Source organism: Stegostoma tigrinum, chromosome 16, assembly GCF_030684315.1.
Source record: "Stegostoma tigrinum isolate sSteTig4 chromosome 16, sSteTig4.hap1, whole genome shotgun sequence".
In the NCBI taxonomy this organism is placed as follows: domain Eukaryota; kingdom Metazoa; phylum Chordata; class Chondrichthyes; order Orectolobiformes; family Stegostomatidae; genus Stegostoma; species Stegostoma tigrinum.
Window position 1 is genome coordinate 64,276,725 of NC_081369.1, and position 121,896 is coordinate 64,398,620.

The 121,896-nt window shown below is 46.9% G+C and overlaps 2 protein-coding genes and 1 non-coding gene across 4 annotated transcripts; all 3 read left to right on the forward strand.

The window, feature by feature from the left end:
* Positions 1 to 19,215: 19,215 nt before the first annotated feature.
* ces2b (carboxylesterase 2b) lies at positions 19,216 to 93,603 on the forward strand. Of its 2 annotated transcripts, XM_048546353.2 has the most exons (25): positions 19,216 to 19,566; positions 25,066 to 25,270; positions 26,175 to 26,316; positions 29,464 to 29,597; positions 31,003 to 31,156; positions 33,711 to 33,815; positions 34,772 to 34,879; positions 37,693 to 37,827; positions 39,337 to 39,411; positions 43,835 to 43,979; positions 44,905 to 45,054; positions 45,844 to 45,916; positions 46,990 to 47,144; positions 67,385 to 67,589; positions 70,011 to 70,128; positions 73,121 to 73,254; positions 77,734 to 77,887; positions 79,830 to 79,934; positions 81,184 to 81,288; positions 83,617 to 83,772; positions 85,619 to 85,699; positions 87,234 to 87,378; positions 88,116 to 88,265; positions 90,875 to 90,947; positions 92,758 to 93,603. In XM_048546353.2, exons 1-25 carry the CDS (start codon positions 19,488 to 19,490, stop codon positions 92,918 to 92,920), a joined length of 3,249 nt encoding a protein of 1,082 aa, XP_048402310.2. In that variant the 5' UTR covers positions 19,216 to 19,487; the 3' UTR covers positions 92,921 to 93,603. The 2 variants fall into 2 exon arrangements, with proteins under 2 accessions (XP_048402310.2, XP_059507770.1); XM_059651787.1 differs by lacking the exon at positions 88,116 to 88,265 and having other exon boundaries at positions 19,264 to 19,566.
* Positions 93,604 to 94,748: 1,145 nt separating this feature from the next.
* Positions 94,749 to 121,610, forward strand: pdcd2l (programmed cell death 2-like). The gene is made up of 7 exons (XM_048546785.2): positions 94,749 to 94,868; positions 106,972 to 107,135; positions 111,212 to 111,272; positions 111,945 to 112,294; positions 112,759 to 112,866; positions 116,919 to 117,073; positions 120,112 to 121,610. The coding sequence occupies exons 1-7, from the start codon at positions 94,761 to 94,763 to the stop codon at positions 120,246 to 120,248; spliced, it is 1,083 nt and encodes a 360-aa protein (XP_048402742.1). The 5' UTR covers positions 94,749 to 94,760; the 3' UTR covers positions 120,249 to 121,610.
* On the forward strand, positions 95,051 to 95,123 carry trnar-acg (transfer RNA arginine (anticodon ACG)). The gene has a single exon. It is a non-coding gene; the product is annotated as a tRNA-Arg (tRNA).
* Positions 121,611 to 121,896: the final 286 nt, after the last annotated feature.

Sequence of the window (121,896 nt, forward strand, 5' to 3'; positions counted from 1 at the left end):
TCCCATTCACCCAAGTGCTATATTTAGTCACCTCTTCGGTACATTCAATGAGGCATCAATTACTTCCTGTGGTAATGAATTCCACAGGCTCACCACTCTCTGGGTGAAGAAATGTCTCCTCATCTCCACCCTACAGAAACATCATTCCTGCATCTCACCTGTCAAGCCCTGTTAGAATTTGTAAGTCTCTGAGATCCTGCCTTATCTGAACTCCAGCAAAAACAATCAACCCAGTCAGTCTCTCCTCAAACATCAGACCCACCATCCCCGGAATCAGCCTGGTAAACCTTCACTGCATTCCCTTGAGAGCAACAGCATCCTTCCTCAGAAAACAAGACTAAAACTGCACACAATATACTAAGTGTGGCCTCACCAAGACCCTATATAACTCCAACAACACATCCCTGCTCCTGTACTCAAAACCTATCGCAGTGAAGGCCATGATACAATTTGCCTTCTTTACCGCCTGCTGCACCTGCAAGCTTACCTGGAGCGACTGGTGCACAAGGACACCCAGGTCCCACTGCACACTCCTCTCTCCCCCTCCCAGCCAGTCAGGTAGTAATGTGCTGCCTTGTTTTTGTTTCCAAAGTGAATAACCTCACATTTATCTAAGTTATACTGCATCTGCCATCAATTTGCTCACTCACCCAACCTGTCGAGGTCATTCTGAAGGATCTCTACATTCTCCTCACAGTTCATCCTTCCATCCAACTTGGTATCATCTGAAAACTTCGTTACATTTTGTTCCCTCACCCAAATCATTAATATATATTCTGAATAGCTGGGGTCCCAGCACCGATCCCTATGGCACCCCACCAGTTACTGCCAGCCAACTTGAAAAGGACCTATTAATTCCTACCTCTGTTTCCTCTCTGCCAACCAGTTTTCTATCCATTTCAATACACTTCCCCAATTCCATGTGCTTTAATCTTGCACAATAATTTCTTATGTGGAACTTGGTCAAACATTTTCTGAAAGTCCAAATAAAGCATATCGACTGGCTCCTCCTTGTCAACTCTTTTAGTTACATCTTCATAGAATTCCAATAGATTTGTTAAGCATGATTTCCCCTTCATAAATCCATGCTAACTCTGTCTGATCCTGTCATTGCTTTCTAAATGCTCCGCTATAAAATCCTTGATAATGGATTTGAGAATTTTCCCCACTACCAATGTTAGGTTTACTGGTCTATAACGCCCCGTTTTCTCTCTACCTCCCTGTTTGAATTTTGTGGTGACACTGGCCACTCTCCAATCTGCAGGGACTGTTTCAGAGTCTAAGAATCCTGGAAGATGACTGCCAATGCATTCACTACTTCTAGAGCTACTTCCTTAAGAACTCTGGGATGCAGATTATCAGGTCCTGGGGATTCATCTTTCTTCAACCTCATCCATTTTCCCAGCACCATTTCTCTACTAACAGTGATCTCCCTCAGTTCTTCCCTCTCACTAGATCTTGCAATCTCCAACATTTCCACCTACTGATTTGTGCTCTCTTTTATGAAGACGGAACCAAAGTGTGTATTTAGTTCCTCAACCATTTCTTTGTCCTTTATTATTTATCCCTTGTTTCTGCCTGTAGGGGGCCTACATTTGTCTTCACCAATCTCTTTCTTCACATACCTGTAGAAACATTTAGCATCGATCTTTATGTTCCTTGCAAGTTTACTTTCATACTGTATTTTCTCCTTCTTAATCAATCCCTTCGTCCCTCTTTGCTGAATTCTAAACTGCTCCCAATCCTCAGATTTATTACTTTATTTGACCAGTCTGTATGCTTCTTCCTTGGATCAGAAACTGTCTCTAGTTTCCTTTTGTAAGCCATGGATTGGCCCTCTTACCCATTTTGCTTGTGTACCAGACAGGAATAAACAGTTTCCCTCATGCGTTCCTTGAGCAATTGCCATTGCCTATCGATTGTCATCCCTTTAAGTAACTCTCACCACTCTATCAAGGCCAACTCATGCCTTATATCCTCATAGTTTCCTTTATTAAGATTCAGCACTCTAGTCTCTGAATCAACTACCTCACTCTCCATCTCTCACAGCTAAATTGGCAATGATTCCCTTCTCATTTCACAGTACCCTGTCTAAGATGGCCTGCTTTCTAGTTGGTTCCTCCATCCATTGGTCAGGAAAACCATCCTTTCTACAGTCCTGCTCAGGTGCAACCCATCCAATTTGTACAGGCCCCCCACTCCCTGAACCAGTCCCAAAGTTGCAGGAATCTGAAACCTTTCTCCAACACCATCTTTTCAGCCACTTATTCATGCAATATATCCTGTCATTTCTACTCTGACTCACACATGACACCAGTAGTAATCCTGAGATCACTACCTTTGAGGTCTGATGTCTTAACTTTCTTCCTGGCTCCTTGTATTCTGCTTTTAGGACCTCATCCTTTTTTTTAAACCTGTGTTGTTTGTACCGATGTGTACCCACAACCACTGGCTGTTCCCCTCCCCCTCCAGAATGTCCTCTACCCGCTCCAAGACACCCTTGACCGTAACACCAGGGAGGCAACGTGCCATCCTGCAGTCATGAAAACGCTTATCTATTCCCTTTACAATTGAGTCCCCTATAACTATTGCTCTGGCACATTTTTTACCCCAACCCTCTGCAGCAGAACTAACCAGGGTGCAACGAGTTTGGCTTCTGCTGCTTTCGCCTGAGAGGCCATTCCCCTCAACACAGTCCAAAACGATACATCTGTTTTGCAGGACCACTTTGCAAATGGATCAGTAATCATTGATTTCCACCCCTGACTCCCATCAATCTTATGATATGTAATCATCAGATGTGGAACTATTTGCTTGTCAAGAGTATTTTAATTCTTTGAACAAGCTTATTGAAAGCAGAGGGATTGGAAATGGATTATGTCTTTATTTTCCCCTCACGCCTGTTATGCTGGTTAATGAGATCCTTGTGGATCTGTGACCTAACTCAATACACTTTGTCATCCTTTGTCCCAGTACTCCCACAACTTTCGTTACCGCAATCTATCGTCTGTGATTTAAGATTTATAATTAATCCAGCCTGGTCTCGTTGCTAATTATAGAAAGGTTCCAATTTGTTAGCTGATGTGTAAAACTGTTTCCTCATTTCACTCCTCAAAACGGGCAGGGTCTAATTCTTTTAAACATTTTCCTCAAATCCAAGAAACCCAACCAGCAAAAATAGTTTCTCTGTCCTGTCCTATCCATTCTCCTTAACAAATTTCCTCAAATGTTAATCATGTCAGTCCTTAATTCAATGAAATACATCCCTAGTTTATGTAAATTATTGGTTAATCAGATGGATAACTCCAGCATTGAAATTTTGGACTCTATCTTAAAAGTGAACACATTGATATGCTGATATTGCTTGGATGTTTTGCACTTAAATTGTTTCAAATTAAATAACCTCTTATTCCTCTCCAATCCATGCACTCCTGATGTGAGAGTACAAACATGCCTGTGTTGCAAAGTATTCTTTTTATTGTTCTCATAACAACTAGTCTTGGTTGCAGTTGCATTCCTAGATTTCGTCTCTCTGTCCCTTTCTTGAACCTTAGTTTCCATATTCCTATTTCATCCCTTGCCTCTACTCTTTGGTTTAGCACATCTTTCTACACTTAATCCCTTCCTCAACTATTTAGTTTAAAAGCTATCCTTACTTCCCAATCTGTGTAGTTTGCAAGAACACTGGCCCAACATGGTCAGGTGCAAACTGTCGCAGTTTTATATCCACCACTTTTTCCATAACTGCTACTAGCACTCCACAAACAGGAACTCATTTTTCTCACACCATTTGTGGAGCCACGTTCATCTAATGTTATGCACTCTATGCTAATTTGCCCAAATCAAGGAAATAATCTAGAGATTATAACCTTTGAAGTTCTGCTTTTTAATTTAGTGCCAAGTTCCTCATACTGTCCATGGAGAACCTCTTTCCTAGTTCAATCTATGTGGCGCTGACATGGACTACAGCTGTGAATTCTTCCCATCCCATTGCAGGTTCCTTTCTAGTCCTGAGCAGTTGTCCCAGACCCTGACACTTGAAGGCAGCACAGCCAGCTGGATATTCTCACCTTGCTGCAGAGAAAGATATCACCCTCTCACTAAACTGTCCTTACTTTGACACTCCTTGTTACTCGCCCTATGGCACCATAATGCCAGAGTTAGTTTGCTCACCAATATTGCATCCTTACACTCATCCAAACATGCAGAGAGAATTTTAGCTGACGTGCCTGCACTCCTGCTCTGTGGATCTCCTTATTGCCTTACTGTCCAGTATACTTTCCTACCACTAACCACAGCAGAAGATTGTGTCGGAGGTGCTGCTCCTGTTACAAAAATAACCAGGAACATGTCCCCCTCCTAATGTGTTATCATTTTTGTAGTTGACTTTCCAGTTCCCAAGCTCAGAGCTGAAGCTGTTTGAACTTCAGACATTTACTACAGACTCGCTTAAACACAATGCTATCCAGGAGTGTCAGGTTTGTTTTCGGAGACCCTCACGGACTTGCTGCAATAACAAGACACTGACCTGTTTAGAAGAACACAAATCCTCTTATTACCAGTGATAATGGGAACTTCAGATGCTGGAGAATCCAAGATAATAAAATGTGAGGCTGGATGAACACAGCAGGCCCAGCAGTATCTCAGGAGCACAAAAGCTGACGTTTCGGGCCTAGACCCTTCATCAGAGAGGGGGATGGGGTGAGGGTTCTGGAATAAATAGGGAGAGAGGGGGAGGCGGACCGAAGATGGAGAGAAAAGAAGACAGGTGGAGAGCAGAGTATAGGTGGGGAGGTAGGGAGGGGATAGGTCAGTCCAGGGAAGACGGACAGGTCAAGGAGGTGGGATGAGGTTAGTAGGTAGCTGGGGGTGCAGCTTGGGGTGGGAGGAAGGGATGGGTGAGAGGAAGAACCGGTTAGGGAGGCAGAGACAGGTTGGACTGGTTTTGGGATGCAGTGGGTGGGGGGGAAGAGCTGGGCTGGTTGTGTGGTGCAGTGGGGGGAGGGGATGAACTGGGCTGGTTTAGGGATGCAGTGGGGGAAGGGGAGATTTTGAAACTGGTGAAGTCCACATTGATACCATATGGCTGCAGGGTTCCCAGGCGGAATATGAGTTGCTGTTCCTGCAACCTTCGGGTGGCATCATTGTGGCAGTGCAGGAGGCCCATGATGGACATGTCATCAAGAGAATGGGAGGGGGAGTGGAAATGGTTTGCGACTGGGAGGTGCAGTTGTTTGTTGCGAACTGAGCGGAGGTGTTCTGCAAAGCGGTCCCCAAGCCTCCGCTTGGTTTCCCCAATGTAGAGAAAGCCGCACCGGGTACAGTGGATACAGTATACCACATTGGCAGATGTGCAGGTGAACCTCTGCTTAATGTGGAATGTCATCTTGGGGCCTGGGATGGGGGTGAGGGAGGAGGTGTGGGGACAAGTGTAGCATTTCCTGTGGTTGCAGGGGTATCAATGTTGACTTGCCCCCACACCTCCTCCCTCACCCCTATCCCAGGCCCCAAGATGACTTTCCACATTAAGCAGAGGTTCACCTGCACATCTGCCAATGTGGTATACTGCATCCACTGTACCCGGTGTGGCTTCCTCTACAATGGGGAAACCAAGCGGAGGCTTGGGGACCGCTTTGCAGAACACCTCCGCTCGGTTCGCAACAAACAACTGCACCTCCCAGTCGCAAACCATTTCCACTCCCCCTCCCATTCTCTAGATGACATGTCCATCATGGGCCTCCTGCAGTGCCACAATGATGCCACCCGAAGGTTGCAAGAACAGCAACTCATATTCCGCTTGGGAACCCTGCAGCCCAATGGTATCAATGTGGACTTCACCAGCTTCAAAATCTCCCCTTCCCCCACCGCATCCCTAAACCAGCCCAGTTTGTCTCCTTCCCCCACTGCACCACACAACCAGCCCAGCTCTTCCCCTCCACCCACTGCATCCCAAAACCAGTCCAACCTGTCTCTGCCTCCCTAACCGGTTCTTCCTCTCACCCATCCCTTCCTCCCACCTCAAGCCGCACCTCCATTTCCTACCTACTAACCTCATCCCACCTCCTTGACCTGCCCGTCTTCCCTGGGCTGACCTATCCCCTCCCTACCTCCCCACCTATACTCTCTTCTTCTTTTCTCTCCATCTTCGGTCCGCCTCCCCCTCTCTTCCTATTTATTCCAGAACCCTCACCCCATCTCCCTCTCTGATGAAGGGTCTAGGCCCGAAACGTCAGCTTTTGTGCTCCTGCGATGCTGCTGGGCCTGCTGTGTTCATCCAGCCTCACATTTTATTATCCTTTTATTACCAAGCAAGTACAAGCTATGGAGAATCATTGTACTTGGGCACAGAGTGCCGAGCCTTGCAAGTAACTCTACCCGAGCAGCGCACAGTCCCCGCTTTTTATACTTTACAGAAGACATGATACAGAAAACAATTTCACAATTTACAAAAGACATGATTCATGAAACAGTTACTACAGCAGACAAAGTGATAATGGGAACTGCAGATGCTGGAGAATTCAAGATAATAAAGTGTGGAGCTGGATGAACACAGCAGGCCCAGCAGCATCTCAGGAGCACAAAAGCTGACGTTTCGGGCCTAGACCCTTCATCAGAGAGGGGGATGGGGTGAGGGTTCTGGAATAAATAGGGAGAGGTGGGAGGCGGACCGAAGATGGATAGAGGAGAAGATAGGTACAAAAGCTTTACCCTGAATTCCTAGCTGGGCAGGAAGCTTCAGGGCAGTGCCTGCATCCCTATGGGTAGGTAGATAAGAGTTTACTTCTATAAATCAAATGCAGATAAAAGACTTTAATTTATAGAAGCATAGAAATCAATCGGATGTTATCACATTAACATCTCAGGATCACTAATGCAATACAGTCTTATGGCATTACTTGGCCTGCCATCCTTAAGTTTTAATTGATTATCATTCACTTGTTCGTTCTGCTTTTAAATATCTTACTTTTACCAATTTGGAGACAGGTGATCCCTGATTTATAAATGTGTACCTTATGAATGAGATTTCATACAGGATGTATTCAAATTCATTTTAAAGATTCACCATACGAACATTTCCTGAACATGTGTGTGGATATTTTGTACTGTCATGCATTATATCGTTCTGACTTGTGCACAAATCGACTTGTGCACATACTTGAACAGAGACTGCTGGAACCTGGGGACTGCCTGTATAATGCTAAAACTTAAGTACAGGAAAATCCTTACCCATTTACCAAACTGCCAATTCCTTTCTCTGTAGTTGACCAAGAATCAACTTCATTCACAGCTTCAATGAGTGTCACCGATTGTGTTTCTAGGAGTTTATGGATGACGGAAATATGTTCATTCCTGAGATTGATGACCTTTGAAATCCTCTGCCACAAGACAGTAGTTCAGTCCAAAATATTGAATATTCTCATGAAGGAGTTGGATATAGTTCTTCAGGCTAAACGGACCTCAATGTTATGGGGAGAAAGTGGAACAGGGTAGAGTTGGATGATCAGCCATACTGTATAGCTCAAAGGACTGAATGGCCTACCACATCTAATTTCTAAGTTCCTGTGTTTCATACTGCCTACTCTTCTAGGTGTTGCTTACTGCCTGTCAAGGAGTATGCACCCCCACCCCCCAAGTCCCCTTGCCTGGAAAGTGCCATTGTGTAACTGTCAGTCTCAACAGGTCTTTGTACTGTAAGACCAGTCAGTGTCAGGCAAACTGAGGACTGTATTTCACAGAGTTGCTGGTCTCTAATAGTTGTCAATGTTTATTTCTCTCTGTGTCCCTGGAACAATCTGTAGTCCCTTGTGGAAACCATTTCCAAGGGCCATTAAGAGTAGACATTTGTTTTTGAGAGCCTGAAGGCACAGGTAGGCTCATGGGGACGCATTTATTCCAGTTTGTATTATGAACCAGACGTGCAACTATTACTGATTACCAAGTTGTTATTCAAAATTTATTCATTCAACTTCAGTTCTCAGCTGTGTTGGGATTTGAACTCGTATTTCCTGTCGTTCAACCCTTTGGCTTACCGAACCGGTAACGTTACTCATTGACCCTATTATGAGGAGCAGCATTTCCTCTCCTTCACACAACAGGTGGAGGAGACTATAGTGGTTTGAACTATCAGAGATAATGGGAACTGCAGATGCTGGAGAATTCCAAGATAATAAAATGTGAGGCTGGATGAACACAGCAGGCCCAGCAGCATCTCAGGAGCACAAAAGCTGACGTTTCGGGCCTAGACCCTTCATCAGAGAGGGGGATGGGGAGAGGGAACTGGAATAAATAGGGAGAGAGGGGGAGGCGGACCGAAGATGGAGAGTAAAGAAGATAGGTGGGGAACCAAGCGGAGGCTTGGGGACCGCTTTGCAGAACACCTCCGCTCAGTTCGCAACAAACAACTGCACCTCCCAGTCGCAAACCATTTCCACTCCCCCTCCCATTCTCTAGATGACATGTCCATCATGGGCCTCCTGCACTGCCACAATGATGCCAGCCGAAGGTTGCAGGAACAGCAACTCATATTCCGCCTGGGAACCCTGCAGCCTAATGGTATCAATGTGGACTTCACCAGTTTCAAAATCTCCCCTTCCCCTACTGCATCCCTAAACCAGCCCAGTTCGTCCCCTCCCCCCACTGCACCACACAACCAGCCCAGCTCTTCCCCCCCACCCACTGCATCCCAAAACCAGTCCAACCTGTCTCTGCCTCCCTAACCGGTTCTTCCTCTCACCCATCCCTTCCTCCCACCCCAAGCCGCACCCCCAGCTACCTACTAACCTCATCCCACCTCCTTGACCTGTCCGTCTTCCCTGGACTGACCTATCCCCTCCCTACCTCCCCACCTACACTCTCTCCACCTATCTTCTTTACTCTCCATCTTCGGTCCGCCTCCCCCTCTCTCCCTATTTATTCCAGTTCCCTCTCCCCATCCCCCTCTCTGATGAAGGGTCTAGGCCCGAAACGTCAGCTTTTGTGCTCCTGAGATGCTGCTTGGCCTGTGTGGTTTGAACTATGTTTCTTTGTGAGTGACTAAAACTCAGTTTAAACATGCAGTAAATTAAAACTCTGGAGAGTTTCCAATCCCGCACTTAATCACAAAACAACTCATCAGCACATTGTCAGTGATGTCAAGGCTGAACAAGTCTCTCAGCAGAAATCTGTTGGGACAAGCATGTACATAGGGGACAAGGTACTGCAGAGGGTGGAAAGTTGAAACAGATCCAAAAAACACACAGAATCAACTGCCATTTTGGGTCTGTGCCCCACTGTGGACGTACCTTCTTATGGCCACATCTTAGATACAAATACCTGGGTATAATTCTTGGATACAGCAGAGGAATAAAAGTAGTGGCTAATTTACAGAGTTGAAAAGAAGTTAAAAATAGGAATATATTAAGGGGTTAACATTACGGTGTTCGAAGGTAAGGATCGTCCTCTCACCCCAGTCTCCGTCCAGGGCTCGCTGTCGGTGTCATGCTCCAGGAGCTGCTGTGGGACCCCTCGCACTGCCCCAGGGGCTCACTGCTCCCCGGGTTCTGGGGCTCACGGGGAGGGAGTCGCACTCCAGTCCTCTGCAGGTCCCAGCCCGCCCACTGCAGCCCACCAAAGCTCCCAGCCTGCTCACACCAGGGAGGCTCGTAGGGAGGGGGTGGGAGGAGAAAGGGAAAAAAAAGAGGTAAAGGACCTGGCAAGCAGAGGAGTAGGGTATTAGATTTTGTCTACTTCCTAGCGTGTGAAGCATGCTGAGATATTTGTATCATGGTAGCGATGCTACATAAATGCTGCAGGTATTTGAATTCAAAGGCAGGAACTTTAAATGCAAATAGGAGCGAGCGTAGACCGGTGAGCAAAGCGCTGAATGCGAGTACTTGAATCTGGATACAAGTGGCAAGGTTTTGGTGAATTGAAGGGGGTGTAAAACTGGAAGCTCAGCCGGGAGACTTGCATATTTGCTGTTGCAGAGGGTGGTGGTGAGAGGTGAGGCTTTTGTCGGCACGTCAGTTGAAGTGGAATCCGAGACACCTGGCCATCACCAGATGATGGAACACCATGTTTGACTGCTCATTGCCTTCTGTTTGTTTCTTTTGGCCACATGCAGAATGTTCTGTGAGCAAAACAGCTCCACTGAGAGATGGGTGATGTTTGGCTGAGAGTGGAGTTAAGAAGAGTATATATTTTTTCTTTATTCATTAACAGGATGAGGGCTGTGCAGCATTTATTGCCCATCCCTAATTGCCCAAAGGGCGGTTGAGTCAACCACATTGCTGTGGGTCTGGAGTCACATGTAGGCCAGACCAGGCATTTTCCTTCCCTAAAGGGCAGTAGTGAACCAGGTTTTTCCCAACAATCAGCAATGGATTCATGGTCATGGTTAGACTCTTAATTCCAGATATTTTGTTGAATTCAAACTCTACCATCTGCCCTGGTGGGATTCGAATCTAGGTTCCCAGAATGTTATCTGGGTCTCTGGATTAACAGTCCACTGATAATACCACTAGGCCATTGCTCCCCCCACCCCCGCCAATAGTAATATTTAAGATTAAGTGTTCCAGACATTTTATGAGGAAATAGTTTGAGGAATGCAGATACATGCACATACATTCTCTTTTCACTGGGACCAGTCAAGAGGATGATTCCTTAACTGGAACTGTAGCGAAATATAAAGAATCCTTATAAGACCCTTCATCTAGGCCCAAAACATCAGCTTTTGTGCTCCCAAGATGCTGCTTGGCCTGCTGTGTTTATCCGGCCCACACTTTGTTATCTTGGATTCTCCAGCATCTGCAATTCCCATTATCCCTTCCTCTCACCCATCCCCTCCTCCCACCTCAAGCCGCACCTCCATTTCCGACCTACTAATCTCATCCCACCCCCTTGACCTGACAATCCTCCCCGGACTGACCTATCCCCTCCCTACCTCCCTACCTATACTCTCCTCTCCACCTATCTTCTCCTCTATCCATCTTCAGTCCGCCTACCCCTCTCTCCCCATTTATTTCAGAATCCTCTCCCCATCCCCCTCTCTGATGAAGGGTCTAGGCCCGAAACGTCAGCTTTTGTGCTCCTGAGATGCTGCTTGGCCTGCTGTGTTCATCCAGCTTCACACCTTGTTATCTCGGATTCTCCAGCATCTGCAGTTCCCATTATCTCCGATCACATTTTCCGAGGAAGGGTCACCAGACCCGAAGCGTTAACTCTGATTTCTCTCCACAGTTGCTGCCAGACCTGCTGAGGTTTTCAACAACTTCTGGTTTTGTTTCTGATTTACAGCACTCGCAGTTCTTTTGGATTTTAGTGTTTCAGAATGCTGTCTACGTGGAATCTATTTCTGTCTTTCCAACATCCCGCAGATGTCTACAAGATGGAGCTGCAGCAGAGGCTCTGAAGGAATTGATCGCATTCGATTTTGTTCCCAGTAAATCGAGTGAGGACTGTCTGTACCTGAATGTGTACACACCTGTCGGACCAAAGGACAAGAATAAGAGACTTCCTGTGAGTAAACTGTCAGCTGTAATTCCACCCTGGACCATGACACAAACCTGTGGCCACCATGGAAGGTCGTAGGTCAGAGCATCTCATCCCCCCCCCGAGACTGAGAGAACGGGAGGTGATGCCCACCGCTTCCTGCAGGTGTCCCTGAGTCGAGCGCCTGACTACCCACCACCGTAGGGAGACTCAGAAGAAGTGAAGCAACGTTCTCTACTTCTTAGCAACAAAACCAGGAGGAAGGAGCGAACGGGAGCAGCCACTCCCACCACATGGAGGCCACCAGCTGGTTTACGAGCAGCACTCAGCCCCTGTAAGACAGCAGTCGGAGCAGTCCTGTCCCACGGCCCAGGCAAGCTGAGACTTTAGCCTCCAGCTCCTGCCGATTCGCCCCCGGCCAGGGTCCCTCAGCCGGGCCTAGGTAGAGCCCCAGATAGAGGAAATGAGTGGTGGCCTACCTGAACGCATGCCCCTTCGGCCGAGAGCCCACCCGCCATGGAGCGACCAGGAGTCTGAAACATTTGGCCCAGTTGATCTGGAGGAAGATGCCACTGAGTACACCGCCTGGCACCGGGTCCGCCGGGTCGGTGATAGTGAGCAGCGCACTGTTGGTTTAAGCCGAAAGGACCACACCCATGCCCGGCTCATACAGAGCCAGCTCCAAAAACCTCCAAACGTCAGACCTGGGTGACAAGCTGCGTCCTGAACCCGGATGCCCACACAGTGCCAAGCAGGTACTCATCACTGACCCTGTCAAATGCTTTCTCCTGATCGAGAGGCAGGAAGGCGCTCAGCAGACGTGCCCGTTGACAAAAGTGGATCAGGTCCTGGACCAGGTGGATGTTGCTGTGGATCCTCTGGTCCGGGACCAGGTTAGAGTGGATCATGTGGTCCAACACAGTTGCCAGGTGAGAAGGCAACACCTTGATCAAAATGTTGTAATTGGGAGGGAGACTAGACACCAGTTCTGAAGAGAACCAAGGTCCCCTTCATTGGCAGCAGGATCATGACCGGCCTGCGCCAAAAATGGGCAGCTCTCTGGCTGAAAGACACTCCCTGGAACACCCTGTAGAACTGCATAGTCAGCCCATCCAGCCCCGTAGACCTGCCCATTGAGAGCTGGCTGAGGGTGCTGGCTAGTTCCTCTAAAGTGATAGGAGGGTCAAGCAGCCTGGTGTCCTCTGTGCTGAGCAGCTGCAGGCCCTGCCACAAAACTGACATTAACCTGGGCCCTGATTCCTTCCGGATCCAAGATGTGGGACCTGTTGTCGTACAACAGCCCAAGGAGCTGCTGACAGAGTCCACACCCTTTCTTCCAGAGAGCAAGAGGTGTCCAGGTCCTTGAGGAACCAGATCCACAACCACATGTACCCGCCCCAGGTCCCGATGTGCTGCAGGTCTCGGAGTGCAGCCTTCTGCCTTTTAGACAACAACCCCCTCCACCCCTGCCACCCACCACCACACAGGGCTAGGTCTGCTTTGGGCACTTCCTTCTCCAACTCCCCTATCCTGGATATTCACCTCTCTGTTGACCCCCTCACGTAATCCTTGAAGAAGGTGCAGATATGAGCCTTGCCCACACCCCACCATAGCCTCAAGGAGAGGAGGCCACCCACCGCTTCCTTCTCTAGATGACCCAGAACCAATGAAACAAGTCCTGGAACTGCCCGTTCTCCAGCAGCAGCTTGGTAAACTATCAGGATGCAGACTAGAGCCACGCACAGAACAGAAGGAGCTCCACCCACCCCAGGTGATGGTCTGTGCGCGGTGCCCACCGCACGGAGGCTACCAGAATGTAGGAGGTTTACACAAAGGTGAAGCCGATAGAGTCAGGATGGAGATTTCACCAAGTGTCCACCACGTCAAAGGACAAAGTCCCTCAACTTCCTCGCCAGCACCAAACCAGACCAGGCACCTCCCTGCTCCCTGCCCTCGAAGCAGCAATTTAAAATCCTCCCTGAGGACAACGCACGGGCCTTCATCGATGGTGACGAGGTGAGCAGACATTTCTTCAGAGAAGCATGTTTGCCTCATTCGGACCAGAGGAGCACGTACATTCACAAAGGGAAGCACCGCACCACCCACACCCCCGTACCCACCCCAGTGAAGCAAACAGTCTAGCACAGGACACCCCATCCCAACCATGGTCTTAGGCTGAAAGTGTGGGCCCCAGCAAGATTGCTGGATTTGCAGGCAAGGTGACTCCTGTCCCTGAACCAGGCACACCGCACACTTCCTGCCCCAAGAGGTTCTGGAACCTGCTGCCACTGATGCTGATGCTGGCTGTGCTAAAGTCCTCGTGTCAGCAGAACTGTGCAATTGTCACCCTTCCCTTCTGTGCCCGGAGAAAGGGTGGGCACACAGGGTCCTGTCGTCCCTCACGGGGCCACCGAGGAACATTTGGATCCACTGGCAGTTGTACAGGTGACCCCAGGGTTGCTGAGACCTGCCGGGGTGCACCAGAAGACCAATTCAACATCATTCCTGCATTCTGGCCATCCCAATGACAAAGGTTTTACCCCAGAAATTCCACAGAACCCTCCTCCTCCTCCTCCAGGTGGTCATCAGCTTCAGCCAAAGCAGGAGCCCCCTGGCAGGGAGACGCACCGTCAAGACCGGACCTCGAGTGCCCCCCTCCTCTCCCTTCCAGCGGTAGTATCAGAATTAGCCTTTATTGTCACATATAGTCAGTGAGTACAGTGAAAAGTTTGTGTATCGCCACTTAGAGTGCCACTGAGGAACAAAGGTGCCAAGGTGCAGCTTCTTTAGATACAAGATCTTAGAAAATTGAGAAAAAGAATGTCGAACTCTACAGGAAACAAGGCTACATGTCAAGAGCTGGAAAATTGGGTTAGAATAGATGAAGAGGGGTCCTGACACAAAACGTCAACTTTCCTGCTCCTCTGATGCCTGCTGTGTTCCTCCAGCTCCACACTGTGTTACCTCTGACTCCAGCATCGGCAGTTCCGACTGTCCCTGGGACATGTCAGTATTGTTTTGGGAGAAGAGGGGCAGGGGTCAGGGCAGAAGCGCAGAAAGTAGATTGGACACAGCATGAGACCCTCTCCAGCTTTTTCTTTTATTTGAGTTAATTCTGTTCACTTTGTTACTGAACACTTTCCATCTGCATAAAATGTATTTCCTCTCTCAAAATCTTTAGGGAGAGGTAGGCACTGCAGGGGCTGGGGTGCTTCACTTCCCCCACCAATACTATTTTGATTTAATCCCCACCCTCCTCTTCAATTTTGTCACATAAGCATTGCCCTGTTGGGCTTTGTTTGTTATTGGTTTCCTAGCCACATGGGCATTTTTCCTGATATTGGAAATATTGAAGAGAATTACATACACAACAGTGTCTTCACTGAGTCCCTGCGTGCACGTACACACACGAACACACACACAAGCACACAAAGAGACACACACTCACACACATGCACATGCACAGACACACACACATGCACAAAGTCGCACACACATGCACATGCACAAAGACACACATGCACATGCTCACACACATGCACAAAGACACACACACATGCACAGACACACACACATGCACAAAGACGCACACACATGCACATGCACAAAGACACACATGCACATGCTCACACACATGCACAAAGACACACACACATGCACATGCACAGACACACACACATGCACAAAGACGCACACACACATGTACGCAGACACACATGCACAAAGACACACACACACGCACAAAGACCCACACGTGCACAGACACACACACATGTACAAAGACACACACACACACACACACACACACACACATGCATAAAGACGTGCACAGATGCATAAAGACACACACACAAACACAAGTGCTATGGGGAAACATAAGCACTACTGGTGTATAGCAGCAGTGTGGGGGTAACAAAAAGGATGAAAAGTATTACCAGGGGATTTAGAATCTCCCCAGTTCAGAGAATGATTCCGAGCTGGCTGTGCCAAGAAAGAAACGAAAAAAAATGTACTTCCGTCTGTTTCAATCATTCTATCACATCGAGCTCATTCTATTAAACACATTATTTACTGAAAAAAAGTACTTCCTTTAGAGTCAATCATTTTATCACATTCAGCTCATTCTGTTAAACATTCTGTTACTTTCATTATACAACAGTTTTACTAAGTCAGAGATTCACTGATCCTTGCTCTGACTGACTTGGTCACCGTTCATGTTACTATATACCAGCAAATCCCACGCCCTCACTGGCCTCCAATCTTGTTTATTAACTTCGTCCATAACACACCTTGAAATCTGCCACTGGCTGTTCCTCAGTAAACACTCTGACTGCAGTTTCTGCGTATCACCATTTCATCCACAGTCTAACAGAGTGTCCTACAGCGAGATTATGTTTCGTTTCACCTTAACCCACATGCTGTTGTTTTAATTTGCAAACTTCTGAACACACTGATGTTTGCTTTAACCCCTTATTTTACCAGTTAACACCAGAATTTCAGTCTAGAGTCTCACCCTGCCATGGTCACCACTTTTAGCAAGAATGATTAAATCTGACTTAATATTTTAACTTGCCGAGAGTCGCCAGTCCTGACTTATCCAGGTTTGTATGAGACTTTACCATATAAGGCAAGTCTGAACACTTCAAGTGGTAATTTTACAATGTTTATTAATCACTAAGTAGTAAAAATATAACAAGCTAAAATGATAGAAGACAATGTTCCAACTAAAAAGAGTAAACAACTAAACAGACTTCTCTCAAATTCTTCGCGTGATGTAGTTGAAGCCAAATCTTTATAATCCCCAGCACTAGAGCTTCCTCCAGTTCTTTGTTTTATTCCCTTGATTGATATTCTTTGCACAAATCAGTGTAACTGATTAACTTAACTATAAGCTTAAGTATAATAGGTTTCTGACACCTGCAAACAGCTTCCCTGTTAAAACTTCCCCACACATTCAGATGTTATAAACGACATGCTCAGGCATGTTATTACACACCCAAGGAGTTGATGAGAACTGTAAAAGGTCATTCACAAAGGCTTGGTTTCAGCAGACCCTATCTTCATTTCCCTCAATCTTTCTCACTGGAACAATCCCCTTCAATTTTCCAAATCAAACCCGCGTCCCTTGAACATTCCCTAGGTCACTGGATGAATAGTCAAGCGATAATACCATTAGCGTAGTGGTATGATCACCTGCCATATTTTAGTCCAATGTATCCACTTCTCACAGTGTGATGACCCCTACAGTGTGTGAACTTCTTACAGAACCTCTCCATTTAGTGCACAAGACTGATTCCAAGTTTCCTACTGCACTTTAACACAAACTGGAGGAACTGCACCAAATCTATCACTTAAAGACTTTCCATCCTTCCAGACCTAATCATGTGTTTGACAATTTAGGATTGTTACATCCTCTCCCATTGTTTTTCAGAAAGAACTTCTTTCTATTGGTTCAGTTATCACCGTACACACCTCCTCTAGACCCATCTTTTGCTTCTTGTTCCATTTCCTGAACCCCTGACTCTGCAGCATCTCCATTTGGTACTAAATCTCTCCTGCTTCTGTTACATCCCAGCAGCTTTTGAAAATGTCATAGACTTGAAACAAAGAAAGTTTACAGAACGAGTAGATGGCCTTTCAGCCCATTATATCTATTGATATGATCCCAGCTGATCTCAGAGCTCAGATCCCAGAGTTTAAACAGAACATAAGTTTTACTTTTACAATTTGGCTACCATGGTGATTAGTCACCTAAATCATTCACATGAAGCTGTCAGGATACATTAAACAAGAGAACGTCAAAGTCTATTACATACAAAAAGTGAAAAAAACACAACCAATACCATGATACAATAACTGATTAAAACAAACTTATTAGCCTCAACAACAACCCTGTAGATACACAAGTTTCAACATTCCCAATTGTTCCAATTGTCACAGATTTTCCAGAAAATGTCCCCATTCACTTGACGAGTGTGCCAAAGTGTGTGTGTGTGAGAGAGAGTGTGTCAGACTGTGTGTCCTGGGACAGAAATCAGCTTTTTAATGTTTCTCTGTGAGACCATTAAATAACATGCTGTCACAGGTCACATTTCTTTTATTGGTTTTTCAACCTCAAGCATGCAAGGGTTTGGGGGATGTTTTCTTCTCTGACACCTTAAAGTCATTTCAGACTGTTTCCAAAACTGCTCTGGACACCACTAAACTAATGACATCTGTGATTGGGGGGTTTTGTCTCTAGAGCCCCTATAAGATAGGGAGTTCAACATCCCTATTCCTGGTGAAAAAAAACTCTCAGCTCTCATCTGTCTTTAACTCCATGATGCCCTCAGAGCTGCTGAGTAGTTCTGTTTCATGTTCATATTCCGTGCTTGGAGCAATGAGTGTGCTTCATACACTCATTTTGATCGGATGTTTCACTTGTAACTGTTAAAACAAAGAATTGTCTATGGGAAATGAGTACGGTCATCTCCCTATTAACACTAGGGACACTATCACCGTCTCTATTAGTCACTCTCTCACTATGTGTCTCATTTTCCCTCTCTCTCACGGAGTGTCCACACACACGCGCACACACATGCGCACACACACGCGCACACACACATACACTCCCTGTCACACTATCTCTTAAGACATAATGGGAACTGCAGATGCTGGAGAATCCAAGATAATAAAATGTGAGGCTGGATGAACACAGCAGGCCAAGCAGCATCTCAGGAGCACAAAAGCTGACGTTTCGGGCCTAGACCCTTCATCAGAGAGGGGGATGGGGAGAGGGTTCTGAAATAAATAGGGAGAGAGGGGGAGGCAGACCGAAGATGGATAGAGGAGAAGATAGGTAGAGAGGAGAGTAATTTTCCGCTATGTCTTAGACTTTTCTCACACTCTCTTTCAGGAAGTTGGGTTGAAGTTGAATCTGAGACACCCGATAATAAGCCAACAACGCCACCAGAAAAAGAACAGTTCTGAGGAAGGATCACCAGGCCCAAGACATTACCTCTGATTTGTCTCCACAGATGGTGCCAAACTTGCTGAGCTTCTCCAGCAATTTCTGTTTTTGATATTGATTTACAACATCCACAGTTAGTTCAGTTTTTATGACTAATCTTCAACTGACTGGTAGGTAATTAAAATTTAACTAGTAATCTATCTAAAAATGATAGTTATTGCTATCTAACACATAGCCCACTAACTTACTCACTGTCTGAACCTGAACTCCTTCAGGTGATAGTGAGAGACCTAGTATCTGACACAGAATATGTAAGTAATGGATCAAAGGTTCACACCACTGATGAGGATGTATCAAACACATCTAAGACGGTGTTAAATGTTTAATCAGTTAGAAGGTTTTAATTAAAACCCAAAAGAACGGTGGACGCTGTAAATCAGGAATAAAAGCAAATTGCTGGAAAAACTCAGCAGGTCTGGCAACATCTGTGAAGGAGAAAACAGAGTTAACGTTTCGGGTCCGGAGAAGGTATTAGTTGATTAATATGTACATATAAATCCTTTCAAGTCACTGTGTCTGATACTGCTTCTCACTAACAGCCGAAGGAGGAGTGAGGCTTCGAAAGCTTGTGTTTTGACATAAACCTGGTGGACTATAACCTGTTGGTGGGTGATTTTTGACCTTGAAAACCCCCAGTCCGGCACCAGCACCCCCCACCCCGTCCGACACCAGCCCCGGCCCCCGCCCCTGGATATCATGAACCTTTTAGAAAGACTGAGACACGTTTGTCCCGGACTGCAGTGACACTATTTCAACATTAACTTCTCTCTCGCCCACAAACTCCGGATTCTCTCTGTCTCTGGCCCGGCTTCAGGGAACCGAGCAGGCTTGGGAGAGACACTCCCCCAGACTGGGACAAACACACGCCTACCGTCCCCGCCCTCTCCCTGCGGACTCTGCACCTTTGCCCCCCTGCCGGCTCCGGTGCACTTCTCCTGCCGACTCCGGGGAGAGTCCTGCAAAGCCCCTCGGCCCCGAGCCCGCACAGTCCCCGGCGACATCGCAGCTGATGGCGGCGAACAACCCCCAGCGTCTGCTCTGTGTCCTGGTCACCATCGCAGCGCTCAGCTCGCCGGGCAACACCACAGGTTTGGAGGGGGGGTGGAGACTGGGGGAGGGGGGGTGGAGACTGGGGGAGGGGGGTGGAGACTGGGGGAGGGGGGGTGGGGAGGGGGGTGGAAACTGGGAGAGGGGGGTGTGGAGAGGGGGGGTGTGGGGAGGGGGGTGTGGAGAGGGGGGGTGTGGGGAGAGGGGGGGTGTGGGGAGGGGGGTGTGGAGAGGGGGGTGTGGGGAGGGGGGTGTGGGGAGGGGGGTGTGGGGAGGGGGGTGGAGAGGGGGGTGTGGGGAGGGGGGTGTGGGGAGGGGGGTGTGGGGAGGGGTGGGGAGGGGGGTGTGGGGAGGGGGGTGGAGAGGGGGGTGTGGGGAGGGGGGTGTGGGGAGGGGGGTGTGGGGAGGGGTGTGGGGAGGGGGGTGGAGACGTGGGGAGGGGGGTGGAGAGGGGGGAGGAGACTGGGAGAGGGGGGTGTGGGGGCAGGGAGAGGGAGACTGAGGGGAGGAGACGGGGGCAGTGTGGGAGGGTGGGGGAGACTGGGGATTGGGGAGACCTGGGGGAGGGGCTGTGGGAGACTGGGTGTGTGGGGAAGACTGGGGGAGGGTCTGTGGGGGAGCCTGGAGGGAGGGGGACACTGGGGGAGCTTGGGGGTTGGGGCGACGGGGAGGGGCTGAGGGGGAGACTGGGAAGTCGGGGACACTGGGGGAGACTGGAGGGGTGGGGGAGATGGGGGACTGGGGTGTGGGGTGGTGGAGGAGACTGGGGGGGGCGGGGCTAGACTGGGGGGGGGTCAGTGGCAGAAACCGGGGAGGGGTTGGGGGAGTATGCAGGATGGGGGTGCCTGGGGGCAGGGTGGAGGTGACTGGGAGGAGTGTGGTGCCCAGGGGCGGGGTGGGGGAGACTGGGGGGGTGGGGTTAGGGAGAGGGTTTTGGGGGAGGGGGAAGGGGCGTTGGAGTGGGGAATCTGTGGGTGAGAGGCTGCATGATGGTGAGAGTGTATGAAGGGGAGAATGCAAATAAGAGTGAATGAATAGTTTATTTATCGTCACTTGATTTTTTGTGAATAATATGGTAAAATACAATGGAAAGTATCGACACTCACCACAATCCGGTGCCATCTTGATTTAATTTAAGAATAAAAAGGATAAAGATGTGACTGACAGAGTCCTGAGCCAGCTTACCAACAGCCCCTCATCTCCGATTGCCAAGTTCAGACCCTCCAAGCCCAGTGTGCATTTCTTAACACTTATCCCTGCAGTGTGGAAATAGGCTATTCAGCATGGCAAGTCCACATTGACCCTCTGAAGTGCATCTCACCCACTCCCTCCACCAGAGTGGAATCGAACCTGGGCCGCCAGGCCGCTCAGAATCCTATACGTTTCATATGTGGCATCCCTTTGTGTTTTCCTACCCAACCCCATCAGGGCAATGATCTCTTCCCCAGGTTAAATGATCCTTTTAACTCTACACAGTATCACCAGGTGTATTCTTCCCTTTGTGTTGCACAGGTGTTTCCGACTGTCTGTTTATCCTATGGCCCTTCACAGTTATTGGAGTTGGTCTGGTTCCAATATTAAATGAATTACAATACACACATTCCAGTTCTCCCATCTGATTTCAGTTGTCTTTTAGAGGAGAGGAGATTCGATAGCAGTGCTCACAAATACATAAGGCCTGGGGAGAGTGGGCAGAAGGGTCAAGAAACAGAGGGCACTGATCTAAGCAGATTGGTGAAAAGAAGCAGTAGTGACATAAAGAGAAGCTTATTTACAATCAAGACTTTCAAGAGGGAATTGAATAAGCACTTGCAGAGAAGGACAAGTTGCAGGGTTATAGAAACAGGACAGGGTGAATGGGACTTCCCTCAGATAGAGGGCTCAAGGCTGTGATTTGACTAGCGCCTCATACAGCCTCACCAGTACACCCCTGCTCTTGTTAGCATTAATTTCAAGACAGCTCCGATACATTGTTAGTGTTGAGACTAAGATGTTTCGGTACGTTTTGATTTCATCCTTCCCTGTATCAGCGCCACTCATGACTACTGAATTATTATGTTCCTCTCTTCCTAGCTGCATTATGCTGTCTGTGTGCACACAGACTTAAATTAGAATGTTATCGATAAAGGATTACCTGGAGAAGGAGAAGGTGTGTCACTCCTTCTGGGAGCTGGCCCACATATAATGGGCTGAATAGCCTCCTTCTGTATGGTAACCATTCTCCAGTTCTGCGGTCACGTGGCTCATTGGAGGCTGGTGGCTGGGCTGTTGGAATAGCCAGGTCTGGAGGTAAAAAGTGAAGATTTCAGCAGCAGATGAATTGTGGTTTTGCCAAAATTAGGCAATATAACAGGTGGAAATAGCTTGTCTTGGTGATGATGTGGTTGGATTCATCTCAGGGTAGCAATCCCAAGGAGAAGGTTACGGCCCATCTGTTTCAGATGAAAGAAAAGGACAGTGTCAGTGACCCAGGAAAGGAGTTTGCAACAACTACTTTGCTTTACCCATACTTAGTTACTATGCAGGATTTTTCTTTTTCTGTACATCTCTAAAAATCCTCATGATTCCTTAAGACCCTTCAATCTATTTCTCACCAAGTGTGCTTTTTAAAAACTCCAGTCACAGGACATTGGTGCTGTTGGCTGGACCAGCATTTATTGTACATCAATAGTTGCTCCAGAGAAGATTGTGTCAAGCTGCCTCCTTCAACCGTTGCAGTCCTTAGGATACAGATATGCATTTAGTTCTGTGAGGAAGACAACTCAGATACAGTCATGAGATAATGGGAACTGCAGATGTCATTGCAGAGAGTCCGAGATAACAAAGTGTGGAGCCGGACGAACACAGCAGACCAAGCAGCATCTCAGGAGCACAAAAGCTGACATTTTGGGCCTAGACCCTTCATCAGAAAAGAGGGAGGGGAAGTGGGTTCTGAAATAAATAGGGAGGGGGGGCAGATTGAAGATGAATAGAGGAGAAGATAGGTGGAGAGGAGAGTGTGGGTGGGAAGGTGGGGAGGGAAAAAGTCAGTCCGGGGAGAACGGACAGGTGAAGGAGGCAGGACGAGTTAGTAGGTGGGATATCAAGCCGCACCTCCATTTCCCACCTACTTACCACATCCCACCTCCTTGACCTGTCTGTCTTCCCCGGACTGACCTATCCCGTCCCCACCCACACTCTCCTCTCCACGTATCTTCTCCTCTATCCATCTTCGGTCCACCTCCCCCTCTCCTTATTTATTTCAGAACCCTCTCCCCCTCCCCCTCTCTGATGAAGGGTCTAGGCCCGAAACGTCAGCTTTTGTGCTCCTGAGGTGCTGCTTGGCCTGCTGTGTTCGTCCGGCCCCACACTTTGTTATCTCGGATACAGTCATGAGTCAGGTTGATGAGTGGCCTGGAGGGGAACTTGCAGATGCTGGTGTTCCCCTGTGTATCTGCTGTCCTGGCCTGTGTAGCTGGTAGTGGTCATGAGGGTGCTGTCGAAAGAGCGTTTCTAAGTTGTTGCTGAATCAAACTGCACACAAGTGACTTTGCCCTTGACAAAAATCAGCAGAGCGTAAGGTTTCTTACTATGCAGTCAACAAGACAGCTGTGGAATCACATCCCAAGTTTTGGAAAACAAGGCGGTAGCACACTGTCTGGATGCATAACGGCTGGTACGGCAACTGCTCTGCCCAGGGCCGTAAGAAGGTGCTGTGCACAGGCCAGACCATCACAGAAACCCACCTTCCATCCATGGACGCTATTTACACGGCTCACTGGCACAGAGAGGCGGACAACATCAAAGACCCATCGCACCCCGGTAATGATCTCCGACAACCTCTTCTGTCACGCAGAAGCCTGAACACACGCACCAGCAGGTTCAGGAACAACTTCTTCCCGGCCACTATCAGACTGCTGCATGGACTCTAGCCTCAAATAATGTACCCTGTATGCCTCTAAGTCTTTTTGTTCTGTACATCCTTCATTTGCTGTGATCCGCCTGTACCACTGGTAAACAAAGCTTTTCACTGTATTTCGGCACGCATGACAGTAAAATCAATCAATCAGCAAATCACTGAGTCTTTGTGATTAAAAAAAAAAGAGATTTGACATCTTGAGTGCATTTTTGGATGCTTTGGGTTCATCAAACTGAAGATTTGAACATTAGTGGTCACCATAGGTTGGGAAAGTAAACGGAAGCAGGTGAGAAGGAAAAGAAAGGAACAAATTGCGTCTGTACAAGTCTTCTCCAAATCATCTTACAGCCCATGTTGTAGATTTCAAGTCTAGCAATGATGTAGGACATGCAGCAGCTGGCCTGCACACCACATGCACCAGAGATAAATAACCCGGTAATCTTATTTAAAGGTGCTGACTGTGTGAAGACTACATTTTTCAAAATTCTTCTTCATTTTGGACTAAAATAGGAGAAGGACTGTGATAAAACGAAGAACTGGGGAAGGGTTACTGGAAGTCATTAGGAGTTGTGTTTACACAGTTGCTTTGCAAGCAGAGGTGGGAGGAGAAAGAAGATGCCATGGCACCTGGGAGGTGTGTGCACAGTGAGATTTGTCTAGCAACAGATTACTGATTGATTTGCACATAAGCTTGGCAACCAGTCTCTGGTTGGCCCCTGGGCTGGGGAACAATTCAGATATTTATGATAGATGGGTGAGAAACATCCAGACCTCCATCTCTCTGCGGGTAAAGGAATTAAAGCCTGAAGAAAGCAGTTATTTTCTCTCACCAGTTTCTGCTATTGTCTTTAACCGAAAGCAGAAAGAGAATAGGAGAACAGCTCAGATATTTACGATAGACGGGTGAGAAATGTCCAGACCCACAGAACAAGCAGATTCTGTCTATCTCAGCCTTGAATACATTTTAAAAACTTCGGACTTGTGTATTCGCACTTCCCACTTTCCCAAGTGAGCCCTCACAATTGAGCGAAAACTATTACCTAGGAAACCCAGTAGGACTCCCTGTGGTACCCTAACCATAAACCGATTGCTGTTCTTTGAATTGTGCTTGTCAGATCTTTTATGTCTATTGGTGAAGGACAGCAGTTATCAGACCATTTACATTCACCAGGGAGGGCAGATGGGACCTCCGTTTAACATGACATCTCCAAGCTGGGGTCTTTGACAGGGCAGTACTCGGTCAGTGATGTATCGGCATACAGGGGGATCTGTCGAGCGGGAGTTGAAGCCCATGACATTCTGCCTTGCAGGGGAGAGTACGTCCCACTGAGCCACAGCAAACCCCAAACAATTTCTTCAGTCAGGCTGGTAAATCTGTGGAATTCTCCGCAGCATAAAACAGTGGAGGAAAAGCGGCTAAATATGTTGAAGGGAGAACTAGATTTGCAGATGTGAAAGGCATCAGTGGGTATGTGAGATAGTGATAGAGAGCAACACTGACCACATTGAATGGTGGTGCAGGCTGTATGGACTGAATGACCTACAGCTCGTGTTTCTCCTCTGTTTTTAACCTGAGAAGGGAAGATGGGCATGTGGTTCAGCAATTGAAATCTGTGACATTGACAGATATATTTCCTTTCAGAAGCCAATGAGGAGCCTCCAGTCGTCGTAACAAAGTATGGGAAGCTGGAGGGGAAGAAAGTGTCTGTGAAGGGGACTGCTAAACCCGTCTATAACTACCTGGGCATCCCTTTTGCGAAGCCACCGATTGGACCCCTCAGGTTCACAGCCCCCCAGGCAGCAGAAGCATGGACCGGGACCAGAGAGGCGACCAGTCAGCCTCCTGGGTAAGAGCAAGGGTCTGTGTGACAGGGGCTCAGGCCTGGTGAGGTGATCGGACATAATTCCTGGGGTTTAATCGTGTGACATCCTGACTTCAGTTCCCAGACCCCTACCCCACACCACATCCTGCCATTAGTCACAGAACACTGTCTTCATGGCACCCAACCTGCCATGACCCAATCACACAGCTTCATCAGCCGACGAGATGATTCTTGTCTGTCAATCAAACAGCCCTTTTCTCCAATTTCCAAGAATTTTGTAATGAAGGATAGTGTCCAAACACTCCACACAAAGCTGACAGCGCCACTGCAGTGCTGAGGGAGTGCTGCATTGTCAGAGGCTGCACTTTCAGACAGGATCTGCTTATTTGGGCATTTTGGGTTTGGATTCCTCCTGCAGGGACCTGTTCTGAAAGTGTGGCAGACGCAGTACCATGGAGGTAAAGATACAGAACTTGTGGAGGGTTTATTTGCAGCTATTGTTAATGAATTCTCCACCCTGAGCTGTCTGGATGCATTTTTACAAAGTGAATCAGACTGACACACAAACCAGATGTACTTATTTTTGGTAAAACAGAACTGCACATGCTGAAGAACTAAAACCAAAGCAGAAATTTCTGGAGAAACTCACCAGGCCAAGCAGCATCTGTGGAGAGAAAGCAGTATAATGTTTCCAATCCAGTGACCCTCCTTCAGAACTGAAATCTGTTTCTCTTCATTGATGCTTCCAGACCTGCTGAGTTTCTCCAACGATTTCTGCTTGTGCCTTGGATTCAGACTTGCTGTCATGGGATTTGAACTGAGACCCTCTCGGTGTTGGTCCAATCCTATTGCCATCTCCTTGCCACAACAGTATGTTTCAGAATGCTGTCTACGTGGAATCTATTTCTGTCTTTCCAACATCCCTCAGATGTCTACAAGATGGAGCTGCAGCAGAGGCTCTGAAGGAATTGATCGCATTCGATTTTGTTCCCAGTAAATCGAGTGAGGACTGTCTGTACCTGAATGTGTACACACCTGTCGGACCAAAGGACAAGAATAAGAGACTTCCTGTGAGTAAACTGTCAGCTGTAATTCCACCCTGGACCATGACACAAACCTGTGGCCACCATGGAAGGTCGTAGGTCAGAGCATCTCATCCCCCCCGAGACTGAGAGAACGGGAGGTGATGCCCACCACTTCCTGCAGGTGTCCCTGAGTCAAGCCCGACCAGGGAGAGTTAACCGTCACTGTGAATGGCCTCAGTGTTATTGCATTAGGAAGGAGAGAAATCAGTCAATATTCCCATTCCTTGTGCTGATGGTGTCAGTTGTGGTTCAGTGTCTGCACCCTCACCTCTGAGTCAAATGATTGTGGGTTCGAGTCCCACTTCAGACAGTTGAAGATACATTCTGGCTGATGCACCAGTGTAATGCGGAGGGAGTGCTGCACTGCTGGGGGTGCTGTGTTGACAGCCTGTTACTGAGCTGCACTGTTCTGTGTTCACTGAGCCCTCACAGAAAGATGAAAAATATCTGACTATGTTGAACAAGACCCGGGACATCTTCTGGGGGAATGGGGGGTACCAGTTATCCTTCAATTTATATCATTAAAACTGGTGATTTGTGGGGCCTGGCTGTTGCAAATTAACTGCCTCCAATGTTTCCTGAGCATGTCAAAGACAAGTTCAAGTCTCATAAATTTATTGTCACGTGTTAGTATAGTGCATGAAATCGCTGTAAAGAGACAGCTTTGGTGAAACTTTCATCTTGCATTCATCCAGACAATTTGCATGAAATAACAACATAAAGGGAAAGCAACATTTTTACTTAACAAGAGCAGAATGCGCAAAATTTGATTGACAAGGTTTTATAATGGAATATGTACTAGTTAATGATGACTGAGAGTTAACTGCCAAACTTTGTTTACATTTTTAACAAGGTCTTATTAGTTTTTGATATTTCTTCTGTATAATTTGCAATGGAATTGCTGGTAATTTATCATCAAATGTGGCCTTTGGTTTTGTGCACAGCAAGATCCCATTAACAGAAACAAGATTAATGAGTGGGTGATCTGAGTGTGGAGCTCGCTGCTTGCTCTTTCAATGGTGCGCCCCATTTGCTGAACCATCTAGAACAGGCAGAACAGAAGATGCATCTCCACCAAATCTGTATTCCCTCAAGATTGCAACAGATTGTCAGCTTAGGAACACTGGAATTGCTGGATCAATAATGGTTCCTTCTGATTCCTCACCTAAACATTCTGGCTTTTGTACAATCCAAGACAAATTGATATTTTGCAATGCAGCTCAGAGATGTAATTACACACTCTGGAGCAGGTGGGACTTGAACTTGGGACTTGACATTTGAAGAAGTGAAGACAATCACAAGGGTCTCTCATCCAATAGCAATATGCTGAGGATAAAGGAACAATTGCTTAATAGAAACCAACGACAAAATTAGACAGTGCCAGATCACAAATAACAAATTGTGATTTAGACTTTAACAAGGCAAAGTTTTATCAGATAAGAAGGGGTAAAGCTCAAAGTAACTTGGCAGAGAAACAGTGCGTTGCTGTGGGATGAAATGGGAGCAAGCAAAACGTCTACTGCTATGAAAGTCGAGAACTGAACTAAATTCAAAACTTTAAACTATATTGAAGATGCACCTGAGTGAGGTTTACTATAGGAGAAATTCGAAGGGCCAAACAGGAGGACAATAGAATTAGCAAAGAAAATACCAAAGGAATGATACTATTCGGCACATGTCATGTTTATAACAGAGATTATACTAGACCTTATTCACAGTTTTGGGACCACATGACAGGTCATTGTCCAATCCAGCTTCTCTCTCTCACTCTCTCTCACACACACACACACACACACACACACACACACACACACACACACACACACACACACACACACACACACACACACACACACACACACACACACACACACACACACACACACACACACACACAGTGTCATTGTGCCTGAGTGAGTAATACAACAGCTTGGATCAGTCAACCTGATGCCAGAGATGAGACTCTGTCATCTCTCAGAGACTTGAGTGACTGGGAATGTTCCTCCTATGGGAATGAAGGCTGCGAGGTTGTACCATGGAGAGATGCAGGAGAGACTGATTGAGGAAGTACCATCAATGAAAACAGTTCTGAGAGTGACAGAGTTTAGGAGAAATGTCTTTATACACAGGGACAGAGGAACCTGGGAAGCCAGGCCGAGGAGGAGCAGTTGAGGCTGACAGCATTGAAGATTTTAAGGGAAAATGGATGAAATATTTGAAATTGACAAAGTTGGAAGATGTCAGGGAGAGGCATCAGTGGGAAGAGCATTGGATGGCTGTTTACCATTGGTTGATATGAATACAGTGTGGCAAATGGATTCTGTAGAATCGGAGAATGGCCACAGCACTGGAGGAGGCCTTTCACCCCATCGTGTCTATGCTGGTTCTCTGAAGGAGCAAGTCGTGTTGTGCCCGTGCCCTCCCTACTCCCTCTAGACGTGAGAGAATTTCCATCTCAGATTATGGCCCAACTGCTTTACGAAAGGTGCAAAGGGACCTGCCTGCCCCACACTCTCAGACAGGACATCCCAGACCATGAACCACTTGCTCCTGCCCGCATTGCTTTCTTTGTTAATCACCTTCAATCTGTGGCTTTGTGTTCTCGATTGCTCCTAACTTGTTTTGGATTTAATTTTATTCCAATTGTTGATTGCCCTTTTTGAAAATCAAATTTCCTGATATCAGATTGCAGTGTAACAAAGCGCAGTGCCCCTTCATGTCCTCTCCAACCTCGTTACTGCTACAATTTGAACCAAAGGGTCTGTCTCCTCGCTGTATAACTCTATGATAAAAATTCTATTGGCTGGTTTTTGTGATTAAATCACCAAGAGCAGCTTTTTAATTGAAAGGAGATAACAAAGTGTGAAGCTGGATGAACTCAGCAGTCCAAGCAGCATCTCAGTGTGCTCTTGAGATGCTGCTTGGCCTGCTGTGTTCATCCAGCTCCACACTTTGGATCCTTTCGATTAAAAGATAACAGATGCGTTGTTACAGTGAGCAGACTGCTGTTCATGATCAAGCAAGACCTGAATCCAACTCAGCCCCCTTAGGCCAATCACCCAGTAGCTAGATTCAGACCAGATCCCGGAGAGTGCTTCTGATATTCTAACCAGATCCTGTTCTATCCATCAGGTTATGGTGTGGATCCATGGTGGTGGGTTCGTAATAGGAAGCGCATCCCTCTATGACGGAACGTCACTTGCGGCTTATGAGGACGTGGTGGTTGTGGCGATCCAGTATCGGCTGGGAATGCTTGGGTTCCTCAGGTAAATGCAAAGAGATGATCAGGAAGGTTGGCAGCAGCTGAGAGATCTGAACAAAAGCCGCCCGGCCTTATCCACACTTCTCATTGTGTGGTTTGCTGGCACGTTGAATTGTGGGTTCCATAACGAGTGCTCAAGGAGAAGCCAAGTCAAGACAGTGTAGCGGTTGTTTTCCCAGACTCAGTGATAGAACATGGAACAGTACAGGCCCTTCGGCCCACAATGTTATGCCAACCTATTATCCAACTAAGATCAAACTAACCTACACACCCTATATTATACTATCATCTATGTGCCTATCCAAGAATTGCTTAAATGCCCCTAAAGTATCTGACCCCACTACAACAGCTGGCTGCACATTCCACGCGCCCACCACTCTCTGTGTGAAGAATCTACCTCTGACATCTCGCCTATACCTTCCTCCAATCACCTTAAAATTATGCCCCATCCTAACAGCCATTTCCACCCTGGGAAAAAAGTCTCTGGCTATCCTCTCTATCTTTGCCTCTCATCATCTTGTGCACCTCTATCAAGTCACCTCTCATCCTTCTTCGCTCCAACGAAAAAAGGACTAGCTCCATCAACCTTTCCTCATAACACCTGCGCTCCAGTCCAGGCAACATCCTGGTAAATCTCCTCTGCACCCTCTCTAAAACTTCCACATCTTTCCTGTAATGAGGTGACCAGAACTGAACACAATATTCCAAGTGTGGCCTAACCAGAGTTTTATAGAGCTGCAGCATAACCTCATGCCTCTTAAAACTCAATTTCCCTGCCAATAAAACCCAACACACCATACAGCTTCTTTACAACCCTGTCAACTTGGGTGATCTTGATGGTAGTCGCAGGTGGGAGGGTGGGGACATGAGCATTTCGGACTGAAGTGCAGTGAAATATTGTGAATCTTTAGCGATTTTCTAGCCATGGGAAATGTGGGTTTACAGGAATAGGGAAGGAGCTGAGTTTGGGTGGGATGTTGTTGGCTGATGGGCCAAACAGCCTCTTTCGACACTGTTGGAGAGTGTGTGACTTCTCAATCTCTCTAATCCTATCCACTCCCATAACGCTCTGACATCCACGTTCCTGTAACTCTGGCCTTTTGGATGTTCCTGATGTTCAAGTTGCCCGTGTCTTCAGTTGCCTGGGACCTAAGTTCGGGAGTTCTGAGACTCCCCCCCCCCCCCCCCCCCCTTGCAATCTCTTCACCTCCCTCTCCATTAAGATGCTCAGTAAAATCAATCTCATTGACTGAAGTTTGTCTCCCTATCCAATGTTGTTTGATGAAGCTCCAGTGAAGTGGCTTGGGATGATTTACTATGTTGGTGATGCTTTATAAATGCAGGTTGTTTTTGTTGTTGTTGTTGCAAGTGTCACACACAACAATTTCTGCCTGATGTTCTATCTTCAGCACAGGGGATGAGCATCTGCCAGGAAACTGGGGCATGTTCGATCAAGTGGCAGCGTTGAAGTGGGTTCAGGAAAACATTGAGAACTTTGGAGGTGACCCAGGCCTGGTGACCATATTTGGAGAATCTGCTGGTGCATTTAGTGTTTCATTCCATGTACGTCGTTGGTCTTTATTCTCACTCTTTCAGTCTGAAATGTTTTGGTTATTACTCCTACAGCCTGATGTTACATGTTCTGCCCGTTGCTCGTGGTTAAGCTAAAGAGCCTGTGAAGCCAGTTTGTCCCAACACGAGATGTTGACCTTCATCCTCGCAGAAGAATGACCTTTTTCTCATTGTGACAGGAACAAGCCATTCAGCCCAACTGTTCCTGATAGCCCTGCTTCACCATCACACCAACAAAAGATCCTGAACAGCGACAGAGTCGCTGGAAAAGCTCAGCAGGTCTGGCAGTACCCGTGAAGGAAAAAGCAAAGCTAACGTTTCGGGTCCAGTGGCCCTTCCTCAGAACTCAACGACAGATCCTATTGTTTTCTCTGTCATTTGTTCCTTTTTAAACACATCGACAGTATTTACCTTGACCACCCCCTCTGGCAATTAGTTTGAGATTCTCACAACTCGTTCAGCGCATTGTTTCAGAAAGCTTGGGAAGAGGATACTGATTGATTGGGGGTACATTGGATGGAGAAGCTGCAAGAGCAGTTAACTGGCAAAATTAATTCCCAGGGCAGATTGGCCAATTCTGATTGGTCTGGACATTGCCAGGGATATGTACCAGGTCAGAAGCTGAGGTGAGTAACTCACCTCCTGACTCCCCAAAGCCTGCCCACCATCGACAAGGCACAAGTCAGGAGTGTGATGGAATACTCCCCACTTGCCTGGATGACTGCAGCCCCAACAACACTCAAGAAACTTGATACCATCCAGGACAAAACAGCCGCTTGATTGGCACCACATCCACAAGCATCCCACTCCCCCCACCTCCGACACTCAGTAACAGCAGCGTGTACCATCTACAAGATGCACTGCAGAAATTCACCAAAGATCCTCAGGCAGCACCTTCCAAACCCACAACCAATTCCATCTAGAAGGACAAGGGGCAGCAGACACATAGGAACATGTTCCCCTGCAAGTTTCCCTGCAAGTCACTCACCATCCTGACTTGGAAATATATCGTTGTTCCCTCAGTGTCGCTGGATCAAAATCCTGGAATTCCCACCCTCAGTGCATTGTGGGTCTACCTACAGCAATTCAAGAAAGCAGCTCACTCCCACCTTCTCAAGGGGCAACTAGGGACAGGCAATAAATGCTGGGCCCAGCCAGTGACACCCATGTCCCACAAATAATAGAAAAATGTTTATTGACTCCATGATCCACTTTTCTGCAAAAAGGTGTAATATCTGTCCAAACCCCGTTGTCCCCATTACACAGGGTCCTAAATATTAATGTATGTAGTTTCTAACCGGCACCAAAGACATCACACTGTGGGCCTGGCTGATGATCTTAAATGGGTTTCCGGTGTAAAGATTACCCCCCTCAATCATCCTGCCTCTAACCTGAGGCAATGTATCCAATTCTAGACTTTCCAATCTGTGCGAAGGAGCACCTCCTGACATCACAGCTCAATAACCTAGCTGTAATTTTAGATTTTCACACGAAACAAATGATTTGCAGACACATCAACTGTGGTGAGTAATTTGGGAGTTTACAGTAAAAGAGGAGGAGCCTGGATGTGAGTTTGCTTGCTGAGCTGGAAGGTTCGTTTTCAGACGTTGCGTCACCTTTCTAGGTAACATCATCAGTGAGCCTCCGGTGAAGCGCCGGTGTTATGTCCCACTTTCTATTTATCTGTTTAGGTTTCCTTGGGTCGGTGATGTCATTTCCTGCGTTGTTGATGTCATTTCCTGTTCTTTTTCTCAGAGGGTGGTAGATGGGCTCCAAATCAATGTGTTTGTTGATGGAGTTCCGGTTGGAATGCCGTGCTTCTGGGAATTCTCGTGCTAAATTGCCCATAGTGCCCAGGAATGTGCAGGTTGGGTGGGTTAGCCTTGGGGAATGCAGGGTATCAGGGATTGGATAGGGGGTGGGTCTGGATGTGATGATCTGCAGAGGGTTGGTGTAGACCAGCTGGGCTGAATGGCCTGCTTTCATACTGTAGGGTTTCTATTAAATGTAAGTGCACCTTGCTACAGCCTGTCCTCACTCTGTATAACACCCGACATGGTTCTGGTGAAAACTGACAGAACTGCAGATGCTGTAAACCAGGAAGAGAAACAGAAGTTGCTGGAAAAGCTCAGCTGGTCTGGCAGCATCTGTGAAGGTAAAAACAGAGTTAACGTTTCAGGTCCGGTGACCCTTCCTCTGACCTGATTCTGGTGGATGCTTTCAGTACTTTGTTGAAGTTGAATAGTGTTTTCCCAAGACATGCTTCCCAATATTCTGGCTGGATTTTGCCCAGGGCTGTATACAGCTGAAATATCCACTTTCTCACTGTTAAATTCCAATCCTTTTAACATTATGTTAGCCTCTTTTTCTCAATGTCCTGGGGAGCTGAATCTCTATCCTACACCAGGTAGGGAGAGATGCATCTCCAGCTGAGATGTCCGATACCCCCCTGGTCCTGTATCAGACTGGCTCAGATGAACGGCTTGGGAAGAGGGGTCTTTAGAAAGGGCCTAAGCTAATGGCTGCTCTCTCTCTTGTTTTCCAGCTTGTTTCTCCTTTGTCCTCTGGTCTGTTTCACAGGGCAATATCAGAAAGTGGCACTGCTTTAATCAAGCTTGGAATGCATCCTGATCCGAAATCAATGGCTCTGGTGAGTTAGACTTTTTAAAATTTGAGGCATTTTCTTCATTTCACAGTGACGAAATTTGATTTAAAATGTTTTTAAAAATACAAAGGAGCCAAACAATATTACAACAACAGGATTTTGCTTTGGAATGTGTGGGCAGCTTGTTCGGTTCTGTAGCCCCCTTTACATTGTTACATGTGGCCAGTCACACACAGTGATTAGGGGGAGAGATCTGAGCACAGCCTGTAACAGATCCCTAGCATCAGCTGTCAGAAGATTCACCGTGTAATAGATCCTGATGATTCAAGACTTTTCAGATTCACAACATACAGGGTCCCAAGAATATATTCCTCAGGCTGTAGTTCACTGAAATCCATGCTCCATGGATTTACACTATACCACATTCATACAATCCACTCGGAGTTTCATGCTGTAACATGCCCCTGGAATCCACTGTGCAGCAAATGTGGGAGGGAAATTTCCTGAGATTGGAAGAGTTGGTTCTTGCAGAATCTTTGACTTGCACTGAGCTGTGTTTTGAACTGAGGGCCCCTTGAACTGGGGGGACACCTACAGGGGGCAGGATTCTGGAAATAGGCTCAGCATTGCACAAGCCAGGGTTAGAACATAGAGGGACCCCTTTCAGCCAGCTGTTCATTTACCTGCAAGGACCTCTACAAAGTCCCACTCACCCGTCCTTTCTTCATCGCGCTGCAAATCTTTGATCTTCAGGTAATTATTCAGTTCCCTTCTGAAAACCACAATTGATCCAGCCTCTTGTCAATGTGAGCCAGTTACTCCAGGTGCTGAGCTTTACACAACTGAGACCTCATTTCCATCCCTAGGAATCGCAGCCCTCTCAGATCCAGCTCAGAATCCAATAGCACTGGCCTCCAATCTGGGGAATTGAAGTTGATGGTCATAGAGTGGTCTGTTGATGAAATTCAGTAACTGTTGGTCTCAATTGAAACTCTGTACAGATTATCGCCAATGCCAGCGGCTGTGACACTGATGATTCCCGGGAAATTGTTGATTGTCTAAAGAAGCTGTCTGAAGAGGAATTGTTGAACATTACGAAACCTCCCCAAGTATGGTGCACATTCATCATTCTTCCCTTCCTGTTTCACCTCTGTATCTCAGGGGTGGCACGGTGGCTCAGTGATTAGCACTGCAGCCTCACAGCACTAGGGACCTGGGTTCGATTCCACCCTCAGGCAACTGTCTGTGTGGGGTTTGCACATTGTCTACGTGGGTTCCCTCCCACAGTCCAAAAATGTGCAGGTTAGGTGAATTGGTCGTGTTAAATTGCCCGTAGTGTTCGGAGATGTGTAGATTAGGTGGCTTATAGGGGGATGGATCTGGGTGAGATGCTGTGAGGGTCGGTGTGGACCTTTTGGGCAGAAGGGCCTGTTTCCACACTGTAGGGATTCTATGATCTATGTACAGACCCATTCTCGCCCCCCACCGTTTTTCTCAATCTCACTTTTCGGCCGTGATGGCCTGATGGTGCTCCCACGAGGCTATTAATCTGGAAACATAGGTGAGGCTCTGGGAACCTGGGTTTCGCTCCCACCATGATGGAATATGAATTCAACTTAAAAGATTTCTGCAATTAAGAGCCTAATGTTACTTGTTGGGAGACAGCCTTTAGGGAAGCAAAGGTGCCATCCTTCTGCGGTCTGACCTACATTTATATTCAAGACTAAACATACTGTCACATCCTAAATGCGCAGGGCTTATTCAATAGTGCCCTTTAGACAGTAATCAGTTAGATTAGATTAGATTCCCTACAGTGTGGAAACAGGCCCTTCGGCCCAACAAGTCCACACCGGCCCTTGAAGCATCCCACCCAGAACCATCCCCCTATAACCCACACACCCCTGAACACTACGAGCAAGTTTGCATGGCCGATCCACCTAGCCTGCACATCTTTGGACTGTGGGAGGAAACCGGAGCACCCAGAGGAAACCCATGCAGACACGGGGAGAATGTGCAAACTCCACACAGACAGTCCCCCAAGGCTAGAATCGAACCCGGGTCCCTGGCACTGTGAGGCTGCAGTGCTAACCACTGAGCCCCACTTCTACTATTCTTGTCTCCTCTCCTACTCTTCACGCCTCTGGAGGTGTCCTGCATTGTTAGCCTTAGTGCTTCTCTTCTCTTCTCCGGTCATTAAAAATCCTTCTCGCTATGGAAAGAGGGCCAGGCTGGCTGAATTGTGGATTCAAATCTCACAGCAGGAAGGTCCTGGCCCTTGGATTATTTGGTTTGTTGGAGTCAGTGACCTCAGTTTGCCTTCAGTCAGCTGCCCCCTTCCATTGAAAATATTTGCTGTAGCTGGTTGGAAGTGAGAGAGCAGGGAAAAAATCTAGGACCTCATTAAGTGCTGATGTGAAAATGTAGAAACGAAGTTAGCGTGCAGGTACAGCAAGCGTTTGATGAAAGAAATAGCATGTACTGTCTAATGTTCATCTGTCAAAGCTCCTCTTAATAAGATCACTGCTCTTTCCTCAAATGTTCATGCTGAACACCGATTGGCCAAGCACCAGAAACAGCTCAGTATGTGCACTTAGCTCGTACTGACACAGTGTGTGTATGCGACCAGCAGCAGGCTCAGTGCTGCTTTGTGTTTTGATCAGCTCTACAATTCCAGCTTACCCCCTCCCTCCAGCAACTGCAGCTCTCACTGTGACCTGCACCTCCCTCTGGCTGTTGCAAACTGTTGTCTCGCTGACAGTGGTGACAATCAGTTATTTCGGGCTTTACACAAAATCATGGAAAATAGGCCGAGGCATAGGCTATTTGGCCCTTTGAGCCTGCACAAGCCTTCATTATGCTCATAGCTGATTATCCAAATCAGTGCCCTGTTCCCACTTTCTCCCCGTACCCTTTGATCCCTTTAGCCCTAAGAACTAAATCGAAGTCCTTCCTTTAAACATTCAGTATATTGGCCTCAACCACTTTCTGTGGCAATGAATTGCACAGGACCCCCACACTCTGCATGAAGACATCCTAAGTACGCTACCCCACATTATTCATCTGTGACCCATAGCTCTAGACTCCCCATCATTGGAAACATCCATCCTGCTTTACCCTGACTACTCCTCTTAGAATTTTGTAGGTTCCTATCAGATTGCCCTTCATTCTTCTAAATTCCTGTGAATGTAGTCCTAACTGATCCAATCTCCCTTCATATGTCAGTCCTGCCATTCCAGGGATCATGTGATTGGCATTATTCACTCCTCCCACCACTGACAGCAGTGCATCTACAAGACACAATGCAGTAACTCACTAGGGCTCCTTTGACAGCACCTTCCAGACCTAAACCTCCACTGTCTAGAAAGACAAGAGTAGCAGATCTAACTCTCTGGCAGCATTGTGGGTCGACCTACAGCACATGGACTGCATTAGTTCAAATTGGTGACCCTCCCAAGGGCAATTAGGGATAGGTGATAAATGCTGGCCCTGCCACTGATGCCATATCCCATACATCCCATCTTTACGCAGAGAGTTGTGAGAGCATGGAATGCGTTGCCAGCAGCAGTTGTGGAAGCAAGGTCATTGGGGTCATTTAAGAGACTGCTGGACATGCATATGGTCACAGAAATTTGAGGGTGCATCCATGAGGATCAATGGTCGGCACAACATTGTGGGCTGAAGGGCCTGTTCTGTGCTGTACTGTTCTATGTTCTATGTTCTAAGAATGAAAATAAATCAACTTTCTGATCTACAGAACATTACGTCATTGACAGCTGCTTCTTCAACATGCCCTGAATATTCTTTGCTGTGATCAATGTGACTCTGACCATTAGGGAGGATCCTTTGAGTATTGGACAGCGTTACAGTATGTGCAATGTTAGTGGTATCTCCAGTTAAATATCATCTTTTCTTTCCTAACGAGGCAATTTTATCTGTCGTGGTGGATGGTGTCTTCTTGCGCGGAGAGGTAGGACAACTGCTTGAGGCAAAAGAGGTCAACTCGGTTCCATACCTGTTGGGAGTCAACAATCAAGAATGTGGTTGGATGTTAGCAAAGGTGAGATTAATTACAGCCTTTGGTTGGCTCTGGAGTTGATGGCTGTCGAGCTCAGACTGCCCTAGGAGCTGAGTGACGGACATCTTTTCCCTTCCAATTCCAATGCTTATTTTTCCTTTCCACATTTGGAGCGTAGTCCCTCCTCCTGAGAGTCACTCACAAGCCCCTTTCCCATTTGCTGCCCATCAGAGAGAGGTGATGGCCTTGTGGTATTAATGCCAGACTTTTAATCTGTTAAACTTGGTAATGTTCTGGGGACCAAGGCTCTAACAAACCACGACAGCAAAAACAAAGTTGCTGGAATTGCTCGGCATGTCTGGCAGCATCTGTGAAGAAAGAAACAGTAAACGTTTTGGGTCCAATGATCCTTCCTCAGACCTTTTCCACTTCTGAGGAATGGTCACCGGACCCGAAACGTTAACTCTGTTTTTCCCTTAACAGATGCTGCCAGGCCTGCTGACCTCATCCATCAACTTTGTTTTGTTTTTCCTGATTTACAGCATCCGCAGTTCATTCGGTTTTCTTGGCAGATGGTGGAATTTGACTTCAGTACAAATCTGGAATCAAGATTCTGATGATGATCATGAATCCATTGTCAATTGTCGGAAAAACCCATCCGGTCCACCAGTGTCCTGGTGGGAAGGAATTTGCCATCCTTACCTGGTCTGGCCTACGTGTGACTCCAGACCTACAGCAATGTGGTTGACTTCTAGCCAGCGACACCCTTATCCTGTGAATGAATATTTTTTTAAAAAACTACCTGTGGAGAGAGAAAACAAAGTGTAGAACTGGATGAACACAGCAGGCTCCTGCTATCTGTGGAGAGAGAAACACGGTTTATGGTTCAGGAAAATGACCTTCCATCAAATGTTGACCAACCTGGAAATGTTAATCCTGTTTCGGTCTCCATGGATCCCTGCGATGTGCCAGCAGCCCCTTTCTGAGCTGCTGCTGCTAGAAATACTGTCCTCTTTTGCATTCCAAATGTATGTTGCATTGCTTTTCATTTTAACAAAGGTTGCATAGATGTATTGTTCCAAGTCCCTCGTGGAATTTAATTATTTCATTTCCCTGTCAATTACACCTCACCTCTTTCTGCAGTCAAAATGCCTGAAAGAGTGCACTCCCTGTGTAAGGTAGTGATGGGTTTGCAAGTAATTTTGTAACTTGGATTATATAGGTTTCCTCTAGTTGTATTTTGGTGAAATAATCTTGCTCTAAACAGGAGATATTGCTGTTGTTTTAATCATGAGTTCCTTTTGCTGTTGTTCATAGAGACTCTGTTAACGTAGAGTCTGATTTCAACTGATTGGCTGACGCTCTGCTGAAACATATGTGTCATGGGGTGACGTTGACGCATTGAGGCGGCCCCCCTGCTTCGCATCTGTTGCAGCCAATGCACCTTTCATGGTGATCTCTGTTCTGTTCCGGTAGTGTGACAGTCAGCTGTTATTCAGGCAAAGTAATGATGCACAAGTAACCTCTGATTTTAACCACTGTCCTGTTCAGATGTTGAACCCACCCGGTTGGGAGGAAGGAATGGACCGGGAGACTGTGGAGTCTATGCTTAGGAACATGAGCCTGGTGAGTTCTTATCTGGTCCTGCCCTTTGGGCTTTTCAACAAGGTTTGGAAAGCAGCCATTTCTAGCTTGTCAACAGCAATTTCTTATATTTTTGATGATGGACTGAAACGGGGAAAGATCTGTTTTAAAACTGAGGAGTGAGGAAGGAATTGCTGCACTGCTTAAAAACAAGGCAGTGGTTGTGTGTTGTGTTTACACTGCTCCTTCACAAGCAGTGAGGGGCGGGGAGAAAAGACAGCACAGCACTGGGGAGTGTGGGGAGTGACTGGTTTGTCCAACCAGCAGTGGATGCTGACATCATCAACCTGATGGCAGCTCTCTGATTGGCTCCTAGGCAGGGTGAACAGTTTGGGGGTTTACAGTGGAGGGCAAGAACCCTCTGAACTGCTTTAAGAGCAGGTTCTGTGTTTCTGTCTCTCTCTGCAGGCAAAGTACCTGAAGAGAGAGAGTTGTTTTCTTACATTACTTGCTGTGAGCATTGTCTTGAAACAATAAGTTTGAAATTGAACAACCCATGTCAATCTGCTGTGTCTTCAACAAAGAACAAGAATCTGGAAGGAAGAATGTTAGGTCTTGGGAAGCAAAAGGAACATCCCAATGAACCCTATGGACTGGTGCTAATGAACTGTGCTTCCCCGTGTCTTCCCAGCACCCATAAAACCGCGTGTTTTATGTGCTTTTGTCTGTCTGTAAGTGTGCGCAGGTGTTCAAAAATGGAGTTTAGGGTTTGAAGCAGTAGAGTCACATTCTTAGCTGTGTCGTAGTGAAATCACATTTACTCATTTGTCATGAATAGCGCTTGTTAAGTGCAGGAATCTGGAGTGTTTTCTGTTAGTTTGATTTGAACAGACGGGTAAATCCAGGTTTAAATCATTGGCATTTTGTGGTAAGCCTGGGAATGGTGGAGCTTGAGAATCATTTTCCCAGCAGTCACTTTCCCAAAATTGTGATAATAGCAGAAATCGCCAAAGGGTTAGAATGCAGTGCAGCAACTAATTGCTGAATAGCCAAAGTCCTCTAGATTGTGAGGGGGATTGAATACAAGAGCAGAGAGGTTATGTTTCATTTACACAGGGTGCCGCTGAGACAACATCTGGTGTACTGTATACAGTATTGGTCACCTTGTTTATAGAAGGATGTAATTGAGTTCGAGGCAGTTCAGAGACTGGTTTACCAGGCTGATACCTGGAGTGCGGTGGGCTGCCTTCCTGAGGGAAGGTTAGGCAGGCTCGTCTTGTATCTGTTGGAGATGAGAAGTGTACAAATGACTTGATTGAACTATACATTCTTTGGAAAAGCCTTGTCAGGGTGAATGCATCAGAGACTCAGACTTATACAGCACAGGAGTAGACCCTGCAGTCAACTCATCCATGCTAACCAGATATCCTAAACTGACCTAGTCCCACCTGCCAGGATTTGGCCCATATCTGTCTAAACTCTTCCTATTCATGTACCCATCCAAATGCCTTTTGAATGTTGTAATTGTACCAACCTCCACCACTTCCTCTGGCACACGCACAACCCTCTGTGTGCAGAAGTTGCCCTTCGGGTCCCTTTTAAATCTTTTCCCTCTCACCTTAAACCTATGTTCTTTAGTTTTGGACTTTCCCCTACCCTGGGTAAAATACCTTGGGGCTATTTGCCCTCTCCATGCCCCTCATTGTTTTGTAAGAACACCCCTAGCCTCCAGCACTCCCGGGAACACAGCCCCAAGCGACTCTCTGCTTCTCCCTCTCGCTCCAACGCTCCAGTCTCCCTCACCCATTTAAGATCATGGATAATAATTGTTTTCTCACCAACTGTTAAACATCTTTGGAATTCTCTTCCTGAAAACCTGCTGGAAACAGATTCTTTGACTGTTTTAAGGCAGAGGTGGATAGATTCATGATAGGTAAGGAAAGGGGTGGTGAATGGATTTTGGGAGCAGGCAGCAATATGGAATAAGCAGATCAGCTAAGGTCAGTTTGTACTGTGGACCAGGCTTGTAGAGTTGTATGAGCTGTTCCTGCTCCCAATTTGTCAGGTGGAATACAACTACCATTGACGTTGTCCTCTCTCTTTTGCAGTGAGTTTGCTGAATATTGAATTACCCAGTGCCTGGTAAAATTGTGCCAGGAAAGCTCAAATCTCTAGGACTGAAGTTAAGCATCAAAGCTGCTTGGCCTTGATCATAAAGCTATTCCACCCGCACTACCCCCCCCCCCCCCCAAACTGGTTGGCGACCCCAGTACAAAGGGGTATGTTTCTCCCTAACTACCCGCTTTATGAATCTTGTTGTGTTCTACACCGCCTACCCTTCTCTACTCTAAGGAAATCAATGCCAGCCTATCAAGTCTCTCTATAAAGCTGCAGCCTACTGAATCTCCATTGCACACTGTCTCTTGCAGTCATATCCTTCCCTTGGTGTGGTGACCAGAACAGTGCACAGCACACTGTACTTATGTCAGATACAGCTGCATCGTAACCTCCCTGTTCTTATGTTCATTGTCTTGTCTCATAATGTCAGGTACCCCTTATGCCTTCTTAACCAACTTAACTAGCTGTCCCAAGAGCCTGAGGGTAAGGCATGATGGGTAAATTTACAGATTATACAAAATTAGGAGGTGTCATTGACAGTGAAGAACGTTATCAAAAATTACAGAGGGATCTTGATCAGATCGGGTAGTGGGCTGAGGATTTGCAAATGCAGTTCAGTGCAGATAAGTGTGAGGTGTTGTACTTTGGAAGGTCAAACCAAGGTGGGACTTATACAGTAAATGGGAAGGTCCTGAGGACCGTTGTGGAGCAGAGGGACCTAGGAGTACAAGTACATAGTTTGTTGAAAGAGGTGTAACAGGTGGGCAGGGTGGTGAAGAAGGCATTTAGCACACTGGCCTTCATCGGTTGAGGCATTGAGTACAGGAGTTGGGACTTTATGTTACAGTTGTATAAGTTGGTGAGGCCGCATTTGGAATATTTTCAGCAGTTTTGGTCACCCCGTCATAGGAAAGCCATAGTTAAACTGGAAAGTGGGCAAGGAGATTTACAAGGATGTTGCCAGGATGAGGGAGGCCTGAGTAACAGGGAGAGATTGGCCAGGATAGGACTTTGTTCCTTGGAACGTAGGAGATTGAGGGGTGACCTTATTGAGGGATACAAAATCATGAGGGGCATTGGTAGGATGAAAGCAGCATATAGTTTTTTTTCCCAAGGATTGGGAATTGAAAACTAGAGGAGCGTAGGTTTTAGTAAGTCCTGGGGACAATTTCTTCACACAGAGAGTGGTGTGAATATGGAATGGGCTGCCAGAGAAAGTGGTTTGAGGGTGGTACAATAGCAATGTTTAGAAAGCGTTTGGATAGGTACGTGGATGGGAAGGGTTTAGTGGACTATGGACCAAACGTGGGCAATTGGAACTAGCTGAGTGGGCACCATGGTCAGCATGGACCAGTTTGGGCCGAAGGGCCTGTTTTCATGCTGTTTACTCTATGACATGTACTCTAAGATCCTTCTGATCCTCTTTACTCTCCCAGGTCCTTTAATAGGACGATGGCAACTTTAACTTGGCTTCCAAACCATCAGGCTATTCTCTGGTTGGAGAGAGATCACTGGTGGTGGTTTAACTTGAGCATGGCCACCCCTCAGGTGAGGGGAGAGTTTGAGAAGGAGAGTCGTGGGGGTTGGCTAACTTGGTTGGCTGAATGGCTTGTTAGCTATACAGAGTGACAGCAACAGCGCGGGGTCCTTCAGTGTTTTTATGTTGGAATTAGATTTTTGTGAGCCAAGGCAATCCAAGTTTACCGGGTAAGGTGGGAATTTGGAATTCAGATCACAAACAGACCAATCATGAGCTTGTTGAATGATGGAGCAAACTGGAAGGACAAAATGAGCATCTTCCATTTGTGTTTGTATAAGCGTAACAGAATTTTTCTTTCTGAATGTGGGACAGAAGAGAAGTAATTGCCCTTTATAGGTAATTACATCAACACATTTACGCTAACAGTGCATTGATGGAGTACTGGGACTTGGTTGCCAGCATATCCCTCCTGTCAAGGTTGTAACTGGGGTCTAGGGTGGGATCTTGGACATGGGTAATGTGACATTGGACGTGGAGTGATAGTAATTGGTGAAGGATCAGTTTAAATTAATTTAAGAAGTAATACAAAAGCAATTGGGCATTTTGTTGATTCAGCCAGTGCATTAATCCTTATGATGTGACAGGTAAAAAAGTGAATCTTGACTTAAAGCGCATTCCTCCCGTTATGGTCATTAAAGTGGAACCAGGGAGATCTGTCAAAGAGGGAACAGGCTTCTGGAACTGGGTGTTCTTTCCCTGTTGCCTGTCGGTCCTGAGTTCCCCAGTTCATGTGTGTGAAACCTTTGAATAGAGTTCACCTTACAGCAATGTACACTGTCTAATATTTCCTCATTTCTTCCTGTACAGATGAGTGAAGATTTCCTGAAGCTGACCATTGATGAGTATATGGGTGATGTACAAGACAAGGCCAGGATCCGAGATTTGCACCTTGAGCTGATGGGCGATGTATTTATGTTGGTGCCTACCGTCCAATTTGCCAGATTTCACCGAGGTACAGAATACAGGGAAAGCTTTCTCTTTCTCACCTGTCCCCTTTTCATCATTTTCAATTTGTAAACTCTTGCTCTCGATTTTTTCCGTTTATGGGATGTGGCTGTCTCTGACTGGGCCACCATTTGTTACCCAGTTCCTAATGACCTTTTGAGGAGGTGGCGGAGAGTCACCATCTTGAACCATTGCAGTCCGCGTGCTGTAGAGAGGGATCTCCAGGACCCAGTGACACTGAGGGAACCGTGATACGTTCCCAGGTCAGGATGGTGAGTAGTTTTGGAAGGGGACCTGCAGCTGCTGGTGTTCCCGATGTATCTGCTGGCCCTACCCTTATGTAGAGGTCACAGGTTTGGAAGCTGCTGTTGATGGAGACTTGGAGAGTTAATGCAGTGAAACATGTACATTGCTGCTGTAATGCATCATTGTGTAGGGAGTGAATGTTAAAGGTGGTGGGTGATCAAGCAGCCTGCTTTGTCCTGATGGTCTCATCATGGTGTGTATTGTTGGAACAGAACTCTCTCTCTCTGCCTTTTTACCATATCCCATTTAAAGACCACAACTTCTCCCCGATCGGAAAGGATAAGGCAGTATGGGGCACTACCCTTATAAAGGGTATCACTTCTACGGACTCCCAAACCCAGGGTAAACCCATTCAGAGTTGGGAATGCCTCTTCCCAGCCTTCTGGGACCTGTCCCAGCTTCTAAATCCTGACTCCAGTGGGACCTGCATTAGCCGATGAAGACTCGGGACTGTAGATCAGTAACAGAGAGAGGGAGAGGGGAAAACAGCCAGGGTTCCTGCTCCCGAGAGAGAGAGAGCGAGAGAGAGAGCCCTCCTTAACTTTTTCTGCTCTCAGGAAAACAATCTCAGTTTCTTGAGACTCAGAATTATTTAAGAGATTAATCTTTCTGTTTGCTCTTTGCAGATGCTGGCAATGCTGTCTTCCTGTATGAGTTTCAGCACCGACCAAGTGTATATGGAAACAGCCGGCCTGACTTTGTCATGTCTGATCACAGTGACGAGCTTGGATTTGTGTTTGGTGCTCCCTTTTGGAACAATGATATTAAACTATTAGGTGAGAATATCCCCTGGAGTTTTACTGAGTTTATTTTGCCACATTTTGAAGTCCTGCTTGTTCAGCCGACTATGGTCTTCGATCTCACTGACACTAGAGTGGGGGAGGGGGCTGGTGCTTGGCTTTAATGAGCATCATCTGTGGCTCAGAAATTCCCTGAAAAAAGCCTCCCAACAGGCCTACGTGTGACTCCAGACCCACAGCAAGGTGGTTGACTTTTAACAGCCTTCAGAAATAGCCTCTCAAGTGTCTCACTTCAGGGGCTGTTAGGGGGAGACAACTGCTGTCCTGACCAAGCTAACCACATCCCACGAAAGAAAGCTGTGGGTCAAACTACAGCACATGGACTGCAGAGGTTCCAGAAGGCAGCTCACCCCCACCTTCTCAAGGGTCTACGAGGGACGGGCGGTAAATACTGACCCAACCCGCGATGCTCACACCCGAGAAATAAGTTTTAAAAAATACGGTTACTGTTTCTTCTCGATAACTTTCTGGATAACTGGAGCATGTTTAATCTCCCAACAACTACCTCAGTTTCAGAGATAATGGGAACTGCAGATGCTGGCGAATTCCAAGATAATAAAATGTGAAGCTGGATGAACACAGCAGGCCAAGCAGCATCTCAGGAGCACAAAAGCTGACGTTTCGGGCCTAGACCCTCCATCAGAGGACCTAGGCCCGAAATGTCAGCTTTTGTGCTCCTGAGAGGCTGCTGGGCCTGCTGTGTTCATCCAGCCTCACACTTTATTATCTTGGAACTACCTCAGTTTGTTGTGACCTCTCCTGCAGGAAATGCCACTGAAGAGGAGCTGGCTCTGAGCAGAACAGTGATGTCTTACTGGGCTAACTTTGCAAGGAAAGGGTAAGTTGTATCTCAGCGAGGCACACAACAGGCTGGGGCTCTTCAGTCTAGACAGTTAAAGGCTATGGGGTGACCTAATAGAGACCTTTAATGTTATAAAGGAGTTGAACAGAGTAGATATAGTGAAGGTTATGTTGTTGGACTAGCAATCCAGTGATGTGGAGGCATGTCCAAAATAAATAAATTGGATATAAATCTGACATTTAAAACTGGTTTCTGTAAAAATGACCATGAATCAATCATCAATTATTTTCTTTGTTACTTTATTTTATAGCAATGTGATGATGGTTTCAAGAACAATACTTCTTCTTTTGATGTATTTCTAATCATCTTTTATATGGTCAAGGAATCATTTCTCATGCTTCTAAACTGCAGGGGGGAGGAATGATTTGAGGGATGTGGGATGTGAATGATGTGGATACATTGTTTTCCTCGCAGTGAGTGAAAGCTGAGAGGAGATCTGATCAAGGTATTCAAACCCAGACCGAGTATAAAGAGAGAAACTGTTCCCATTGGTGAAAGGATCACGAACAAGAGCACCCAGTTTTAAAGTAATTAATAAAAGACACAAAAGTAAAATGCAGATAAATTCTGACCCAGAAAGTGGTTAGGGTCTGGAAGGCACTGTCTATGTTCGTGGTGAAGGCAGCTTCAATTGACAGTTCCAAAAGGGATCGTTATTTGGCAAGGAAGAACGAGCAGGCTTGTAGGTGAAGGTAGGATGTGGTCCTCAGTGAGATGCTCATTCAGGCAGAAGGTGTAGACGTGATGGGCTTTAATGCCCTGGAATAGTTCGGGGATTCCAGGATCTGGAATGCACAGCCTGACGGGAGAGTGGGAGAAAATTCAGTTGTGGAGGACTGGGTTAGCAGAGGTGCGGGGAAGGGATATAAATTGCAGGGGGAATCTAGGGAAAGGGAGAGGAACTACTCACCTGGGTTCAGAGGGGTGGGTTGTAAGATATCTTCCAGTCTGGCGTCTTAAAGACTTGGATTGATGGGTTGGGAGGTATTTCTAGGCCAGACAGATCCTGTGTCCCATGTCCCTAATGTGTGAAATTGCCTTGATTACAGTGATCCTAACGGGGAAGGGCTGGTATTGTGGCCACGTTATGATCACAACGAAGGATACATGCAGCTGGACCTGAAGCAAGAGGCCGGGAGGAAGCTGAAGGAACACCGCGTGAAATTCCATGCCGAGCTGCAGAAGCAACAAAGCAGCAAGAAGAGTGAGCAGGATGTAAAAGCTGATAGTCAGCAGCGATCAGAGCTCTAACAGTCTGACAATCAGCTGTTACCATAACCCATAAGAGCTGAAACAGGCCACTCAGCCCCTCGCTCCACTATTCAATGAGATCACAGCTGATCTGATCATTCTCAACATCACTTTCCTGCCCTTTCTCCATGACTTTTGATTACTTTCCTGATTAAAAATACGTCTATCTCAGCCTTGATTATACTTAATGAGCCAGTCTGTGGGAAAGAATTCCACAGATTCACTCCCCTCCAAGTGAAGAAATTTCTCCTCATCTTTGCCTTAAATGAACAGACCCTTTATTCCAAGATTTTACTCTGTCATCCTAGACTGTCCCACAAGGGAAGGCACCCACTCTGGAACTCCCCTGTCAAGTCTCCTAAGAATCTTATACGTTTCAATGGGCCCACTTCTCGTTATTCTAAATTCTGATGACTAAAGTCCCTCTGTAGCCGGGATCAGCCAAGTGAACCTTCCCTGGACTGCTTCCAATGCCAGTCTATCCTCCCATAGTGAGGAGCACAAAACTGCTCACAGCTGTGGTCTGACTCGTGCCTTCTGTAGTTTTAATCAAAGCCTCCCTATTTTTACATTATAATCCCTTTGAAATAACTGCCAGCATAATTTGCCTTCCCAATTACCCACTCAACTTGGTCACTACCTTTTTATGATTCATGCATATTAACTCTCAAATCCTTTCTGCAGTCTATCCCCATTTAAACAATTATCAAACTCTCTTTAGGCTCAGTGATTAGCACTGCAGCGTCACAGCACCAGGGACCTGCATTCAATTCCACCCTCAGACAACTGACTGTGTGGAGTTTGCACATTCACCCCATATCTGCGTGGATGTACTCCAGGTGCTCTGGTTTCCTCCCGCATCTGAAAGCTGTGCGGTTCGGGTGGATTGGCCATGGTAAATTGCCCGTAGAGTCCAGGGGTGTGTAAATTAGGTGAATTAGTCATAGAAAATGCAAAGTTACAGGGAAAGGGTAAGGGGTGGGTCTGGGTAAGATGCTGTTTGGAGGGTCGGTGTGGACTTGTTGGGCCCAATGGCCAGTTTCCACACTGCAAGGATTCTATGATTCTATACTTCCCGCCAGAGTGCGTCACCTCTCATTTCCCCACATTATATTCAATCTGCCAAGATTTGCACACTTACTTCACCTGTCTCAATCCCTCTGCAGGTTTTTGTGTCAACCTTTCCACTCCTCAGATCCACCCTCAAGATCACAGAATCCATGAAGGGTCTAGGCCCGAAACGTCAACCTTCCTGCTCCTGAGATGCTGCTTGGCCTGCTGTGTTCATCCAGCCTCACACCTTGTTATCTCTCATTCTTAATTCCTTCCTTTTCTGTTTCTTCTTTTGGTATGTTTTTCTGCTTATTGTTTTTCCTTCCCCTCACTTGATCTGTAAAACCAGGGAATCTAGGTGTGTGTCCCATAACATATGGAGCTAGGTCAGTGCAGCCTATTGTAGTGGGAGCCATGATGTCCAGGCCCACTTAATCACGGGAGATGGCCCACATCGTTCTCCAGGGAACAAAATGTTCTCCCTTTGGCTATGGCTGAGGGTGGAACGGGGCTGACACAGGATCCCTGGCCACTAGATACAAGATGTCAGTGACCCACCTGGAGCCCATCATCCCAGTGCCCACCGCAATTCACTTTTGACTCACATTGTCACAGAAAACCTTCTCACAAACGGGGCCTACCAGGGACTTCTTATCAGGCACCCTGTGGGAAGGGGATGCTGCTGAAAATCCTGCTCTGTCGCTGCCTCTGACTCTGTACCCCACAACTCCTTCCCATGACATATTCCCCATGTCCCATATCCTACCCTCCCTCCCCTGTGGCTTATCTCCCCCACTGATCCCAGGCCCTGGCTGGTGCAGTACCAGCATCTGCCACTGCTTCATTGGTGGCACTGTCAGAAATGTCTACCCGTCAGCCTCTGATTGGCCAAGAGTCTTCAAACTGTGGGACTTGTGTGACTGGGATTTTGATAGCAAGGAATGGCTGATCGAGGAGGCACATGAGGCAACAGATGACCCCCACCTGCTCCTGGGCTTGTTGATGCCCTCAGATGACCAATATGGACATAGGCCAGCCCCTGCAGGAGAGGGAGGTAGGCCTACCTGGAATTGGATAAAGATTGGAGAACCACCTTTGAGGATCTCTTGAACCCTCTGAGGTCTAACTCCATCCTTGCGAGATCGCCTTCCAACCGCTGCCTTCCCGTCTGACCCCTCCCCCCCCCAATACCCTGTTCCTTGCAAAGTCATTGCAACACCCCCTTCCCTGAGGGACTCAATCCAGACATGCCCGAGCCCCTCAGCTTTGGGGGTTGCCTGTAATCCCAGCAGAGAACACTGCTCCTAGCTGGTGCTGTAGAACTGTCAATCAACCAGAGACTCTCCAAGGTGGGGTGGGTTGGGGGGGGGTGGTACTCTGTGCCACAAAATGGAGTCTTTGGGATCGAGCGAGCCTCTCCCTCTCTTTGACTCAGCCCCAGGCGTTTTAGCCAGGTGACTGCAGCATCCTGAAAAAACAGGCCATAGAGAGAGATGAATCATTGTGACACCGTAGGAAGCAACTCAGCCCATCGAATCCATGCTGGCTCTGACTACAGTCAAGGCGCCCTAATGGCAGCAATCCCTTCATGTTTGCTGAGTAAAGTGTTGCTCGCTCCCTGTGATGTAGCACTTCCCAATCAGGTGGAGTGGTGAGTAAATTACTGAATGAGTGATCTGGTGAAATCTACATTGGAATCAAAGAAATTGAACTCAATTGTGCACAATTCTGGGAAATAAAGGGTGGGTTTTATCAAAAGGAATGCGAGACTGTTTTTTAGCTATTCGTTCACAGGGTGAGGACATCACTGGCTGGGCCATCATTTACTGCTCAGAGGGCAGTTGAGAGTCAACAACATTGCGATGGGCCTGGAGTCACATGTAGGCCAGATCAGATCAGGATGGCAAGTTTGCTTCCCTGAACGTTATTAATGAACGAGATGGGTTTTTTTCCTGAAAGTCAGCAACGGGTTCTTGGCCACCAGTAGACTGTGTTAATTTTACTGAATTCAAATTTCGCCATCTGCCATGGTGGGATTTGAACCCAGGTCCCCAGAACATTACCTGGCTCTCTGTTCAACAACAGTTCAGTAATAATAACACTAGGCCATCAAAGCCCCTGTTGGATTTGTGCATTCTTGTCCTTTAAGGAAGGAACTCTGGTGTTGTGATTCAGTGTGAACCTGTTAAAAAGTGGCCTGGAATCGTCCCCATCCCTGGACTTGCTTAAATGTAGTTCCCCAAGATTTGTGTCTCCGCAGCTCAGGTTCCCATGTTAATGATTCATGTGCTTCACTGATCATGAACCCTCAAAAAGCACTTTATGTTCAGCCCCTTCTTATTTAACTTTCTTGTTCCGGTAACCAACCTCAAACAATAACTTTGAGAGATTTGTTCAGCAACATGATGCGTGTCACCTGGACGCCCAGTCCCATGAAGTGGGAAAGTTAGAGAGTTGTTTGAAATGAAAGGGAGAAGCACAACTGGAAAGCCTCATTTGAGAGCCACATCAGGCCTTACGGCTGAAACCGAATCCGAGGGAGTTTCAGTTGAAAGTGAGAGGCTTTGTTTTGCAATGGCATTGAGAAATGGATTTAATCCTGCTCCCGAATGAAAGGAACACATTGTTTAAACAAAAACCCACAGAGTAGAATGTTCTGGGACTGGCTGACATCTCATTGATACTGTGACCATTGATACTCGGTGCCACATCATGATGACCATCCCAAACATTGTTTAATGCACAAATTAAGTAAGTGTATTTTGTATTTTCAGATTCTATCGCTGCCAGGATGAGGCACACTGTTTTGGGCAGTTCACTGCTACTATTTCACTTTTGGCGCTATTTTAATTAACCAAACAGACAGATTAAACTGAATGGGTGGTGATTTCTCCAGGGCACTGTAACAGAAACTAAAAATTTCAAAGTAACGTCATCAAATTTAAATTAAAATAACATTTTCTCCTCCCTTCTCTTTGCTGAAGCTAAGGGTGTGTCTGATTATGCTGAATCTGAACAGAAGAGGCACTTGTCTTACATAGAAATGTAGTTTATTGCTTGACAACAAAATGTACAACTTTTGTTCCTAGTTCAGCATTATTACTAAGGACTCTCAGGAGCTGTACAGAATACATCTGCTCCCTTCAGGTCCCTGTGCAAAACTGGATTACCTCCACTTAGACAGAGAGAGCTCAGCACTTGGGGTGGGGGTGAACACATCACTAACTCCTTCAGAACCATAACTTTTATATAAAGGTTTGTGTCTAAGACACACTAAATACACAAAAAAGGAAAGGTGTGCCTTTCTATGTCACCTTTCAGGATGAGTGAACAGGCCTTGTAGCCAGTGAAACGTGTTTAAATGTAGTTCTTTGGAAGAAAAATGTAGCAGCTGTTTTGTGCATGGCAAGCTGTGTCAAACACTGTCACAATGATGACAGCCCAGGGCACACAGAATGACTGGCCTGATTGCCTTCCAGATAACGGCCATGGGATCCTCTCGGTCCACCTCAGAGGGCAGAAGCAGCTTCAGTGAATGACTGATCCGAAAGGCAGCACCTCTGACAGTGCAGCACTCCTTCATTCCTGCAGGGGGAGCAACAAACCGGAACTTTGTACTCCAGCCCAGATGGGGGATCTGACTCCGCATTTTCTGAGGGGGCAGTGGTTCCCTTAGGCAGCTACCCATGTGAATGTGTCTCCTGTCAAACCATCACAGTCTGGGACAAACATTCAGGCTGAACATGTCACTTGACTGCAGGCTGGTGTGTTGTTCCTGAATCTCAGCGCTCTGGTCCTGCTGCTTCATTGGTTGATTAATACTACTTCGGATCACTGAGTTGTTCCCACAACAGCATTGTGTGTAATGGATTTTAAAGGGTTAAGTCAGGCCACTCCAACTTTGCTTGTGTAACCCTGAGTTCAAAAGCTGCGGAGATTGTAACAAGGTCAGCCAAGTGGACCTCCGAGCATATGGGCTTCCCTGATTGGACCAGATTAGCAGCCCCAATCAGGGACCCCCCTGGGTGACAGATAAGAACAGGTATATCAGACATAGAGATAACAAGGTGTAGAGCTGGATGAATACATGTAGGGATGCAGTGGGGGAAGGCGAAATTTTGAATCTTATGAAGTCCACATTGTTACCATTGGGCTGAAGAGTTCCCAAGCGGAATGTGAGTTGCTGTTCCTGCAACCAGCCCAGCTTGTCCCCGCCTCCCTAACCTGTCCTTTCTCCCACCTCAAGCTGCACCCCCATTTCCTACCCACTAATCTCATCCTGCCCCCTTGACCCAGCTCCTTCCTACTCCCCGCCCCCCCCCCCCCCCCCCCACCCCCCCGCTCCCTACACTCACCTCTACTGGCTCCATCCCCGCCTCTTTGACCTGTCTGTCTCCTCTCCACCTATCTTCTCCTCTATCCATCTTCGATCCGCCTCCCCCTCTCTCCCTATTTATTTCAGAACCCCCTTCCCCTTCCCCATTTCTGAAGAAGGATCTAGGCCTGAAATGTCAGCTTTCCTGCTCCTCTGATGCTGCTTGGCCTGCTGTGTTCATCCAGCTCTACACTTTGTTATCTCAGATTCTCCACCATCTGCAGCTCCTACTATCTCAGGAGTGTCAGACATCCTGTTTGCTCTGAGAGCCGGCTCTGAGGGAGCTGGACCAGTATCGAGGACTCTCCACATGTCAATAAAGGGAGGGGAAAAACAAAGTTGCTGGAAAAGCTCAGCAACCAACATGAAGAAGAAAACAGAGTTAACGTTTCGGGACCAGTGACCTTTCCTCAAAACACGTTCTGAGTTCTGAGGAAGGGTCACCAGACCCAAAGTGTTAACTCTTTTTTTCTCCCCCACAGATGCTGCCAGACCTGCTGAGCTTTTCCAGCAACTTTGTTTTTGTTCCTGATTTACAGCATCCGCAGTTCTTTTAGAGTTGATGATAGCATAACAGCCTCTGAGGATTTAATTCAAAAGCAAGATGGGATACCTCCCCCAAGGTGTTTCATTGTTGAAAACTGTTGATGCGTGTGAACAGGCAAACACATTGCCCTGTGCATAGGATTGTGGAGTGTGGGGAGCCAGTCACAAAGGTTAGCTGATATGTGTCCATTGCAAATCACAAGGATAGCAAACTGGAACATAACTGCATCAAGAAATGAGTACTACCCCACCCCAACCAACCATCCCAGACTGGGCAGGAATAGAGGTCCCACTGAAGGTCGTGATGGCCCCCTGTGAAGTATTCCTCGAACTTTGCATCTTTGGAGTGAAATAGAGCTCTCATTGTGTTCAGACAAGAGGACTGTGAGAGCAGGAAATGAAGTGGTAAATTTAATCAAAAGACATTTGTTGAAGGTAGAAAGAGCTTTACCCTGTATCTAACCCTATGCTGTCCCTGTTCTGGGTGGGAGTGTTTGATACAGACAGTACAAGGTGAGCTTTACCCTGTATCTAACCATGTGTTGTCCCTGTCCTGGGAGTGTTTGATGAGGACAGCACTCAGAGCTTTTTTCTGTGTCTAGCTTCAGGTGGAACATAGAACAGTACAACGCAGTACAGGCCCTTCAGCTCATGATGTTGTGCTGGCTTATTATCCTACTCTAAGATCAAACTATCCTGCATACCCTACATTTTACTATCATCTATGTGCCTATCCAAGAGACGCTTAAAAATCTCTAAAGTTTCTTACTCCACTACCACTGCCAGCAGCGCATTCCACACACCCGCCACTCTCTGTGTGAAGAACCTACCTCAGACATCTCGCCTATACCTTCCTCCAATCACCTTAAAATTATGGCCCCCTCGTAATAGCCATTTCCGCCCTGGGAAAAAGTCTCTGACTATCCACTCTATCTGTGCCTCTCATCATCTTGTAAACCTCTCATCTTCCTTCGCTCCAATGAAAAAAGCCCTAGCTCCTTCAACCTTTCATCATAAGACCTGCCCTCCAGACCAGGCAGCTTCCTGGTAAATCCCCTCTGCACCTGTTTTAAAGCTTCCACATTTTTCCTGTAATGAGGTGACCAGAACTGAGCATAATATTCCAAGTGTGGTCTAACCAGGGTTTTATAGAGCTGCAGCATAACCTCATGGCTCTTAAACTCAATTCCTCAGCTAATGAAAGCCAACAAACCATATACCTTCTTAACAAACCTATCAACTCGGGTGGCAACTTTGAGGGATCTATGGACGTGGACTCCAAGATCCATCTGTTCCTCCACACTGCCAAGAATCCTGCCATTAACCCTGTATTCTGCATTCAAATTCAACCTTCCAAAATGCATCACTTCACACTTTTCTGGGTTGTATTTCATCTGCCACTTCTTTGCCCAGCTCTGCATCCTGTCAATTTCCCGTTGCAACCTACAACAGCTCTCCAAACTATCCACAACTCCACCAACCTTCATGTCATCGGCAAACTTACTAACCCACACTTCTACTTCCTCATCCAAGTCATCTGTAAAGATCACAAAGAGCAGAGGTTACAGAACAGATCCCTGTGGAACACCACTGGTCACCGAGCTCCAAGCTTAATCCATCTACTGCCACCATGTCGTGTAAGGGTTAAGTTTTTTTTTGAGAAGTGCGTGGGGAAAACAACATTGCTGACGTGGGAGTGTGTCTGGTGAAGAAGCCAATATTTGAAGTCATTCAGGTCTTGGGTAAGTGATCATATTGCATAATTCAGTGAACACCGAGCCACCCTGCTCGACTGTTCATAGTGAAGGCAGTCTCGAACTCCCAGAGCCCACACTGGACAGTGAGTGACATCTCCATATTGCAGTGTGCTGTCCCACCTGATCAGAAAGATGGCCTGGCATTGGCTGCTAGTCCTGCTCACTGTAAACTTTGCTACTTTGTGGAAGAAGTCCTCAGCCGCAGTTGAGTGTTCTGAAGGTGAGAGCGAGAACCCATTGAAAGAATTTCCATCTCTGTCACACTTTCCATGACCTGTCACATCCCACACTGTCTATGCTCGGCTTTCTGTCCAGGAGCTTGATGGTAGTTACAACCTAATGGGTGGCTCTCTAAAGGCTTGTTGTCTGCTGGATGTGGGTGAGAGGATTCAGAGCCTTTGACAAAATCTGGCAGATTTGGCTGTGGCTTCAGTGAGTTCAGTAAGCAGGAGATCTCAAGTTTGAATCTCTGAAGCACCTTCTGGAATGGTGGTAGTGTTACCCTGTGGACTAGAAAATAAGATTCAAGTCCCTCACCTGCCCCTGGCATGTTGCTGAACAATGTAACTAAAGATATTTGATTTGATTTATTATTAGTCATGTACCGAGATACAGTGAAAAGTATTGGTTTGCATGCTAACTAGACAAATCACACCTTACGTAGTACAATAGGGTAATAGAACAGAATGCAGAATATAGTGTTAGAGCTGTGCAGAGAAATATCCACTCCAATATATGAGAGGAAGGGTCACTGGACCCGATTCATTAAGTCTGTTTTTTTCTTCACAGACCTGCTAAGCTTTTTCAGGTAACAGCAGGAAAGAAGCTGTTTTAAATCTGTTGCTACGTGCTTTCAAACTATTGTATCTTCTGCCTGTGGAAATTGGTGGAAGAGATTGTAACCCCCCGGGGAGGGTTTTTTGGTTGTGTCGGTTGTTTTCCCGAGGCAGCCGGAAGCGTAGAGTCAATGGAAGAAAGGCTCGTTTTTAACATGGACTGGGCTACGTTCTGTATTTCTTGTGGTCTGGGGATGTGCAGTTGCCATGACCATCCTGTGACACATCCAGGGAGGATGCTTTCTATAGTGCATCTGTAAAAATCGGAAAAGGTCCTCGTGGACATGCTGAATTTCCTCAGCCCCTGGGGTAGTAGATGCATTATTTGACTGTAGAGTGGTCATTGGTGGATCAGGGCAGATAGTTGGTGATTGTTGATTAAGAATTGTTGGGGACAAAGTCTTTGGGTAGAGTGCAGCTCGGGTACTAAATGGGAGGAGAGATATGTGAAAGGTTCAACTGAGCAGAGAGGGGTGAGTGAATGGTAGGAACGGAAGGAGGCCATTCTGCCCCTTAAACCTGTTCCAATATTTAGTGATATCATGGTTGATTTGTGGCCTAACTTCACATACCTGTCTTTGGCTCTTAATCCCTGAATACTGCTGCTTATCAAAAAAATTATCTATCTCAGATTTAAAATGAACTTTTCCAACATCCGCTGCTGTTTGTGGAAGACATTTTCAAACCTCTCCCATCCTTTGTGTGGATTAGCATTTAGAGGTGCTTTTGAACATTTCCCCCGAAATGTGCCGGGGAATGAGATAGAAGGTGGGCATTATTGTCGCCTTGTTCAAAAGGCAACTTGTTGGAGGAAGAAAGTGAACAACAATTTGTACTGTTACAGCAACTTTAACGTAATAAATCATCGTGAGCTGCGTCTCATGAACAAGAAACAAAAATTGAAAATAAATTGACAACAGGAGATATTTGGACAAGAGATCAAAAGTGCTCAAGGAGCAGCAAGAAATATTACAGTTTCTGAGACGGACACTTGTTTTGAAATGTTTCAATTGTTTCACATTTTAAAGTATTTTTAATTCATTCATGGCACACGGGCATCGCTGGCTAGGCTTGGTTGCCTTTGAGAAGATAATGGTGAGCTGCCTTCTTAAACGTCTGCAGTCCATGTGCTGTAAGTAGACACAAATTTGAACACAGGCAGCTTCAGTATCTGAGGAGTCGCGAATGGTGCTGAAACATTGTGCAATCATCAGCGAACATCCCCACTTCTGGCCTTATGATGGAGGGAAGGTCATTGAAGCAGCTGAAGATGGTTGGGCCTGGGACATTCCCCTGAGGAACTCCTGTGGCTGAGAGGGTTGACCTCCAACGACCACAACCATCTTCCTATGTGTCAGATGTGACTCCAATCAACAGAGAGTTTGTCCCTCGATACCCATTGATTCCAGTCTTGCCAGGCCTTCTTGGTGCCACACTGGGTGGGATGCAGCCTTGATATCAAGGGCTGTCACTCTCGCCTCACTCTGGAATTCAGCTCTTTTGTCCATGTTTGAACCAAGGCTGTAATGAGATCAGGGGCTGAGTGGCCCTGGTGGAACCCAAACTGGGTGTCGCTGAGCAGGGGCTGCTGGATAGCACTGTTACTGACACCTTCCATCACCTTACTGATGGTCGAGAGGAGGCAGATGGGGCGGTAATTGGCCGGGTTGGATTTGTCCTGCTTTATGTGTACAAGATGTACCTGGGCAATTTTCCACATTGTTGGGTAGATGCCAATATTGTAACTATCACCTAGAAGAGGTTTGCTGGGGGAGCAGCAAGTTCTGGAGCACAAGTCTTCAGTACTACATTCAGAATGTTGTTAGGGCTCGTAGCCTTTTCAGTATCCAGGGTCTGCAATCATTTCTTGATATCACATGGAATTAATCAAATTGACTGGTCTGTATAAAGACGGGGACCATTGGAGGAGGTCGAGATGAATCATCCACTCGGCACTTCTGGCTGAAGATTGCTGCAAATGCTTCAGCCTTATCTTTTGCACTGATGTGCTGGGCTCTTCCATCATTGAGGATGGGGATATTTGTGGAGACTCCTCCTCCAGTGAGTTGTTTAATTGCCCACCACCATTCACCACTGGATGTGGCAGGACTGCAGAGCTTAGATCTGATCCATTGGCTGTGGGATTGCTTAGCTCTGTCTGTCACTTCCTGCTTTCGCTGTTGGCGTGCAAGTGGTCCTGTTTGGGGGCTTCACCAAGTTGATACCTTGTTTTTAGGCGTAAAAATCAAAAGAATATTGGATGCTGGAATTCGGAAATCAGAAACAAAAACAATAATTGCTGGAAAAACTGAGCAGGTCTGGCAGCATCTGTGGAGAGAAATCGGAGTTAACATTTTGGGTCCAGTGACCTTTCCTCAGGACTGATAGCAGCTAGGAAAACCATCCTTTATGCGGAATATAGGTGGGGGAGGGGATAAGGAGTAAACATTAGGTAGAGATAGAACCCCAAGAGAGAGAAGTGGATAATGGCCAGCCTAGGAGAATGATTAGCTATTAATGGGCACTTTAATGGCTAACAATGGATCATGGGTAATAGCAGACCATGTGGTAACAAGGCCTGGTGCGTGAGGCCTAGTGTGTGAGGCCTGGTGTGTGAGGGTCGCAGTAAGGGTAAGGGACAAAGTGCCTCTCGCTGGAAAATCATTAAACTCGATATGGAGTCCAAAAGGCTGTAGAGTTCCCAACGGGAAAATGAGATGTTGTTCTTCCAGCTGGCGTTGACCTTCACTGGAGCACTGCAGCCAGCCTGGGACAGAAACATTGGCCAGGGAGCAGGGTGGGGTGTTAATGTGGCAGGCAACAAGAAGCTCAGGGTCTTTTTTGTGAGCGGAACATAGATGTTGTGCAAAGTGCTCATCCAGTCTACGCTTCATTTCCCCAACGTAGAGGAGGACATATTGTGAGCAGCGAATGCCGGAGACCAGGTTGAGTGAAGTGCTGCTTCACCTGGAAAGTGTGTTTGGATCCTTGGATAGTGAGGATGGAGGAGGTAAGTGGGCAGTTGTTGCATTTTCTGCAGTTGCAAGGAAAGGTGTCATAGGGTTGTGGGGGGTAAGAGGTGTTGGGAATGAAGGAGGAGTGGACCAGGGTGTTCCAGAGGGAATTATCCCTGCGAAAGCAGACAAGGGACGGGAGGGGAATATGTGGCTGGTGGTGGCACCTCACTGGAGGTGGTGGAAATGACATCTGATGATCTTCTAGATGTAGATGCTGGTGGGATGGTAGTGAGGATAAGGGGAACCCTTTTGCTGTTGCGGGAGGGAAGAGAAAGGGTGAGGGCGAAAGTGCAGGAGATGAGTCAGACCCGATTGAGGGCGCTGTCGACAACAGTGATGGGGAATCCTCAGTTGAGGAAGATGGTGGACATTTTGGAGGCTCCCTTGCTGAAGTTGGCTGTATTGGAACAGATCAGAACAGAGGAACTGGGAGAATGGAATGGAGTCTTTACAGGAAGCAGGGTGTGAGGATGTATAGTCAGGGTCACTGTGGGAGTCATTGAGTTTGTGGTGGATATTAGTGGTCAGTCTATCCCCGAAAATGGAAACAAAAATGTCAAGGAAGGGAAGGGAAGAGTCCAAGATGGACCAGTTGAAGATGAGAGTGGGGTGGCAATTAGAGCCAAAATCGATAAACCTTTCCAATTCTAGGGGAGAGGGGAAGTAGCGCTGATGATGTCATTGATGTATTGGTGAAAGAGTTGTTGGGGGGGTGCGGAGTAGAAGACAGGCATAAGCCCAGCCCATGTGGGTCCACATAGCTACCTGTCTGACCTAAAGGACCGGAGATGAGTTGAAGGAGAAGTTGTTCAGGGTGAGGATGGGTTCAGCCAGTTGGAGGAGGGTGGTGGAGGATGAGGACGGTTCAGGCCTTTCTTCCAGGAAGACCTGGAGAGCCCTGAGACCATCCTGATGAGGGATGGATGTGTAAAATGATTGCATGCCCATGGTGAAGAGGAGGCAGCTGGAGTCCACAAACTGGAAATTCTTCTTCAGGTATGCCTGGTGCTGCTGCTGGCGTGTCCTCCTGCACTCTCCATTGAACCAGGGTTGATCCCCTGGCTGGATGGGAATGGTTGAGTGGGGGATATGCCGAGCCATGAGGTTACAGATTGTGCTGGAGTACAATCCTGCTGTTGTTGATGGCCCTCAGCACCTCAAGGATGCCCAGCCTTGAGTTGCTAGATCTGTGTGAAGTCTGTCCCATTGAGCACGGTGATAGTGCCACAGAACATGATGGAGATTGTTCTCAATGTGAAAGTGGGACTTCGTCTCCACAAGGACTGTGCGATGGTCACTTACTAATACTGTCATGGACAGATGTGTCTGCAGCTGGCAGATTGGAAAGGATGAGGTCAAGTATGTTGTTCCCTCTTGTTGGTTCCCTCACCACCGCAGACCCAGGCTAGCAGCTCTGTCCTTTCGGACCTGTCCAGCTCAATCAGTAGTACAGCTGCCGAGCCACTGTTGGTGGTGGACACAGAAATCCCCCACCCAGAGGACATTTTGTGCCCTTGTCACCCTCAGTGCTTCCTCTAAGTTTTGTTCAACATGGAGGAATACGGATCCATCAGCTGAAGGAGGACAGTATGTGGTAATCAGCAGGAGGTTTCCTTGCTTGTGTTTAACCATGAGACTTTATGGGTTCCAGAGTCAATGTGGAGGACTCCCAGAGCAACTCCCTCCCGTCTGCATCCCCCTGGCTGCCACTACATCTCCATGTGAGCTTTCCATTTTATGCTGCAGCTCTACAAAACCCTGGTGAGACCACACTTGGAATATTGTGTCCAGTTCTGGTCGCCCTATTATAGGAAAGATGTGGAGGCTTTGGAGAGGGTGCAAAGGAGGTTTACCAGGATGCTGCCTGGACTGGAGGGCTTGTCTTACAAGGAGGGGTTGACTGAGCTCAGACTTTTCTCTCTGGAGAGGAGGAGGAAGAGAGGTGACCTGATCGAGGTGTACAAGGTAATGAGAGGCATCGATAGCCAGAGACTTTTCCCCAGGGCAGGATTGACTGCCACGAGGGGTCATAGTTTTAAGGTGTTAGGAGGAAGGTGGAATAGTTTACCAGTGGTAGACGTGGAAGCGGAGTCATTAGTGACATTTAAGCAACTGCTGGACATGCACATGGACAGCAGTGAATTGAGGGGAATGTAGATTAGGTTATTTTAGTTTTGGATTAGGATTATTCCACGGCACAACATTGTGGGCCGAAGGGCCTGTACCCGCTGTACTTTTCTATGTTCTATGTTCTATGTTCTAATCCTTCCAGTCCTGTGTTATACCACATCTGTTGAAAAGAAATAAGGTCAAGAAACTTCAATGGCCCTTCAAATACCACACATTATCTCTACAGAGCTGTCCCTTTAAAACACTGTTCAACCCCAGTGATTAATTAACTCCTATACCAGCAGCAATTTAGATTGGAGGAAAACCTTCAACTTTGTCCAGCATTAGCGATGAGCTCTGATCTAAATCCTGGGCTCCCGCTGTGTTTATCCCGCTTGCCACTCAATTTGCAAAGTTTGTACTTATTTCAAAACCAGCTCATTCCTGTGATTTCAAAACAAAGGTCCCACACAGAGTCCAGTCGAGCTGTGCATATCTCTCAATCCACACTTGACCCCTTGTTATTTTTTATTCATTAACGGGATGAGGTTGCCTCTGCTAGGCTGCATTTATTGCCCATCCCTAACTGCCCAGAGGGCAGTTCAAAGTCAACCACATTGCTGTGGGTCTGGAGTCACATATAGGCCTGACCAGCTAAGGATGGCAGTTCGTTCCCTAAGGGCATTAGTGAACCAGATGGGCTTTTCCCCAACAATTGGCAATGGTTTCATGGTCTTCTTAATTCTTAATTCCAGATATTTTATTGGATTCAAATTCCACCATCTGCTGTAGCGGGATTTGAACCTTGGTCCCCAGAATATTATTTGGGTCGCCCCATCCAGTGATAATACCGCCAGCCCATCACCTCCCCACAGTATTTTGTTACCCTGCAGATTCACGGAGGTTTCAATTGAGAGTATTCATTCCAGGGCTCACAAACATTTTCTAAGATTCTACATTGAGATGGTATGGACTCATTTCTCAACCCCACTTCCTACAGTTAGCAGAGATATACTAAGTTCCCAATTTTTGTTGATGTTTCTCTCCCACAGGAATTTCTCAAGGCACTGTCCTCGGCTCAGCCATCTTCAGCTGCTTTGTCAATGACTGTATTGAGAGGCTGAAAGTATCTCATTGGTTCCGTAACGTCAGATCAAAATGATTACAAGAAGATGTGCATTTTGATATAATGCAAATTAATGAGCTTGATCTAATTTAAATAGATGCGATCTAACAAGTGAATCTATTCACTTTAAATACTTTCACCTTATTCCACAAGTGAGTCTCACTGTTTTCTGTCTGTAAGAGACCCCCAGGTGATGGTTCACACTTGGACCAAAGTGTCCATTGATTCTTGAACCCCAGTCCCATGGCCCCCTGTCTCACAAACGAGGTCTGCTGGGGAGAGTCCCTGATGTTTATACTATTCTGGTTACATGCTGTATCTGCATTTCAGAATTTCCTGTACATTCCCTTGTGTAGAAAATAAGTCAGAAACATTTCCAAGTGACTCCCATGTTAACTATACAAAAGAATTAGTTCCCACAGACAACAGCCACAATAAGCCTCTCTGATGAAGGGTCTAGGCCCGAAACGTCAGTTTTTGTGCTCCTGAGATGCTGCTTGGCCTGCTGTGTTCATCCAGCCTCACACTTTGTTATCTCGGATTCTCCAGCATCTGCAGTTCCCATCATCTCTCAGCCACAATAAGCTGCTTTTTTACACCAGGTCTATTTTCATGTATTTTCCCACTTGACTTCAATTGCTCATTGGCTTGTTCAATTAATCCTTAATGGTTAATTAAGCCCAACACTACAATAACTTCCCTCCAGCGTAAGGTCAGAAGTGGGGATTTGAAATGGTCAGGGAACAATTGGTCTGTGTCAATTTCATATTCTGTTGCAATTTGGATTCCCAGAAAATATTCAAGCTTCGCTTGATAACATTTACACATTGCAAACATCTGGCAATTACCATCTCCCCCAAGGGAGAATCTAACCTTTACCCCCTTGGCTATCCAATGGCATTACCATCACTGAATTAACTTATTTTTCTCCAAGTGTATATTTACCTTTACCCTGTATTATAAACTCCATCAGGTTTCTCACTATTGATAGTAAGCTGACGGCTCTAGTTTCCTGGGCTATCCTTTCTTAAACAACAGTGTCACATTTGCAATCCTCCAGCTCCCGTGACTGACCCTGTGTTTGGAGAGGCCTGGAACTTTTCTATCAATGGCTCCCTTGGCTCTCTCAGGAATCCTGGATGGATTCCATCCAGGCCTGGTGACTTCTGTACCTGGAGTGTGGCTAGTCTTTTAGTCCCTCCTCTTTATCTATCACTATACTATTCAGTTACTCAACACCCACATGTTCAACCAGCCCATTGTCACCAACTTCTAATTTGATGAAGACATAAGCAAAATGGTCATTTAGTACCTGTGCCATATCCACCGCTTCAGTGGGCAGCTTACCCTGTTTGTTCCTTATGGGGCCCACTCTATCCTTCACTACCCTCTTACCGTTTTATGATTTGTTTTAGCACAGCCTGCCATCCTTTCCCCATACTTCCTCTTAGCCTTCCTTTTTCCAGCTTTAATTGGTGTTTCTTGTTTAAAAAAATCATGGATTTTCCAAAACCTGAACCCCCAGAGCAAGAAGTCAATTTCCAATTGGCCTTTACTAGGGACTGGCTTAGCACCAGTAAAATCAGAGAATGAGATTAATTGAGTAGGGTCTTCTGATACACCAGCACAGAAACAATGGTCTGAACTGCTTCCTCCCATGTTGGAAAAGTCTACAAACAGTGACAGATATAAATTGATCATAAAAGGAGTGCGTCAGAAAATAGCTAAGAAATAATGTTAGAATGAGATAAGATAAAATAAACTGCCTGAACTATAAAATTATATCCTTGTTTTCAAATCCCTTTGTGGTCTGACCCTGTCCTGAGGGTCCCAGTAAACCCCTCCAGCCCGATAACCCCCCATGAACTCCATGAACTTCTGATCCTGGCATCTCAACACTCACTCTACATTGTGGAGCATGTGTTCAGCTACCTGGAGCCTAGGTTGGGCACAATGGACCAAGGTCCCAGAGGACTGGAGAATAGCTAATGTTGTTTCATTGTTTAAGAAGGGTAGCAGAGATAATCCAGGAAATTATAGGCCTGTGAGCTTCACATGGGTGGTAGGGAAATCATTGGAAAAGATTCTCAGGATCAAGATCTATAAGCATTTAGGTGCAAATGGGCTTATTAATGATAGACATCATGGTTTTGTGCAGGGGCGGTCATGCCTCACTGACTTGATTGGGTTTTTTCAGGAGTGACAAAGATGATTGATGTGGGAAAAGCAGTTGATGTTGTCCACATGGACTTCAGTAAAGCTTTTGTCAAGGTTCATCATGGCAGACTGGCACAAAAGGTGAAAGCACATGGTATCAGGGTAAGCGGCAAGATGGATACAGAACTGTCTTCGTCATAGGAGACAGAGGATAGCGGTGGACGGATGCTTTTAGGACTGGAGGGCTGTGACTAATGGTGTTCCACAGGGGCCAGTGCTGGGACCTCTGTTGTTCATGGTCTCAATTATTGATTTGGAGGAAAACGTAGCTGGTTTAATTAGTAAGTTTGTGGAGACACAAAGATTGGTGGAGTTGTGGATAGTGAGGAGGATGGTCAGAGGATGCAGCAATGTATAAATTAGTTGGGGGCATGGGCAGAAAAATGGCAGAAGGAGTTTAACCTGGACAAATATGAGGTGATGCATTTTGGAAGGTCAACTACAGGTGGAGACTATACAGTGAATGGCAGAACCCATAGGAGTGTTGTTAAGCAAGGGATCTGGGTGTGCAGACTCACAGATCGGGGCGGCATGGTGGCTCAGTGGTTAGCACTGCAGCCTCACAGTGCCAGAGACCTGGGCTCGATTCCAGCCTCAAGTAACTGTCTGTGTGGAGTTGGCACATTCTCCCCGTGTCTGCGTGAGTTTCCTCTGGGTGTTCCTGTTTCCTCCCACAGTCCAAAGATGTGCAGGTTAGGTGGATTGGCCATGCTACATTGCCCATAGTGTTCAGGGGTGTGTGGGTTAGAGGGGGATGGGTCTGGGTGTGATGCTCCAAGGGGCGGTGTGGACTTGTTGGGCCGAAGGACCTGTTTCCTCACTGTAGGGAATCTAAAAAAATCACTGAAGGTGGCAGTGCAGGTAGATAAGGTGGTAAAAATGGTGCATGGCATGCTTGCCTTCATTGAAAGGGTCATTGAGTATAAAGATAGACAAATTATGCTGCAGCTTTATAGAACTTCAGTTAGGCATCACTTGGACTATTGTGTACAGTACCAGTCACCACACTACCAGAGGGACGTGGATGCTTTGGAGAGGGTACAGAATAGGTTTACCAGGATGGTGCCTGGTATGGGGGACTTTAGCTATGAAGGAAGGTTGGATAGACTGGATTTGTTTTCACTGGAACGCAGGAGATTGAGGGGAAAACCTGATGTAAGTTTATATGTTTGTGAATGGCATAGATGAAGTAGAAAGTATGAGGCTTTTTCCTAGGGTGGAGGGATCAATTATTAAGGAACACAGGTTCAGGGTGCCCGGGGGTATGTTTAAAAGAGATGTGCGAGGCAAGTTTTTCTCACAAAGAGTGGTGAGTGCCTGGAATGCACTGCCAGAGGAGGTGATGGAAGCAGACACAATATCAGCATTCAGGAAACACCTGGATGAATAAATGATACGAAGGGAATAGAGGGATATGGATCCTGTAAGTGAAGATAATTTTAATATGGAAGGGCAAGATGTGTCAGCACAGGCTTGGAGGGCCGAAGGGCCTTGTCCTATGCTGTTTTGGTCTCTGTGCTTTCTTTGTTCTTTTGATTGGAACATTTCTGGGAGGGCCTGGATGCTTAGCCCAAACCTCTCAGTCTCTTGTGTTTGCTGACACCAGGAACACATTGGAAAATGAGATAACAAAGTGTGGAGCTGGATGAACACAGCAGGTCAAGCAGCATCACAGGAGCAGGAAAGCTAACGTTCAGGCCTGGACCCTTCTTCAGGAAATGAAGAAGGGTCTAGGCCCAAAACATCAGTTTTCCTGCTCCTCTGATGCTGCCTGACCTGCTGTGTTCCTCCAGCTCCACACTTTGTTATCTCAGATTCTCCAGCACCTGCAGTTCCTGCTAGCTCTGAAACCCGTTGGAAAATATCTGTAATTAAGAATGTTAACAACCTAACAAACCATTTAAATAATAATGTATACAGGTGAGGAGAAAACAAACTGTTAAACAGAAGTAGATTATTTTAAGTTGATAAGTACCAGCTTTGTATTGTGTATGTGCATTTAAAGAAAAGATTGGAAATCGAAATTGATCATGGTTCAGCTGTTGACATTCCAGTTTGAAGATGCCCCTGTGAAGAGCATTGGGGTGTTTTATTATAAAGAATCATTTGACCATACAAAGCTGAAACATTGTCAAAACTACCTGAAACATGAAGCTACAGATTTTCATTGTACACCAGTCATCTCCCAGACACAGGAAATGGACATGAGAAAAGGAACACCAATTTATACAGCATTTAGAAGAGGGTGCTGATTGGTTGAGTCATTGTTGGCTGGAGCTGCAGTGACAGCGGTTAACTATCGATCTTAATTCCCAGGACACTTGTGTAGATTGGTCAAGGTGTTGCCATGGGCACGCAGCAGCAATTAGCTGTCTCTATGACTCCTTCATTTCCAATGGGCAAGGTGCAGTGTCTGTGCGAATTCCTCTTTCCTATCTACAACAGGCTCTTGTGTGTCACTATATGTAGCTATTAACACATGCAAATATATAACACTGTGAACCTGACTGATAATGTTAAACTGGTGCTTTAGCACAATCTGGATTGTTTAATAAATGCTGTCCAACAGTAGAATTGCATCTAGTGTTGGATGTGGTATTCTGTGACTTATGAACATGGATTGACTGAGTACAATTGGTACACTGCCCATTACCATTGGTCATCAGGATATGGTTTTGATACAGTCCCCCAGCAGTTGGAGCAAATGGCCTACATACTGGAGTCACACTGACACTGAAATATAGGAGCAGCCAATCACTTCCACGTTCCCTTGGTGACATTGTGACTAATCAGATTCACCTGCCTAGTTTGTGTGCTAAGATTGACAGTTAACTCTTCCTGTTATATCTGCATGGCAACAATGGCCCAACAAATCAGTACTCTCTTCTCCTGCTGCACCAATCCAGGTTCTTCGCCTCGAGTCTGATTTCTTGCGTTGTAATGCTGAAGAACGGAAGGCACAAAGTGTAGATTTTATATGTTACGTTTTGACATTTAGCAATTACCATGCTGCAAGCTGTTGTTGAGACTAAAGCCTGGAGAAAGTTTGGAAACGAAAGGGTGAGAGAGAGATGTGGGGAGAGAGTGGGTGTGTTGTGTGAGAGGATTTCGAGGTATCGAGCTGATTTGCCATGAGCTGACGGTTACTTTTTTGCAGGAGTTAATCACCTCCACCCTGTGGTCAGAATTGAGGATGGCTTCCTTCGGGGAGAACAGCAAGAGGTCGAAGGGACTCCCAGGGCGGTGTTTGGCTACATCGGAATACCATTCGCAGCACCCCCTGTAGGGCCCCTGAGGTTTGCTCCTCCCAAGAAACCACAGCCGTGGACAGGGATCCTCAATGTAACAAGCCATCCACCAATGTAGGAATCCTCCTTCCTTATTCACACGGAGTGTTTCTATACAGCACCAAACTCACATCATGTTCAATGATTGACATACTGAGCTGATTTCTTTCTTTGTAAGGGGCAAATGGCAAATATTTCTGTTTGTACAGTGTTTTCTATGGCCTAAGGACACAAGTCATACTGCAGTGACTCAGGGCCTCAGTGAGATCACTCCTGGTGCATTGAGTGCAGTTTTGGCTGGAGAATGGGTATAATTCCAAAAAGAGGGAGTGCAGAGGAGTTTCACTCACCTGATTCCAGGGATGACAGGATGAGGAGAGATGGGTTTGACTTGGCCTGTATTCACTGTAGTGTCGGAGGATGGGAGGAGATTGACTTGAAACATATGAAACCCTAACAGTGCTGGTCAAACTAAATGCAGGGAGGGTGTTTTCATTGAATGGAAGGTCTGGAAGTGGAGGCGGGGGAGGGGGGGGGGGACACAGTCTCAGGGTATGAGGTAGCTATTTCAGACGTGAAGAGGAAAGATTTGTTCACTCAGAAGATCATCAGCCTACAGCATTCTCTACCTCAAAAGGCCACGAGGGTCTAGCCATGGGGATAGCAAGATAAATTGTCAAATATTAAAGACATCAAGGAGAATGCGGAAAACAGGGGAACATGGCACTGTGATAGAGGATCACCCATGATCATATTGAATGGTACAGCAGGCTTGAAGGGATGAATGGCCTGCTCCTTCTTCTAGTTTCTATTTTTATAAAAACATGTTTAGTTCATTTAGGGATTGAAATCCGCTGCCCTGACCCAGACTGTTCTGTATGTGATTCAGAACAATGTTTTTTGGCTCTTAATCAGCATTCTCCCTAAGATGTCTGGTTGCCCTATTACAGGAAGGATATTATCAAATTGGAAAGGTTTCAGAAGAGATTTACCAGGGCATTGCTGGGAATGGAGGGTTTGAGTTATAAAGAGATGCCAGATAGACACCTTATTTAACTTTTTTCCACTGGAGCATGGGAGTTTGAGGGATGACTGTATAAAGGTTTGTAAAATCATGAGGGACATAGATAAGGTGAATGGCAGATGTATTTTCCTATCGAGGAGGGGGGAACTTCAAGAGCGGGGACATATTTTTAAGGTGAGAGAAGAAAGAGGGGACAACTCTTTTACGCAGAGTTGGTTGGTGTGTGGAATGAGCTTCCGGGGAAGAGGTGAACTTGGGTCCAGCCGCAATGTTTGAGAGACAGTTGGACAAGTACATGAATTGGAAAGAGTTGGAGGGATATGGGCCAGGAGTTACTTTAGTTAGGGTTCATGATTGGAATGGACTGGTTGAACAGAAGGGTGTTGTATGACTTCTCAGACTTTAGGGTCAGACAGGCCCTCTGTAATCGCTGCTCCAGCGCCTTTACTTCCAAATTCTCCGGCCACTGCCATTGCATGGTCTTCGGAGGTTCCCATGACGGCTGGAGAAAGTAGAGGGAACATACACAGCTACAAACAGCTTGTATTCTGTCACAGGACGGCTGTGTTATTTGGCTGGACACAGGTACTAATTGCTCAGACAGCAGCTCCAGGAAAGCAAGCTTTCCGCTCTAGATATATTTTTAAAAGGAATTAAATGTCACCATTTGCCGCGGTGAGATTTCAACCCACATTCCCAGAGTACGAGCCTAGGGCTGTAGATTATTAATAAAACCTGACATTCCCACTTCACCACCGGGCGCCTTAGTGACTGGGTGCAGAATCTCAACATTGCTGTGATGTAACTGCAGCCAGCTATATTTCCCAAGGCTGGCACAAGCCAGGGGTTGTGTCCAAATGCGGGCTAACTTTAAAACTGCCCACTGAATGCTCATAGAGCACCCACAGCCCACCCTCCCCCAGCACATACTGGTGTTGCTAACCTTCTTTCTGAGACTTCCTCCCCTACCCCAGGAGCTGGGAATCCGTTCAGGGAATCAGGAAAAACTGCTGCACTGAAATAGATGAAAGGAACATTTTGAAACAGGAGGGAAGAGCTGAATTGATCAAGGTGAAGCAGCACAGAGTCTTCGGGTTGGCAGTCGTGGAAGGGACACCCACTCCGAAACACTACGTCTGATTTCTCTCCACAGATGCTGCCAGCTCTGCTGAGCTTTTCCAGCAACTTCTGTTTTCACTTCTGATTTACAGTATCTGCGGTTTATTTTTGTGGTTTTTATGACAGTTCTGGGACTGTGCTGTGAACTGTCTGTAATACCAAGTAACGGACAGAGACAGGGACTGACTGACCAGGCAGAGCTATATCGCAAGCTCCGAGATGTTTTCAAATCATCTCACATTAAAATAGAACATGCAGGGAATTCTCTATTTTACAGCATGTGTGGAGATTCAGGGCAATGACGTTTCTCAGGAATAATAACAAAAAAATGTACTGCTCATTCACACTGCCAGGTGCCTGCAGAAACTCAGAAAACGTCTAGAGCCTTTCCCAGTGCCTGCCAGCGAGGACTGCTTGTATCTCAGTGTCTATACTCCAGTCCGTCCTTCACAGCAAAACATCTCTCTGCCTGTAAGTCAACAATGTGCAAGGTAGGAGCAGGAAGATGCATTTAAAACCCTCTGCATCTGCCTGAGTGGGAATGACGTGGAGGTGCCAGTGTTGGACTGGGATGGGCAAAGTCAGAAATCACACAACATCAAGCCAACAAGTTTATTTGAAACCACAAGCTTCAAACAAACCTGTAGGAATGTAACCTGGTGTCATGTGACTTCTGCCTGAGTGGGGATGGTACACAGATAGTGTGAGCAAGAGGCTAAGGGATGGGGAAGGTAAAGTGTCAGCTTCCTGACCCCTAAGAGTGAGGGAAATCTCTTTGTAATTGGCTCTTCACATCAATAAGGTTCGCAACGTTTGCTGACACAAAGATTTCAGACCAGCCCCTGGGACACAGACCTTTGTGGGGAGATGAGAAGAAATCTCATCCACCATGTAGCGAGCTGCTGTAATCTGGGAAGTGCTGCCTGAAGGAGCAGTGGTAGCAGATTCAACAGGAATATCAGGAATGGGATGAATGTGTGAGGAGCTTTGGATGGGGAGAAACGTAAGTGGGGTCGATGAGATAAACAGCCAGGACAGGAAACACAGACCCTTCGAAATATTGCAGCCCTGGAAGAGGCCGTTCAGCATTTCACATCTTTGCTAGCCCAATACAATAAATTGTTCATTCTAATTCCACAGACTGTAGGATTCTTGTGGTGTTGTGCTGGCATCCCTACCCCTGGACTGGGAGACCTGGGCTCAAATCCCACCTGCCCTAGAGCTGTGATGTAATGTCCCTGAACAGGCTCCTTAGAAGAATGTTAATTTTATTGAAAGCAAGGACTCAAGAGGACTGTCTTGTGACACAATGGTAATGCCCCTATCCCTGGACTGTATCCCTGAGTCTCACCTGCTCCAGAGGTATGTAGTGACATCTCTGAACAGGCTGACTTAGAAAAATAGGTTAAATATTTTGAAAATCCATTCTAATCCCACTGACCATAGGGCTGTTGTGGTACTGTGGTAGACTCCCTGCCTCTGAGATAGGAGGCCTGGGTTCAGGTCCCACCAGCTCCAGAGGCCAGCCATAATATTACTGAGATAATGGGAACTGCAGATGCTGGAGATTCCAAGATGATAAAATGTGAGGCTGGATGAACACAGCAGGCCAAGCAGCATCTCAGGAGCACAAAAGCTGACGTTTCGGGCCTAGACCCTTCATCAGAATCTGCTCCCACGATAAGACATTCCACTCCCGCACATCCCAGATGTCCAAGTTCTTTAAGGACCGCAACTTCCCCCCCACGGTGATTGAGAACGCCCTTGACCGCGTCTCCCGCATTTCCCGCGACACATCCCTCACACCCCGCCCCCGCCACAACCGCCCCAAGAGGATCCCCCTCGTTCTCACACACCACCCTACCAACCTCCGGATACAACGCATTATCCTCCGACACTTCCGCCATTTACAATCCGACCCCACCACCCAAGACATTTTTCCATCCCCACCCCTGTCTGCTTTCCGGAGAGACCACTCTCTCCGTGACTCCCTTGTTCGCTCCACACTGCCCTCCAACCCCACCACACCCGGCACCTTCCCCTGCAACCGCAGGAAATGCTACACTTGTCCCCACACCTCCTCCCTCACCCCCATCCCAGGCCCCAAGATGACATTCCACATTAAGCAGAGGTTCACCTGCACATCTGCCAATGTGGTATACTGCATCCACTGTACCCGGTGCGGCTTTCTCTACATTGGGGAAACCAAGCGGAGGCTTGGGGACCGCTTTGCAGAACACCTCCGCTCAGTTCGCAACAAACAACTGCACCTCCCAGTCGCAAACCATTTCCACTCCCCCTCCCATTCTCTTGATGACATGTCCATCATGGGCCTCCTGCACTGCCACAATGATGCCACCCGAAGGTTGCAGGAACAGCAACTCATATTCCGCCTGGGAACCCTGCAGCCATATGGTATCAATGTGGACTTCACCAGTTTCAAAATCTCCCCTTCCCCCACTGCATCCCTAAACCAGCCCAGTTCATCCCCTCCCCCCACTGCACCACACAACCAGCCCAGCTCTTCCCCCCCACCCACTGCATCCCAAAACCAGTCCAACCTGTCTCTGCCTCCCTAACCGGTTCTTCCTCTCACCCATCCCTTCCTCCCACCCCCAGCCGCACCCCCAGCTACCTACTAACCTCATCCCACCTCCTTGACCTGTCCGTCTTCCCTGGACTGACCTATCCCCTCCCTACCTCCCCACCTACACCCTCTCCACCTATCTTCTTTGCTCTCCATCTTCGGTCCGCCTCCCCCTCTCTCCCTATTTATTCCAGTTCCCTCCCCCCATCCCCCTCTCTGATGAAGGGTCTAGGCCCGAAACGTCAGCTTTTGTGCTCCTGAGATGCTGCTTGGCCTGCTGTGTTCATCCAGCCTCACATTTTATCACCATAATATTACTGAACAGGTTAACTCAATAAAATATTCTGTGCCTCCCAACTTCCATTATGGATCTAGGTTTCAGTGAATAGGGGGTTTCTGCATCCACTATTAAACTGGACAGTGGATTTTGGATCTCTGCTTGTCCTGAGTGGGAAGGGATTTCCTCTTGTTCCCTGTAATCCTTCCTCCAATCATCTCCCCCCCCCCCCGCCCCCGTAATTGTCCCACCCCATTGCCCCCCCGTCCACTGTCCCCAAGCCCACCTTTACCTTAGGGTTGAGCCTCCTCCTGAGTGGCACCATTGGATTGATTCAGTGGTAAATGATTGGTGAGTGATTCAGTCAAAGTTAACCAGCAGCTCTGACCAGCCTGGAAGTGGCTGATAGAAGAAGTAGCCAATCAGCTTCTGGCTGTAGCTTTGGGATCATGGATGGGTGAGGGTTGGGTCTAAAACGTTCAGTCAAAAGAAATTCTTTACTTCCCCATGGTTTTCTCAATCCAGCTTGGATTTCTTTGGGGACTCTTCAGGTCGGTGTGCATCAATGATTTCAGTTTCTCCATTGCCCTGCCTCCCAGGTTATGGTCTGGATCCATGGAGGAGCCTTCATTCTGGGCAAGAGTTCTTCCTTTAGTGGGGCAGCCCTGGCTGGTTTTGGCAATGTCGTGGTGGTGATAATTCAGTACAGGATCAGCGTGGCTGGCTTCCTCAGGTAAGTGCAAATTTGAGCTCATCAGAACTTCTCCAGCTTTTGTGGCTTAACTCACACGAAGCCTCATTCACCCTGCGCGCTGCCTGCCTAGGAGTGTCTCCCAGCCCAAGACACTGTCCATTCAGAATGTCCTCCCCTTGTTTTCAGAGTCTTCCACAGCCCTCGCTCAGCCCTTCCTCTTTCTGTCATCTCCTCCTGACACATAATCTTCAGCAATATCAGGGCTCCTCTAGTTCTGTCCTCTTCAGCATCCCCGTGTTTAATTGTCTTACTGTTGGGCAGCTCCATGTTTAGCTGCCTGGACCTTAAACTCGAGAATTGCCTCCCAAAACCTGTCTGCATCTCAAGCCTAGAGAAGGATCCAGACCCGAAACGTCAGCTTTTGTGCTCCTCTGATGCTGCTGGGCCTGTTGTGTTCATCCAGCTCTACACCTTGTTATCTCTGCACCTCAAGCCTTTTCTTTAGGAAGCTTCTTAAAGCCTATTTCATTGACCAAGCCTTTAGCCAGCTGATCTAATAGCTCCTTGTGTGGACCATAGTCATTATTTGGGTCACAAAGCTTTTGTGAAGATCCTTGGGCATTTTATTGTGTTAAAGGCATGATTATAAATAGAAATGACTTTTAGCAGTGAACAATAACTAGTATCCAACTAGAACACAGTCAGAGGAGATAGAGACTCACACTCCCTTGAAGTAAACCAACAAATCTCTCTCTCTTGCGAGCTGAATGGACGTACTTTTTAAAATATCTTTGTTTTATTAATTTCAAACTCTCTCCCTCACTCATTCTCTCTCTGTCTCCAGTCTCTATTTTTTTTATGCTTCTCACATTTTTCTCACGCTGCCTATAACTTTCTGTCTCTCCCTCATGCACTCTCTCTCTCCACAGTGTCTCCATTCATGTCTCAGTCTCCCTTCCTGTGACTCAGTCTTTCTCGTTTATCAATTTATCTTACCTCCACTTCCATCTTTACTCTCTCATTCTGTTCATTCTCTCTTACACTGACTCGCAGTGCGATTTGTCTGGCAAAGAATCTGTCTTCTCCCCTGCCCTACCCATTTTCCTCACTCCCTCCCTCTGAGATCTCAAATCCCTTAACAGCTGCCTGACCCCTCAGGACATGATCTCAGATCTCTCAGTAGAGCCCCACGTTCTCCAGGTTGTGATCTCAGATCTCTCAGCAGATCCCCAAGTTCTTCGGGATGTGATCCCTGATACCTCAACAGATCCCTGAATTCTCCAGGAAGTAATCCTAGATCCCTCAGCAGTTCACTGAGTTCTTCGGGGTGTGTTGTCAGATCCCTCAGTACACCCCTGTGTTCTCCAAGAGGTGATTCCAAATCCTTCAGCAGAATACTGGATTCTCCAGGGCATGATCTCAGATCCCTTAGCAGATCCCTGAGGTCTCCAGATCGCGTCGTAGAGATATACAGCACAGAAACAGACCCTTTGGTCCAATTTGTTCATGCTGACCAGGCGCCTATATAAATCTAGTCCCATTTGCCAACATTTGGCCCATGTCCCTCTAAACCCTTCCTCTTCATATACCCAACCAGATGACATCTGAGGAAACAAAATTCAGAGTGTAAGAAGCCCAATACAGAATGAAGACCTTTTTCATGTACAAAACAAACACATTCTGACAAAATAGGTGTATACTGTTTGCGCAGTGTGCATTCATGTTTCAATTTGATCCTAATCTGACACATAGTGTGAGAGAAGCCGTAGTACAGATGTTTAAGAAAACACTCATTAACAGTATGAAACTAATATCAGAGAATTGGTTCAATTTCTTTCTGGATATATTTTTACTTATTACTATATTTATTTGCATATGATCCTCTATTACTGGAGGTGTAGTGGGCAGTGAAGGTGGTTACCTCCGAGTACAACAGGATCCTGATCAAAGGGCCAAGGAGTGGCGGGTAATATGTAAATGTGAGGTGCTGCTGCATTTTGGAAAGGCAGATCAGGGTGTGACTTGATCCTGAGATTGTACTCATTAGAGTTTAGAAGGTTGAGGGGAGATCTAACAGAAACTTACAAGATAATGTATGGTTTAGAAGGGGTGGACGCTGGGAAGTTGTTTCCATTAGGTGGGGAGACTAGGACCCGTGGGCACAGCCTTAAAATTAGAGGGGGTAAATTTAAAACTGAAATGAGACGACATTTCTTCAGCCAGAGAGTGGTGGGCTTGTGGAATTCATTGCCATGGAGTGCAGTGGAGGCCGGGAGGTTAAATGTCTTCAAGGCAGAGATCAATAAATTCTTGATCTCACAAGGAATCAAGGGCTATGGGGAGAGTGCAGGGAAGTGGAGTTGAAATTCCCATCAGCCATGATTAAATGGCGGAGTGGACTTGCTGGGCCGAATGGCCTTACTTCCACTCCTATGTCTTATGGTCTTATACACTTAATGGTAAGGTCCTGGGGAGTGTTGCTGACTGAAGAGACCCTGGACGGCAGGTGCATAGTTCCTTGAAAGTGGAGTTACAGGTAGACAGGCTGGAGAAGAAGGCATTTGGTATGCTTGCCTTTATTGGCCAGAGCATTGAGTATAGGAGTTTGGGGGCGTGTCATGTTGTGGCTGTACAGGACATTGGTTTGGCCACTTTGGAATACTGTGTGCATTTTTGGTCTCCCTGCTATAGGAAGGATGTTGTGAAACTAGAAATTGTTCGGAAAAGATTTATGAGGATGTTGCTGGGGTTGTAGGGTTTGAGCTACAGGGAGAGGCTGAACAGGCTGGGGCTATTTTCCCTGGAGCGTCAGAGGCTGAGGGGTGACCTTATAGAGGTTTATAAAATACTGAGGGGCGTGGATAGGGTGAGTAGACAAGGGCTCTTCCCCAGGGTAGGGGAGTCCAAAACTAGAGGGCGCAGATTTAAGTTGAGAGGGGAACAATTTAAAAGGGACCTGAGGGGCAACTTTTTCACACAGAGGGTGGTGCGTGTATGGAATGAGCTGCCAGAGGAAGTGGTGGAGGCTGATACAATTATAACATTTAAAAGGCATCTGGGTGAGTACATGAATGGGAAGGGTTTGAGGAATATGGGCCAAATGCTGGCAAATGGGACCAGATTTATCTAGGGTTTCTGGTCAGCATGGATGAGTTGGACTGAAGGGCCTGATGCCTCAGCAGATCCTGAGTTTCCCAGGAGTTGATCATAGATCCCTCAGCAGATCACTAAACTCTTGATGACATGATCTCAGGTCCTTCCTGACAGCTCTCTGAGTTCTCCAGGACACAATCTCTCCATAGCCAGGGAGCTGTCAGTTTCTGGGACTGTTCCCCAATGCAGCACAGGCCTGAGCTGCTGGGTATCCTCCTCCTTAGCTGTGCTGAAGTCCGGGACCATCACTCTGTAGCGCTCCGATCTAAACTTTATTTCTAAACCACCCACCTCAAACTCCTGTCAGCAAGTGGATGCTGTTCCTTCTCTACCTTTTCTGAGATATTTTACCAGAAAGTAGGATTGAATACCATTTACTGGCTGTCACAAGAAGTGCAGTGATGGTGCTAATGTTACAATGTACAATTATACAATGAGGTTACAATCAGATCAGACTTGGTCCTATTAAATGGCAGAGCAGGCTTGAGGGGCAGAATGGCCTGCTCCTAGTTTGTGTGATGATCATGACCAATAATCCCACAATAACAGTGAGAACAGCAGTTACATCTTCACACAAACCCCTGGGCCCTCACTCGCAACATACTCAGTCTCCAGCTGCAGGAACGTGATGGGGGCGCAGGGGCATGGGGGTAGCAGGGGTGGGGACAGGGGACGGGGTGGGAGTGGGAGGGGGGAGTTGGAGGGTTGGGAGGGGGAAAGCCTGTTGTATTCAGCAGTAAAAGCCCCTCCTGTTATTGGGTGTTTCGGTGTTTGCAATGGACAATGTCTCCACCTCTGAGCCTGAAGCCATCATATGATAAACTTGGAGGGGGGTTAATGATGGGGTGAGGGAGTTTCCCGGTGACTCTGAACTACAGCAAGCAGGAGAAAGTGTGTATTGTCACAGACTCACTGAGTGTACTGTAAAACGCAGCATTTGTACACCTCTCCTTCACTCTCTGGTCAGTATAAACCCATACATCTCACAGCTTGCAGTTTTATCAAGAGCAGGGACATGGGCATCTCTGGCTGGGCCAGCATTTTATTACCTGTCCCTGGTTACCCACTTGAGAAGGTGGGGGTGAGCTGTCCTCTTGACACGCTGCAGTCCACCTGCTGTGAGTTGACCCACGACATCCCTGAGGGAAGAAGGTGCCTCAGTAATCCCATGAAGTTCCTGATCAGTTCATACTGTCCTGTGCTGTCCTGTGCCCAGACAGGAGCTGGTAATCAGTCAAAGTTTCCCAGACAATGATTCTTTTTCTTGAAGCTGTGCTCTTCTGCCAGAAACTGGGTTAGTAAGCAAAGGTTAGAAGTTAAATACTAAGTGTCTTTTACACCTTAGTTTTTTTGTTTGTGACACAGCACAGGAGATGAATATGCTCGAGGGAACTTTGGGTTCCTGGACCAGTTGGCAGCCCTGCAGTGGGTACAGAAGAATATTCGTGAGTTTGGTGGGAACCAAGGAATGGTGACACTGTTCGGACAGTCAGTTGGATCACTCAGTGTCTCACTACATGTACGGTGGGAACCTCTCTCCTTTCTCTCTCTCTCTCCCTTTCTCCAATTGTTCAAGTTCAGCAGAACTCTACTGGAACTACATCCTGGTCTGAGGTAGAGTGACACATTCAGAAGCTCATCAGTTTCTGATCCAGGCTCTCTTTCGGTGATGGGAATCAGAAAGAATGTAACTTTAAAAAGCCAAGTCTTCCAAGATATAACTCAATCATCCCTAAGCTGCCCACACACCCACTGACCTGCTAGATTCTCCCAGTTGCTACATTCATTCTGTCCATCCCTATGATTCCCACCCAGCCCCAGCCTATACTGACATTTCCTGCATTGTCCAACTCTGCCAACACCCAGGTCCATTGTTCCCTCTCCTTGATCCTGCCTTTGTAACCACCAGAACCCTGTCAACTAGCCCACCCCTTAGAAAAGCCTGACATCCTTTTTCAAAAACCACCACTTTATTCCCATTTCTATTCTTTGCAATGCCCAATGACTGAGGATTGAAATGGTCTGCATTGAAGAGACCACCTGGATTCAGTTCTCAAGATGCTGCACCGACTTGAGTCTCAAAGTTTGAGTTCAGAGTATGGTGAGAAGTGTATAATTTAGGTATATTTCTACTACTTTTAAACTTCGGGTTTCAAAATAGAGACAGATTGGTGATGATTATTTCAGTGAAGGGGTTTCTTTCTAAATTGAAGGCCAGGGAGAGTCCTTCTAAATCTGGTAACTAAATCCAGCGTTTTATCAAAAAGCAGGCGAATGAAAACTGCTGTGGTGTTAATGGAAAGGTGTTCATACTATTAGGTTTATGGAAGTTAGGGTAAATATTTACAATCCAGCATTAATTTTTTAAAAAATATTCATTTCAGAAGACGCCAGATTTGAGTTCTAAAGTTTAGTTTCTTTGCTGAGAGTTCAGGGTCGTTCAGAGAGTCCGTTATTTCATGAGAGACAGCGAGAACTGCAGATGCTGGAGTCAGGGTCAATACAGTGTGGAGCTGGAGGAACACAGCAGGTTGGGCAGCATCACAGGAGCGCGGGTGTAAACCTGAAATGTTGACTTTCCTGCTCCTCTGATGCTGCCTCACCTGCTCTGTTATATCATCAGAAGAGTTTCATTTTAAAACTTTCCAAATCCAGAGAGTCTTTTTACACCAGAAATGTACAAGTGAATAGAACTGAGAAGGTGGGCGCTGTAGGATTTATGAAAAGTTCATCTCAGCAGACTTAGAAAGGACCCAAAGATTGTCTCCACACAGCAAAGGAATGGAAAGGAGTCAGTTCAAGGAGAAACACTGATCTCTGGACTTGAATCTCTGTAATGGATAGTGTCAGGAAACAGATTGAAATGTGATTTTATTCTGTATTTTACAATCATTCGAACTGTCTTTCATATTCAGATAGCTTGCTTCTTTTGTGGAGTAAAACATCAGTTCCATTGTTGAAGAAAAGCTGCAGCCTCATGTGGGTTTGCTTCAGTGACTAATAACAACAGTAAACGACGAAGCAGAAACATACATTTATTGACTATCAAACCAGATTTCATTCTGGAGTCTGACTTGTCGAGTCGGTACTTCAGCTGGGATCTTGATAAGAGACAAAATGTGATTTATGTAGTTGGCACTTGTCTGGCTGTTTGGGTATTCATGTTGCTTTCTGGTCAGTGATCACACTGACTGTGAAGCTCTGACTCTGAAGGTTGTGAGGTCCGGTACAACTCCAGGAAAATGCAGTCAGAATCTAACTCAAAAAGGTTGTTACTGTACCGAGGGGGTGCTACACTGTCAAAGATGTCACTGATCCCTCCCATCCAGTGATCATTCCCATTCCCTGCATACTCAAAGATAATTGAGCAGATGACTTAAGAACACAGTGAACACAATCCCACATACTATTCCTGAAGTATCTTATCATGTTCTAAATCTCTTTTCTACATTTTATTCCAGATGTTATCTCCACTATCCACTGGTTTATTCCATCAGGCGATACTGGAAAGTGGGAGCTCTCTAATGCCAGGATTGGTGCCCCCAGTACCAACCCAGCTGGCTGACGTGAGTTTGCTGAGAGTTTGCAGTAACAGTGAGGGGTGTGTAACGAAGACGTTTTATTCATGGGGACCTCAGATTATGGCCATTGACCTTTCACCTCAGAAGTCTCATGTGCTTTCGTACTTACAGAGCATGCTCCATGATGCCAGATGACATGGTTATCACATTTGCAATTTTTAACCCAATGTGTTGATCTATAAATTAACCTTTTGACATCAGTTCCATCCTCATTTCCCCTTCAGGTTCTCAATGTGTATCTGGAAATCAATAAAATTATAAACACTGTCCCATCCCCCATCATATCATTTCCTTAAAAACTTTGATCAAATCATCCCTTTTCCTTCTGAATTCCAGGGAATCAAACCCGTTTTGATAGTCCCACCTTGTAATACCAGGTTTCATTCCGGCGAGCCTACCCTGCTGTCCCTCTTGCATCAGGATACCCTTCTCAGAGTGCAGTGCTCACTGTGTGTGATCTAACCAGGGCTTTGTACACCTGAGGCATCATTCCACTCCCTTATGTTCTCATGGAATGAACTTCCTGAAGAACTGATGGCTGCAGGTACAGCTACAACATCTAAGAGACATTAGGATAACTACACGAACAGGAAAGGTTTGGAGGGATATGGGCCAGGAGCAGGCAGTTGGGACTAGTTTAGTTTAGGATTATGATCAGCATGGACTGAAAAGGCTCAGTTTCTGTGCTGTATGACTCTATGACTAGCATCCCATACACCTTTCTCATTACTCTCTAGACTAGTCAATGTCATTTTGATGACCTTTGCACTTGTAACTCCAGCCAACTCTGTTCTTCCATGGTTTATGACTTGTCACCATTTAGAAAGGTCCTGTATTGATCTGTTTTAGGTCTGAATTGGAGGAAGCCCCATTTTTCTCGTTGCAATCTACGTCCCACTTACTGAGCTTAGAGAGGACAGAGTGACCCGACAGGCCGGGGGCTATGAGGGTGTTCAGTGAAGAAGCTTGTTCCGTTTGTGTTGTGATCCTCTGCTTTCTCACACTGCGTTCAGTGGGAGCTTACCGTGCACAAATTGAATGCTGCTATTTCCAACTGACCAACAGGGAGCCCTCCTCAGCATTTCATTGCCTGTGAAAGACTTTGAGACATTCTAGCCACGTTAGGAAGCGACTACATAAATGCAATTCCTTCCTGATGCCGAGGGGGCTGTGGGTTGCCAGGAGAACTTTGGGAAGGGCCTGGTGTGTGATGTCTGATCTTGTGTTTTTGCAGGAAGTCGCTCAGATAGCAGGGTGTAACTGCACTCAGTCACAGCTGCTGCTGCGCTGCCTCAGTATCAAGTCTAAAGAAGAGATGGCTGAAATCACCGTGAGACTGGTACATTGCTTCACACTCAACACACAAATATTCTGTTTGAATCTGATTGTGTAAACTGGAACAGTCCTTGACCTAAAGGTTTACTGAGTGAGGATGTGTTCTCCCAGCGGAGGACAGATTAAACTCAGCCCTTCTCTCTGAGGCAGTAAATCCAAGGTTTTGCCTGCTCAGTGGGGATGTTAAAGGACCCTGTGAGGCCAGCAGAGTGTTCTCCTCAGCACCAGTCATTACAGACTGGCCATGACCTTACTGATGTTTCTAACTAAGTTTCAAACCCTAACTGGCAAACTCTCCCCTCCCAAACACACACTCTTCCCCCAAACACATCACCCTCTCCTCAACACTACCTCCCTCCTTTCTCCTCCATCCTCCAATCCCTCCCTCTCTTCTGACCCCTTCCCCTCCACTCCTGCTCCCTCCCCCTCCACTCCTGCTCCCTCCCCCTCCACTCCTGCTCCCTCCCCCTCCACTCCTGCTCCCTCCCCCTCCACTCCTGCCCCATCCCCCTCCACTCCTGCCCCATCCCCCTCCACTCCTGCCCCATCCCCTCCACTACTGCCCCACCCTCTCCACTCCTGCCCCATCTCCCTCCACTCCTGCTCCCACCCCCTCCACTCCTGCCCCTTCCCCCTCCACTCCTGCCCCCTCCCCCTCCACTCCTGCCCCCTCCCGCTCCACTCCTGCCCCTTCCCCTCCACTCCTGCCCCTCCCCCTCCACTCCTGCCCCTCCCCCTCCACTCCTGCCCCCTCCCCCTCCACTCCTGCCCCCTCCCCCTTCACTCCTGCCCACTTCCGCTCCACTCCTGCCCCTCCCCCCCACTCCTGCTCCCTCCCCTCCACTCCTGCCCCTTCCCCTCCACTCCTGCCCCCTCCCCCTCCACTCCTGCCCCCTCCCCCTCCACTCCTGCCCCCTCCCCCTCCACTCCTGCTCCCTTCCCCTCCACTCCTGCTCCCTTCCCCTCCACTCCTGCTCCCTTCCCCTCCACTCCTGCCCCCTTCCCCTCCACTCCTGCCCCCTCCCCCTCCACTCCTGCCCCCTTCCCCTCCACTCCTGCTCCCTCCCCCTCCACTCCTGCCCCCTCCCCCTCCACTCCTGCCCCCTCCCCCTCCACTCCTGCCCACTTCCGCTCCACTCCTGCCCCTCCCCCCCACTCCTGCCCCTCCCCCCCACGCCTGCTCCCTCCCCTCCACTCCTGCCCCTTCCCCTCCACTCCTGCCCCCTCCCCTCCACTCCTGCTCCCTCTCCCTCCACTCCTGCCCCCTCCCCCTCCACTCCTGCCCCCTCCCCCTCCACTCCTGCCCCCTCCCCTCAACTCCTGCCCCCTCCCCCTCAACTCCTGCCCCCTCCCCCTCAACTCCTGCCCCCTTCCCCTCCACTCCTGCCCCCTCCCCCTCCACTCCTGCCCCCTCCCCCTCCACTCCTGCCCCCTCCCCCTCCACACCTGCCCCCTCCCCCTCCACACCTGCCCCCTCCCCCTCCACACCTGCCCCCTCCCCCTCCACACCTGCTCCCTCCCCCTCCACTCCTGCTCCCTCCCCCTCCACTCCTGCCCAAGCCCCTCCACTCCTGCCCCTTTATCCATTTTTGCCCCTCCTCATGTGCTCCTGTGACCTCTCTGTCTCCGTTTAAAGTTAGGTGGGTTAGCCATGGGGAATTTAGCGTAACAGGAATAGGGTGGGGTGTGGTGGCTGGTCTGGGTGGGATTCTTTCGGAGGGGCAGTGTGGCTGTCCTGCTCCCGCAATGTGGGGATTCTCTGCTTCAATTCTATGATTCCGGTAGTGTGCGCTCTAGCTGTGGGTCGGAAGGCTAACAGTATAAATCGCACACTCGGGTTTTGAGTACATGAAGGCACTGGGCTGCAACCTGGAGGGAGGGAGCACCAGCTTCCTGCTGAACAAAGACTGGGATACCGCGTGTCCTGCCTGGAGAACTTCAAAAAAAACACTGTGTGGTGCACCGTCTGGATAAGAGCAGGAGAGATGTACCTAGTGTGCAGTTTGTGTGAGCTTACTGTGTACAATTGACAGCTGTGTTAGTGATAATGGGAACTGCAGAGGCTGGAGAACCCGAGATTACAAAGTGTGAAGCTGGATGAACACAACAGGCCAAGCAGCAAAGATGCTGCTTGAAGCTTTCCTGCTCCTAAGATGCTGCTTGGCCTGCTGTGACCATCTAGCCCCACACTTTGTTATCTCAGCAGCTGCGTTCCCTTCCTTCTGGAAGCCACTAGGCTTCAAGAAATGGCTCATTACATGTAAAACACTGCTGTGAAAATCATGCACTGACTTTTCTTGTTGTTTATGTATAACGCTAATCCCTGTTTCAGAATGAATTGTACCAGTTAATTCCTGCTCTCATTGTGGATGGATATTTCCTTCCTGATAATCCCTGGAAGATGTTCCAGAACAGACAGTTTCAGCAAATCCCGATCCTGGTTGGAGTGACAACAGAGGAACTGATAGGGAGCCTTGTCCATCCCGAGGTAACACCAACACAGGCAGCTGGTGGAGGCTTGCTCACTGTTAAACCAGTCTCATCAAACAAAAACAGAAACTGCTAGAAAAACCCAGCAGGTCTGGCAGCATCTGCGAAGAGAAATCAGAGTTAATGTTTCGGGTCCCTTAGACCTTAGACCTGATGACAGCTACAAAAGTATCGAGGAGGGGGTAAGGAGTAAATGATCGTTGGGGATAGAGTCCAAAGAGAGAGAAGAGCACTTGTGCAGAAAAAGGAGACAGAATGTCTGTCTGCCAATGGGGATTATTTTCACTTACTAACTAATCAACACTCTCCTCTCATACAGTGTCACCATTGTTTGTCACCAAAAGACTTTAAAAATTGTCTTTTTAAAGCAAAGCTCAAATTGCAAAATTTCTGATGAAGGGTCTAGGCCCAAAACGTCAATTTCCCTGCTCCTCTGATGCTGCTTGGCCTGCTGTGTTCATCCAGCTCTACACCTTGTTATCTTAGATCCATGGTGCTCGGTTTATAACCCTCTCCACTACCAAAACCTCCAGCTTCCATCTTTATAACACCAAACATCTACAGCCAGCCAATTACCCATCTGATGCCAAAACCGTCTAAAGGGTTTACTGCCTGTGGACTAGACGATTCCAACATTCCCAAAAGCAGAATAGCACGGATGCTGGGAACTTGGAATACAAACAGGAAGTGGAGAGAGAGAGAGAGAGAGAGAGAGAGAGAGAGCTAATGGTGGGAGTCAGCATGCTTCAGTGCTATAGGGGCAGTACTCTGTTCCCAGGAATTAAACAGAGAAAATGAGAGACACAAGGGAAGAATTGGAGACTAATGTGTGAAAGTGGGATCTGCTGGAATTTTGAGGCTAAGTTGATAAATTGTTCCAGGCCAGGGAGAGAGAGCAGGAATCAACATTGACAGAGTGGTCACTGTAGAGGATAAGGTGGTATTGTGGTAATGTCAGTGGATTAGCAATTCAACACAGTTAATGTTTCGGGTCCAGTGATCAGAACGGTTCTGAGGAAGGGTCACCAGACCCGAAACGTTAACTCCATTTGTTCCTTCACTGATGCTGCCGAACCTGCTGAGCTTTTCCAGCAAATTCGTTGTTGTTCCTGATTCACAGCTTCCGCAATTCTTTTGGTTTTGAACAATTCAACATCCTGTTTAATGCTCTGGGAACATGGATTCATATCCCACAGGGGAAAATGGTGAAATTTAAATTCAGGAAAATACAAGGAATTGAAGCACTCCCTCAGCACTGACCCTCCGACAGTGCCCACTCCCTCAGCACTGACCTTCCGACAGTGTCAACTCCCTCAGCTCTGACCCTCCGACAGTGTCCACTCCCTCAGCACTGACCCTCCGACAGTGCCCACTCCCTCAGCACTGACCCTCCGACAGTGTCCACTCCCTCAGCACTGACCCTCCGACAGTGTCCACTCCCTCAGCACTGACCCTCCGATAGTGTCCACTCCCTCAGCACTGACCCTCCGACAGTGCGACACTCCCTCAGCACTGACCCTCCGACAGTGCGGCACTCCCTCAGCACTGACCCTCCGACAGTGCGACACTCCCTCAGCACTGACCCTCCGACATGCGACACTCCCTCAGCACTGACCCTCCGACAGTGCGACACTCCCTCAGCACTGACCCTCCGGGCCATATTGAAATATGATTTTAGATTTTTGTTCTCACATTTCCAGGTGTTCCTGGTGTGTTACCCTTTGACCTCCCACCGATAGCTCTTTGCTGGATGGATGATATCACTGTTATCAGCTGAGCTATTATCATGTGCTCTCCTCTGGATATCAGTTAAATGTTTAAATTTACTTTTCATTACTGTACAGAAAATCATTTTATCCAACTGGGAAGCAGGAATAAACAGAGAACAAATTCAGGAGAAAATTAACCAGTTTATAAAACCCCTGGTAAGACATTTTTGATTATTATATTTTCTAGCTGGCTGTTGGTGTAGAAACATCTCCAGGACAGGAATTTGTCTCCAAGTAAACTCAATGTAACTTACTCCATCTCAATGTCTTCATTGTTTTGTACACTGATTCAGAGGTGAATGTGGCTAAGAGCATTTGGTCTTTCTGACCAAGATATGAAATGAATCATCAGAAGCTGAAGCAGGTTGAGAGGTTCCTGTTTGGTTGATGAACATGTGGAATGCTGTAGGAGGGAGAATTCAGGACATCTGTGAGCCTCTGTCCTTCCTAACCTGTCTGCATCCTTCGATATGATTGACTGTGTCAGTGCGTTGTCATCATGTTGCTGAGTAATAATCCAGAGGCCAGCACAAGTGCCCAGGGGATGTGGGATCAAATCCCACCACACACTTGGTGGAATTTCACGTCATGATGGAAATCTGCTCCTGAAACTGTACCTCAGTCACGGTGATCATGAAGCTATCACCAAATAATGTAAAAACCCATCTGCTTCTTTTCCTTTAGCAAGGAAATCTTCTGGCCTACCTGTGACTCCAGTCTCTCAGTAATGTGGCTGACTCTTAGCTAACATCTGGACTGGCCCAGCAAGTTAGTCTGTTTGTGGGTAATTAGGGAGGGACAACAGATTTGGCATTGCCAGAATGAAATTGCTGGTGGAACTGCATCACCTGCCACCTTTCTTATCTGTCAGAACTTTCACTGTTTTGTCTGTTTCTCAGCCACCTCTCATTTCCTTATCTATGTATTATCGCTCAGTAAAGTTACTATCGACCCCCTGTCTCAGAGAGAGAGATGACTGATGGTGGTTTAACCTGAGAGCCATCAAACCTCGGGCAAAAGGTTGAGAAGGAGAGCCCTTTGTGGTAACCTCAGCTGGTGCAGGAATCGAACCTGCGCTGATGGCATCCCTCCACACTACAAGCCAGCTGTCCATCAGCTGAGCTAACCAACTGCAACACCATGGTATCTTTAAAAGAACACTTAGGTTTCTCATTATACAGACAAATCGCCAACTCCACCTCAGCCCCAGCTCCACCGATGCCTCCGTTCTCTGTTCAGTTATGAACCTGCCTCCAAGCAGCAGGTGCTGGTGAGACGTAGTTCCCTCCAATTACATATGGGGAAGAGAGAAGCTGCTGTTTTTGTTCCTCAGCACAAACGCTGCTTCCTCACCAAGGATCGAGCCCGTCACCCTGTCCCAGGCTGAGTCAGACCATGTGAGACCCTCTCACGGTCTTCCCCTCTCCATAACTTCCTCCAGCTTCACAACCAACTGTCCCTAACTCTGAGAGTATTGCTCCCACTTTCAGTCAGAAGGTCAAAGGTATGAGGTTTAAAGATAAATGTCAGGGTAAAAGACCCAGCATGAGGAATTCAAAATTCCAATGTGTAAATTCTCTCGTGACCCTGGGCCCCAACAGCATGCTTATTATCGCTTTGGGGTCTTCTCCGTTTTCTTGTCGCAACATATTGTTCTATGGGACTGTGAGTGATTTAACTCTCTGATTAGTTTGGTGAGGAGAATGCAGGCCTGATTTTTGATGAATACTTTGAGGATGTGAATGACTCTGACACACTGAAAGACCGATATTTGGACCTGTTTGGCGATGTGTTCATAACTATTCCGACTCTGAGAGCTGCTCAGTTTTACAAAGGTGAGTGGATCTGTCAACCTTGGGAAATTAGTGAGGCCTCAGTTAATATCAGTGCAGAGAGTGCAACAGCTTCAATGTATATGCTTCACCAGCATCAAGAATACTGTACAATGGGAGAGAGTCCATAATGTCTTGTAGGCATCTCTGTTGATTAGAGAGCCGGTTATTGAGTCATTACTGACTAGATATGGATTGAGTGCACCGCTCCATCAGAGCACAGCAAGGTGATGAGATTATCACAATGTTACTGAACAGGAAGGGGTTTGGGTCCATCAGGATTGTATACAGTGGGAGTGATCGGGAAGGGGTTTGGGTCCATCAGGATTGTATGCAGTGGGGGTGAATGGGAAGGGGTTTGGGTCCATCAGGATTGTATACAGTGGGAGTGAACGGGAAGGGGTTTGGGTCCATCAGGATTGTATGCAGTGGGAGTGAACGGGAAGGGGTTTGGGTCCATCAGGATTCTATACAGTGGGAGTGAACAGGAAGGGGTTTGGGTCCATCAGGATTGTATGCAGTGGGAGTGAACGGGAAGGGGTATGGTCCATCAGGATTGTATGCAGTGGGAGTGAACGGGAAGGGGTTTGGGTCCATCAGGATTGTATGCATTGGGAGTGAACGGGAAGGGGTTTGGGCCCATTTGGGATTTATGACTGGGGTTAGCACTGCTGTGAATGCATTGTGTCTGCTTTCACCTGCTGAGGTTCCAGGCCGTTTTTCCAATGTTGTGTTTGCAGATGCCGGGAACCCTGTGTTTTTGTATGAATTCCAGCACCGAGCGAGTTACTATGAACAAAGAATACCCCAGTTTAAGAGAGCTCCTCATGCTGCTGAGCTATCCTTTGTTTTCGGAGGGCCCTTCATCCCTGCTTTTAATGTGTTACTCGGTAAGGAGCTTCACAGAACTACAGGGCCCATATTACATGTGGCTTAGGTTAATTTAAAAGATATCTGCACAGTGATAAGCTCTTTTGGTAGAGTGTTAACGTCCCTATCTCTGAGCCTTGCGGGGAGGCGGGGTTTAAGCCGCAACTGATCCAGAGGTGTGTCACTATCTGAATAGATTGGTTAACTTCATCTATACACAGTGAGGGATAACTGTGATGGCTTAACAGGTTAAATAGTCTGGTGGCACTGAGTGTTTAGATCTCCATATGATAGGTTTTTGAGGGTCAGAAATAAATAACTTGTATTTATATAGTGCCTTTCATGCTCTCAGGACATATCAAAGTGCTTTACGGCCAACGAAGCTCTTTTGAAATGTGGTCACTGTTTGTAGAATCATATAGTACAGAAGAAGCCATTCACCCCATCAAGTCTGTACTGCCAGAAATATACTACTGCCTACACTAGGCCCATAGCCTTGAATGTTGTGACACCTCAAGTGTCCATTCCTCTGTACTGTAAAAGAATTCTGCGATTCACGCCCAAGTACTTTTCAAAGTTTGTGACGTTTCCCACCTTAACTCCCCTTCCGGGCACTGTATTCCGGGCACTGTATTCCACGCACTGTATTCCAGACACCGACGCCCTCTCAATGAAAATGTTTCTCCTTAAGTCCACTCCAAACTCCTGCTTTTCATTTTAAAATGATACCCCCTCGTTACAGACCCTTTAACCAAGGGAAACGCTGCTTCCTATCCACCCTGTCCATCCCCCTCTTAATCTGACACACTTCTATCAGGCTAATAAAATGTGAGGCTGGATGAACACAGCAGGCCAAGCAGCATCTCAGGAGCACAAAAGCTGACGTTTCGGGCCTAGACCCTTCATCACCAGACCCTCTCTGATGAAGGGTCTAGGCTCGAAACGTCAGCTTTTGTGCTCCTGAGATGCTGCTTGGCCTGCTGTGTTCATCCAGCCTCACATTTTATTATCTTGGAATCTCCAGCATCTGCAGTTCCCATTATCTCTGACACTTCTATCAGGCTCCCACCACACCCCACCTCCAACCTTCTCTGCTCCAAAGAAAACAACCCGAGCTTATCCAGTCTCTCTTAAGACCATTAAAGGTAGCAGCAGGAGTAGGCCATTTGGTCCATCGAGTCTGCTCTACTATTCAATGAGATCAGGGCTGATCTTTTAATCCAACTTTCCTGCATTTTCCTCATGACTCTCCATTGCTGAAATGCACCGTTCTGAGCAACATCCTAGTGAATCTCCTCTGTGACTTTTCATATCGCCTCTTTGCTCCGTGCATTCCTTCCTTAAGCTCAGCCCCTGTACTTTCTTTACTCCTCCATGGCTTCTGTTGGCTTCTCCCTTAGCACCTGTTATTGTAAGCAGGAAACACAGCATCCAGTCCCAAACCTCCATGAGAAAAGTGGCCTGTTTGATGATTTGCGCAGCATTTGCGGGAGGAGTAATGTCCAGGTTCCTTTCAAAATCATGCCTTGACAGCACCTGGAGGATGAACAGGACCCCAGTTCAATATCTCACTGAGAGGCATCATCTTCAATAGAGTAGCACTCCCTTCTCACTGAATTGGAATCTCAGTCTGAATTATCCACACACATATTTAGAGAGGGTCTCTAACCCACACCTTTGGAATTAAAGTTGAGAGTATGACCCACTGAGTTAACAAGATGTAGAGCTGGATGAACTCAGCTGGCCAAGCAGCATCAGAGGAGCAGGAAAGCTGACGTTTCGGGCCTAGACCCTTCAGATGCTGCTTGGCCTGCTGTGTTCATCCAGCTGTACACCTTGTTATCTCAGATTCTCCAGCATCTGCAGTTCTTACTATCTCTGACCCACTGAGTCACAGCTGGCACCTGACTAGGTCTCGTGGGCTAGTTGGCAGCTGAGTATTTACACCCTTGTTTATTCATTCACAAGATGTGGATATCGCTGGCTGGGCCCAGCATTTATTAACCATCCCTAGTTCCCCTTGAGAAGGTGGTGGTGAACTACCTTCTTGAACCGCTGTAGTCCATGTTTGGGTGGCCCAGTGGCTCAGTGGTTAGCACTGCTGCCTCACAGAGCCAGGGACCTGGGCTCAATTCCAGCCTCACACAACTGCCTGTGTGGAGTTTGCACATTCACCCCGTGTCTGCGTGGGTTTCCTCCGGGTGCTCCAGTTTCCTCCCACAGTCTGAAGATGTGCAGGTTAGGTGTATTGGAAATGCTCAATTGCCCATCGTGTTCAGGGAGGTGTAGATTAGGTGGGTTATAAGGGAATGGGACTTGGTGGGATGCTCTGTGGGTCAGCATGGACTTGTTGGGCCAAAGGGCCTGTTTCCACACTGTAGGGATTCTGTGTGCTGTGGGTGGACCCACAATGCCATTAGGGAGGGAATTCCAGGATTCCAACCCAGCGATGGTGAAGGAATGGCGATATATTTCCAAGTTAGGATGGGGAGTGGCTCAGAGGGGAACTCGCAGGGGGTGGCGTTCCCATGTATCTGCTCCCCATGTCCTTCTAGATGGGAAAAAGTGTGTGATGTGTTCATTCATTAAAGCCGTGAAGCAGAATGACTTTGAGTTTTTTAATAAACAGGTGACATGACTGAAGGAGAAAAGAATCTGAGCAAACTGATGATGTCATACTGGGCCAGCTTTGCGTGGAATAGGTAATGTTTTCAGTGACTTCAGCTTCTCAATGGCACGTGCCTTTTCATCCCAGATCATTAATTAAGGCATTTTGAGACAGAAATACCAATGTTAGCACTTAAGGCTTTGAATTTCCTATCACCGGATGATCCACGTTCCTCATGATTTTATAGACTTCTGTAAGGTAACCCCCTCCAAATGTAGCCTTACCAACGTCACCGAAGCCATAACATGATGTCCCAACTCCCTGCACTCAAGGCTCTGATCAATGAAGGCAAGTGTGCCAAACGCCTTCCTCACCAATCTGTCTAACAGTCATGCTGCTTTCAAGGAACTAATACCTGCACCCCTAGGTCTCCCTGTTCGACAACTTTCCCCAGGGCCCTACCATTAACTGTGTAAGCCCTACTCTGGTCTGTCTTACCAAAATGCAACAACTCACATTTATCTAAATTAAACCCCATCTGCCACTCCTCAAACTGGCTGTGATCTTAGATAATCTTCTTCACTGTGCCCTCTGTCACCAATTTTGGCGTCACTCACAAGCTTACTAATCGAGTTTCCTAAATTCTCGTCCGGAACATTTATACAAATGACAAATAATAGTGGACACAGCAGCGATCCTTGCGGCACACCTCTGGCCACAGGCCTCTCATCTGAACAACAACCCTCTACCGCCACCCTCTGTCTCCTACTGTCAAGCCAGTTTTGTACCTAATTGACTAGCTCTCCCTAGATCCCATGTCATCTAATCTTACTAACCAGTCCACCAAAAAGTTCGGGGACAGCACAGTCTGTCTAATCCCAATACGCTATAAGTCACAACATTAAATAAAAATACTTGTTACAGTTATCATGAAAACCAATTATCTATATTAGGTTTTATAAAAAGATCTATCAACAAGTTTTCTTAAAACTCACGATTATTGGTTTATTATAAAACAAAACTTTATTCAATAAGCATGTAATAATTGGTTAACATACACAATCAGTCATATAGAAGTATAAATACTTATGCCTAAAAATATTCCCAAAACACACACACACATAATAAACACACTTTCACAAACACACAGTCATACATACAAATGCACACAACATACAAACACAGATGAACACATACAAGTACATAAGACCATAAGACATAGGAGCAGAAAATAGGTCATTCAGCCCATCGAATCTGCTCTGCCATTCAATCATGGCTAATAAGTTCCTCTACCCCATTCTCCTGCTTTCTCCCTGTAACCCTTGATCACACACACAAACAATCTTCAGCAAAAGAGGAACAGAAAATTTCTCTGCAGAGATTGGCTTTCTTAAAAAAAAAGACTGTCAAACAGGAAGGGATTGGGTAAACGTTGAGAAGAGTTGAGATTACCCCTGGAGACTGGGCAGTGTTTGTACAGATCCTTCCTGGGACACAGTAAATGAGTTAGTAGATTTGAAGATAAGGTGGAGTATCAGTGGATTTACGACGGAGGGTGCATACGGGCTTGTTAAGGAAGGGGTGCTGAAAGTGAATAGTTAATCAGTTGTGCTGCCTTCACAGAAGCAGAATATTCAGTGGAGGTGTTAGTGAGTCCCTGCTCAATCAGAGACACAGTACCTATGAATGAAATAATAACATCCTGAACTTCAACAATATTCACATTTCACCTTTTACTGAATTCCTTCGTGGGATGTGGGCAGCACTTGCAAGACAATGTTTATTGCCCATCCCTAAATGCGTGGCTAGGTGTCGTAGGAAAGGGAAGGGGAGGTTGGAGGTAACTGAGAAGGCTTCCTCACTTTATGCTCCAATAAACATCATTGTCATCTCTTTCTTTGCAGGAATCCTAACAGAAATGACTTACCAGTTTGGCCAATGAACAATGACTCTGGAAAATACATGCAATTCAACCTGGCCCTGCAAATAGGCAACAATTTAAAGAATGACAAGCTCAAATTTTGGTCTAACAAACCTCCAAAGATAATTGCAAAAATATTAGTCTAGTTTAAAGCTCATTCCAATTCAGTCCTCCATTTGAAATGTCATGAAATGTTTAAACCGACACATACAAAGGCATAACACACACATGACCTTACAAAAGTGCAAATACAAACACACACACTCACAAATACAACTATACACACACATAAACACATGCCCTTACATACAGCCACATATGTTTCTATAGATTCTCACATATTCAGCTGTTGGACATACCCTTCTCATATTATTTTAAATACAGGGCTTGTTCTGGTAGACAGACAAGATACAAAAAGGAAAGTGACACCAAACAGAAGTTTGAATTGACCTTATGTTCATTGCTAGGATGTGGAGGGGCCAGTATTGGACTGGGATGGACAAGGTTAGAGATCACACAACATCAAATTACAGTCCAACAGGTTTATTTGAAAACACAAGCTTTCAGAACCTCACTTCTTCTTCGGGTGTTAGTGAGAGAGGTAGTTTCACGCACAGGCACAGCTTGTATTTTTAAATAAACCTGTTGGACTATAACCGGTTGTCGTATGACTTCTGACCTTATTCATTGCCAGATCATTAGAAATGAACGGTAAAGCCAAGATTTTGTTGTATTAGAGAACAAGCTGAAAACAACAATCACAACACAGTTGGTGAATCCATCAACCAGCAAAATAAAACAAATAAAATTTAGAATATTAGCATGAGAACTGAAAACATGGTTTTAATTTGACATTCTGAGTCTTGCCACAATGGGTTTGCAATCACATGGTCTACAATATTAACCATAGAGACACAAGTCTCTTCATCAAAAAAACCCACTTAAATAGTGGGCAGAAAAATTCACAAAGACATATATTCATAGTCATTAGTGATATCACATGGAATGACTTGAACATTTCCATATCTGCACCACTTGTCTACTCCTATTATCCTCAGTTTAGAAATATTTCTTCATTTCATTCCTGAAAGGTCTGGCACTGGTCCTTGACTGCCCAAACTGTGGAAATAGTCTACGTCTATTTATCCTATTAATTCCAAATACTGTCTTGAGAACCACATTAAATCATCCTGTAAATTTCCAGGAGATTCTCATCCAGATGCGTTTTTAGGTATCTTGGGGTGAAGTTTCCTGTCTCTATCACTCTTTCAGGCATGAGTCTTTAAAAAAAACCTGTTTTAATCCCTCGTGTGGAAGCAGACCACAGAACCTGCACTGATACTCTGAAGAGCATCCCACCCAGACCCTGCTTTTCCCATAGCTAATCCACCTAACCGAAACATGTTTGGACTGCGGGAGGAAACCCCATGCAGTCGCAGGGGGACCGTGCAAACTCCACATTCGAGGCTGGAATTGAACCCCGGTCCCTGGTGCACTGAGGTAGCGGTGCTGTCGACAAAAGTCACCGATTAGTAACAATACAAGAGGAGTCTCTGTTATCCCACATTGAATGCAATGTCAATCAGTTCACACAAGGAAGAGTAACGTGAGTGGAAGGTGAAGCAGACATACAGCAAGACCCTGGGGCATCACCTCGTTTTGTTAGAATGGAGTTCAGCTCCAATTCACTGATCTGAGCCCCACTCACTGTATTAAGTGGTGTTTCTGAAAATAATGACATTTCTAATGTAACACAAAAATAGATTTATTATATTTTACACAATGTTTTGCCCAACGGTTATTTTCAAAAGGTAAATTTATGCAGGTAATTATTATAATTATAAGGAGGCTGCACCAAAATAAGGACCGATTTGGCAGCAGCATATAAAAGGCCAGCCGAGCTGAGTGGGCGGGATTCGAACCGCCCACACTCCACGTCCGGGCCTCGCTCATCGAGTTATCAGCAGCCAGCAGCCAGCAGCCGAAATGAGCTCCACGGCCAGGCCGGGGCCTGTCTTGCTCGGGCTTCGGGACGCAGCCATCGAGACGGGAAGCCACTGTTCCTGGGAGACCAGCAAAGCGGGAGGGAGGCCGGTAGGTGGCAGCGGCAGGCGGCAGGACCCGGGGAGAGAGGGAGGGAGGCCGCGGTGTATCTGTTTCTGCTGGACGTAGGGTTCAGGAGGCACGTGACTGGGCCCCATTCATAAAAAGGGCGGGGCTTCGCGGCAATGTATGACGCTGACATTTAAGCCCACCCCGTGGTGCATTTCTACAGCGGGCCAGTGGCGCAATGGATAACGCGTCTGACTACGGATCAGAAGATTCCAGGTTCGACTCCTGGCTGGCTCGAAACTTTTTAACCAAGTGTCTTCAGTAGATGTCTGCCTGCAACAGGCCTTTTCATCTGTTTTTATTACTGAGGAGCAGTGCAAACCTTAAGAGAAAGATAACCCATGCCTTGCGTAGGTAAATGTGCATGGCATTATAGCTAGTGTATTGGGGAATGGATAACTAGCAGGAAAACAACTTTTGGAGATAAATGAGATAACGTGGGTTATTTTAGAAGCAAAGTGAGGAGCTGGATGAACACAGCAGGCCAAGCAGCATCTTAGGAGCATGAAAGTTTAGGGCTGAAACGTCAGCTTTTCTGCTCCTGTGATGCTGCTTGGCCTACTGTGTTCATCCAGCTCCACACTTTTATTATCTTGGATTCTACAGCATCTGCAGTTCCTACTATCTCTTAACTTAGAAGCACCTGCAATTCCCATTACCTTTTGCCTTATAAGGGTCTAGGCCTGAAATGTCAGCTTTCCTGCTCCTCTGATGCTGCTTGGCCTGCTGTGTTCCTCCAGCTCTACACTTTGTTATCATAAATGAGTGCTTCACTGGTTAGTGAATGGTGACTAGTGGTGTGCCTCAGGGATCAGTGCTGGGACTGCAACTGTTTATAATTTACAAAGATGATTTGGAGTTGGGGACCACGTGTGGTGGGTCAAAGTTTGTGGTGGACCAAAGTGTGCAGAGGACTGTGGAAGTTTGCAGTGGGATATGGGTAGTTTAGGTGAGTGGGTGAAGGCCTGGCAGATAGAGTTCTAATGTTTGATAAATGTGATGTTGTCCTTTTTTGGTAGGAATAACAGTAAAAGGGACTGTTACCTGAATGGTTAAAAAAACTTGCAGCCACCTGCTGTGCAGAGGGACCTGGGTGTCTTGTGTATGAATTGCAGAAAGTTGGTATGCATGTACAACAAGTAATTAAGAAGGCAAATTGAATTTTGCCCTTCATTACTGGAGGGATTGAAACAGGGAGGTTATGCTGCAGCTATATAGGCTGCAATTGGAGTACTGTGTCCAGTTTTGGTCTCCTTACTTGAGAGGATGTACCGGCACTGGAGGGTGTGTGGACGAGGATCACTTAGTTCCAGAGTTTGAGAGGGTTGGTTTTATGAGGACAATCGGAATAAACTGGGATAATATTACTCCACCAGAGTGGAAGTAAGGCCATTTGGCCCATCGAGTCCACTCTGCCATTTAATCATGGCTGATGGGCATTTCAACTCTACTTTCCTGCACACTCCCTGTAGTCCTTGATTCCTTGCAAGATCAAGAATTTATTACTCTCTGCCTAGGAGACATTTAATACCCTGGCCTCCACCGTGCTCAGTATTCTTTGGGATTTAGAAAAATTAGAGGAAATCTTATAGAAACAAACCCTTCTATGAAAGGAATAGATAAGACAGAAACAGAGCACTGGGCAGGTGAAACTGAAACTAGGGGACATGGATTTAGGACTGAATTGAGGGGGAACTTCTTCTTGGACAACCCTGTGAATGTGTGGAATTCCCCACCCAGTGAGGTAGTTGAGGCTTCCTCATTGGCTGTTTGTGCCTTTAATGCTTGCAGCATTTGCAAAATGTAAATGGGTACAGTATAATTAGGATTATGGAGAAGTGGCTGCAGAGTGACCAGGGATGGGAACTGAATGTACCAGGGTGTTCAGTTTTAGGAAGGACAAGCAAAAAGGAAGCTGGGAGAGCAGCATTGCTGGTTAAGAGGAAAATAACACAATAGTGAGAAAGTATACAAGCTTTGACAATGTGGAGTCTGAATGGGTAGAGTTGAGAAAATATTCAGGGGCAAAAAAAAACCATTAGGTGCCATATATGGAACCCCCCTGAAAAAATTGCAGTGGTGGTCAAAAATGGCAATAAACAGGAAATCAAAGATGCATGTGATATGGGAATATTGATGATTTAAGGGTGATTTTAATCTATGTAGATTGTGGCCAATTTGATTTCCCCAGTGCTGTCGAGGGAATTCCTGAAGTGTATATGGGATGGTTTTCTTGACCAATACGTCAAGGAACTAATGAGAGAGAGCAGGCTGTCTTAAACTGGGTACTGTGTAATGAGAAAGGAGTCACTGCTAATCTAGCTGTGCAAGACCTCTTGGGGAAGAGTGACCATAACATGATGGAATTTTTAATCAAGAGAGTGAGGTAGTTGATTTCTGGAGATAAGGGTGTTAAACATTAATAAAGGAAATTGTGAGGATATGAGGTGTGAATTGGTCTTGACGAATTGGGGAGAGTTAAACAAATCACAGTGGATAGGCAATAGCAAACATTCAAGGAATGCACTGAGGAACTGCAACAACTATTTCTGTCTGTTGAAAGCAAAAAGGGTAAGAGGGCTTACACAGGAAATTGGGATAGTATCTCTTCCAAGGAAGAAGCATGCAGAATGGCCAAGCAAAGTAACAAATCTGGGGATTGGGAGCAGTTTAGAATTCAGCAAAGAAGGACCAAGGGATTTGATTTAAGAAGGAGAAAACACAGTACAAAAGTAAGCATGCACGGAACATAAAGACTAATGCTAAGAGTTTCCAGAGCACTTAGAAAGTCTGAGAAAGAGATTGGTGAAGACAAATGTAGGTCCCCTACAGACATAAATGGGGGAATGTATAATAGGTGACAAAGAAATGGCTAAGGAATGAAATGCATACTCTGGCTCTGTCCTCACAAAAAGAGGACACAAATTAGATACCCCCTACCCGTAATAACCAAAACAGAATCCCCTCGTCCTCACGTACCACCCCACCAACCTCCCAATCTAATGCATCATCCTTCGACACTTCTGCCATCTACAATCCAATCCCACCACCAAAGACAGTTTTCCCTCCCCACCCTCGTCTGCCTTCCAGAGGGACCAGTCTCTCCGTGACTCCCTTGTCCGCTCCACGCTCCCCTCCAGCGCCACCACACCTGGCACTTTTCCCTGCAACAGCAGGAAGTGCTACATCTGCCCCCATCCCAGGCCCCAAGAGGACCTTCCACATCAAACAGATGTTCACCTGCCCATCTGCTGATGTGGTATACTGTATCTGCTGTACCCAGTGTGGCTCTTCTACAAGGGTGAAACCAAACGGAGGCTTGGGGACCACTTTGTAGAACACCTCCGCTCAGTTCGCAAACTGCACCTCCCAGTTGCGAACCACTTCAACTTCCCCCCTCCCACTCCTTGGATGACATGTCCATCCTGGGCCTCCTGCAGTGCCACAATGATGCCACCCAAAAGCTGCAGGAACAGCATCTCATAGTTCACGTGGGAACCCTGCAGCCCAATGGTATCAATGAGGACTTCACAAGCTTCAAAATCTCCCCTCCCCTCACCACATCCAAAACCCAGCCCAGCTCGTCCCCACCTCCCTAACCTGTTCTTCCTCTCTCCTATCCCCTCCTCCCACTTCAAGCCCCATTCCCATCTCCTACCCACTAACCTCATCCCACCTCCTTGACCTGCCCGCCCTCTTTAGACTGACCTATCTCCTCCCTACTTCCCCAGCTACACTCATCTTCACTGGCTCCATCCCTGCCCCTTTAACTTGTCTGTTTCCTCTCCACCTATCTTCTCCTCTATCCATCTTCAATCCACGTTGACCCCCCACCTCCCTATTTATTTCAGAATCCCCTTCCCCATTTCTGAAGAAGGGTCTTGACCCAAAATTGTATCAGTGACAATGGGAACTGCAGATGCTGGAGAATCCAAGATAACAAAGTGTGAAGCTGGATGAACACAGCAGGCCAAGCAGCATCTTAGGAGCACAAAAGCTTTTCGGGCCTAGACCCTTCATCTGATGACGGGTCTAGGCCCGAAACGTCAGCTTTTGTGCTCCTGAGATGCTGCTTGGCCTGCTGTGTTCATCCAGCTCCACACTTTGTTATCTTGACCCAAAATGTCAGCTTTCCTGCTCCTATGATGCTGCTTAGCCTGTGTTCATATAGTTCTACACCTTTGTTAACACAAATCAGATACCAGTTTTGTTTGTTTGAGAATGCAGGATTTGGTGAGAAGGAAGAACTGAGGGAGATCAGTATTAGTCGAGAAATAGTGCTGGGAAAGTTGTTGGGATTGAAGGCCAATAAATGCACAGGACCTGATAATCTACATTCCAGAGTTCTTAAGGAAGTAGCTCTAGAAGTAGTGGATGCATTGGTCATCTTGCAGGAATCTCTAGACTCTGGAACAGTCCCTGCAGATTGGAGGGTAGATAATGTCACTTTGATACTCAAAAAGGGAGGTAGAGAGAAAACGGGGCGTTATAGACCAGTAAACCTAACATTGGTAGTGGGGAAAATTCTCAAATCCATTATCAAGGACATTTTTTTAGTGGAGCATTTAGATTAAAGATTAAAGCACGTGGGATTGGGGAAAGTGTATTGAAATGGATAGAAAATTGGTTGGCAGAGAGGAAACAGAGGTAGGAATTAATAGGTCCTTTTCAAGTTGGCTGGCAGTAACTGGTGGGATGCCATAGGGATCGGTGCTGGGACCCCAGCTATTCAGAATATATATTAATGATTTGGATGAGGGAACAAAATGTAACGAAGTTTTCAGGTGATACCAAGTTGGATGGAAGGATGAACTGTGAGGAGAATGTAGAGATCCTTCAGAATGACCTCGACAGGTTGGGTGAGTGAGCAAATTGATGGCAAATGCAGTATAACTTAGATAAATGTGAGGTTATTCACTTTAGAAACAAAAACAAGGCAGCACATTACTACCTGACTGGCTGTGAGGGGGAGAGAGGAGTGTGCAGTGGGACCTGGGTGTCCTTGTGCACCAGTCGCTCCAGGTAAGCTTGCAGGTGCAGCAGGCGGTAAAGAAGGCAAATTGTATCATGGCCTTCACTGCGATAGGTTTTGTGTACAGGAGCAGGGATGTGTTGTTGGAGTTATATAGGGTCTTGGTGAGGCCACACTTAGTATATTGTGTGCAATTTTAGTCTTGTTTTCTGAGGAAGGATGCTTGTGCTCTCTAGGGAGTCCCACGAAGGTTTACCAGGCTAATTCCAGAGATGGCATGACTGATGTATGGGAAGAGATTGACTTGGTTGGGATTGTTTTTGCTGGAGTTCAGATGAATGAGGAGGGGATCTCATAGAGATGTATAAAATTCTAACAGGATTCGACAGGGTAGGTGCAGAGAGGATGTTTCTGATGGTGGGTGTGTCCAGAACCAGGGGTCACAGTCTAAGGATCTGTGGTAGATGATTTAGGATGGAGGGGGTTAGACATTTCCACACCCGGAGAGTGGGGAGTTCATTACCACAGGAAGTGGTTGATACCAAAACACTTTAAATATACTCAAGAAGGGGCTGGATACAGCACTTGGGGTGAACAGGATCAAAGGCTACGGGGAGAAAGCAGGATGAGGCTGAGTCAGAAGCAGAGCAGGAGGAGGCCATTCAGTCCTATCTTCTATGTTTTTAAAGCTAAGCTGGATAACTTTATGGAATAGTGAAGGAATTAAGGGTTATAGTGAGACAGTGGGTAAGTGGTGCTGAAGCCATGATCTTACTGAATGGCAGAGCAGGCCCGATGGGCCAGGTGGCCTACTCCAGCTCCTGGTTCTCATGTATGTTCACTTGACCAAGGAGAACCACCTCAGTTTTTCCAAATTAATGTCATAACATCAGAAGGTACAGAAGAGGCCCTTTGGCATTGAGTCTCTACCACCAAAGCTTTCAATTCTCTACACTAGGCCCACTGTCCTGCTGTAAGCCCATAGCCTTGAATATTATGACATTTAAGTGCCTAAGTTCTGTGTAAAAGTTTAAGATTTCCCATCTCAGCCACCCTCCTGGGCAGTGTTCTCCCACCACGAGATCTGACACCTGTCCTGGCTCATTGCCGAGCACCAAATCCAAAATGGCCTCCCACCTCGTCGGCCTGTCCACATACTGAGTAAGGAAACCCTCCTTAATGGAAACAGTCGGTGGACAGCATGTTAGGACATTTTTCCTTCCAGCAGTAACTCCGTTTCCACGCCAACTCCCCCTGCCGCCCCCAACCTTCCTCTTGTGATTCCTTGGTTTTGTTTTTTTATATAGAATCCCTGCAGTGTGGAAACAAGCCATTTGGCCCAAAAAGTCCACACTGACTCTCCACAGGCATTCCACCCAAATCTACCCTTTCTCCATAACCCACATTGCCTGCACATCCCTGAACACTACGAGCAATTTAGCACAGCCAATCCACATAGCCTCCATATCTTTGGATCGTGGGAGGAAACCGGAGCACCCGGAGAAAACCCACGCAGACAGGGGGAGAATGTGTAAACTCCACGCAGACAGTTATCCGAGCGTAGACTTGAACCCCTGGTGCTGTGAGGCTGCTGTGCCACCCCTAACAAATGTTTAATGATGTCTGAGAATGTAAATTTGGATTAGGACAATCTTGAAAGTTGCAAGTTCTCCTTTCCCAACCCAGTTATAATCTCTGCCAACCTGTCGTTGGGCAGAAGATACAAAAGCTTAAACATGTGAACCAATAGGTTCCAGAACACTGTTTTTTCCCCGCTGTTGTTAGACTTCTGAATGGACCTCTCAAGTTTCAAATCTAATGTTTATCTTGTTTCTTGTGCACCTTCTCTGCAGTTGTATTCCTCACTCTGTTCATTCACCCTATGATCTTTCTGCATCTACTGCACACAACCTTTCACTGTACCTTGGTACGAGAGACAGTAATAAATCAAATCAAGATGGAAATAACTGAACCCACATCTCTCAATGTGATAAATGACTCTAGGATGAGCAATAGCCTATAGTTGTATTGTTGCTAAACTATGTAATGTTCTAAAACTAAAACAAAAACAAATTGCTGGAGAATCTCAGCAGGTCTGGCAGTGTCAGAGGAGAGCGAAACAGTTAATGTTTCAAGTGCAGTCACACTTCTGAACTCCAGACCTGGGTTTGAACCCTGCTGAGAGATGGTGGAATCGGAATTCAATTTTTTTAAAAAAATCTGGGATTAAGAGTCTGACCATGAATCCACTGTCGATTTGTCAAGAAAACCCCATCTGGTTCACTTGTCCTTCCCTGGTATGACCTACATGTGACTCCAGACCCTCAGCAATGCGGTTGACTTTTTAAAAATCAATTTGTGGGAATGTGGGTGTCTCTGGTTGGACCAGCATTTATTGCCCTGTCCCTAGCTTCCCTTGAGAAGGTGGGAGTGAGCTGCCTTTTTGAACCGCTGCAGTCCATGTGCTGTAGGTTGACCCATAATGCTCTTGGGGAGGGAATTCCAGGATTCTGACCCAGCAACAGTGGAGGAACGGCAATATATTTCCAAGCCAGGATGGTGAGTGGCTCGGAGGGGAGCTTGCAGGGGGTGGTGTTCCCATGTATCTGCTGCCCTTGTCCTTCTAGATGGAAGTGGCCATGGGTTTGGAAGGTTCTGTCTGAGGATCTTTGGTGAATTTCTGCAGGGCACCTTGTAGATAGTACACGCTGCTGCGACGACTCATGAGTGGTGGAGGGAGTGAATGCTTGTGGATGCGGAGCCAATCAAGCGGCGCTTTGTCCTGGATGGTGTCAAGCTTCTTGAGTGTTGTTGGGGCTGCACCCATCCAGGCAAGTGGGGAGTGTTCCATCCCACTCCTGACTTGTGCCTGTAGATGGTGGACAGGCTTTGGGGAGTCAGGAGGTGTTATTCGCCATAATATCCTCACTTCTGACCTGCTCTTGTAGCTGCTGTGTTTGTGGTGAATTCAGTTGAGTTTCTGAACAATGATAACCCCCAGGATGTTGATAATGGGGAATTCAGTGATAGTAACACCATTGAATGTCAAGGGGCAGTGATTAAATTGTCTCTTGTTCAAGATAGTCATAGCCTGGTAGTTGTGTGGCACAAATATCACTTGCCACTTGGCAGCCCAGGCCTGGATATTGTCCAGATCCTGTTGCAGTTGAACATGGTCTGCTTCAGTTTCTAAGGAGTCACAAATAAAAGTCCAGCAGTGATACTGAAGACTTGTGCTCCAGAACTTGTCACAAATGGTGTGGAACATTGTGCAATCACCAGTGACCATCCCTACTTCTGACCTTTTGAAGCAGCTGAAGATGGTTGGGCTGCAGACACTCCCCCTAAGCAGCTCCTGTAGAGATGTCCTGGAGCTGAAATGACTGACCTCCAACAACCATGGCCATCTTCCTATGGAATTCCAAGTAGTTGGACTGTTCTTGATCACCTGTCCCTCAGACTCCAACCACTGGAGAGTTTGCCCCATGATGCCCATTGATCCCAGTTTTGCCAGGCTTCCTTGATGCTACACTCGGTCAACTACAGCCTTGATACCAAGGGCTGTCACTCTCTCCTCACTCTGGAATTCAGCTCTTTTGTCCATGTTTGAACCAAGGCTGTAATGAGATCAGGAGCTGAGTGGTCCTGGCGGAACCCAAACTGGGAGTCACTGAGTAGGAGCTGCTGGATAGCACTATTACTGACACCTTCCATCACTTTACTGATGATCGAGAGGAGGCTGAAGGGGCAGTAATTGGCCGGTTGGATTTGTCCTGCTTTTTGTGTACAGGACATGCCTGGGCAATTTTCCACGTTGCCGGGTAGATAGCAGTGTTGTTAACTGCACTGGAACAGCTTGGCTCGGAGTGGCAAGTTCTGGAGCACAAGTCTTCAGTGCTATTGCTGGAATGTTGTCAGGGCCCGTAGCCTTTGCAGTATCCAGTGCCTCCAAACATTTCTTCATATCATGTGGAGCGAATCGAATTGGCTGAAGACTGGTATCTGTGATGCTGGGGATCACTGGAGGACGCTGAGATGGATCATCCACTCGGCACTTCTGGCTGAAGATTGCTGGGAATGCTTCAACCTTATCTTTTGCACTGATGTGCTGGGCTCCTTCCATCATTGAGGATGGGGATATTTGTGGAGCCTCCTCCTCCAGTGAGTTGTTTAATTATCCACCACCATTCACCACTGGATGTGGCAGGACTGCAGAGCTTAGATCTGATTCATTGGCTGTGGGATTGCTTAGCTCTGTCTATCACTTGCTACTTTTGCAAGTATTCCTGTTTGGTGTCTTCAGGAATGAGACACCTCATCTTCAGGTAAGCCTGGTGCTGCTCCTGGCATACCCTCCTGCACTCTCCGTTGAATCAGGGTTGATCATCTGGCTTGATGGTAATGGTTGAGTGGGGGATATGCCAGGTCATGAGGTTACAGATTGTGCTGGAGTACAATCCTGCTGCTGTTGGCCCACAGCACCTCATGGATGCCCAGTCTTGAGTTGCTCGATGTGTATGAAGTCTGTCCCATTGAACACGGTGATGGTGCCACAGAACATGATGGAGGTTGTTCTCAATGTGAAGGTGGGACTTCGTCTCCACTAGGACTGTGCGATGGTCGCTCTTATCGATACACTCGTGGACAGATGTGTCCCTGGTAAGGATGAGGTCCAGTATGTTTTTCCCTCTTGTTGGTTCCCTCACCACCTGCCGCAGACCCAGTCCAGCAGCTACGTCCTTTAGGACCCGACCAGCTCGATCAGTAGTACCGCTGCCGAGCCACTCTTGGTGGTGGACATTGAAATCCCCCACGCAGAGGACATTTTGTGCCCTTGCCACCCTCAGTGCTTCCCCCAAGTGTTGTTTAACAATGGAGTACTGATTCATCAGCTGAGGGAGGGTGGTATGTGGTAACCAGCAGGAGGTTTCCTTGTTCATGTTTAACCTGAAGCCATGAGACTTCATGGGGTCCAGGGTCAATGCTGAGGACTCCTAGAGCAACACCCTCCCGTCTGTATCCCCCTGTGCTGCCGGTGGGACAGGACGTACCCAGGGGTGGGGATGGTGATGGTGGTGTCTGGGATATTGTCTGTAAGGTATGATTCTGAGAGTATGACTGTGTCAGGCTGTTGCTTCTCTGTGAGACAGCTCCCCAACGTTGGCACTAACCCCCCAGATGTTAGGGAGGAGGAATTTGCAGGGTTGACAGGGCTGTTTCTGCCGTTTGACTTTTCTGGTGCCTGGGTCGATGCCAGGTGATCCTTCCGGTTTTGTTTCTTCACGGCTTTATAGAGATGGGTACAACTGGCTGGCAAGGTCACTTCAGAGAGCAATTGAGAGTCACCCACATTGTAGTGGGTCTGGAGTCACATGTTGGCCAGACCAGGTAAGGATAACCAGATCCCACTAGGCCATCGCCCACCCTCTTAGCTGCACCCCCCCCTCGCCCTGGGATTGACAGTATGTACCAGTCTGGCCAGTAACACACGCATCCTGTGAATTAATAAATCCTATCTAAAATTCCATGGCATGTTCCTTTCCTTTTTGTCAACTGAAGCAGAACCACATGGTCTGAAATTACTAAAATCAACATTGCTTACAGTTAAGCAAGGTCAAAAGTCACACGACACCGGTTATTGTCCAGTGGGTTTATCTAAAGAGTAAATAAAAATAAACCTGTTGGACACTTACCTGGTGTCATGTGATTTTTGTCCTTCACCACAGTCCAACACTGGCCCCTGTAGTTCAGCAGGATAACAAATTGGATGAATCAATAAATGTACCACGTGTGATTATAACTTAATTAAATGAATCATGAAATGTCAGTTTCCCCTCCTGGTCTTACAGAACTCAGCAGCTAACTCCTATCACTAAAACAGTTGTTTTGTAGCAGGAACTGCAGATGCTGGAGAATCTGAGATAACAAGGTGTAGAGCTGGATGAACACAGCAGGCCAAGCAGCATCAGAGGAGCAGGAAAGCCGACGTTTCGGGCCTAGATTTCTGAAGAATGGTCTAGGCCTGAAACGTCCGCTTTCCTGCTCCTCTGCTGCTTGGCCTGCTGTGTTCATCCAGCTCTATACCTTGTTATCTCCTACAAAACAACTGAGATTTGTGATGAGACTTCTATTTATCTCTTCCTCTTTGTGGGATCTCACTGTGCACAAATTGATTGTCTACTTTTTTTTAGCGGGGGGGAAAAAGCCTTGCTGAATGTAAAATGCTTTGGGCCATCCTGAGAAAGTGTTAGGTGTTATTGAAATGCAAATTATTTCTTAATACAGAGATATACACTCATTCGTTAATATCTTTGGTCATGTGATTGATTCACTACCATTCCAGTGTATCAGAAACAGCAATCTGTGTTCATATAGCACCTTTTAACTTTATAAAATATTCCAAAACACTTCACAGGAGTGTTATCAGATAATATTTGAAACTGAGCCACGTAAAGATCAATGAGGCTTTTGACCAGCTGCCCTAATCTGTGAAAATCTTTTGGGAATACCTTCAAGTGGGGGAGAGAAGCGTTTTTTTTAATGAATGGAATTCTGAAACTGCATGGCTAGGCAGCTGAACGCACACCTGCCAACAGGGGAATGATGGAACCAGGTTAGACAAGAGTCTAGAATAAGGCCAGACACTTGGAGGGTTTGGGGTTGAAGGAACTAGAGAATCAGAGTGCTTTATGGAATTGAAAGAGGCTGTTTGGTCCATCAGGTCCCACTCCCACTCAAATCTACAAATTCCTTCCATTTCCTTTTGAAATTGTTGACCATCATTCACCATGATCCCAGTTCTGTGTCCTGTGTAACCTTGGAAACTCCTGCATCCAGCAGATTAATGTGTCTGCCTTGCTCTGACCTGAAAAGGAAGCATTCACTGCTTCCCTATTCTGTCATACTCCACTTCCTTGCTGCCCCTGCTCTGCTCCTTTTTTTGATGAGATCCACTAGATCGATAACTATAAGTTTCTGGCAAGCAAGTGTCCATTTCACCGTGGGCCAGGCTGATGGAAGTGAATCGAAGGGCTGAATGGCCTCCTCAGGTCAGGTGTTGTAAATTCTTACAGCGATGTAATCTTTGTGTGTCTGTCTCTCTCTATCTCTCAGGACTGTGTCCCTGGCATTACCATGCAGTATCCTCACTGTCCGTGTTGCAGTGATCGTCTTATTCACATTGTTCAGGTGTACTGCCCCCTGGAAGGCTCGGCCTACCATCGCACCATCAATGTCTTGGCTTGTTTCCGGCCGGAGTGCTGGGGGCGATCGGACAGGTAGGTTCCCCTCCATGGGGACTTGAGAAATCAAATTGGGGAACATTGCATCCACGTGATGTTAAGCAAACTTATTAAGTTTTACAGGCCATTCGGTCCAACTACTCAGTGCTGGTGTTAATGCTTGATGTAACTCACCTCCCACCTTACTACATCCCAGACTGTCCATGCTCTCATTTCTTTTCTCCCTTCAACTTAGCAGGAACTATCCCCCTGCCTGTCCCCCAAACTGCACTCCCTGGGGAATCTGATTGGCTGGAGTTCAGCAAATGAGGGGAACCTGTTAGAACATAGAAAAGTACAGCACAGTGCAGGCCCTTCGGCCCACAATGTTGTGCCGTGGAATAATCCTAATCCAAAAATAAAATAACCTAACCTATATTCCCCTCAATTCACTGCTGTCCATGTGCATGTCCAGCAGTTGCTTAAGTGTCACTAATGACTCCGCTTCCACGACTACCACTGGTAAACTATTCCATGCGCTCACAACTCTCTGGGTGAAGAACCTCCCTCTGACGCCTCCTCTATACCTTCCTCCTAACACCTTAAAACTATGACCCCTCGTGGCAGTCAATCCTGCCCTGGGGAAAAGTCTCAGAGATAATGGGAACTGCAGATGCTGGAGACTCCAAGATAATAAAATGTGAGGCTGGATGAACACAGCAGGCCAAGCAGCATCTCAGGAGCACAAAAGCTGACGTTTCGGGCCTAGACTCTTCATCAGAGAGGGGGATGGGGTGAGGGAACTGGAATAAATAGGAGAGAGCGGGAGGCGGACCGAAGATGGAGAGTAAAGAAGATAGGTGGAGAGGGTGTAGGTGGGGAGGTAGGGAGGGGATAGGTCAGTCCAGGGAAGACGGACAGGTCAAGGAGGTGGGATGAGGTTAGAAGGTAGCTGGGGGTGCGGCTGGGGGTGGGAGGAAGGGATGGGTGAGAGGAAGAACCGGTTAGGGAGGCAGAGACAGGTTGGACTGGTTTTGGGATGCAGTGGGTGGGGGGGAAGAGCTGGGCTGGTTGTGTGGTGCAGTGGGGGGAGGGGATGAACTGGGCTGGTTTAGGGATGCAGTGGGGGAAGGGGAGATTTTGAAACTGGTGAAGTCCACATTGATACCATATGGCTGCAGGGTTCCCAGGCGGAATATGAGTTGCTGTTCCTGCAACCTTCGGGTGGCATCATTGTGGCAGTGCAGGAGGCCCATGATGGACATGTCATCAAGAGAATGGGAGGGGGAGTGGAAATGGTTTGCGACTGGGAGGTGCAGTTGTTTGTTGCGAACTGAGCGGAGGTGTTCTGCAAAGCGGTCCCCAAGCCTCCGCTTGGTTTCCCCAATGTAGAGAAAGCCGCACCGGGTACAGTGGATGCAGTATACCACATTGGCAGATGTGCAGGTGAACCTCTGCTTAATGTGGAATGTCATCTTGGGGCCTGGGATGGGGGTGAGGGAGGAGGTGTGGGGACAAGTGTAGCATTTCCTGCGGTTGCAGGGGAAGGTGCCGGGTGTGGTGGGGTTGGAGGGCAGTGTGGAGCGAACAAGGGAGTCACGGAGAGAGTGGTCTCTCCGGAAAGCAGACAGGGGTGGGGATGGAAAAATGTCTTGGGTGGTGGGGTCGGATTGTAAATGGCGGAAGTGTCGGAGGATAATGCGTTGTATCCGGAGGTTGGTAGGGTGGTGTGTGAGAACGAGGGGGATCCTCTTGGGGCGGTTGTGGCGGGGGCGGGGTGTGAGGGATGTGTCGCGGGAAATGCGGGAGACGCGGTCAAGGGCGTTCTCAATCACCGTGGGGGGGAAGTTGCGGTCCTTAAAGAACTTGGACATCTGGGATGTGCGGGAGTGGAATGTCTTATCGTGGGAGCAGATGCGGCGGAGGCGGAGGAATTGGGAATAGGGGATGGAGTTTTTGCAGGAGGGTGGGTGGGAGGAGGTGTATTCTAGGTAGCTGTGGGAGTCGGTGGGCTTGAAATGGACATCAGTTACAAGCTGGTTGCCTGAGATGGAGACTGAGAGGTCCAGGAAGGTGAGGGATGTGCTGGAGATGGCCCAGGTGAACTGAAGGTTGGGGTGGAAGGTGTTGGTGAAGTGGATGAACTGTTCGAGCTCCTCTGGGGAGCAAGAGGCGGCGCCGATACAGTCATCAATGTACCGGAGGAAGAGGTGGGGTTTGGGGCCTGTGTAGGTGCGGAAGATGGACTGTTCCACGTAACCTACAAAGAGGCAGGCATAGCTGGGGCCCATGCGGGTGCCCATGGCCACCCCCTTAGTCTGTAGGAAGTGGGAGGAGTCAAAAGAGAAGTTGTTGAGTGTGAGGACGAGTTCCGCTAGGCGGATGAGAGTGTCGGTGGAGGGGGCCTGGTCGGGCCTGCGGGACAGGAAGAAGCGGAGGGCCTTGAGGCCATCTCCATGCGGAATGCAGGTGTACAGGGACTGGACGTCCATGGTGAATATGAGGTGTTGGGGGCCAGGGAAAAGTCTCACTGTTCTAGAGCTTGAACAGAAAGATACAGATTGTTGTTTAAAAAAAAAAGACTCGTGGCATATGGGCATTGCTGGCTGGGCCCAGCATTTATTTTTCCATCCCTAGTTGCCCCTTGAGAAGGTGGTGGTGAGCTGCTTTCCTGACCTGCTGCAGGCTGACCCACAATGCCCTTCGGGAGACAATTCCCAGGATTGTGACCCAGTGACAGTGAAGGAACGGGGATATATTTCCAAGTCAGGATGGGGAGAGGCTTGGAGGGGAGCTTGCAGGGGGTGGTGTTCCCATGTCTGCTGCCCTTGTTCTTCTAGCTGGAAGTGGTCATGGGTTTGGAAGGTGCTGCCTGAGGATCTTTGAGTTTCTGCAGTGCATCTTGTAGATAGTACATGCTGCTGTTGCTGAGTGTCGGTGGTGGAGGGAGTGGATCCTTGTGTATGTGGTGCCAATCAAGTGGCTGCTTTGTCCTGGATAGTGTCAAGTTTTTTATTGAGTGGTGGGGCTGCCCCCATCCAGGCAACTGGGGAGTATCCCATCACACTCCTGACGTGTGCCTTGTAGACAGTGGGCAGGCTTTAGGGAGTCAGGAGGTGAGCTATATGCTGCAATATTCGTAGCCTCTGACCTGGTCTTGCAGCTCCTGTGTTAATGGGTGAATAGATCTTGATGTCTTATCGCTGCTCTTTAAAGGTCGGAGGAAAATACCAGCAGGCGATCCAGCCACTGTGGGGATCTCATTGAGAACCATGGTCTGGGATAAAACAAACTGTTTGGAAAAGTGCCCGTTAATCCAGGAGACACCGCATCGATCTGTTAAAGAGAAATTGTTTCTGACTTAACTCTTTGAAGTTGTAGAGCATTGATTTCAGTCTGAGCTGTAGACACCATTCAGAAGGGAATCAACAAAATGCCAAACAGATGCTTTTTCAGTCCATTGGATTTCAGGGAGAAAGGATGAGATGGATTTAGAGGTGACTGGAACAGGAGTAGCGCTTCCTGCTGGATGGCAGTTAATGATCAGACCATGCCAACTGTAGAGAATTGTCCCACTGTCTTGGCCATTGATTCTGTGGCGTTTTCTTCAATTTCTCTGACTTATGTTTTACTGTGTTCCCTATCTGGCTTTTTCACTCTTCAGTAAATTCTGAAAATTACTGATTGTTATGAAGCAGAAGGAGACCATTTGGTCCATCATGCCTGTCAGCTCTTTAAACGAGCATCATGACCCCATGCCAGTCTCCTGCCCTTGCCCCATAGCTCTGCTCACCATTTCTATCCAAATAACTAAAAAACTTTAAATAACCCTCTAATATCCTCTCTAATGCCTCAGTTGAGCCTGCCTGCCACACCGTTTGAGGCAGTGCACTCCAGACCCTCACCTTGCTGGGTTAAATAGGTTTTTCTCCCATTGCACAATTTAGTATCACAGCAGTTTTACACAGTTTGTAACGTGGTCTCCTGAATCTGCCTCTGAATCCCGTTCATCACTTGGTCAGTTTCCAGTCTCCAGGTAAACAGGTTTGGGTGGTGAGGGGTTTAATGACAAACCGAATGAAGGGGGTGAACACTGCAGACTACATTTAATGGTCTCACCGTTTGTCCTACAGCTGGAAGGTGCTGCGCTCCCAATGCCTGGAGACACCACACAATCCGGAAGTGACCACGAAGGTGAGTATTTGTTAAATCCCCTCTCACTGCGTCTCTCCAGCTCAGTGAGGAGCAATCTCACCCCAACACTCAAACCTGTCCTGCAAATCAGGAGCTGACTTCAGGAGGGCCAGTGCTGGGGGAGTGCCCGCAGTAGGGTGGGTAGGAGGGCCAGTGCCCGTGGGAGGTCAGAGGGCCAGCCTTGGGCAGCACCCACACATCTCCATCCCTGCTCCATTGTGGGTGGTAGCATGAGAAGACATCCTGCCATCTCTGGGCCTATGGAAGCAGTGGGGGTAGTGGCAGCAGAAAAAGGAGCAGATTGTCCTTGAGCGCTGGACGATGTTGGATGGTAGTGACTGGAGGAGCAGAGAGGGTGAAGGTTTCAGAGAGGGAAAGATGAACTTTTTGAAGCTGTTGCTGTTTTAGAAACATCAATTTAATATTAATTTATTCAGTGTTTCACCTTTCTCTACAAGTTAATTTATTCTGTAATATAAGATGGTGCTGGAATGTTGTTGTCACTTGTACCTTGGTCCAGTGAAAATGTTAAATAAATGGGAATCTCATGCCATTGTGCCCAACCCCACACAGGTTGGTCCAAGGGATTGTTGTGTTCTGTTGCAGTATATTTTGGGATTGTGTGATGGTTGATGTGGTGAGAACCTTCTTACAATCTGTGTTTGTTTGAAGACTGCTCCTGTACCTGTGACAGTGAAGGCCTGGTGTCTTGATGCTGATGACTGGGGCATGGACGATACCTTGGGGTCCAACACCAAGGACTTAGTGCAGACCCCAGACCCTGTCTCTGAGCAAGGGGTCAGGGAGCAGACGACCCGGTTGGAAGCCCTCTGTCTGCTGGAGGAACCTGAGGGCCAGGGGTTGGTCTCTGAAAGCCCAGTGCCACAATTCCAGCCATTCTACATCAGTGTGGTGGAGGAGGAAGATTCCCAATCACAAAGCAGCTTCAGCCATGAGCAGGAGCTACTGCTGGAATACCAGAGGAGGGAAGGTGTCTGTGTGGAGCAGCTGCCTGTCTCAAGGTGAGAGATTGAATCGAAATGAAAAACTAAAGCAGTAGAATAACGCAGCACTGACCAGAGCCTGTGACAGTTTGAACAGGGTTAGCCAGGGAAAATAATTCCACTTGGAGCTGGAGGGCTAGAACCTGGGGCTAATCACAAACTCAGGAGAATGTCCCTTTACCTGGAGAAAGTGGGGAACATCCAAGCCTCTTCCTGTGCATCAGACTGGGGAGAGGGGCCTGCATGGCCCCCGGGAACTGTGTGACAGGCTGGAGAGGGGGGCCTGAACGGCCTCCCCTTGTTGCTATGTTTGGACAGCTTTGGGATCTTATTGACGTTCCTCACGTGGTACTAGAACACGCTCACCCGTGAGCCGGGCCAGGCTGGAGAGGGCAAAGGACTGGCCCCCTGGGGATTGAGAGAACTGTGGTCCTGAGGCCAGTATGTAAGACTTGTGTAATATTTGTTGCTTCTCCCCTCAGCTGTGAAGGGCCTCCAGAAACATATGAGAAATGTAAAGTTCAACATGGGGACACAACGTTCGCCAAATTCATGAAACGCATTTCTAGCTGCCCTCAACAGATTTTACGGTGAGTCAACGCCCCAGAGTCCTAGTAGGGTAAGAGGGCAGGAGATCTATTAACCATAAATACTGACACTATCAAATACCACACCCTTTAATTTTCAATGGTAATTTAGTTTGATTTGTGGTTAAATTGTTTAAAAAGTGATGGAAATTTGAGCTGCAGAGGGATAGAGTTGTTCAGCATGTGGGAATACAAAGAACAAAGAAAATTACAGCACAGGAACAGGCCCTTCGGCCCTCCAAGCCTGCGCCGATCCAGATCCTCTATCTAAACCTGTCGCCTATTTTCCAAGGACCTGTATCCCTCTGCTCCCTGCCCATTCATGTATCTGTCCAGATACATCTTAAATGACACTATCGTGCCCACCTCTACCACCTTCGCTGGCAACGTGTTCCAGGCACCCACCGCCCTCTGTGTAAAGAACTTTCCACGCATATCTCCCTTAAACTTTTCCCCTGTCTCACTTTGAACTCATGACCCCTAGTAATTGAGTTCCTCACTCTGGGGGTGGGGGAAAGCTTCTTGCTATCCACCTAGTCTATACCCTTCATGATTTTGTAGACCTCAATTTCCGTCTTTCTAATGAAAATAATCCTAATCTACTCAACCTCTCTTCATAGCTAGCACCCTCCATGCCAGGCAACATCCTGGTGAACCTCCTCTGCACCCTTTCCAAAGCATCCACATCCTTTTGGTTATGTGGCAACCAGAACTGTACACAGTACTCTAAATGTCCTATACATCTGTAACATGACCTGCCAACTCTTGTACTCAATACCCCGTCCGATGAAGGAAAGCGTGCCATATGCCTTCTTGACCACCGTATTGACCTGTGTTGCCACCTTCAGGGAACAATAGACCTGAACACCTAGATCTCTCTACATCAGTTTTCCCCAGGTCTTTTCCATTTACCGTATAGTTCCTTGTTGAATTGGATCTTCCAAAATGCTTCACTTTGCATTGGCCTGGATTGAACTCCCTATCTGGTACATGGGAATGTCTTTCAAGTAAACTGAGGAGTTGGGGAAGTGTGAAGTTGAAGGTCTAGAGCATTACCAGTGATGGGAGGGCGTCACTACAATAAGATCTGTTTACATACGTCCCTGCCGTCTATATAACCAATACAAACATTACAACACGGAGTGAGGTTCCTGGCACAAGCGCTCAAAACTCCCTAATACATAAATTGACAATAATTCACCAGAACCAAAAGTTTGTGACGCATTCCCTTATTGCCCAGGGCTGAGACAGTGTTCCTCACCAGTGTAGTTATGTTCTAACAACGTGACGCAGTCGAAGTTTAGAAAGAAAGCACTTGCATTTATGTAGTGCCTTTACTAATAACAGGACATTCCAAAGCACTTTGCAGCCAATGAAATAGTTTTTGTAGTGGAGGTTGGCAGAGTGAACTGACCATTTGAGATCCACTCCTTCACTTATTGTCACAAGGTTAGAAGTTGCTGAGGGAGGTGATATTCCTGTCATATCTGGCTGCATTTAGTTTAATATCCGAAGTACGTCAGCCAGGTTTCTTCTGGTTAATAAACAATAACTAGTTTACTACAAACAAAACTGATTCGAGTAACAATGCAAGTGGTTGGTTGCTTGAAAACCGTGGAACAAGCCCTGCCCTTACTGCTAGGCAAAACCAGGAGAGCAGCTCCCTATCAAGAGCTGCTGTTCTGGAATGTTATAGTAGTCCGATTGTACTGTGTAACCCAGAAAATGGGAATGAAGGAAAAGCAGATTTCATTATAACCGGCACTCTGGAACTTCTTGTTTTATTCACTCATGGAATGAGGGCATTGCTGATCAGGCAGCATTTATTGCTCGTCCTTAATAGCCCAGAGGGCAGTTCAGACTCAACCACACTGCTGTGGGTTTGGAGTCCCATGTGGGCCAGACCAGGTAAGGAGGGCAGGTTCCTTCCCTAAAGTGAACCAGATGGGGTTTTCCTGACAATTGGGAATGGATTCATGGTTGTCATTTAGGCTTTTAATTCCAGATTTTTAAAAGTTGAATTCAAATTATCCACCATAGTGGGATGTGAACCTGGTCCCCAGAACATGAGCTCAGTTTCTGGATAAATAGCCTCCTGATGATACCACTGGTCAATTGCCTCCCCTCAAATGTATGAGCTATGGCTGCTCATTTGTGCACAGTAAGATCCCACAAAGTGTGGAAAATTTGTCTGTCATGTTAGTTGAGGAAAACATATTTTTACCATGAGGGATTTTCCATCTTTGCCTCATGATAGTGGCTGCATAGTACGTACATAGCTTTAATCTCGTCCACATTTGTTAACTTGCACAGTGAAGCAGCCTTCCCACACTACCTCAGTCAGCTCTGTATTTCAGTCTCCAATCTACTGGGCCACTGTGTTCTGGGTATGAGCCAGAGCTGCCACTGATCGATGGACCAAAGAAAGATTCTGCTCAGAGTCAGTAATGGGGTCTGACCTGAGGACATTGCAGTTTTCCTCTTAGTGGGCGGAAAAGCATCTCTTTCCACTATCTCCAGTTCGTAGAACCCCTGCAGTGTGCGAACAGACCATTTGGCCCAACACTGATCTCCAAAGAGCATCTCCATCCCCAACCCCAGCGTTTCCCATGGATAACCCACCTACGCCCCTGAACACTATGGGCAATTTGCCACTGTTACTTCACCCAACTTGCATGTCTTTGGACTGTGGGAGGAAACTGGAGCACGCAGAGGAAACCCAGGTCCCTGATGCTGTGAGGCAGCAGTGCTAGCCACTGAGCCACCATGCTGCTCTGTTATTCCAACACCCCCTGCACTGAGCTCCCACCATCAGCTCAATCCAAATGCTGCTGCCCATGGCCTGGCTCTATCCGAGATGCCCTCTCCCACCATCCCCTGGTGCTCACTGATTTATGGGCTTCTGATCCTGCAATACCCCAACATAGAACATTACAGCACGGTACAGGCCCTTCGGCCCTCTATGTTGTGCTGACCTGTCATACTGATCTCAAGCCCATCTAACGTACACTATTCCATGTACGTCCATATGCTTATCCAATGACAACTTAAATGTACCTAAAGTTGGCGAATCTACTACCGTTGCAGGCAAAGCGTTCCATTCCCTTACTATCCTCTGAGTAAAGAAACCACCTCTGACATCTGTCCTATATCTTTCACCCCTCAATTTAAAGCTATGCCCCCTCGTGCTCGCCGTCACCATCCTAGGAAAAAGGCTCTCCCTATCCACCCTATCAACTCTCTGATTATCTTTTATGTCTCAATTAAAAACTCTCCTCCTTGTTTTCAAATTTTCCAGTGCTTCATCCGTCCCTACTCTACAGCCCTCTTCCAACCCTCAGATCTTTGCACTCCTTCAGCATTCCCAGTTTTTGTTGGTGGCTATACATTCAGCTGCATGGGTCTTGTTTGTTATTCCCCTTATTTGTTCACGGGATGAGGGCGTCGCTGGCTAGCCAGCATTTATTACCCATCCCTATTTGGCCACAGTCAACCACATTGCTGTGGGTCTGGAGGCACGTGTAGACCAGGTGAGGATGGCACCCTTGTTCCCTAAAGGGCATTAGTGAACCAGATGGGATTTTCCGACAACCAGCAATGGATTCACGGTCATCAAGACTTTTTAATTCCAGATATTTCTGAATTCCAATTGCAGCAGCTACCACAGTAGGATTCGAACCCAGGTCTCCAGAACACTACGCAAGTCTCTAGATTAACAGTCCACTGAACACCACTAGGCCCATGCCCCCTTGTGTTCAGGAATTCCCTCCATAAAGTCCACCTCAGTCCCTTCCTTTTTAAGGAATTCCTTCAAACCTACCTCAGAGGGAGATTAGTCCCTTTTTCTCTAATTCTTTCACAATGCCTCAGGGTGGAAATCAGTTGGATCCACACTGCTCAGAGGCTGTTTGTGAAGCTTCAGTTTATGGTAGGGGCTTTATAAATGCCAGTTGCTGTTGGTCTGAATTACTGCCATAGCATTGTATTGGTTGGTCAGTACACGGTGACCTGACAACTCTTTTTGTTTGATTTTTGTGTTGATATTGTGTCTCCAGGTATTGCTGGAATGGTAGCCCACTACTGCTGTCCTCACCCCCACTGGGGCTTGAGTCAGCCACTGCTGCGTGTGAGCTCTGTGCCAGTCCCAGGGTGTTTGAGTTCCAGCTGATGCCCGCTCTGGTTAACATGCTGAAAAGTTCCAGCAGCCAAGGTAGGTGCCGGTAGCTGGGAAATTGGTGCCTGAACACAATGGTTGCCGAGTCTGAGCTCTGTCTCATTCTGTTTATAATGCAGATGCTAAAGAAGCTAAAGAAAGATTTGTATCTAGACAACCCTAACCCTCCCTATAATGATTTGAAGTGTGGTCACTGTAGCATCAGAAACAGTGAGATTATTGGGTCACAAGATGCATGAGCAGGAGTAGGCCCTTGAACCTGCTGTGTTATCCTATGATGTAATGGCTAACCTGATTATAGAATAGAATCATAGATCATAGAATCCCTACTGTGTGAGGAAACAGGCCCTTCAGCCCAATAAGTCCACACAGACCCTCTGACCATCCCACCCAGATCCATAACCACCTCTTTTCACACATTCATGAACTCTACAGGCAATTTAGCATGGCCAATCCACCGAGCCTGCACATCTTTGGACTGTGGGAAGAAACAGGAGCACCTGGAGGAAATCTACACAGACATGGAGACTGTGCAAACCCCACACAAACTTCCCTTAACTCCATTTATACATGCCCATTCCTCACCTCAAGAGACTGGCAGAGTTTCAGGAGTATCACACACTTGTACAAGGTCAAGCTTTTGAAAGACTGACAGGAAAAGGCCACTCTGTCCTCTCCCCTGTGATAGCTCCCTGCAATTGCTATTCTGTCCACTCAGATCTGGTGTATACCCTCCAGTCAGACACGAGACACAAAACACCTTCAGGATCCCAAGATGGTTTTCTGCCTTGAGTTTCGGATGAGGTATTAAACCAAAGAGCTGACTGGCCCCTGGGGTTGATTGTAAAAGATCCTGTTGATCTGCCAAGGCCGGATTTTGAAGGAATGTGTTCTCCCCCAGGTTTATCCCTCAACCAGCATCATTAAAAGCAGCTGTGCACAATTTGACTGCAACATTTCCAAACCTTGACTATCGAGTAGTTTGGACAGTACTGAGTTTGTGCCTGGCGTTAGGGAAATGTAAGTCCTTCACCCTGTCTCACAGGTTAAGAAGAGGCATTTCTGATTGTGACTGAGATGATTTTTCCTTCATCAATGAAGCAGATGAAGTAACCTGAAATTTTCCCTTACCTTTTCTGAAATATCAGAAAAGGTAATTGGTTTCAGAGAAGTTGCACAAGGGGCATTTAGTTGTGTGGAGCATGTGGTACTGTACTGATATTCAGATTTAGGAGCAGAAGTAGGCCATTCGGCCCATAGAATCTGCTCTACCACTTAATGATATCATGGCTGAAACCACTTTCCTGTTTTGCTGCCCCCATAACCCTTGATTGCATTATTGATTACAAACCTGTCCAGTTGTATTGAATATGTTTAATGACACACCCTCTGTGAGAAACAATTCTTTAGAATCACTCCCCTCAGAGAAGAAATTCCTCCTTATCTCCAATTTTAATTGCTGACCCCCCCCCCCGCCAAGTATTCCACATGCCCTAACTGAGTTCACCCAAACCCCAGCAGCTCCTAATACCAAGCCCTGTTGAACACAGAGACCCTACTAGCGACATGTCTGTCAACTTATCAAAATGAAAATGCTCCTCCTTTTTAAATCCCTCTAGGGACATCTGCCCCTATTTTTCCCCCTCTGTATTTGTCTAACAAACCCTCAGCCTTTGGAGGTCTCTGCAGCTCAGACCACCTGCCTGAATTCAGTTCAAACCCCTCCATTGTGCTGCTGTACCTTCAGTTCTGGAAATTCCTCCTTAAAACTCACCACAAATTTTTAAAAGTCTGATTTACACTTCTACGCTTTACACGTGCTCCTGACATGTTGCTATGTTGATTTGAGATTCCCTACAGTGTGGAAACAGGCCCTTCAGCCCAACAGGTCCACACTGCCCCTTGAAGCATTCCCCCCCATAACCCACACCCCTGAACACTGCAGGCAATTTACAGTGCTGTGTACCTAACTGTATATAATGTTGGTGATATTGTAATTTAAGTTGCACTTCCATCGACAGCCACTGAGTGACTCTGTCCTTCAGCCAGACTCCTGTTTTTTAAGGGATAACAAAGTCGCCAGCGTCTACAGTTCCCATTATCTCCTGTTTTTAAGGAACAGCTTCTGCCATTTCTCTGACATTTTTTTTAAGCTAACTGGCCTGTAGATATCTGCTTTCTACCTCCCTCCACTTCTGGCTAAAGGAGTTATTTAGTTATTTCACTCTATCGGAAACTGCTCCAAATCCAGTGAGTGATTTCCATTTTCTCCAAAGTAGCAACTGTCTCTCCAGCTACGAATTAAAAGTGTAAAGTTAGTCAGGGTACTCAATCCCTGCTGCCAACAATTTACTCAGTAACTACCCACATTGTCATAGTCTTACCAGACCAAAGGGCTGCTGCTCTCATTAGACAGAGATGGATGGTGCTGGTTTAACTTGAGGGGCACCACTCCTTGGGCAAGGGGAGAGGTTGAGAAGGAGTGTCCTTCATGGTAACATCAGCTGGTGCAGGAACGGTACCCGCTCTGTTCACATCACTCTGCATTGACAAACCAGTATCCAGCCAACTGAGCAACTTGACCCCCCCCTGTCCCTGGTGATTATAATTTTCATGAGCTCCAACCCCCTTCCCACCCCAATTTCCTGATTTATCGAGGCTTTTGGGATGTTGCTTGTATCCTCAGTGAAGACAAATGGAAAATAAAATTAATCTGCCAATTCCTTATTTTTATATTATTCATTGTCCAGGCCCCTTCCTCTCTGATCAACGTTCACTTTTTGTTTACTTTTTTTAGAAACCCTTGCTATCTATTATTTTTAGAACTAGTTCTCTCTCATGCTCTGTTTTCCTCTTTCTTAATCTTTGGATAAAACAGCACAAGGGAGTAATTTTCTGACCTCCCAGTTACACCTTTCCTGTTCGCCCCTCCTACTACTCCAATCAGATCCATGCCGTTCCCAAGATGGGCTGAATGGCCTCCTGATAACCTGTATTCTATTCCTTTTGACTTTCAGCTAGTAAGGAATGATTGATTATTTTTAATGAAGTTACAAAAACGATTCTTTTTGCAGAGTGGACTGTGGAGTTTGGGACAGTGCTGATCTACACGTGTCGGAGGAGCTGCTGGACTCCCACTAGCCACACACCAGTGGAGGAACATGCTTTTGTGCAGGCAGATCCAGACCAGCATTTCTTTAATAGGCATTGATCACTAGTGATCTTGTTCAAAATAAAACCAGAGTCTGATCTGAAAAACCTGCCGTCCTGCTCTTGGAATGAAGTTGTGACAGGCCTTGGCTGCAATTCGACATATGGACACCAGGTGGCTATGCAGTCCCCACCATAAGGGAGACTTGTATTTCCGTAACACCTTGCATGATTGCAAAGATTTCAAAACATTTACAGCCAATGAAACAACTAGCTTCAGTAACAACACAACTGATCCACATGCCCTAGTTCCCACAAACAGTGTGATGACCTGCATTCAGAGTCGTCCAGCACAGAAACAGACCCTTTGGGCCAACTTGTTTGTGCCAACCAGATATCCTAAACTGATCTCATCCTGTTTGCCAGCAAGTCCTATTCATGTACCCATCCAGCTGCCTTTGAAATGTTGTAATTGTACCAGACTCCTCCACTTCCTCTGGTAGATTGTTCAATACACCCACCATCCTGTCTGAAAAAAAAGTTGTCCCCTTAAACTTATGCCCTCCTACACTTGAGAAAAGACCCCAACTATTCGCCCTATCCATGCCCCTCATGACTTTATAAACCTCTAATAAGGTCACCCTTCAGCCTCCAACACTCCAGGGGAAAGTAGCCCCAACCTAATCAGCTGCTCCCTATAGCTCAATCCCTCCAACCCTAGCAATAGCCTTGTAAATCTTTTCTGAACCCTTTCAAGTTTCACACCATCCTTCCCATTGCAGGGAGACCAGAATGCAGTATTCCTAAAGTGGCCTAACCAAAGTCCTGTACATCTGCAACATGACCTCCCATCTCCTATACTCAAAACACCCTCTTTCCCCACCTTGTCTACCTGCAACTCCACTTTAAGTTACATTTAAGTGCCATTAATTGAGACTTAAATATTGGTAGAAGACAGTGGGGAGAGCTCCTGGCTATAATCCAAAACTACATCATGCGATCTTTTACATTTTTAGGTGGGGGTGGGGTATGAAGTTTGTTTAATGTCTCAGCTGAAGATAGACCCTCAGACAGTACGGCACTCCTTCAGCACTTAAGGGTGTAAAGGCGGCATTTGACCAAGTGTGGCATCAAGAAACCTGAGTAAAACTGGAAGCAGTGAGAATTGGAGGAAAGTTTTCTGCTGGTTGGAGTCATAACCTGGCACATAGGAAGATGGTTGAGGTTAGTGCAGGTCAGTCATCTCAGCTCCAGGACATCTCTGCGAGTGTTCCTCAGGGGAGTGTCTTTGGCCCAACCATCTTCCGCTGCTTCATCCATGACCTTCCCTTCACCATTATTAAACAGTGGTACAGTTCTTATTTTTCATTATAGTTTAAATATTTGGCCATGTTTTTAAGAATGTGTTTTGTTTTATAATAAATGGATGATGTGAGTTTGTTAATGAAACCTGGTGAAAGTCTCTTTCCTTCTAGAAAAGGGAGAGAACTGGCTATTCTATTCCGAAGATTGAATCAAAATATTTCTACCTGTGATGTGACGTCTGGAGTAAACAGGCTTGAGTAACAGCACATTCCTCTCATCATAGACAGAACAATACCAACTCCTCATTTCCCTAGACAGCAGTCCGAGGTTAAGTCAGTTTGTTTGCAATGTGATTGATCCATGGATAAAGTTCCAAACTCCTTCATCAATGACCACCACTGCTT

What these genes read in the sequence shown, in the direction of transcription:
- ces2b (XM_048546353.2), top strand. Translation starts at nt 19,488, where the DNA reads ATGGCGGCGAACAACCCCCAGCGTCTGCTCTGTGTCCTGGTCACCATC. An exon ending in GGAATGCTTGGGTTCCTCAG is followed by an intron (nt 29,598 to 31,002) that starts GTAAATGCAAAG and finishes TTCTATCTTCAG; the next exon opens with CACAGGGGATGAGCATCTGC. An exon ending in CACTCAGTGTCTCACTACAT is followed by an intron (nt 77,888 to 79,829) that starts GTACGGTGGGAA and finishes ATTTTATTCCAG; the next exon opens with ATGTTATCTCCACTATCCAC.
- pdcd2l (XM_048546785.2), top strand. Translation starts at nt 94,761, where the DNA reads ATGAGCTCCACGGCCAGGCCGGGGCCTGTCTTGCTCGGGCTTCGGGAC. An exon ending in TGCTGGGGGCGATCGGACAG is followed by an intron (nt 107,136 to 111,211) that starts GTAGGTTCCCCT and finishes TTTGTCCTACAG; the next exon opens with CTGGAAGGTGCTGCGCTCCC. An exon ending in TGCCCTCAACAGATTTTACG is followed by an intron (nt 112,867 to 116,918) that starts GTGAGTCAACGC and finishes TTGTGTCTCCAG; the next exon opens with GTATTGCTGGAATGGTAGCC.